This window comes from Lithobates pipiens, unplaced genomic scaffold (genome assembly GCF_037356315.1).
Source record: "Lithobates pipiens isolate NorthernLeopardFrog02 unplaced genomic scaffold, aLitPip1_a1.2 Scaffold_16, whole genome shotgun sequence".
NCBI lineage: Eukaryota > Metazoa > Chordata > Amphibia > Anura > Ranidae > Lithobates > Lithobates pipiens.
The window spans coordinates 41,412,939-41,547,693 of record NW_027507748.1 but is presented as its reverse complement, the minus strand read 5'-3'; the positions used below and the strand labels follow the sequence as shown (position 1 = coordinate 41,547,693).

The window sequence follows — 134,755 nt, the reverse complement described above, 5'->3', positions numbered from 1 at the left end:
GTCATACGTTGCGAAATCTTGCATCCCGCTTAACTGGAAAAAAGTCAGTCCCCACCAACAGTAGCTAGTTGGATTCAAAGAATAGAGGACATTAGGAGAATGGAAGACCTGGTGCATACGGCGAGACAGCAGGAAGAAAAATACAAAGCCACATGCGAAATACGGCTCCATTTCATTTTATCCCCAGAGGGTATGGCCCTTAGAATACCATGAGCAGCCGACTCCCCGATACCTACAGAATTTGAGGGCCGTCTGAGAACAGCCGGGGTCTCCCTCCCCCCACCCCCCCCGTCTCACCCCCTCCCCATTTCCCTTTCCACCCTCCCGTATTTCTGTCCTCCTTTACCCAGGAGGCCTCCATATGTTGGTGGTTGTTGCGCCCCCCCCATCCTCCCTGTCATGGTCGTCTCTGGAATCCAGTGGTTCATGGAAGGCCTACCCACGGAATCCCCTTGTTGAGAGTTAACAGGTGCCCATGGGCGCGCGTTGGCACTAATGGACGCACGCGGGTGCGTGTAGGTACGAACGGGCGCACGCAGGTGCGCGATGCTGCGAACGAGCGCACGCGGGTGCGCGATGGTACGAACGGGCGCACGCGGGTGCACGGGGGTGCACGGGGTCACGAACGGCTGCACGGTTTCACGCGGGCGCGCGCAGGCACGCCGTGCGACCGTTCTTGGCGCCCAAAGGGCTACTTAAGGAATCCATTTCAGTGCCTCTGTGCTGTCCAGTCTACAGCGTTCCGGTTACTCTGCCTCCTGCTTGTTCTTGTTCCTTGCTACCCGGCCTGTTCCTGACGACTCCTGCTTGCTGCCAGCCTTTGACCCTCGGACTGTTTGACCACGCTTCTGCCTTCTCCTGTGTACCGTTGCTGCCCGCCTGTTACCGACCCAGCTTGTACCTTGACCTCGCTTCTTCTGCGAGCTGTTCCAGTCTGACCACCTGAGCCTGCTGTTGTCTGCTGCCTGCCTGCCAGCTGTGTCAGTCCAACCACCTGTGCCTGCTGCTGTCTGCTGCCTGCCTGCCAGCTGTTCCAGTGTGACCATCTGTACCCGCTGCCAGCTGCTGCCTGCCTACCAGCTGTTCCAGACTGACCACCCGTGTCTGCCGTTGTCTGCTGTCAGCTCCAGGGCCAGTTCTACTCTTCACCAGCTCGGCACTTGTGCCCTCTGAACTCTAGAATCCCTGTCCCCACTTCCAGGGAATCTCGAGCCAGAGGCTTATGAGAGGCCGCTCCCTGCATTCCGGGCTCCCTCCACCAGGTACGTGACACTCCCCTCCGCTTATTGAGCCCTACCCAGTGGGGCGGGAGTGATGGGGGGGCCAGGGCCGTTTTTAAGGCAGGGCAAAGGGGGCAGCTGCCCTGGGCCCTTTCATTGTTGTGGGGCCCAAAGCAGCTGCCTCACACTTGCCAAATATCCTGGTTTAAATTCCCTTGTCCCTTGAGGTTTTCGTCCCGTGCTGTGTCCCGATATCTCAGTGTGAAGTGCTGCTAGTGATGCTGCCCAGCTCTTCCCTATTGTGGTGTACAGATGATTTACATGTAAATTACCGGAATTCATATGTAAGTAGCATTGACATTTATATGTAAGTATTGGTGGCCGGCAGCATTGATATGTATATCATGCCCCCCTGAGGTCTTATCCACAGTAATCTCTAGCAACCAATCAACAAGCAGAAATCATGTGCTGTAACCTCTAGCAACTAATCAGTGAGCGGTAATGTGTGCTGTACCTTTGGCGACCAGTCAGTGAGCGGTAATGATACACTGTAACCTCTGGAAACCAATTGCAATAGCTGCCTGATCTGATTTTGTAAACTGAATTTGAGTCTAGTTGCTATTTATTGTATGTCTCAGAGCAGGTGGAGAGCGAAACTGCATGGGGGGGAGGGGCCCCAAGAAAATTTTTGCCCAGGGTCCAATCAATATTAAAGACGGCCCTGGGGGGGGCTGATGTCGGATCACTCTTTTGAAACCTGTGGCCTCAGAGTTGGATGTTGCGGAGGGAACCCGGCATTGACAGCTTCTGAGGCCTGGGCAGACGATATATAGTAAGGTGGGAATGTTGTAAATATTTTGTGTATGCTGTCCCCTTGCATGTGTTTGTTGATCAGGAGAGCCCCCTCTTCTTTCCCTTTACACCCTGCTGCATGTTGTTGCATAAGTTGTATTTGTTGTATTCGCCCTCCTTGGGCATTGATAAAAAAAATGTATATTTGAAAAAAAAAAAAAAAGCAAACTGCGTAAGTGTGAATGGAGTTTAATATTCATTGGAAAATAGGAATAGAGTCGGGTATTGCCCCGTACACGCGGTCGGATTTTCCGATGGTCAGAAAATCCGACCGTGTGTGGGCTCCGGCGGATTTTCCGACGCACAAAGTTTGACAGAAAGGGATCTAAAATTTTCCGACAACAAAATCCGATCGCGTAAATTCCGATCGTGTGTAGACAATTCCCGACAGACAAAGTGCCACACATGCTCAGAATAAATTACGAGATGAAAGCTATTGGCTACTGGCCCCATTTATAGTCCCGACATACGTGTTTGACATCACCGCGATCTGAGCGATCTGATTTTCCGACAACTTTGTGCGACTGTGTGTATGCAAGACAATTTTCGGCCAAAATCCGTTGGAAAAAAAAAATCAGACGGATTGGTCCCACCCCCTACCCACCTCCGAGCACCGTCCCTTGGTCCCATCCCTTACCCACCTCCAAGTACTGCCCCAAGTATCATTTTGTGGTGCTAAATAATTTGTATGGAATTTTCTCTTATCTAATAACAAGAAAAGCAGTAAAATAGATCTCCTGGAGCCAGCAACAATACATTCCCCCAGTAACAATAGAACCCACCCCAGCAACAATAGAACATTTCACACAACAATAGACTCTCCCCAGCAACAACAGACCTCACCAAAGCAACAATAGATCCCTCACACAACAATAGACTCCCCTAGCAACAATGGACCCACCCCAGCAACAATAGACCTCACCACAACAATAGATCCCTCATACAACAATAGACAGCCCCAGCAACAATAGACCCCCCCCCCCCCACCCCCACACACACACACACACACACAGCAACAATGGAGCACTCACAAAAAAATATCACCCCCAGCAACATTAGACCCCCCAGCAGCCAGCATCAATAGACCCATCAGCATACAGCAACAATAGACCTCTCCCTCAATAGTAGATTCCTACCAGCAACACAAGACCCCCCCCCCCCCCTCGCAGCAAAAATAGATTCCCCACTAGCAACAATGGACCCTCACACAAAACAGATCCCCACCAGTGACAATAGATCCCCCAGCAGCCAGCATCAATAGACCCTCCAGCACACCCCACACATACATTTAGTGCTGAAAAATCCCTGTGCAAGATCTGTTAGGTCTGTTGGCGACCCCCCCCCCTGGTTTTTGCTGTGTGAGTGGAAGGGTGGTGCCTTCCCCACTTGCAACAGTTTTTTCTCTCTCCCTGTTTTTTCTTTTCCTTTCAAAATGTGGTGTCATTGTACTATATGTGGTGTCCTGGTTGTAAACCTTGATCTTTAATCAGCACAACTTGTTGGTCTGTGAACTGATTACAAAAAACAAAAAAAAAAGTTTTCTTTGTTTCACTGCTGTTATGCAATATGTAATATTCATTGTTACGACTCAATAAAACCTTTTCTGATTTAAAAAAATATGTATATTGATTGGAACTGGGGAAACGTTTTCTTATCTCCCCTCTCCCTGCAGAACATCACACCCGTCTCCCCTGTCACCCTGCAGAACATCACACCCGTCTCTCCTCCCCCTGCAGAACATCACACCCGTCTCTCCTCTCCCTGCAGAATATCACACCCGTCTCCCTGCATCTCCCTGCAGAACATTACACTTTTTTCCCTCTCCCTGGAGAACATTACACTTTTTTCCCTCTCCCTGGAGAACATTACACTTTTTTCCCCTCTCCCTGCAGATCATTACACTTTTTTCCCTCTCCCTGCAGAACATCACACCCGTCTCCCTGCAGAACATTACACTTTTTTCCCTCTCCCTGCAGAACATTACACCTCTTTCCCCAGCAGAACATCACACTTGTCTCTCCTCTCCCTGCAGAACATAACATCTTTCTCCCTTCACCCAGCAGAATATTACACCTGTCTCTCTGCCTGCAGAACATCACACCTGTCTCTCCTCTCCCTGCAGAACACCCTCCCTGCCTCCCCTTTCTTCCTGTACATATTACCCCCTCATGTACATATTAGCCCCCCTCCTTGTAAATATTACCTCCTCCATGTGCATATTACCCCCCTTTGTACATAGTATACCCTCCCTGTACACAATACTTCTTCTTGCCCACATCCCCCCCATGTATTGCATCCTCCATGTACACATTGGCCCCCATCCCCCTACACATTGCCTCCTTGCACTTGTCCACATATGGCTGAGATGTTGCAGTAATTACTGCTCAGCCTGGAAGGGGTTAAAGCTGATGCAGTCGCTGACTCACATTCTCTCCTCACATTCATGAGAATTATAATCAGCCGACCTGTCAGTTCCCCGGAATACACAGACAGCAAGGACGGCAGAGCTGAGAAAAGTCACTGAAGCCTGAAGAGTACTGAAGACAGTGAAGAGTACTGCAGGCTTCCCAGAGAGAGGTCTGATTGTTACCTGTAGGTGCTGGAGAACTGGGAGGAGCCGGGAGGAGGAAGAGCTGCTCCGCACCGCCATAGCGAGCGACCCGCTGCTCTCCACACAGCAGTGAGACGAAACCTGGAAGTGACCCGGCAGTGGCTGCTCTGTCCCCGCCAATGAAAAATCGGAAAGGAGGCCACGTACCAATCAGTGAGGAGTGGGAGTGTTTGCGGGTGCACTGCTTGCGCCCCGAACCCTCCCTTAACACGGGCAAATGAGCTTCCCAGCTTGCAATCAGCTGATTAAGCTGGGAAGCTTCCCATGCGTCCGGTGTTCTGGCAGATAGTGTCCTGCCATCATATAGTGTCCGCGCATGTGCAGTACGGAGCAGACGAAGCTTCGGAAAATCTTCGAAGATGAACAGCGCCTGCCTGAGTGTAGATGTTAGCCCCCTCCATCCAAGCGGACACTGAGTTGTGAAAATTATAGGGCTCCTCGTGGGCAAGCTTCGCTCGCAACGCTTCGGGCTCTGCTCTTTTTATTCTAACTCTATGTCCACTTGGATGGTGGGAATAGAACCTGGACTCACAGCGCAGGCGCCGTTCATCCTCGGCTATTTTCGGAGTCTGTGTGTGCTGTGTACTGCGCATGCGCAGTACACAGCGGGCGCTATCCGATGGGGGACCATATTTGATAGGACATCGGCTCCCGGACACTCGGTGTCCGCTCTATAGCCGAAAGACGGCTGCAGTGCGGACGGCAATTGCCGGGAGGCCATCCCTGGACATCCTCCTGTTTACTTCCGCAATGCGCGCTCCCGGGAGCACGCATCGGGGCAGTTCTGTGCTGGCCGTGTACGTCATAGATCGCTGTAAATGGCCAATCACAGTGGCCGTTTACAGCGCGATCGACGTGCCCAATGAGAGATGATCTCATATGTAAACATATGAGATCATCTGTCAGCACCGCTATCAGTGCCACATATAATGCCATCTGTGATCAGTGCCACATCACTGCCACGTGTCATCAGTGCCACCTGTCATCTTTCATCAGTGCCATATCGCTGTCACGTGTCATCAGTGCCACATATCAGTGCCATCTGTCATCAGTGCCACCTGTCAGTGTCACGTGCCATCTGTTATCAGTGTCACCAATGCCACGTATCAGTGCCATCTGTCATCAGTTTCACGTGTTAGTGCCATCTGTCATCAGTGCCACGTGTCATCAGTGCCACACATTAGTGCCATCTTTCATCAGTGCCACGTATTAGTGCCATCTGTCAGTGCCACGTATTAGTGCCATGTGTCATCAGTGCCACATATTAGTGCCATCTGTCATTAGTGCCATCTGTCAGTGCCACGTATTAGTGCCACGTGTCATCAGTGCCACATATTAGTGCCATCTGTCATCAGTGCCACGTATTAGTGGTATCTGTCATCAGTGCCACGTGTCATCAGTGCCACATATTAGTGCCATCTGTCATCAGTGTCACGTGTCATCAGTGCCACATATTAGTGCCATCTGTCATCAGTGCCACGTGTCATCAGTGCCATATCAGTGCCACGTATCAGTGCCATCTGTCATCAGTGCCACGTCAGTGTCATTGTCCTGATGCTCCAGGGCCTTCAAAAGTGTAATAAGTAATCAACAAGTTAGATGTGTAATTTATGCTCCTACAACACATGATGGTGCTCCCTGCATGTTGGGCCTCTCTATGTGGCCAGGCTGTGGAAAAGTCCTACACATGTGGTATCATAATACTCAGGAGGAGTAGCAGAATTTATTTTGGGGCATTATTTGTGGTATACACATGCCATGTGAGAGAAATAACCTATTACAATGACAATTTTATGGGAAAAAAAATCTTCATTTTGCAAAGAATTGTGGGAAAAAAATTACAACACCAACAACCTCATCCATGCCTCTTACTAAATACCTTGGAATGTCTACTTTCAAAAAAGGGGTCATTTGGGGGGTATTTGTACTTTCCTGGCTTGTTCGGGTCACAAGAAATTAGATAGGCCACCAGTACATTAGGTGTGATCAATTTTGTATTATTCGCACCACAGCTTGTAGACTCTCTAACTTTCACAAAGACCAAATAATATCCACTAATTTGGGCTTTTTTTACCAAAGATATGTAGCAGTATAAATTGTGGCCAAAATTCATGAAAAAAAAATAATTTGCAAAATTTTATCACAGAAACAAAGAAAAATTAGTTTTTTTTCCAAATTTTTGGTATTTTTTCATTTTCTAGCGCAAAAAAAAAAAAAAAAACAGAGGTGATCAAGTACCACCAAAAGAAAGCTCTATTTGTGGGAAAAAAAGGACAAAAAATTCATTTGAGTACAGTTTTACATGACTGAGTAATTGTCATTCAAAGAGTGAGAGCACCGAAAGCTGAAAATTAGTCTGGTCACGAGGGGGGTTTAAGTGCTCAGTTGTCAAGTGGTTAAAGGGCCTTTTTGTTTTGTTTATTTATTTCCTACGAAATCCTTGTTATCATCTCAGCTGGCCGGGCAAAGATGACCTCAGTTACTGAAATTGTACAGTGAGCTTCTGTGCTGGCAAGCAGAAGGGACACTCTCATACTTCCACTAAGCTGTGTGAAAGTTCATATTGCTCCACCCACTGAGTCAGAGCCCAGGATCCTAGTTTTTATCATTTGCTGACAGTATCTGTAAAGTCACACATTTATGTTAAGTTAAGTTCCAGCCTTAAAAAGTTATATCATTTCTTTACACAACTCATGCTTCCGCAATAGTCCTGGTCAGGAAGGATTTAACCCCTTAATGACCTGGTCATTTTTTTTTGCGATACGGCACTGCCTCGCTTTAACTGACAATTGTCCGGTCGTGTGACGCTGTACCCAAATAAAATTGATGTCCTTTTTTTCGCGGGAGTCACTTTGGGTGGGGGGGTGTGAAGCTCAGCTTACCTTGGAGAGCTGTGGAAACTCTGTGTCCAGCTCCCCTGGCCTCTCTTATGTGTAAATCACCCTGTGTCCATTAGGGGCACAGGGTGCCTGAGAACCCCACTATGATCTCTGCTATTTAGACACACTGTACAGCCATGCTGGAATGTTGTATATATTGTGTGTTGTTTCATGCTGTTGTGGACTCTTTTCTGGGATCGTTTGGGGTGTGGTTGTATTCCAATGTTCTATTGTGTCTGTCTGCCTTGGATATTATGGGATGTGTATATAGATTAGCTGTGAAATTGGTGAGGGTGGATTCCTCCAATAGCTCTCCTTGATAAGACTGTTTACTCAGTAGTGTATTTAGGTTTTGTGCTGTACTAGGCCTGACTAAACTCGTTCACCCTCTAATTTAAATATGACACACTCCTTTCTGTCAAGGTCACACCCCTTGCTGTTTAAGACCTGCACTGAAATTTTCGAGTGGGGACACTAGTTCTGAGGGGGGGGAGGGCAATGGATTCCCTTAATTTGCATAGATTTCCTCTCACTTCCTGTTTGGCTATGGGGCAGGAAGTGAAGGGAAATCTCTGCAAAAGGACAGGGATGCTAAAAAATAAACTGACGGGGCTATAACCCTCCCTTATTCTATCCAAAATGAAAAAAAAAAAGTGTTGCCTATAGTTCTACTTTAAGCACAAATTTCTGATCATTTTATGGAAAGGACTAAGAAGATATAACCATGCCAATGGTTCAGCAGAAAACATAGCACAGTGAGGAAGGTTTGTGGTCCAGGATGAGAGGACAGTCAAAATTAGAAGTGGCGCCACCCCCCCTCAGTTCCCGGTAGGGTTGCCACCCTTTCTTCAAGCCAAACCCGAACACTTTGGCAGCACAGGGCAATTTTTTATTTTATTTTTTTCTGTAAACACTATAAGATTATAAAAGACCTGGTATACATTTGGATGCCCCAAGGAGAGTAGTAATGTATCGCACAGAGCGCGCCTTGGCACACAGTGGGTGTGGCCAAATTTCTCTTGCTGACATTATCACCCCACCCTTCAGTTAAACCTGCCCCCAAACAGCTGCCCGCAGCTCCCGAACGGCAGCAGATTTGTGTATGACTATCTTGGTTACTTGGGGAGCCACAGCTTGGTCTGAATAATGTGTCCGGGTTTCAGGTGGACTGAAACCTGGACACATGATTCAAAACCCGAACTGTCCAGGTGAATCCTGGACAGGTGGCAACCCTAGTTCCCGGCCGCCCACCCGCATACAGCAAAGCAGTGTGGCTGCTTTATGGGGGCGCTAGACTAATTTGCCACTCAGCCCAGTCCGTCCCATAAGACTGGCAATACACTAACAGTGTAGTGCAAGCTGGCGGGGACTCTTTCTGTGCTGCCCCTCCTGCAAAGTGCTGCCCTAGACCTGGGCCTTGTTGGCCTAGGCCAGGATACAGCGTTGTGTTTACTGATGAGAAATTTGAATACACCTGACCTGTGTGTCTATTGTGATTGGACCCCGCCCTGAATCCAAGGGTGGGGGGAGTGTCTTGGAGTTATATATCTGTGGTATCGTGCTGGAATAAAGGAGTTTGATGTTGTTGATCACCCTACACTGAGTTACGGCTGGTGACTGGGTGGGCTAAAGGGTCTTGGATAGTGCTGGTTCTGGACACAAGAAGCATTTACGGCGGACATACTCCTGTTGAGGACAAAGGTTCGTCACACCCACAAATAGAGCTTTCTTTTGGTGGTATTTGATCACCTCTGTGGTTTTTATTTTTTGCGCTAAAACAAAAGAGTGACAATTTTGAAAAAAACACAATATTTTGTACTTTTTGCTATAATAAATATCCCAAAAAATAAATAAAAAAAAAGACAGATTTCTTCATCAGTTTGGGCCAATATGTTTACACACCCAGATGCCCGTTCTCATTCTGTCAGGAGTGAACGAGGGGGCCCCATTGGGCACACGCATCGGGTCCGGGATACACTGCGGGCACGTGCGCACCTGCTATAACGTCTTAAAGAACTGACGTACAGCTACAACGATTTGTGCAGCAGTGCCACCTGATGCAGTATAACTGCAGCGGCTGGTCGGCTAGCAGTTAAGATCTCTTTCACACTGAGGCAGTTTTCAGGTGTTTTAGCTCTAGAAATAGCGCCTGTAAAGCGCCTGAAAACTGCCGCCCGAGTGTGAAAGCCGGAGTGCTTGGTGGACATTAGAAAAAGTCCTTCAAGCTGCATCTTTGGGGTGGCTTGGGGGCGCTGTATTTAGCACTCCCAAAACACCCCCGCCCATTGAAAAAAGTGGGCAGCACTTCCAAAGCGCCTCAAAAGTGTTTCGGAAGCGCTGCAACACAGGCATTTTTAACCCCTTCTTTGGGGTTAAAAGCACCCCGCTAGCAGCCAAAAAGCGCTGTTTAACCACTTCCTGACCAGCGCACGATGATGTACGTCAACAGAATGGCACGGGCAGGCATATTGGCATACATGTACGTCCAATCTTCAATGCCGCCCTGCCATCGGGAGCGCGCCGCCGGCGGCGCACTCCCGCGCTGGTCGGGACCCCCGTGAGTCCGGTCGCGGGACCCGCGGACTCGATCGCCGCGGGCATCCCCGCGATCGTCTCACGGGACGGCTGAATGGAGGAAATGCCGTGTAAACAGTATTTCTCCATTCTGCCTAGCAACTAGTGACGCTGATCTCTGCTCCATGTGATTGGAGCAGAGATCAGTGTTCATTAAATGAAAGCCCCACCCCCCCACAGTTAGTAACACACCCCTAGGAACACTTAACCCCTACACTGCCACCCCCTGGTTAACCCCTTCACTGCCAGTGTCATTTACACAGGAATCACTGCATTTATATAGCAGTGATTACTGTATAAATGACAATGGTCCCAAAAATGTGTCAAAAATGTCCGATGGGTCCCCCACAATGTCGCAGTCGCAATAAAAATCGCTGATCACCGCCATTGCTAGTAAAAAAAAAAAGAATAAAAAATTATTAATAAAAATGCTATAAAAATATCCCTATTTTGTAAACGCTATAACTTTTGCGCAAACCAATCAATAATCGCTTATTGCGATTTTTTTTTTTTACCAAAAATATGTAGAAGAATACATATCGGCCTAAACTGAGGGAAAAAATTTTTTTTTATATATTTTTGGGGGATATTTATTATAACAAAAAGTAAAAAATAATGCGTTTTTTTCAAAATTGTCGCTCTATTTTTCTTTATATCGCAAAAAATCGCAGGGGTGATCAAATACCACCAAAAGAAAGCTCTATTTGTGGGAAAAAAAGGACGTCAATTTTGTTTGGGAGCCACGTCGCACGACCGCGCAATTGTCAGTTAAAGCGACGCAGTGCCGAATCGCAAAAAGTGGTCTGGTCTTTGACCAGCAAAATGGTCCGGTCTGAAAGTGGTTAAACAGTGCAGCGCTTTACCACTATTGCACGGGCGGCACCAGTGTGAAAGGGGTCTAAGACTCATTTATTTATGTATTTATTATTTATGTTGTTTTTTTATTTTTACTTTTTTGGATTCTTCGTCTTAATATTTGTATAACCGCTTGCCCTCCAGGCCTTTTTCTGACACTTTTGTTTATATGTAACAATCAGAATTTTTTGCTAGAAAATTACTTAGAACCCCCAAACATTATTTATTTTAAAAGCAGAGGCCCTAAATAATAAAATTGGCGAGTTTTGCAATTTTTTATCACACGGTAATTGTGCAGCGGTTTTTCAAACACAATTTTTTGGGGGAAAAAATACACTTTTTTGAATTTCAAGCACCTCAGCCCCGGAAGGATTTGGCCCCTTGACCAGGCCATTTAAAAAAAAATAAATCGCAATAAGCGTATATTGATTGGTTTGCACAAAAGCTATAACATCTACAAAATAGGGGATGTCTTTATGTCATTTTTATAATTTTTTTTTTTTTTACTAGTAATGGCGGCGAGCTGCGAGGGTTTTTTTTTTCGGAACAGCGACATTACGGTGTACAGATCGGACACTTTTTGACACTTTTTTGGGACCATTGACATTTATACAGTGATCAGAGCTAAAAATAGCCACTGAATACTGTGTAAATGTCACTGGCAGGGAAGGGGTTAACACTATGGGGCGATCAAGGAGTTAACTGTGTTTTTAACTCTCCCTTTGGGGTTAAAAGCACCCCGCTAGCAGCCAAAAAGCAGTAAAGCGCTGCTAAAACGAGCGGTGTTTTATCACTATTGCACAGGCGGCACCAGTGTGAAAGGGATCTAATGCCGCTTACACACGACCGGTTTTTCTGTCAGAATAAACTCTGATGGTTTTTCCAACGGAGTTCCGCTGAAACTGTCTTGCCTACACGCAATCACACCAAAGTCCGACCGTCTAGAACGCGGTGACGTACAACACGTACGACGAGACTAGAAAAAGGAAGTTCGATAGCCAGAATCCAATAGCTGCCGCCTCGTACTTGCTTCAGAGCATGCGTCGTTTTTGGTCCGTCGGAACAGCATACAGACGAACGGTTTTCCCGACAGGAATTGGTTTTGTCGGAAGTATTTAAAACATGTTCTATTTCTAGGTCCGTCAGAATTTTTGAAAAAAAAAAAAAAAAAGTCAGATGAGGCACACGCACGGTCAGAATATACAATGAAAAGATTACGTCTGACTTTTTCTGCCGGAAAGTACGACCGTGTGTACACAGCATTAGACTTATTTATTTATGTATGTTTATTTTATATATTTATTATTTATGTTGTTTTTTTATTTTTTTATTTGTGGGTTTTCCGTCTTATTCTTTGTATAACCACTGGACCTCCAGGCCTTTTTCTGACACTTTTGTTTACATGTAACAATCAGCAATCATTACAAAATAATCTCTTGTAAAATGCAGTAACAATCACAGACAAACATGTTTTGTTTTTACCAAGAAGATTCCCCACCCAGTAATTTTGTGGACTTTTTCTAACAGTATTATAAAAAAAAAAAAAATGGTTCTTGTGTCATCCTTTGTTTACAATCGCAGGATTCTTGGGGAATCCCTGGATTTTTTTTATGCTTAACCACTTCGGTACCGCGCTATTGCCAAATGACAGCATTAGCGCGGACCTACATTTCCGGGACTACGTCTATTGACGTCGTCCCGTGTACGAGCGGCCTGCGCGCCCCCTGAGGGGCGCGCGGCACGCTCTGTGATCGGCGAGTCCATGAGACTCGCCTGATCACCGATCCGTGCAAGGGGTCGATCCCGACCCCTTATCACGTGATCAGCTGTCAGCCAATGACAGCTGATCATGTGATAGAACGGAGCCGGTAATCGGCTATTATTCCTCCTCGCGCTGACAGCGCGAGGAGAAAAAAAAAAAGCCGATCACCGGCGGCCGTGTTTGGGACATCAGTCCCGATCACGGCCAGTAATGTAAGTGCTCACCTGCCCCCTGCCAGTGCCCACCTGCCCCCTGCAGTGCCAATTTAATAAAAGTTAGTGCCCCCCGTCAGTGCCACCCAGCAGTGCCACCCAGCAGTGCCCACAGTGCCACCCAGCAGTGCCCACAGTGCCACCCAGCAGTGCCACCCAGCAGTGCCACCCACAGTGCCCACAATCTGCCTCAAAGGTGCTGCACCCCAGTGCCGCCCATCAGTGCCCAGCAGTGCCGCCCATCAGTGCCCAGCAGTGCCACCTATCAGAGCCACCTATCAGTGCCACCTATCAGTGCCCATCAGTCCCATCTATCAGTGGTACCCATCCGTGCCACCCATCCGTGCCACCCATCCGTGCCATCTTATCTGTGCCCATCTTATCTGTGCCCATCGGTGCCGCCTTATCTGTGCCTATTAGTGCCGCCTTAACTATGCCTATCAGTGCCCACCAGTGCAGCCTATCAGTGCCCACCAATGCAGCCCATCAGTGCCCACCAATGCAGCCTATCAGTGCCGCCTAATCAGCGCACTTCAATGAAGGAGAAAAATGACCCGATTGCAAAATTTTAGAACAAACTATTAAAACATGATTTTTTTTTTTTTGCATCTTTTTTTGTTTGTTTAGCAAAAAATAAAACTCTGAGCTGTAACTAAATACCACCAAAAGAAAGCTCTATTTGTGGGAAAAAAATGATAAAAATTTCATTTGGGTACAGTGTTGTATGCCCGCGCAATTGTCATTCAAAGTGCATCAGCGCTGAAAGCTGAAAATTGGTCTGGGACTGAGGGGGGTTTAAGTGCCCAGTAAGCAAGTGGTTAATACAATCTGCTGCCTGTAAATAACACATAAGAAATTCATTGCTTTCCTCTAAATAATGAGTTATTAAATAATTATTACGGTACTTAAAGCGGAGGTCCACCCTAAAGTGGACCTTCCGCTCATCGGAACCCTCCCCCCCTCCGGCGCCACATTTGGCACCTTTCAGGGGGGAGGGGGGTGCAGATACCTGTACAGTACAGGTATCTGCACCCACTTCCGGGATAGCTCTCTGCGGAAAGGGGCGTAGATTACCTTTCCGCAAGTGCCCCGCTGCCTGCTGGGAAACACACAGATCCCAGAGGCAGCGGGGACCGTCCTTATTGCGCAGCGCGATTCGCGCATGCACAGTAGGCAACCGGGAAATGAAGCCGAAAGGCTCCATTTCCTGATTCCCATACCCAAGATGGCGGCGGCAGCACCCGAGAGACGATCTACAGATCGGCTTCGGGTGCCGACATCGCGGGCGCGCTGGACAGGTAAGTGTCACTATTTTAAAAGTCAGCAGCTGCAGTATTTGTAGCTGCTGGCTTTTAAAAAAAAAAAAAACGCGGAGTCCCGGCGGACTCCCGCAAAAGAACATTTTAGAGGAAGTGCTGTGATTTTTATGCAGGGCGCTAAATCACTTACATTTTTCTTTAGGAGACCTTTATTATCCCTTCGATGATACATTATGGTGCATTCCATGAAAAAAAAAAAAAAAAACTGTTTGTGCAAACAATAATAGATAATAATAATAACAATATAAGGTGATATTAACCCCTTCATCAAAAAACCCCTAATATCTAAAGACAGTTTTGCAAATTTGACATGCGTTAGTTAAGCTGTACATATCAACACAACCAGGAGCGGCCAGTCCATTAGGGGCGCCACCCTCCTCGTTTGTATGCAGGGATGCATGCAGGGCGCCAGACCCGTTTTATGAGATTTGTTTTTTTCAAGCCACATGATTAGAGCCTAAAGCTCTAATTTGCTTCAAAAGGGTTGGGCTGATGGAGCAGTGAGTGCAGGGGGACCATGTAGGAGTGAGTGTGGGGTGACCGTGCCGTGGAGGGGGGAGTGCAGGGGAAACGTGCCATGGAGGTGTGAGTGTGGGGGGACTATGCCGTATAGAGATGAGTGCGGGGGGAACGTGCCATGGAGGGGTGAGTGCGGGGGAGAACGGGCCATGGAGGTGTGAGTGCAGGGCAAACGTGCCATGGAGGCGTGAGTGTGGGGGGACTATGCCGTATAGAGATGAGTGCGGGGGGAACGTGCCATGGAGGCGTGAGTGTGGGGGGACTATGCCGTATAGAGATGAGTGCGGGGGGAACGTGCCATGGAGGCGTGAGTGTGGGGGGACTATGCCGTATAGAGATGAGTGCGGGGGGAACGTGCCATGGAGGGGTGAGTGCGGGGGAGAACGGGCCATGGAGGTGTGAGTGCAGGGCAAACGTGCCATGGAGGCGTGAGTGTGGGGGGACTATGCCGTATAGAGATGAGTGGGGGGGAACGTGCCATGGAGGCGTGAGTGTGGGGGGACTATGCCGTATAGAGATGAGTGCGGGGGGAACGTGCCATGGAGGCGTGAGTGTGGGGGGACTATGCTGTATAGAGATGAGTGCGGGGGGAACGTGCCATGGAGGCGTGAGTGTGGGGGGACTATGCCGTATAGAGATGAGTGCGGGGGAATGTGCCGTGGAGGGGTGAGTGCGGGGGGGGGGGACGTGCCATGGATGGGTGAGTGCGGGGGGGACGTGCCATGGATGGGTGAGTGTGAGGGGACAATGCCGTATAGAGATGAGTGTGGGGGGAATGTGCCATTGAGGGGTGAGTGGGGGGGGGACATGCCATGGAGGGGTGAGTGTGGGGGGGACGTGCCATGAATGGATGAGTGTGGGGGGACTATGCCGTATAGAGATGAGTGCGGGGGGAATGTGCCGTGGAGGGGTGAGTGCGGGGGGGACGTGCCATGGAAGGGTGAGTGCGGGGGGACGTGCCATGGAGGGGTGAGTGTGGGAGGACTATGGCGTATAGAGGGGAGTGCGGGTAAACGTGCCATGGAGGGGTGCGTGCGTGGGGGGCCGTGCCATGGAGGGGTGCGTGCGTGGGGGGCTGTGCCATGGAGGGGTGAGTGCGCGGGGGAATGTGCCATGGAGGGGTGAGTGTGGGGGGACTATGCCAAATAGAGGGGAGTGCCGGGGAAACGTGCCATGGAGGGGTGCGTGCGTGGGGGGCTGTGCCATGGAGGGGTGAGTGCAGGGGGGGCCATGCCATGGAGGGGTGAGTGTGGGGGGACTATGCCATATAGAGGGGAGTGCCAGGGAAACGTGCCATGGAGGGGTGAGTGTGCGGGGGGGAATGTGCCATGAAGGGGGGAATGCGGAGGGGAACGGGCCATGGAGGGATGAGTGCGGGGGGGGGGTGTGCCATGGAGGGGTGAGTGTGGGGGGACTATGCTGTATAGATGGGAGTGCGGGGGAAACGTGCCATGGAGATGTGAGTGTGGTGGGACTATGCCATATAGAGATGAGTGCGGGGGAAATGTGCCATGGAGGTGTGAGTGTGGTGGGACTATGCCATATAGAGATGAGTGCGGGGGGAACGTGCTGTGGAGGGGTGAGTGTGGGGGGGGCATGCCGTGGAGGGGTGAGTGCGCGGGGGGGCATGCCGTGGAGGGGTGAGTGCGTGGGGGGGATGTGCCATGTAGGGGTGAGTGCAGGGGGCGTGCCATGGAGACGTGAGTGTGGACCCCCCCCAGTGAAGTGACTATCCTTAAGGTGATATACAGAGATAAAACAATTCCTCCTACATATATTGTACCTGTTTATCTGCTGTCTTCTCTTCTCCACATACATTCAAAGTATAGAATTTTTACATCGTGTCTGAGCTTTCAGAAATCAGGGGGTGGAGAGCTGAAGTTACACTCTACAGAGCTCAGTAAAGAGAGCTCTGAGAGCTGATTGTCGGGAAGGGACACACCCCCCTACCTTCACACAGCAATAGAGCTGAGCTTCCTCCCATCACCTTTTTTCTCCTGGTATCAGGAAAACTTTTCAGAAGTCATTCATGCTGATAGCAGAGAAAAGAGGCAGCAGACATAAATGACACTCAGGGGTTGATTTACTAAAGGCAAACAGACTGCATTCTGCAAGTGCAGTTGCTCCAGAATTTAGTAAATGAGCAGAAGCTCTGCTGAATTCCATCATCCAATCACGTGCAAGCAAAAATTCTGTTTTTTTTCTTTTTTTTTTTTCCTAACACATGATTGGGTATTCTTTGCAAAGTGAAGCTTTACCTTATTTACTAAGTGATCAGTCTATTTGCCTTTAGTAAATAAACCCCTTAGTGGTCTTAACTGAGACAAGTACACACTATAGAGGGATATGCTTTGTTCATATTTCATGTTTGAGGTTTAAAACTGCCAAGGGAGTACATCATGACTGAGTATAAAAGCACCTTAGGTTTACCACATATATTTAAAAATTTTTTTTTTTCAGGTGCTTTCTCACTTCTGTTTTGGAAACGATACCAGCTCCACTTTTCTGGGAACCGCTGACATTTTTTTTTAGAGTATACGATCCTGCTGGGAAGGCAGCCAGGGAAAAGTGGCATATCAATTACCGATACTTACCGCAACTTTTTTGAAAAGTTTTTTTTTACAAATGAAATAAAACTTTTTTTTTTTTTTTCAATGTGAAACGTGTAAATATATGTTAAAGGTGTGAAAATTTTAATGAACAAAGCAAACAAAAAAGTTTTAATTATTAAAAGTTTATAAAATAGAAGTAAAAAAAAAAAAAAAAAAAATCAGCAGGAAAATAATCAAATGGAGAGGGGAAATAAGGCTAATTAGAGTAAATTAAAGCGTTTGTTAACCCTCTCCCCCCCAAAAAAATAAAATGGATCCTTGCTGACCGCTGTCGGCATATATACGTCGGCAGAAAGGCACAGCTGGGCAAAGTAATTTGAAGTTTCCTCCATGCACGCGCCTGCCACGAGCTCCGTGACCGTGCCCGCGGGGATACCCATGATCGCGTCACGGAGCTGAACGTGGAGATGCCAATGTAAACACCATCTCCCCGTTCTGCCTAATGACAGGACACTGATCGTCTGCTCCCTGTCATCGGGAGCAGCGATCGGTGTCCACGTCACACAGACACTCCCCCAGACAGTTAGAAACACTCCCCTAAGACACACTTAACCCCTCCCCGCCCCTTAGTGGTTAACCCCTTCACTGCCAGTGACATTTTTACTGTAATCAATGCAATTTTATAGCATTGATCGCTGTATTAATGCCAATGGTCCCAAAAATGTGTCAAAATTGTCCGATGTGTGCACCATAATGTCGCAGTCATGATAAAAATCGCTGATCGCCGCAATTACTAGTAAAAAAAAATAATAAAAATGCCATAAAACTATCCCCTATTTTGTAGACGCTATAACTTTTGCGCAAACCAATCAATAAACGCTTATTGCAATTTTTTTTACCAAAAATATGTACAAGAATACGTATCAGCCTAAACTGAGGAAAAAAAACTTTTTGCTATAATAAATATTAGGGATGCACCGAATGGGTTTTTTGGTGCCGAAACCGATACCGAAAATGAAAAATACACTAGGCCAAAAACCGAAACCGATACCGAAACAGCACCGATACCGAAAATGACTGTTTTTAAAAAATATTTTTATACAGGAGGTGGTCAAAGACTGGGGACATGGTACAGGAGGAGGTCAGAGACTGGGGACATGGTACAGGAGGTGGTCAGAGACTGGTGACATGGTACAGGAGATGGTCAGAGACTGGGGACATGGTACAGGAGATGGTCAGAGACTGGGGACATGGTACAGGAGATGGTCAGAGACTGGGGACATGGTACAGGAGATGGTCAGAGACTGGGGACATGGTACAGGAGATGGTCAGAGACTGGGGACATGGTACAGGAGGTGGTCAGAGACTGGCGACACGGTACAGGAGGTGGTCAGAGACTGGCGACACGGTACAGGAGGTGGTCAGAGACTGGCGACACGGTACAGCAGGTGGTCAGAGACTGGTGACATGGTACAGGAGATGGTCAGAGACTGGGGACATGGTACAGGAGATGGTCAGAGACTGGGGACATGGTACAGGAGATGGTCAGAGACTGGGGACATGGTACAGGAGATGGTTAGAGACTGGGGACACGGTACAGGAGGTGGTCAGAGACTGGCGACACGGTACAGGAGGTGGTCAGAGACTGGCGACACGGTACAGGAGGTGGTCAGAGACTGGCGACACGGTACAGGAGGTGGTCAGAGACTGGCGACACGGTACAGGAGGTGGTCAGAGACTGGCGACATGGTACAGGAGGTGGTCAGAGACTGGCGACATGGTACAGAGGTGGTCAGAGACTGGCGACATGGTATAGGAGATGGTCAGAGACTGGGGACATGGTATAGGAGATGGTCAGAGACAGACGACGTGGTACAGGAGATGGTCAGAGACTGGGGACATGGTATAGGAGATGGTCAGAGACAGACGACGTGGTACAGAAGATGGTCAGAGACAGAGGACGTGGTACAGGAGGCATCCCCCATTGCAGCCAGTGTCCCCCATTGCAGCCAGTGTCCCCCATTGCAGCCAGCGTGTGTCACATTTTGCAGCCAGCGTGTGTCCCATTTTGCAGCCAGCGTGTGTCCCATTTTGCAGCCAGCGTGTGTCATTTTGCAGCCTGTGCAGAGAAGAGAGCCGCCTCCGCCACCTATTTGATCACAGCGCCGGGAACATCACAGCTTTCATTTCAATAGCTGTGTGTTCCCGGCCGCGCGCCGTCACATGCAGCCCCTCCTCCTTGTCCGGGCACTTTGATAGACAGATCATCCGTCCAATCCTGCGGATGATCTGTCTGTCTAAGTGCCCGGACAAGGGGGAGGGGCTGCATGTGACGGCGCGCGGCCGGGAACACACAGCTATTGAAATGAAAGCTGTGATGTTCCCGGCGCTGTGAAAAAATAGGCGGCAGAGGCGGCTCTCCTGCGCTATACAACCCCCATGATGGGCGTCACCAGGGGCGGGGGGCGGAGCCCCGCCCCCACCCAGGCCACGCCCCATTTTCGGCTCCATTATCGGCCGTTTTTCTCTTTCGGCAAATTGCCGAAAAGGGCATTTTCGGCCGATATGTTTCGGCGGCCGAAATTTCGGTGCATCACTAATAAATATCCCCCAAAAATATATAAAAAAAAGTGCTCTGGTCAGGAAGGGGGTAAATCCTCCCTGGGCTGAACTGGTTAAAGCATGTTATATGACACTGTGCTTGTCATTTGGCCCCCTGTAACACCTAAAAAGCCTGGCTGATACTGCCAGTTTCTCCCTAACTCTCTTAAACTGACCACGGTGTATCATGGCTGCTGAGTCCAGACACCGTGGTCAGTTTATGTGCCTCTGTCATCAGCAGCCTGCTATCTGCTCTCCTCTCTCCTCTCTTCTGTATCCTACTCCCCCTCTCTGTCTGTGTATGAGCCACCCCTCCCCCCTCCTGCTTCTCTCATAACACTAACCTGTATACACCATCAGCACTGCCTCCTATTGCAGTGTCCCCCTCTGTGAATGATTTATAAATATAAATGCTGTAAGTACCTAATTTAAGATCTGAGATTGCGATCACATGACCATCCAGCTCTCTCCTCCCCTCCAGTCTGACATCAGTGGAGGAATCTCAGCCCCACCCACTGAATCTCTCAGAGGAGGAAAGCTGGCTGGTCATGTGATCGCAATCTCGGCAGTGAAATTTAGATATTTACAGCATTTATTTTTGTAAATCACACACAAAGGGGGATACTACAATAGGAGGCAGTGCTGATGGTGTATACAGTTTAAAGTGGCTTAACAACCACTTTAAGGGTTAATAAGGGGGGTAAACAGAGGAACAATTTAATAAAAACATTTTACTTGACAAGGTTGCTTTAAACTGACTTAATTTACAGACCAAAGTTCATTCACTTCTGTTCTGATCTGTAAATGAACAGAACAACACAATGTTTATTTTTTTCTCTCTTTCAGCGCTGAGTAATGTTGTTGATAAACATAGCCGACTGCTTTTTTTTTGACAGCTGCGAGCAGGGAACTACTCTGAACTTTCTATATGAATCGTGGAGATGCTGGATTAAGATCGTGTGGGATGTTGAATTGAGATCACAATCTTTTAACGATTAATCATGCAGTTCTAATATATAGTAATGGGTGGACTGAAGGCAGGTTTGCTTGGAGGGAGACCTCTTCTCTTTACAGGCACAGGGGCGCACTGGACACCCAGCATATAACACAATGGCAGCTTATTCTCACTCTGCATACCTAGATGGGTTCACACATCCATAAAGTCACACACCCCTTCCATTGATATAAAATCAACTTTATTATTCCAGCACTTGGACACTCTACCTAGGTCCTCACATTTTCCCTCCTAGTGGAGTATAATTGTAGAGTGAAACGCATCGGTGGAGGATGTGAATGAACCTGCTTAGGTGTGACATATCCCAGAGACATAGTCACTCATGGCTGGAAGACATCATCGGAAGTCTTGGGAGCTTTATGACATCCGTTGAGAGTAGTGATTACCACCACACCCAAATTCATCAGAAAATTCTCAGAAAGTTACTTCATGTGTAGGCACTTGATGGAGTGAAACGCATTAGTGAAGTGTCCTTTCTCAGTGAGCACTTTGTGAAACAATGTATCTAATCAGCCACAAGTATTAATAAGAACCTTAATAAGACCCATCTATCTAGCACAAGTAGGAGGAGGAAAAATGTAATTAGGGCTTTTTTTTTAAAGGTTCCAAAAGGCAAAACATTTTGAAACTTGAAGCGTTACTAAACCCAGGACTCTGCATTCACTATATCTGGTCTCCCACAGAACACAAAAATGCAATTATTTTAGTATTTTTTTTTGGGCGAGTGAGGGGGGGGCAGGTATGTTTGGCTCCCCTCCAAAAAATAATAATTTTTGAGCACCCGCCGCCAATAGCGGGCGGCACCCGCCATCCGCTGAAGAAGACGTAATTACGAAACGCATATGGGCACGTCTATGCAGCTGTCCAGTGTCCGAGCGTCAGCGTGGGTTATCCCGGGTCTCATCAGCCTGCAAGCTTCAGTGAGGGAGCGGTGAGAAATAACTAATCGCGGCTGTATACTTTGAATAACTTTTCAATGCAAGAGTTTTGTGTTTACAATGTTTTTTTTTTTTTTTATGATAATGGGGAAAAACTAATTGAGTGTCAAGTGGAATCCTGGTGTGAGCTGAGTTCCGGGTTGGATATTCCACTGACGGGCACGCAGTGAAACATTTACAACAGCTGAGATTAACCCCTTAGGGGTAAGTGCATAAGCAAAAGGGGAAGTCACACGGAGCACGAGGTCTTCTTTACATGCATGGCGTGGTGTGCATTCTTTGAGGATTTCTCTATCAACCTAAGGGCTTTTTGAGCACTACACTCTTATTTATGAACTTTGTTCTTATCCTTCGGACTTTTTGCTAATTTTTTTAATTGCACTTATGTTTAGTGTATATATATATTTTCGACACACACCTATTTCTAGAGCCCTGTTAATGCGTGAGTACTGTTTATAACTTAGCTTGAGACTGTATTTGTGCATATTTTTATATTATAATCTGCTAAATACCTTTTCTCATCAGCAATATATATCCTGTGACTTCTATCAGTGTCTGGTTAAAACTTGTAGGAGGAGTTTCCATAGTGGTTATCCTATCAGGAACCAGGACCCTTGATCCTCTGTTTGGACAGTGCTGATTGGCTCTGTGCTGATCACAGGCACTCTCCCAAGAAAAAAAACAAAAAAAAAAACTCTCTAGCAATACACACCAAACTGAGCATGTGCAGAGTGACTACAGTAACTCTGTCTTATCCGGACCTGTTTTGGAGTCAGTGGAAGAAGAGGAGGATCTGTGCATACAGGATCAAACAGTCCTTTTACACAATGCAGAGGATTAACCCTTTCGGTTCCACAGTGAGTATAACAAGAATGATTTATTGCAAATGCAGACTGATTTTACTGTTGTGGGTTTAGTAACACTTTAAAGTGGTTGTAAACCCTTACAAACCACTTTGACCTACAGGTAAGCTTAGATTAAGGCATACCTGTAGGTCCAAGAAATATCTCCTAAACCTATACGGTTTAGGAGATATTTTCAAAAAGACAGGCGCCGCTGACAGCTGACAGCGGCGCGCAGGTGCACTGAGCACGCCGCAGATCACGGCGATATGCCACTCGTGTCGGCTCCCGTGCGCATGCGCGGGAGTGACGGCATCGCGGGTCCGGCGAATCACAGCGCCGGAGCAGCGAGACCCGGAAGTCACTCCAGGATTCATGGCAGTGGCGAAGATAAAGGAGGACGACCACTTCGGGGGGCTTCGTCCTCAGGTAAGTTATTCATAATGAGCTAGTATGCTATGCATACTAGCTCATTATGCCTTTGCCTTGCAGGTTGCATTTAAAAAAAAAAAAATAGCCTTTACTTCCTCCTTTTAACTGGTATGACTCAGAGTATCACCAATACGCTCAATGAAATGCGAATACTTACTGTAAATAGGGTGCCATAGTCCTATGACATATTCATTTAATTTTGATTTTAAATGTATTTTTTAAATAAATGTGTGCTAAAGAGATTACTGGAATTTCTAAAAAGAGAACAACCTTCTTCTGTTGATTGCACAATAACTTTCCCGTTATTTATGTCACTGAATTGTATGTTGTTCCTTTTTATGGGACAATCGAGCATTGATTTATTGTTACTGCAATAAGAATGATTTAATTTACATTTTAAAGCGGAACTAAAGTAATTGGGGGAAAAAAATGCTAGGCGGTAATTTTATCACAATATACAACAAATGTATATTCTTAATAAAAAGAGGAAAAAAACTTTGCTTATTTCGATTAAAATCAACCCGAGATAAAACAGTGCCCTGTACACGCGGTCTGACTGTCCGATTCTTAACGATTAATCATGCAGCTCTATCACACACTATTCAATGATCGACAGAGTCATGCTAAATTAGTAATAAAGTGCAGCAATAAATACAGACAATATGTGCCATCCAAATGAAAAAAAAAAAAGTGAAAACTATAAAGCGTAGATTCCCTTTCAATACATCTGCTATATAACCACCATCCGTCACCAATAGTGAGAACTTGACTGGAGCACCACCACCTGTATCTGTCAGGGAATTATTAGACCAGACTGTGTGGACTGCACAGAGGAAACCCAGAACGCATGTGAGTGAAATAACAAAGTGTTTATTATAAATAAAAGGAAACCGAAAACAAACAGTGCACTACCAACCACAACAACAGGGAATACATATATACAATAGATGGGAACTACCGGAGACGTCAACGAAAGCCAGGCCGAGGTCATACACCGGGGAATCAGTAGATGGGTAAGGACGGATGGATGGGCTGCAGAGCAGGGATCTAGGTAGCAGGAGGCAGGAGGGACAACAGGTCCAGGATGGGCTCAGGATTGGAAAGGAACAGGTCAGGTAGATACAGGGGTCAGGGTCAGGGCACAGGGAGAGAGCGATACCAAGGCAAGCATGTGAGGGCTTGCCGGGTATTTATAAGACTACTGATGATTACCCTCACGTAACAGCTGATCGCAGCAGGTGCTGTCTGTTCCACACTGTCGGAGTACACCCGCTGGTGGGTGCTGGTACTACAGGCCAGGGATCCAATAGTGCCACCAGGAGGTAGGTCCTCTTATTACAGGCCCTGGGTGTTAGAAGACACTCGCTGGTGGACACTGGTACTGCAATCCAAGAGATCAATAGTGCCACCAACGGGTGGACATTTTCATGACAATATCCAGACAATAATGCCTGCTTACCAGCTCAATGGGGGGACCTCCTATCACGGAAGGTCAGCAACGATTGTGGCTACACGCTCAGCCAACTCTGTATCCTGGCCTAGGCCGACAAGACCCAGGCCTAGGGCAGCACTTTGCAGGGGGCAGCACGGAATGAGTTCCCGCCAGCTTGTGTTACACTGTTAGTGTAGCACCAGTCTTATGGGGCAGACTGAGCAGAGAGGCAAATTAGTCTAGCGCCCCCATAAAGCGGCCGCACTGCTTCCGGTATGCAGGCAGTCGGCATTCCACAACTGTGAGGGGGGAAGGGCTTCTAATTTTGACTGTCCTATCACCCTGAACCACAAACCTTCCTCACTGTGCTATATGTTTTCTGCTACACCATTGGCATGGTTACAGTGCCTTGAGAAAGTATTCGGCCCCCTTGAACTTTTCAACCTTTTGCCACATTTCAGGCTTCAAACATAAAGATATAAAATTTAAATTTTTGTGAAGAATCACCAACAATTAGGACACAATTGTGAAGTGTAACGAAATCTATTGGATATTTTAAACTTTTTTAGCAAATAAAAAACTGACAGTGGTGATTGCAAAATTATTCGGCCCCTTTACATTCAGTGCAGCAAACTCACTCCAGAAGTTCAGCGAGGATCTCTGAATGATCCAATGTTGTCCTAAATGACTGATGGTGATAAATAGAATCCACCTGTGTGTAATCAAGTCTCTGTATAAATGCACCTGCTCTGTGATAGTCTCAGAGTTCTGTTGAAAGCGCAGAGAGCATCATGAAGACCAAGGAACACACCAGGGAGGTCCGTAATACTGATGTGGAGAAGTTTAAAGCCGGATTTGGATACAAAAAGATTTCCCAAGCTTTAAACATCCCAAGGAGCACTGTGCAAGATCATTTTGAAATGGAAGGAGTATCAGACCACTGCAAATCTACCAAGACCTGGCCGTCCCTCTAAACTTTCAGCTCAGACAAGGAGAAGACTGATCAGAGATGCAGCCAAGAGGCCCATGATCACTCTGGATGAACTGCAGAGAACTACAGCTGAGGTGGGAGAGTCTGTCCATAGGACAACAATCAGTCGTACACTGCACAAATCTGCCCTTTATGGAAGAGTGGCAAGAAGAAAGCCATTTCTCAAAGATATCCATAAAAAGTCTTGTCTAAAGTTTGCCACAAGCCACCTGGGAGACACACCAAACATGTGGAAGAAGGTGCTCTGGTCAGATGAAACCAAAATCCAACTTTTTGCCCACAATGCAAAACGATATGTTTGGTGTAAAAGCAACACAGCTCATCACCCTCAACACACCATCCCCACTGTCAAACATGGTGGTGGCAGCATCATGGTTTGGGCCTGCTTTTCTTCAGCAGGGACAGGGAAGATGGTTAAAATTGAGGGGAAGATGGATGCAGCCAAATACAGGACCATTCTGGATGAAAACCTGTTGGAGTCTGCAAAAGACCTGAAACTGGGACGGAGATTTATCTTCCAACAAGACAATGATCCCAAACATACAGCAAAATCTACAAAGGAATGGTTCACAAATAAATGTATCCAGGTGTTAGAATGGCCAAGTCAAAGTCCAGACCTGAATCCAATCGAGAATCTGTGGAAAGAGCTGAAAACTGCTGTTCACAAACGCTCTCCATCCAACCTCACTGAGCTCGAGCTGTTTTGCAAGGAAGAATGGGCAAGAATTTCAGTCTCTCGATGTGCAAAACTGATAGAGACATACCCCAAGCGACTTGCAGCTGTAATCACAGCAAAAGGTGGCTCTACAAAGTATTAACGCAAGGGGGCCGAATAATTTTGCACGCCCCACTTTTCATTTTTTTATTAGTTAAAAAAGTTTCAAAAATCCAATAGATTTCGTTCCACTTCACAATTGTGTCCCACTTGTTGGTGATTCTTCACAAAAAATTAAAATTTTATATCTTTATGTTTGAAGCCTGAAATGTGGCAAAAGGTTGAAAAGTTCAAGGGGGCCGAATACTTTCGCAAGGCACTGTATATCTTCTTAGTCCTCTCCATAAAATTATCAGAAATTTGTGCTTAATGTAGAACTATAGGTAACACTTTTTTTGGATAGAATAAGTGAGGGTTATAGCCCCTGTCAGTTTATTTTTATACCATCCCTGTCCCATTGCAGAGATTTCCCTTCACTTCCTGCCCCATAGCCAAACAGGAAGTGAGAGAAAATCTGTGCAAATTAAGGGAATCCATTGCCCCCCCCAGACCGTCAGAACTAGTGTCCCCACTCGAAAAATGTCAGGGTGGGTGCTAAACAGCAAGGGGTGTGGCCTTGACAGGAAGGGGTGGGTCATATTTAAATTAGGGGGTGCATGAGTTTAGTCAGTCCTAGGTGTCAGGAAAGATTCCACCCGCTGATGATACTGACATTTGGCGTGCAGTACTGTGGTCCACAGCCAGGTGCCCACAGTAAGAATGCTGGCACCGCGAGCGGAGTGGGGAAAGAGGGGGGGGCTTCGTTCACCCACATTGCTGGACCCTGGGACAGGTAAGTGTCTGATTATTAAAAGTCAGCAGCTGCAGTATTTGTAGCTGCTGACTTTCACATTATTTTTTTATAGGGGGGCACCCCACTTTAAGGAGTGGACTAGTGACCAGTTGTTTGAAATTATGCGTTTAGCTCACTCTCTGGTGGATTCGAGTTGTTTGCTGTTTGGGGATGTGTAGCCTTTACTTCACATATGTACAGAGCTGGCCCTGCCCAGTATTCCCAAAGGCCGTGATAACTTTTCTCCACCTTTTAATATTAATCAAGTTGTGTCCCTAGTATGGCTTTTGGAGAATGATCCCATGTACTTTTGTGAACACTATTTAGCCTGCTCACAACAAATAACAGAGTGCATTGAGTCTGTTCAGTCCCTGGTCAGACAAGCAGAATGTAAACCCAGCCTGACGTTCTGGTGCCTGCTACCCAGCCTGACGTTCTGGTGCCTACTACCCAGCCTGACGTCCCGGTGCCTGATACCCAGCCTGACGTCCCGGTGCCTACTACCCAGTCCAATGTTTCAGTACCTACTGCTGCCCAGCCTGATGTGTTCCCGTCTGCTGCCCAGCCCGATGTGTTCCCGTCTGCTGCCCAGCCCGATGTGTTCCCGTCTGCTGCCCAGCCCGATGTGTTCCCGTCTGCTGCCCAGCCCGATGTGTTCCCGTCTGCTGCCCAGCCTGATGTGTTCCTATCTGCTGCCCAGCCTGATGAGCTCGCTGTCTGCCTTAATGTGCCCGCTGCCCGCTTTGATGTACCTTCATCAGTTGTCTGGCTTGATATAATGGACTTTTCTCAGCAATGGCTAGTTGGAGCATCCGGAGGCCGCTCCTTTGAGGGGGGGTACTGTCAGGAAAGGTTCTACCCGCTGATGACACTGTCTGACATTTGGCTTGCAGTACTGTGGTCCACCAGCAGGTGTCTCCTGGCAGTCTGGAACTGCCTGGGGAGCCTTCCCCTGTTAGTAGTATTATATGATTCTTGGGCCGCAGTACTGCCATCCACCAGTGGGTGGTTCCTGGCAGTGTGGGGCCGATATCATCTCCTGCAATTAGGCATCACCTGAGTAATTGCAGGAGGTGTGTATAAGTACCCGGCAGACACACTGATACCTTGCCTTGATATCTTCCTTGCGCCCTGACCCTGAACCTGTGAAGTTCTGCATCTGAACCTGATCCTGATCCTGATCCTGTTCCTGTCTGTTACCTGAACCCTGGACCCTGAGCCTTGTACCTGACCCGTCCCTCTTGTGATCCATCCATTCTCTCCTTGTCCTGTTTGTCTTTCTTCCCCAGCTGCTGATCCCCCGTTGTTGACCCTAGCCTGGCCCTGTTTATGATTCTGATATTCCCCTTTACTTGTATATATTATTTGTGAGTTTCTGTTGGTTGTTTGGTTGCACTTTGTAGTATATTGGAGGTGATTGTATTTATTCACTATCTTAATTTTATATATTTTCACCTTATCTGCGTTTGTTCCTCTGTTGCTGTCCACACAGCTCTGGTCATACCTGATACGTGATGCTAGGGCAGCACAAAACCTAAATGCACCCAGCCAGGGCATTTCAATGCCGTGTTAAATAAGATCTCCTCAGAGCCAGTGGTGAAGATCATCAAGATGATGCTTCCATAAATCCATCCTCGGAAATACAAAAGTGCTCCACATAGTGTAAAAAGAAATGTTTATTAAAATAAAGTAAGGTTGCACTTACTGCACATCAAGATAGTGTTAAAAACACCTTAATGTCACTCTCACCGGCCAGTAATACACAAACAGCCCGCATGTACCGGGAATTGAAGAACGCAATGACGTCAACACGTTGCTCCGCCCACGAGGGCGTTCTTTGATTCCCGGTGTATAACCGGCCGATGAGAGTGACATTAAGGCGTTTTTAACACTATCTTGGTATAAGTGGAACCTTACTTTATTTTAATAAACCCTCCTTAAGCCCACACTTCCGGGAATCGAAGAACACGATCACGTCAACACATTGCTCCGCTCGCGAGGTCATTCTTTGATTCCCGGTGTATAACCGACCGATGAGAGTGACATTAAGGCGTTAACACTATCTTGATATAAGTGGAACCTTACTTTATTTTAATAAACCCTCCTTAAGGTTTTAGACTTATGTGGAGCTATTTTGTATTTTTCGGGATGGATTTATGGAAGCATCAACTGGATGGTCTTCACCTCTGGCTCTTTTGAGACCTTGTTTAAATGGCATTGAAAGGCTCTGGTTGGGTGAGTAGCGTTGCTGACCTTCCATGATAGGAGGTCCCATTGAGCTGGTAAGCAGGCATTTTGGCCAGATACAGGTGGTGGTGCTCCAGTCACATTCTCAATGTTGGTGATGGATGGTGGCTATATTGCAGATGTATTGAAAATCACTCCACATTTTAGAATTTTCACATTTTTGGACTTTATTTAATTTGGATGGCACACATGGCTGTATCTATTGATGCGCTTTATTACTAATTTAGCACAACTCTGTAAACTTTTGAAAAGTAGATTCTTGGTTCAAAAAGTTTTACCGTTTATCATTAATATATCATTATCATTATCTTTTATCATTAATATGCAGTCTTTGGTCTCCAGTGCATAGGCTTTAGATAGGTAACTAGTCTGCTGCAGGCAGAAGGAAACATTTCCTCAGTCTCCTCTCCCCTAGGGATCAGGCTGCAACATTGTACATTTTTTTTTATTGTTTTTTTAATTTTCATCCTGGAAAACAGCACTTCTGGGTTTCTTGCCTAGGTCAGGCCCCACAGCCTCCGGGGATAGCTCTGTCAAAGCTTTCCCAGAATTCAGTGTGTCATTATGTGGTGTGCGGGTGCATGCAAAGTAGAGATGTGCACTGCCAAAACATGTGTTTGTTTTACTTTTCGTTACATTCAGGGTGTTGTTTTTTTGTTTTTTCTGTTTCTCGTGTCATTCGTTGTGATTGCAATTCGTAAATTAGAAAATTCGGAAAATTGAAAATCCAAAAATAAGAAAGAAAATCCGAAAATTCAAAATGATAACTAACAAATAATAATTAACTATTAAATTATAGGTATTGGAATTTACTTTCAAATTTGGCTATTAATGAACGTAACGAATATGAATTTATCTCAAGTTACGAATCATCCGAAATAATGTATGCCGTATCTAAACAAATGAAACGTAATGAATAATAATAATAAATGACAATAATACACTTTTTATTATTATGTATTATTAGTTTGTTCCGTTTCATTTGTTTAGATGCGGCATTCATTATTTCGGATAATTAGTAAATTTGGATTAAATTCATTGCGTTCACGAACAGCCAAATTTGAAAGGAACAAATTTATCCGAAGTTACGAATTATCCAAAATAACGAATGCCGCATCTAAACAAATGGAACGGAACAAACTAATAATAAATAACAATAATAATAATAAAAATAACTTTATTATTGTTATTTATTATTATTCATTACGTTTCATTCGTTTAGATATGGCATTTGTTATTTCGGATAATTCTGAACTTTGGATAAATTCTTATTCGTTACGTTCACTAATAGCCAAATGTGAAAGGAAATTCCATTACCTTTAATTTAATAGTTAGTAATGGTTAATTTAATATTATTTCGTTATTATTTCAGAATTTTTCGAATTTGGGAATCTGTGAATTTTCAAATTTGGGAATATTCTGAAAAATTTGTTAAACGGTTAATTTGGATACCGTATTTAAAACGCATCGGCGTATAACACGCACCCCAAGTTTAGGAGGGAAGTTTAAGTTTAAGGAAAAAAAAACTTTTGCAGCCTTGTCAGTGTCATTTGCAGCTTTGTCATGCAGTCTTGTCATGCAGCCTTGCCCACCATTGCAGCCTTGTCAGTTTTATTTGCCTCCTTTTTATTTTTTATTTTTATTTTTTTAATGCCGCCGCCGAGATACAGAGCTTCGGCTCTTCTCGGCGGCTTCCGGCCATCTTCGGCTGTTCTCGGCCGCCTTCGGCTCTTCTCGACAGCTTTCGGCTGCCTTCGAGAAAGGCCGAAGGCGGCCAAAAGCTGCCAAGAATGGCTGAAGGTGGCCGAAAGCCACAGAGAAGAGCTGAAGGTGGCCGAAAGCCGCCCAGAGGCTCAGAACTGCGGGGGATCGGCGTATAACACGCACCCGCAATTTTCCCCTGTTTTTAAGGGGAAAAAAGTGCATGTTATACACAATTAAATACGGTATTTCCGAATTAAAGAATTTGCCTAAATTCGTTAAAAAACTAATTTGGAAGAAAATGAATTGCACGTGTTCTCATGCATAATTGCCGTCAGGCAGTACAGTGGCAATCTGGGAGAAGCTGTCAGTATTTGTGGGCACAGGCAGAAATCCTGCTTCATGTTTGCATATGACGTGCCAGTCACTGCCAGGTCCTAGACATCTGGAAGACACTGTGGCACATACAGTGGTGTGAAAAAGTGTTTGCCCCCTTCCTCATTTCCTGTTCCTTTGCATGTTTGTCATACTTAAGTGTTTCGGAACATCAAACCAATTTAAACAATAGTCAAGGACAACACAAGTAAACACAAAATGCAATTTGTAAATGAAGGTGTTTATTATTAAAGGTGAAAAAAAATCCAAACCATCATGGCCCTGTGTGAAAAAGTGATTGCCCCCTAAACCTAATAACTGGTTGGGCCACCCTTAGCAGCAACAACTGGAACCAAGCGTTTGCGATAACGTGCAATGAGGCTTTTACAGCGTCCTGGAGGAATTTTGGCCCACTCATCTTTGCAGAATTGTCCTAATTCAGTTACATTAGAGGGTTTTCGAGCATGAACGGCCTTTTTAAGGTCATACCACAACATCTCAATAGGATTCAGGTCAGGACTTTGGCTAGGCCACTCCAAAGTCTTCATTTTGTTTTTCTTCAGCCATTCGGTGGTGGACTTGCTGGTGTGTTTAGGATCATTGTCCTGCTGCAGAACCCAAGTTCGTTTAAGCTTGAGTACACGAACAGATGGTCGGACATTCTCCTTCAGGATCTCTTGGTAGACAGCAGAATTCATAGTTCCTTTTATCACGGCAAGTCTTCCAGGTCCTGAAGCAGCAAAACAGCCCCAGACCATCACACTACCACCACCATATTTTACTGTTGGTATAATCTTTTTATGAAATGCAGTGTTCCTTCTACGCCAGATATACTTGGACACACACCTTCCAAAGAGTTCCACTTTTGTCTCATCGGTCCACAGAATGTTGTCCCAAAAGTCTTGGGGATCATCAAGATGTGTTGTGGAGAAATTGAGACGAGCTTTGATGCTCTTTTTGCTCAGCAGTGGTTTTCTCCTTGGAACTCTGCCATGCAGGCCATTTTTGCCCAGTCTTTTCCTGATGGTGGAGGCATGAACGCTGACCTTAACTGAGGCAAGTGAGGCCTGCAGTTCCTTGGACGTTGTTGTGGGGTCTTTTGTGACCTCTTGGATGAGTCGTCGCTGCGCTCTTGGGGTAATTTTGGGCGGCCGGCCACTCCTGGGAAGGTTCACCACTGTTCCATGTCTTCGCCCTTTGTGGATAATGGCTCTCACTGTGGTTCGCTGGATTCCCAAAGCTTTGGAAATGGCTTTATAACCCTTTCCAGACTGATAGATCTCAATTACTTTCTTTCTCAATTGTTCCTGAATTTCTTTGGGTCTCGGCATGATGTGTAGCTTTTAAGGATCTTCTGGTGGACCTTACTGTGTCAAGCAGCTCCTATTTAAGTGATGCCTTGATTGTGAACAGGTGTGGCAATAATCAGGCCTGGGTGTGGCTAGAGAAATTGAACTCAGGTGTGGACAACCACAGTTATAGTATGTTTTAACAAGGGGGGCAATCACTTTTTCACACAGGGCCATGATGGTTTGGATTTTTTTTCACCTTTAATAATAAACACCTTCATTTACAAATTGCATTTTGTGTTTACTTGTGTTGTCCTTGACTATTGTTTAAATTGGTTTGATGTTCCGAAACACTTAAGTGTGACAAACATGCAAAGGAACAGGAAATGAGGAAGGGGGCAAACACTTTTTCACACCACTGTATGTGCATGTGCCGAAGTTTTCAAGATTTTTGCTAAAAAGGGGCGAATGGCCATTCATTCAGCGGTTTAAGAGGAGCTGCACCTAAAAAAAAAAAATATTAAAAGCCAGCAGCTACTAATATTGTAGCTGCTGACTTTTAATAAAATCACACTTACCTGTCCCAGGTTCCAGCGATGTCGGTGGCAGATGACGAGCGATCGGGGAATGGGATGTCAGGGAATCGGGAAGTGAAGCATGACGGCTTCACTGCCCGGTTCCCTACTGCGCATGCGCGAGTCGCGCTGCGCGTCTCTTATGGTCCCCCGCTGTGTCTCTGGGAACTGTGTGTTTCCCAGAACACAACGGGGGGGGGGGGGGGCGTCTGTGGGGGTCTGCGGCGGTCTGGCCGGAAGTGGGTGCAGTTACCTGGATTATCCAGGTAACTGCACCCCCCTCCCCCCTGAAAGGTGCCGATTGTGGCACCGGAGGGGGGGAGGGATCAGATTAGCGGAACTTCCCCTTTAGGGTGAAGAACCGCTTTTAGTTCCACTTTTAAACTGAATACTGCATTATGGCCACTAGATAGCGCTCACGATCCTACAAGATAATTATATAACACAATATGGCAACTTTTGTTGTGTGTTCCATTCGTTCAGCAAACTTTTTATAATATTATTATTATACAGGATTTATATAGTGGGCACAGTTTGCACAGCGCTTCACAACATGAGGGTAGACAGTACAGTTACAATACAATTAGATACAGGAGGAATCAGAGGGCCCTGCTTGTTAGAGCTTACAATCTACAGGATTTTATACATAGACCCCAAAGTATACATGCATGCAACATGGAGAAATATACAGTATGTCATTCCGGATCCACTTTGAGTTACACTTTTCAGCTAGACAGTGTATACAAGAAAAGAAAAACATAATTTAATGGCAGGTTCATTCTGTACGGTTAGTACCAAATTTTTATGTTATCTTTTAAGTCAAAGTTCCGAGAGTTAGCCAGCTGAATGCTGCTCCTAAGTAAATGTACTGGCTCTCCTGACTGCTATGAAGTACCGGGACTTAAAAAAACAGCATATAGATTCTTCTGTTTCAGTCTGCACACTTGGATGAGTTCACACGTCCATAGAGTCGCACACCCCTTCCATGGAAATACAATTATTGTCCAAGTGCTGAAAATGTATTGTTTCAGCACTTGGACACTCCACCTTGGTCATCCCTTTGAAACATATTTTCCCTTAGTGTAGCATCATTTTAGAGCAAAATGTATCAAGTGGACATGTACATGAACATGAGTAACCCAGCATGGGAGTGGCGTATCCCAGAGACATAAGCACTCAAGGCTGGAAGACATAACAAGCAGTTGTGGGAGATGTTCCACAAACATTTTCAGTGATGATGACTGAGCTCCGAACCCAAGTTCAGCCTAAGCCAGGAGTTAGCAGTCATTACTGGGCCAATGAGGTGCTGGTGCGAGATACCCCGCCCTAGAGCTGACGTACGTAAATGCTTGGGGAATCATTGACCTAACATGGGCACATTACAAGATTGGGTCAATGGCATTGACCTAATATAGGCAAATGGCCAGACTGGGTCAACGACATTGACCTAATGAGGCCATGTGATCATGTACTGGGTCAACAACATTGACCTAATATGGACATATAGTCACATTGGGTCAACAACATTGACTGAAAAAGGCCACATTGCCAGACTGGGTCAAAACCATTGACCTAAATATGGCCAGACTGGCTCAACGGCATTGACTTAATATGACCACAAGGCAGTGTCATTGACCTAATGTGGGCATATGAGGTCAATGAAGTCACAAGCATCCCCACCCATTTGTCAGAGTTTCCCCCATTCGCAACTCATTGGCCCACAATAACAGCTAACTGCCAGGCTCTGACCGAACCCAAGCTCATCTCTAATGATTACACCTGGATGAGTTACTATAGAACCATTGAGTCCAGTCTAGGAAATAGGAGATCTTTTCTTCAACCATAACAAAAGATCAGGTTTAAAAAAACATAGATGCCGTCTGTAATTTTTATGATTGGAAGCTGGTTTCTGGGATTTTTCTACTCCATTTTTTTTGTATAGGTATTATCTAACTATTACCACATCATAATCATCCGTGTCATCTTTGCTGTCTGTCCTTATTGTGGCATACGCTGTGCTTTCCGTTGTTTTGGTGAATTTTTTTGACTCGGTATATCCAAAATCGATGCTTGCATAGTGTAATTCAGTCGATTTTATAGTTTCTTCTGCAGGGGGTGCCTGGAAAATAAGAGTCAGAATGGATCTGAGGTATATATATTTTTTAATAAAATGTCACATTTTTCACATTAAAAAAGGTCCCTCATTATATGAAGTGTTTTAGTCTTTTGCTATCTGCTTTTTTAATGCAAGAAGTAGGGGTCTATTTATAAGCATTCGCACAGCCGTCACAAATATTCTCTCTAATTTGTGTAATATGCTTACTTCCTGTGATCATTAGCTCCATCTAGTGGCCATAAGGCGATATTTTCCTGAAATACCCTAAAAAATAAAACTGCATTATGGCCTCTAGATGGGGATGACTATCCTAATAATTAAACAGATTAATTATTGTAAAATTGAAAATCCAAAAATAAGAAAGAAAACCCGAAAATTCTAAATGATAACTAACAAATAATAATTAACTATTAAATTATAGGTATTGGAATTTACTTTCAAATTTGGCTATTAGTGAACGTAACGAATATGAATTTATCTGAAGTTTTGAATCATCCGAAATAACGTATGCCGTATCTAAACAAATGAAACGTAATGAATAATAATAATACACTTTTTATTATTATGTATTATTAGTTTGTCCCATTCCATTTGTTTAGATGCGGCATTCGTTATTTCGGATAATTAGTAAATTTGGATTAAATTCATTGCGTTCACTAACAGCCAAATTTGAAAGGAACACATTTATTCGAAGTTACAAATAATCCGACATAACGAATGCCGCATCTAAACAAATGGAACGGAACAAACTAATAATAAATAATAATAATAATAACTTTTTATTATTGTTATTTATTATTATTATTATTATTCATTACATTTCATTAGTTTAGATATGGCATTTGTTATTTCGGATAATTCTGACTTTTGGATAAATTCTTATTCGTTACGTTCTACGTTCACTAATAGCCAAATTTGAAAGGAAATTCCATTACCTTTAATTTAATAGTTAGTAATGGTTAATTTAATATTATTTAGTTATTATTTCTGAATTATATGATTTTTGGGGGTTTTCCGATTTTCAAATTTCGAATTTGCGAATTTCAAATTTATCAATTTAGAATTTGTGAATTTACAATTTACGAATTTCGAATTTGGGAATCTGTGAATTTTCAAATTTGGGAATATTCTGAAAAATGTGTTTAAACGGGTTATCGTTAATTTGGATACCGTATTTATTGGCGTATAACACGCACCCCTAGTTTAGGAGGGAATTTTAAGGAAAAAATCTTTTAGGAGGGAAGTTTAAGGAAATAAAAACTTGCATTTAAAGGGGTGCTGCACCTTTAAAAAAAATTAAAAGCCAGCAGCTACAAATATTGCAGCTGCTGACTTTTAATAAATTGACACTTACCTGTCCCGGGGTCCAGCGATGTCGGCGGCAGATGAAGAGCAATCGCTCATCTCTCTGCTGCCCCCACCGCCATCCTCTGTCAGGGAATCGGGAAGTGAAGCATTGCGGCTTCACTGCCCGGTTCCCTACTGCGCATGCGCAAGTCGTGCTGCGCGTCTCTACTGGTCCCCGCTGTGTCCTGGGAACTGTGTGTTTCCCAGAACACAACGGGGGGGGGGCTTTGGGGCATCTGCAGCTAGCTTGTCCCGGAAGTGGGTGCAGATACCTGGATTATCCAGGTATCTGCACCCCCCTGAAAGGTGCCGATTGTGGCACTGGAGGGGGGGAGGGATCAGATGAGCGGAACTTCCACTTCAGGGTGGAGGTCCGCTTTAAATGCCCATCAATGCAGCCTTATCATTGTCCATCTGCAGCCTTGTCCATCATTGCAGCCTTGTCCATCATTGCAGCCTTGTCAGTGTCATATGCAGTCTTGTCCATCATTGCAGCCTTGTCAGTGTCATTTGCAGCTTTGTCATGCAGCTTTGTCATGCAGCCTTGCCCACCATTGCAGCCTTGTCAGTTTTATTTGCCTCTTTTTTTTTTTTAAATGCCGCCGTCAAGATACAGATCTTCGGCCGCCTTCGGCTCTTCTTGGCAGCTTTCGGCTGCCTTCGAGAACGGCCGAAGGAGGCCGGAAGCCGCCAAGAACGGCAGAAGGCAGCCAAAAGCCACCGAGAAGAGCTGAAGGTGTCTGAAAGCCGTCGAGAAGAGCCGAAGGCAGCTGAAAGCCGCCCAGAGGCTCAGAACTGTGGGGGATCGGCGTATAACACGCACCCGCGATTTTCCCCTGCTTTTAAGGGGAAAAAAGTGCATGTTATACACGATTAAATACGGTATTTCCAAATTAAAGAATTTGTCGAAATTCGTTAAACAAATTTGGAAGAAAATTAATTGCACGTGTCCTCATGCATAAACGCCGTCAGGCAGTACAGTGGCGACCTGGGAGAAGCTGTCAGTATTTGTGGGCACAGACAGAAATCCTGCTTCATGTTTGCATACGACATGCCAGTCACTTCCAGGTCCTAGACATCTGGAAGACACTGTGGCACATATGTGCATGTGTCAAAGTTTTCAAGATGGCGGTGCTAAAAAGGGGCGGGTGGCCATTCATTCAGCGGTTTAGTTCCACTTTTAAACTGAATACTGCATTATGGCCACTAGATAGCGCTCACGATCCTACAAGATAATTATATAACACAATATGGCAACTTTTTGTTGTGTGTTCCATTCGTTCAGCAAACTTTTTATATTATTATTATACAGGATTTATATAGTGGGCACAGTTTGCACAGCGCTTCACAACATGAGGGCAGACAGTAAAGTTACAATACAATTAGATACATGAGTAATCAGAGGGCCCTGCTTGTTAGAGCTTACAGTCTAGAGGATTTTATACATAGACCCCAAAGTATACATGCATGCAACATGGAGAAATATACAGTATGTCATTCCGGATCCACTTTGAGTTACACTGAGTTACACTTTTCAGATAGACAGTGTATAGGTATAGGGTTCATTCTGTATGGTTAGTGCCAAATTTTTATGTTATCTTTTAAGTCAAAGTTTCGAGAGTTAAGCCCCGTACACACGAGCGGACTTTTCAACATCCAAAGTCCGACGGAATGATTCCGTCAGACTATTCGATCGTGTGTGGGCTGCAACGGACTTTTGATTCGCAAAAGTCTGACGGACTTTAGAAAATGGAACATGCTTCAAATTTTTCAGACGGAACTCCGCCGGACCCAGTTCCTACCGAAAAATTTGCTCGTGTGTATGCTATTCCGACGGACTAAAACCGACGCTAGGGCAGCTATTGGCTACTGGCTATGAACTTCCTTATTCAAGTCCAGTCGTACGTCATCACGTTCGAATCCGTCGGAGTTTGGTGTGATTGTGTGTGGCCAAGTCCGCTCAGTCGAAAAGTCAGTCAGAACTCTGTCGAAACTCCGGCAGAACTCCGGCAGAACTCCTTCGGAAGTCTGTCGGACATAAGTCCTCTCGTGTGTACGGGGCTTTAGCCAGCTGAATGCTGCTCCTAAGTAAATGTACTGGCTCTCCTGACTGCTATGAAGTACCGGGACATAAAAAAACAGCATATAGATTCTTCTGTTTCAGTCTGCACACCTGGATGAGTTCACACGTCCATAGATTCGCACACCCCTTCCATGGAAATACAATTATTGTCCAAGTGCTGGAAATGTATTGTTCCAGCACTTGGACACTCCACCTTGGTCATCCCTTTGACACGTATTTTCCCTTAGTGTAGAGTCATTTTAGAGCAAAATGTATCAAGTGGACATGTACATGAACATGAGTAACCCAGCATGGGAGTGGCGTATCCCAGAGACCTAGGCACTCAAGGCTGGAAGACATAACAAGCAGTTGTGGGAGATGTACCACAAACATTTTCAGTGATGATGACTGAGCTCTGAACCCAAGTTCAGCCTAAGCCAGGAGTTAGCAGTCATTACTGAGCCAATGAGGTGCTGGTGCAAGATACCCCGCCCTAGAGCTGACGTACGTAAATGCTTGGGGAATCATTGACCTAACATGGGCACATTACAAGATTGGGTCAATGGCATTGACCTAATATAGGCAAATGGCCAGACTGGGTCAACGACATTGACCTAATGAGGCCATGTGATCATGTACTGGGTCAACAACATTGACCTAATATGGACATATAGTCACATTGGGTCAACAGCATTGACTGAATATGGCCACATTGCCAGACTGGGTCAAAACCATTGACCTAAATATGGCCAGACTGGCTCAACGACATTGACCTAATATGACCACAAGGCAGTGTCATTGACCTAATGTGGGCATATGAGTTCAATGAAGTCACAAGCATCCCCACCCATTTGTCAGAGTTTCCCCCATTCGCAACTCATTGGCCCACACTGGGTCAACGACATTGACCTAATGAGGCCATGTGGTCATGTACTGGGTCAACACATTGACCTAATATGGACACAAGGTCACATTGGGTCAACAACATTGACCTAAGTCAGCAACATTGACTGAATATGGCCACATTGCCAGACTGGGTCAAAACCATTGACCTAAATATGGTCACATGGCCAGACTGGCTCAATGGCATTGACCTAATATGACCACAAGGCAGTGTCATTGACCTAATGTGGGCATATGAGGTCAATGAAGTCACAAGCATCTCCACCCAGAGTTTCACCCATTCGCAACTCATTGGCCCACAATAACAGCTAACTGCCAGGCTCTGACCGAACCCAAGCTCATCTCTAATGATTACACCTGGATGAGTTACTATAGAACCATTGAGTCCAGTCTAGGAAATAGGAGATCTTTTCTTCATCCATAACAAAAGATCAGCTTTAAAAAATGTAGATTCCGTCTGTAATTTTTATGATTGGAAGCTGGTTTCTGGGATTTTTCTACTCCATTTTTTTGTATAGGTATTATCTAACTATTACCACATCATAATCATCCGTGTCATCTTTGCTGTCTGTCCTTATTGTGGCATACGCTGTGCTTTCCGTTGTTTTGGTGATTTTTTTTGACTCGTTATATCCAAAATCGATGGTTGCATAGTGTAATTCAGTCGATTTTATAGTTTCCTCTGCAGGGGGTGCCTGGAAAATAAGAGTCAGAATGGATCTGAGGTATGTATTTTTTAATAAAATGTGACATTTTTCACATTAAAAAAGGTCCCTCATTATATGAAGTGTTTTAGTCTTTTGCTATCTGCTTTTTAAATGCATGACGTAGGGGTCTATTTATAAGCATTCGCACAGCCGTCACAAATATTCTCTCTAATTTGTGCAATATGTTTACTTCCTGTGATCATTAGCTCCATCTAGTGGCCATAAGGCGATATTTTCCTGAAATACCCTAAAAAATAAAACTGCATTATGGCCACTAAATGGGGATGACTATCCTAGAAATTAAATAGATTACAGAAATTATTTATTACAGGTACCTTTTATAATTCTGTCAATTTACACAGAGCTTTAACCCTTTCATGACTAAGCCTATTTTTGCCATTTGTTTTTTTCAAGTTAAAATCCATATTTTTTGCTAGAAAATTACTTGGAACCCCCAAACATTATATATATATATATATATATATATATATATATATATATTTTAGCAGAGACTCTAGAGAATAAAATGGCGATTGTTGCAATATTTTATGTCACACGGTATTTGCACAGTGGTGTTTTAAATGCAACTTTTTGGGAAAAGGGACACTTTCATGAATTAAAAAAAACAAAACAGTAAAATTAGCCCAATTTTTTTGCATAATGTGAAAGATAATGTTACGCTGAGTAAATAGATACCAAACATGTCACACTTTATAATTGCACATATTCGTGGAATGACGACAAAGTACGATACCTAAAAATCTCAATAGGCGACGCTTTAATTTTTTTTTTACGGTTACCACATCTGAAAAAATGTTAGTCTGCATATCCAGCTTTTGTCTGATGAAATGGTTGAATTGGCTGTCGAAAGTACCATACTAACAATCCGAAAATTGGCAGACAGCTCTAAGCCCTTGTACACACGGTCGGAGAATCCGTCGGAATGTGTCCTATGGGACCGTGTCGTCGGATAATCCGACTGTGTGTGGTATGCATCGGACTGATTCCGTCGGAATATCCGTCGGACCCAATTTTCCAACATGTTGGAAATATTTCCCGACCAACTGGTTCGATTGGACATACTCCGATCATGTGTAGAGAATTTTGATCGGACCAAGTGCCACGCAAGCTCAGATCAAATTCCTACATCAAAGCTATTGGCTACTAGCCTGACCGTAGTCCCATCGTAACGAAATTATGTCATCACGTTCTGAATGATCGGATTTTTCGACAACCTAGTCCGACCGTGTGTATGCAACAGTTTCGGACAAGATCCGACTGACAAAATCCGACGGATTTGGTTGTCGAAATCTCCGACCGTGTGTACAGGGGCTTACGCATTTTCCCTTCTGATTTTTGTATCGTGTATACGAGGTCTTAGGCAAGACATACATAGGTTGAATTTCGAAAGAATTTTCTTTCGAAAATCTTATCTAATGCCGTGTACACACGATCGGAGTTTCGGCCAGCAAAAGACTGATGAAAGCTTTTCATCGGAAAATGCGACCATGTGTATGTTCCATCGGAATTTAGCTGGCTGAATTCCCGCCAGCAAAAATTTGAGAGCATGTTCTTGATTTTCCAGACGGAAAAGCTTTCTATTGGAAATTCCAATCGTGTGTATGCAATTCCGACATGCAAAAACTCATACATGCTCAGATTCAACTATGAGATGGAAGCTATTGGCTACTGGTTATTGAACTTTTTCTCGTCCCATTGTACGTGTTGTACATCACCGCATTCTTGACGGTCGGAATTTGGTGTGACCGTGTGTATGCAAGACAGCTTGAGTGAAATCCCGACGAAATTCCATTGGGAAAACCATCAGAGTTTTTTCCGACCAAAATTCCAATCGCGGCATAAGAATTTTCATTTGTATTTCGCACCATTAGTGGGCTGATTTTCGTGCGGCAATCAAATTTGAGTAATCGGACGTGTTGGTATTTTTTTGAAAAACAAATGATTTTCTAATCAATGATAGGAGAATCGTGCGAGAAATCTAATCGAAAAAGAAACACGCATGTGAAAGAAAAGAAAATTCCCGGAATGAAAACAAGATTCCCAGCCACGAAAATAATTTTCTGTAGCAACAGGAGGTGAATTTGAAGGCTTGGTTGGCCGAATTTCAAAATCAATGGTGGCACCATCGGATCCCAAAACACACAAATTTTGTGATTTTCAAAAGAAAATGCTTTTGAAATTTGACCGTGTATAGCCAGCCTTAGGCAAACAAAAATTTGTCTTAAGACCTCGTACACACGGTACGAAAATCAGAAGGGAAAATGCGTAAGTCAAGCTGTCTGCAGATTTTCGGATCGTTAGTACAGTGCTTTCAACAGACGATTTGACTTTTTCGTCAGACAAAAGCTGGATGTGCAGACTATAACATTTTTTGTGGAATGTGAACTCAATGTCTGATTTTCGGATGGTCAGTACAGAAATCGTCACACAAAAGTCGAAAGTACAAACACGCATGCTTGGAATCAAGGAATAGCTGGGAAGAGTTCGGTCTTATTATTCGTAATCTAGAACTAACATTCGTGACACGGCAATTGATGAAATGTCAACATTCTTACCTTCTTTAATGGGATAATAATGAAGCTGCTTTGCTGGTGATACTGATGTAGTTATGCCAAGCGTATTTTAAAAGGCATTTGTTTTGTAAGATCTGAAAATCGCGAATCGACAATACCCAAAATTATACTGACATGAAATTAGAAGAAGGGGCCCAAAGGGTGGTGTTGGAAGGCAACATGATTTAATATCATATTTCTGGCGTTTCTTTCTGGTTGAAATAACCAAGCCTTTTCTTTCTTGGGGGTGGTCTGGAATGTCTTTGTAGCATATCTGAAAGAAGAGATCAGGCCTCCATCAAAGCTGAACAGCTCTTGGCTCCGGACCGTCTGTTGCTATAACGCAAACTTGAAAGGAACATGGACAATGCTGCCCCTAGAGCCCAATACAGCAGGAGGGACAGTAATATAATATATTGAGGAGGACTATCTCATAAATATGTAATTTGTCAAAGGTCTAGATGTGATGGCAATGGGGTTAGGTCTGGATGGTGTATGAATGAAGTATAAAAGGACTGAACGAGTCAGAGAGCCTCCTCTGTCTCTACCCTTTTCTACCCTTTTCGCTCCTGGTTCAAGCCTTTTTTTTTTGTATTTTCATGTTAGCGTTTTTCCTATTTTCTTGGGAAATAAATAAGACTTTGTTTTATTAAGCAGTGTGCTTGGTTTCATAGCTAACCTTGTGTTATTGTGATATCAATGGTAATGTGATCAGAGTTTTAATAGACTAGCTAACTATAGGAATAGACAATTTAATACATAGGTGCAATAAATAGAGGGGATCTGTAACCACCCTCGAATAATATTTATTGTACCAATTACTTCAGGTGGTGCTTGAGAAATGAACTTCCTCTTTATACCCTCATAGTACGTCATTATGTTTGTGTTTGTTAAACGACAATTTGCAGATAGTTAGTATGCTAGACAAGATCCTGGCACACACGCTTTTGACGCTCGGTCGTCCAACAATCAAACCGTGTGTACAAGGTCTTAATGCGTATAACTTTTTTTTACACCTCTGGAAGCAGTTATCTAATGTGTGTATTCACATTAGGGGGGATTATTAAAACTGGAGCACACAGAATCTGGTGCAGCTCTGCATGATTGCCAATGAGCTTCTAACTTCAGCTTGTTAAAATAAACTTTGACTTTTTTTCTTTGCTATTTATTTTAATGGTTCAAGATACGGGGATGCAAAGGTCTATGCAAATATAAAATTGCATGACAAACTGGCTCAAATAGATTATAATTTTTTTTTTCAAATAGATTTTTTGTGTTTTGCTTATAAAGCCAAATGAGAATTTTATGATGTTAGATTTTCATGTGACTATGGGGTTGATTTACTAAAGGCAACTAGGCTGTGCACTTTGCAAAATTCATAAATTCCAATATTTGAAAAATGTGGAAATTCAAAAAATCCGAAAATAAGAACAAAAATTCAAAAGAATAAATTCAAAAATATGAAATAATAACTAATAATAACGTAACTATTAAATTATAGGTATTGGAATTTCCTCTCAAATTTGGCTGTTAGTGAATGTAAAGAATATGAATTTATCTGAAGTTATCAATTATCCAAAATAACAAATGGAACAAAACAAATTAATAATAATAAATAACAATAATAAAAACTTTTATTATTAATTCATTCCGTTCCATTTGTTTAGATGTGGCATTCGTTATTTTGGATAATTCGTAACTTCGGATAAATTTGCATATGTTCACTAACAGCCAAATTTGAAAGGAAATTCCAATACATATAATTTAATAGTTGGTTAGTTATTTTCAGATTTTTGATTATTCAGATTTTTGAATTTCCGAATTTACCAATTTACGAATTTCGATCATAATGAATGGCCCGAAAAACGAAAAGGGGAAAAAAAAAAAGAATGAAACAAAAACAAACACATTTTTCGGCAGTGCACATGTCTACTATGGAGCCACCCTTGCATGCAGGTAGTAGAGTTGTGTCTCCCTGCATTGTGAGCATCAATAGAAACACACAGGCCCATAGCCTAGGATGGCAAGGCACCCCCCTGCTCCTCCCTCCTCCAAGTTAACAGACTGACTCCAGACTGCACTGCCCACTCTTATCTTTTTCCTGTGAAGACCAGAAGTTCAGGGAAGCAGCAACATTAAGTGTCGGTTCACACTGATGCAGTGGATTTGCACAGGGCAGCCCTCCTCTTCTCGGGTCCGTCTTCTGTGATCCTGGCCCTTCCCTCATATTCAGTGCCCCCACAGCAAGCAGCTTGCTATGGGGGCACCCGAGCCACGTCACAGCTCCCTGTGTCCATTCAGACACTGAGCCCTGCCCCCCCTTCCCTGATTACCTAAGTATAACTGACTTTCATTGACAGCAGTGGGAGCCAATGAGCTGCTGTGTCTCAGCCAATCAGGGAGGGAGAGTCCTGGACAGCCGAGGCACTCGTGGACATCGCTGGACAGAGAAGGGGCTCAGGTAAGTATTAGGGGGGCTGTTACACACAGAAGGCTTTTTATCTTAATGCATAGAATAAGATAAAAAAACCTTCTGCCTTTACAATGCCTTGAAGTCACTATGACAAGCCTGGGTTCCCACAGGACTGCTGTGGGAAACCGTATGCGTTTCGTACAAGAATCGCATTGCATTGCATGCAAATCTTTGCAGTGCGATTTGAGTCCATCCATTTTGCATGGGCTCAAATCACACTGCAAAGGTATCAGTTTCAGGTATCAGCATTTTCACAAGTACTTGGTATCAGCACCAATACCCATACCGGTACCGAGGCAACCCCTATTGTAAACGGCAAGAGCTGGGGAATGTTTATTGTAATGTGCTAAGCTAAAAATAAATACAAAACTTAGAGGCACCCAATGCGGGTCGCAGGGAATTTCTTCTGTGGTTCATAAGAATGGAAGAACAGCATGTGAAAAATGTGTCAATCACAAAGTTTCAGCCTACCTCCGAGTCGGCCTTCTCTGTTTCTGAAATGAGAAAAATAAAAATAATTTTAAAAACTGTATTTTGTCCTTATGATTTTTATTCTCCCTTCTGCATTAAAGTGGTTGTAAACCTCAGACATGAAATCTGAACAAAGCATATCCCTCTATAGTGTGTATTTGTCTCAGTCTGGAGCACTAAGGGCTGGTTCAGACCGGTGTTGTGCGTTGCTGTGCAATTCGCATTCTGTGCGGTGCGATTTCAGCCTATTCACTTTGAATGAGCTAAAATCACACCGCAGCAAAAGTAGTGCATGCCTTACTTTTAGAAACGCACCTCAGCCGGATCGCATGGTACAATGCAATCCGGTGCTGACACATTGTGCTTGCGATACGTGTTTGGGGTGTCATTAGCTAAATATTGACACCCGCTGCAAATCACAAATGGAGTGCATGTTGGATGCGGTGTGAATAGCACAGAAACGAACAATGATTTCTATGCAGCAGGCCAGGGGCGTTGCTAGGAGTCCAAGGCCTGAAGGGGGGGTGTTGTACGCGACTTTTTTTTGGCTGGGCCATGACACTGACGGTAGTGACTTACATACACTAACCTACCTACACTGACGGTAGTGACCTACCTACCTACACTGACGATAGTGACCTACCTACCTACACTGACTATAGTGACCTACCTACACTCACCTGCCTGACCTACATACACTGACCTACATACACTAACTGTAGTGACCTACCTACACTGACTGACCTACACGTACCTACTGACCTACCTACACTGACATTACCACACACTGACATTAAACACACACACTGACCTACCTACACGGACATTTACCTACACTGACCTACCTACACTGACATTTACCTACACTGACATTAACACACACTGACCTACCTGCACTGACATTAACACACACTGGAAAAGTGCTCGGATCTTGCAGATCCCAGGCCGCGCTGCGGAGGCTATAATGAGGTTCAGGCACAAATAGAAGGACTCACAACCAATGTCGCCACCCCTAAAAGTCGCAGTCCCAGAGGGGTGCAACCAGTATCAGAGGGTTTTTAGTTTTTATAAGGGGTTCGGCGCCACTGTAAATCGGCTCTAATGGAGTGTGTATATAAACTGCAAGTACACGCCCACCACTAGCCTTCAAAAAACCACAATAGGTATCAGGTAGGTAAGCACCTGTCCAGGGGGGTATATGTATATAAATAAATGGCAAAGGAGGAGAAGGGAGGTATATATAAATCAACTCTCAAGCTGACTTCTACTACTGAAAGGAAAAAACCACCAATAATGTGCTCCCGTCCCTGTGATCAACCTATAAGGTGCCCCAGGTAGTTGGCTATGCGTACATGAGTCTTAGCTAAGCATACACAGAACTAAACGCATGCGTGAACATCAAGAGTTATTAGTATGGTACATAACATACAATTAAATGCATATCGTGCAAAAAATGATAAATAGTGCGATAGCGGTGCACTATATAAGTAAGTGTGTAATAGGGTTACCACATTAAAGTTAATTGGAGCTAAAAATAAAATAACAAAAAATAATAATAAAAATCCAAAAGACATACAGTGAGACACAGTCCAATATGCCCTCAAGTAAATGTGTGACAAAAATGATATGAATAAAAAATGTAAAAATGTGCAAACTGTGAAAAGGGAAAAAATATATATAAGTAAATGAGGAATATTAGATAAATGTGATATACAATTCAAAAAAATGCATAATTCATATAAAACTCAGCAATAGTTCATGTAAGCCCAAAAATTGGCAATAATCTAGGCAGTGCAGTCTAAAAAGGTGAATAAAAATTATTATTAAAAAAATTAAAGAAAAGTTTTTTAAGTAATAGTCCACAAATTCTTCAGGAGAGTGCAATAATTGAAAGTGACAAGTGCCCAGGAAACAAAAAATTCAGGTGACTTCCGTGCTCACCCCCTTTAGCTCCCCACTCACCAGAGCTATGAGCCCACGAAGGGCAGTCAGGTCCGTAGATAACACACAGCAGGCGTTGATATGCTGATGAAAGAATTTTTTCCCCAGAGGTTGTAGTCCACTCACTTCCTGATAGGCAGGTAAAGCTGGTGTTGATGTTCAAAGTTTCCTCAGCACGAGGACAGGTACGAAGGCAGCAGTGCCTAGCGTGCGGTCCTCCCTGCGTTCCACCTACTACAGCTGACAATGCGGAAGTGGCGTGCGTGATTGCGTCATACGCGTTTCGTCATAAGACGTCCTCAGCGACTCATTAACCACTTCAGGACCGCCGTATTGCCAATGTACGTCAGCACAATGGCACAGGCAGGCACAATCACGTAGATGTACGTGATTGCCTTCCAGCGGGTGGGGGGTCCAATCGGACCCCCTCCCGTTGGATACGACGGTCCGGTTCGCTCCAGGAGCGCTCCGTGATGAGGGGATGGCCGTTGGTTTTCGGCCACCCCCTCTGGATCGCTCCTGGCCAATGAGAAGCTTCCTCCCACTGTGTATTGTTTACACAGGAAGGAGGAAGTGATGTCATTCTCCTCGGGGCGGTCTTTTTGACCGGACTACGAGGAGAAGACTAATAGTAAGTGTGCACCAACACTACACTGACATGTAGGTACACACAGGCACACAAACCCCCCCCGATCCCCCCCCGATCGCCCCCCGATCCCCCCCCTCCCCCCCCAGTCACAGTGTCACTGATTGCATTGATCATTTCTTTACTGATCAATGCATTCAGTGTCAGTTGTGACAGTAAAAACTGTCAGGACAGTTAGTGTTAGGTCCAGGGTAGCCCCCTATCACCCCCCAATAAAGATTTAACCCCCTGATTGCCCCTAGAGTTAACCCTTTCACCCCCTTTTGCCAGTGTCACTAAGCGATCATTTTTCTGATCGCTGCATGTGTCGCTAGGTAGCTAGCTATTTTTTTAGGTTCACCGCCAGGTTTTTATATCGCTAGGTACCCCGATATACTACCCAATAATGTTTTTAACCCCCTGATTGCCGCTAGTTAACCCTTTCACCCCCTTTTGCCAGTGTCACTAAGCGATCATTTTTCTGATCGCTGCATGTGTCGCTAGGTAGCTAGTTATTTTTTTAGGTTCACCGCCAGGTTTTTATAGCACTAGGTACCCCGATATACTACCCAATAATGGTTTTAACCCCCTGATTGCCGCTAGTTAACCCTTTCACCCCCTTTTGCCAGTGTCACTAAGCGATCATTTTTCTGATCGCTGCATCAGTGTCGCTAGTGTCGCTAGGTAGCTAGTTATTTTTTTAGGTTCACCGCCAGGTTTTTATAGCGCTAGGTACCCCGATATACTACCCAATAATGGTTTTAACCCCCTGATTGCCGCTAGTTAACCCTTTCACCCCCTTTTGCCAGTGTCACTAAGCGATCATTTTTCTGATCGCTGCATGTGTCGCTAGGTAGCTAGTTATTTTTTTAGGTTCACCGCCAGGTTTTTATAGCGCTAGGTACCCCGATATACTACCCAATAATGGTTTTAACCCCCTGATTGCCGCTAGTTAACCCTTTCACCCCCTTTTGCCAGTGTCACTAAGCGATCATTTTTCTGATCGCTGCATCAGTGTCGCTAGTGTCGCTAGGTAGCTAGTTATTTTTTTAGGTTCACCGCCAGGTTTTTATAGCGCTAGGTACCCCGATATACTACCCAATAATGGTTTTAACCCCCTGATTGCTGCTAGTTAACCCTTTCACCCCCTTTCACCAGCAATCACAGTATAAGTGTCACTGGTGACGCTGGTTAGCCAGTTAGTTATTTAGGTTCCCCGTCAGGTTTTTATATAGCGCCAGGGACCCCCATATACTACCTAATAAAAATTTGAACCCCCTGATTGCCCCTAGTTAACCCTTTCACCACTGATCACCGTATAAGTGTTACGGGTGACTCTGGTTAGTTTGTTTTTTATAGCATCAGGGCACCCACCATTTATTACCCAATAAAGGTTTAACCCCCTGATCACCCGGCGGGTGATATCAATTAGGTTTTAGGGTCAGGGTCTGCGTCGCCCCAGGCAGCGCTAGGTTAGTGCCAGTACCGCTAACACCCACACGCAAAGCATACACCTCCCGTAGTGCTATAGAATCTGAACAGATCAATATCTGATCTGATCAGATCTATACTAGCGTCCCCAGCAGTTTAGGGTTCCAAAAAAACGCATTGTTAGCGGGATCAGCCCAGATACCTGCTAGCACCTGCGTTTTGCCCCTCTGCCCAGCCCACCCAAGTGCAGTATCGATCGATCACTGTCACTTACAAAACACTAAACACATAACTGCAGCGATCGCAGAGTCAGGCCTGATCCCTGCCATCGCTAACAGGTTTTTTGGTAGCATTTTATATTTAAATCCGGAAGGCAGTGCTTGGTTTTCGGGGTCCCGTACGTGGCTAGGCTCCCAAAAAGTCCCCCACATGTGGTATCCCCGTACTCGGGAGAAGCAGCAGAATTTATTTTGGGGTGTAATTTGACTTCTGCCCTTAGCATGTGTGAGCAATATATCATTTAGTGACAACTTTGTGCAAAAAAAAAAAAAGTTTGTAATCTTCCCGCAACTTTTGGCAAAATATAAAATATTCCATGGACTCAACATGCCTCTCAGTAAATAGCTTGGGGTGTCTACTTTCCAAAATGGGGTCATTTGGGGGGGTTTTGTGCTATTCTGGCATTTTATGGCCTTCGAAACTGTGATAGGTAGTGAGGAGTTAAATCAAAAATTTGCACCCTTAGAAATCCTGAAGGGGGTGATTGGTTTTCGGGGTGCCGTGCGCGACTAGACTCCCAAAAAGTCCCACACATGTGGTATCCCCGTACTCAGGAGAAGCAGCAGAATGTATTTTGGGGTGTCATTTCACATATGCCCATAGCATGTGTGAGCAATATATCATTTAGTGACAACTTTGTGCAAAAAAAAAAAGTTTGTAATATTCCCGCAACTTGTGGCAAAATATAAAATATTCCATGGACTTAACATGCCTCTCAGTAAATAGCTTGGGGTGTCTACTTTCCAAAATGGGGTAATTTTGGGGGGTTTTGTGCTATTTTGGCATTTTATGGCCTTCGAAACTGTGATAGGTAGTGAGGAGTTAAATCAAAAATTTGCACCCTTAGAAATCCTGAAGGTGGTGATTGGTTTTCGGGGTGCAGTGCGCGACTAGACTCCCAAAAAGTCCCACACATGTGGTATCCCCATACTCGGGAGAAGTAGCGGAATATATTTTGGGGTGCAATTCCACATATAACTATGGCATGTGTGAGCAATATATCATTTAGTGACAACTTTTTGTAAAAAAAATTTTTTTTTTTTTTTTTGTCATTATTCAATCCCTTAGGACAAAAAAAATAAATATTCAATGGGCTCAACATACCCATCAGCAATTTCCTTGGGGTGTCTACTTTCCAAAATGGGGTCATTTGGGGGGGATTTGTACTGCCCTGCCATTTTAGCACCTCAAGAAATGAGATCGGCAGTCATAAATTAAAAGCTGTGTAAATTCCAGAAAATGTACTCTAGTTTGTAGACGCTATAACTTTTGCGCAAACCAAAAAATATACGCTTATTGACATTTTTTTTACTAAAGACATGTGGCTGAATAAATTTTTGCCCTCAATGTATGACTAAAATTTAGTTTATTCGATTTTTCTTATAACAAAAAGAAGAAAATATCTTTTTTTTTCAAAATTTTCGCTCTTTTTCCATTTATATTGCAAAAAAAAAAAATCGCAGAGGCAATCAAATACCATCAAAAGAAAGCTCTATTTGTGGGAAGAAAAGGACGCAAATTTCGTTTGGGTGCAATATTGCATGACCGCGCAATTACCAGTTAAAGCAGCGCAGTGCGAAATTGGAAAAAGACCTCTGGTCCTTAAGGTGTTTATTGGTCCGGGGCTGAAGTGGTTAACACACACTGACCTACCTACACTGACCTACCTACACTGACATTAAACACACACTGACCTACCTACACTGACCTTAACACACACTGACCTGTCACAGACAGCAGCCAGTCCGAGGAGGAGAGGAGAACGGCTCGCCCGAGCGCCAAGCGAGGATGTGGCCCGGCAGCCAATTTGTAATTCCCGCCTTCTGGATCCAACAGCGCCTATGATGGACGTCACACGTCCCGCGGTCCCGGCATTGGACCAGTGGGACGTCCATCATAGACCTGCAGGTTTCCAGAAGGCGGGACCTGCTCTGGCACTCGGCCACACTCAGCGGCGCTCGGGATCAGATTGGTCCCGGCGCTCGCCGCAGTGCTCGGGGCTAACAAGAAAACCCTGCGGAGCTGACACTGGGCTTTAGGGGGTCTCATTCGGGGCTTCAGCCCCCCTAGCCACCCTCTCCCGACGCCCCTGCAGCAGGCCTTTTGTGTCATTACTCCCTGTGGCCTCCTTCCTCTGCTATCTGCATGAGTCACTTCTGACAAGTTTTCCTGACACCAAGAGGAAAAAAAATGGTGACAGGGGAGCGACCTCCAGCACACAGCCTGTGATTGACAGCTGTTTCTGTGTGCTGTGTGGAGGGGGGGAGTGGGGTTCCCTTCCCTCCAATCAGCTGTCAGAGCTCTCCTCACTGAGCTCTGCAGACTGTAATTTCAGCTATCCGCCCCATGTTTTCTGAGAGCTCATTTAAGCTTTATAAATTGTAGATTTGAACAGCTGTAGAGAAGAGAAGACTGCAGATAGATAGATACAACTTGTATAGGAGGATTTGTTTCATCTCTGTGTATCACCTGAGGCCAGTCACTTTACTGGTCAGTGGCGTCGGGAGGGGGGGGCTGACGGGAGGCTGCAGCTCCAAGTGTGACCACAAAATGCCCCGGGTCTCGATATTCATAAATGCTTCCCCTCCCCCCGAGCCATTTCCACAGGCAACAGGGAACGATCTCCCACTTATACAGCGCTTCCGAATGACATACAAAAAAGTCCCGCCCAGTTGTGTGACAATAGCGAATGAATATTCGCTATTGTCACACTGATTCTCCTCCTGCTCAATCAGGAAGCAGGTCCTGAGACCCGTCACCGATTGAGAGGACCGGCGATCCTATTGGCCGCCTAGGAGGAGGAGGGAGGAGACGCACAAGAAGACACTGCCCGTCACCCGGAAATAAACGCTGCCCACTTGGTGGGGCCGACCTACTAATGACCCACCTGGTGCGGGTGATCAGACTGGTAATTCCTCCTGGACCCGGTAGCACCTATGAATGGTCCATCATAGGAGCGGCCGGGTCTAGGAGGAGGCGGGAATGAACTGCGGCCGCTTTAAAGGGGAACTTTATTCTTATCTTACAAAATCACAATAAGTGAAGGCAATATCAAAACAGATATGTACAGTGGTGTGAAAAAGTGTTTGCCCCCTTCCTCATTTCCTGTTCCTTTGCATGTTTGTCACACTTAAGTGTTTCGGAACATCAAACCAATTTAAACAATAGTCAAGGACAACACAAGTAAACACAAAATGCAATTTGTAAATGAAGGTGTTTATTATTAAAGGTGAAAAAAAATCCAAACCATCATGGCCCTGTGTGAAAAAGTGATTGCCCCCCTTGTTAAAACATACTATAACTGTGGTTGTCCACACCTGAGTTCAATTTCTCTAGCCACACCCAGGCCTGATTATTGCCACACCTGTTCACAATCAAGGCATCACTTAAATAGGAGCTGCTTGACACAGTAAGGTCCACCAGAAGATCCTTAAAAGCTACACATCATGCCGAGACCCAAAGAAATTCAGGAACAATTGAGAAAGAAAGTAATTGAGATCTATCAGTCTGGAAAGGGTTATAAAGCCATTTCCAAAGCTTTGGGAATCCAGCGAACCACAGTGAGAGCCATTATCCACAAATGGCGAAGACATGGAACAATGGTGAACCTTCCCAGGAGTGGCCGGCCGCCCAAAATTACCCCAAGAGCGCAGCGACGACTCATCCAAGAGGTCACAAAAGACCCCACAACAACGTCCAAGGAACTGCAGGCCTCACTTGCCTCAGTTAAGGTCAGCGTTCATGCCTCCACCATCAGGAAAAGACTGGGCAAAAATGGCCTGCATGGCAGAGTTCCAAGGAGAAAACCACTGCTGAGCAAAAAGAACATCAAAGCTCGTCTCAGTTTCTCCACAACACATCTTGATGATCCCCAAGACTTTTGGGACAACATTCTGTGGACCGATGAGACAAAAGTGGAACTCTTTAGTAGGTGTGTGTCCAAGTATATCTGGCATAGAAGGAACACTGCATTTCATAAAAAGAACATTATACCAACAGTAAAATATGGTGGTGGTAGTGTGATGGTCTGGGGCTGTTTTGCTGCTTCAGGACCTGGAAGACTTGCCATGATAAAAGGAACTATGAATTCTGCTGTCTACCAAGAGATCCTGAAGGAGAATGTCCGACCATCTGTTCGTGTACTCAAGCTGAAACGAACTTGGGTTCTGCAGCAGGACAATGATCCTAAACACACCAGCAAGTCCACCACCGAATGGCTGAAGAAAAACAAAATGAAGACTTTGGAGTGGCCTAGCCAAAGTCCTGACCTGAATCCTATTGAGATGTTGTGGTATGACCTTAAAAAGGCCGTTCATGCTCGAAAACCCTCTAATGTAACTGAATTAGGACAATTCTGCAAAGATGAGTGGGCCAAAATTCCTCCAGGACGCTGTAAAAGCCTCATTGCACGTTATCGCAAACGCTTGGTTGCAGTTGTTGCTGCTAAGGGTGGCCCAACCAGTTATTAGGTTTAGGGGGCAATCACTTTTTCACACAGGGCCATGATGGTTTGGATTTTTTTTCACCTTTAATAATAAACACCTTCATTTAAAAATTGCATTTTGTGTTTACTTGTGTTGTCCTTGACTATTGTTTAAATTGGTTTGATGTTCCGAAACACTTAAGTGTGACAAACATGCAAAGGAACAGGAAATGAGGAAGGGGGCAAACACTTTTTCACACCACTGTATAGACAGATTATTGCAGGCTTTTTATCCCTTGCACACTTTATTTTATGTTTCCTCCCCATCCTTTTCAAAGTGGCCATTTGCACTAAGGGCAGATGAATCCTTCTTTATCTGAGGGGCAATGCACAGGTGACCGTCTGCCTGCAATATACTGTGGACGGGCAAAGTGCAGTACCTATATACACGAACGTCCCCCCTCGCCAACACTCGCTGTGATTGTACACAGCCGGGTCTGTCAGTAAGGCTGGATTCACACCTGTGCATTTTTAGTGCTTTTTGCATTTTGCAGATTTGGACTACAGCCCATTTAACATGGTTTCCTATGGAACTCGTTCTGTAGTGCAAATCTGCAAAATGCAAAAAGCACTAAAAATGCATAGGTGTGAATCCAGCCTAAGTCCCGGCCAATGATTCATGGGCAGGACCTGCTGATCGGCTGTGTCCAATCACAGCCCAGAACCCTGTGTTGCAAATCACTGGCGCTGTGCAGAGGGAACAATCTTTCTGTTTCTGATCCCTACAAAGCAGAGATAAGAAACAAAGGGATCTTTAGTAAAAGTAAGCACACATTAAACACATTAACACTGGTTAGGCCCATATTTAACCCTTTGATCGACCCAGATGTTACCCCTTCCCAGCCCCAGTGTCATTAGCAGTTGCGGCTGGTGTTTTTTTTGGGGGGGGAGGGGGCAGCGGCAAACAATCCACCTACAGACACCCCACCCAGTCTGGTCACCCGCACCAGGGGGGTCATTAGTAGGTCGGCCCCACCAAGTGGGCATCGTTTATTTTCAGGTGACAGGCAGTGGCTTCTTGTGCGTCTCCTCCCTCCTCCTCCTAGATGGCCAATAGGATCGCAGGTCCTCTCAGTCAATCGGTGACGGGTCTCCAGAACCACTTCCTGATTGACCAGGAGGAGGATCAGTGTGACAATAGTGAATATTAATTCGCTATTGTCACACAACTGGGCACTGTGTCCTGAGCCCACCCTTTTTTGAAGCCTATTAGAGCCACAGGCTCTAATCACGTGCTCAAAAAAAAAAGAGAAGACCCCATTGGAATCCATAAGTCTGGCGGCCTGTATGTAGATTAGGGGGCCAGATGCATGAATATGGGGGGGGGGCATGCCCTTGTGCCCCTAATGGACAGCCGCCACTGTTCATTAGTATAGTGACCGTGTATATTATTAGTACTGATAACTGTATTAGTGTCACTGGTGATGTCGGTGGCAGTTAGCCAATCCCCCGCCCCAGCGTCAGTTAATATCGGATTGTCCGCCGCACTGTTGCAGTCTCATTATAAGTCTCTGATCAACGCCATTAGACATGTGCAATTTTGTTTCGTTACAAATACATTTTTTAACAAATGTGGACAAATTCGTTAATTCAGAAATATCCAAATTAACAAAAAACAGTTTAACAAATTTTTCCAAATATTTGTAAATTTGTAAATTCGTAAATTCTAAAACCTGAAAATCAGAAATAATAACTAACTAATAATGGCTTAACTTTTACAAACTATTAAATTATAGGTATTGGAATTTCCAGTCAAATTTGGCTGTTAGTGAACGTAACAAATAAGAATTTCTCCGAAGTTCCGATTGATCCAAAATAACAAATGCCACATCTACACAAATGGAATGTAACAAATTATTAATAATAATAACAATAATAATAAAAATGTTTTTTTATTATTATTTCTTATTATTCATTTGTTCCATTCTATTTGTTTAGATGCGGTATTTGTTATTTCGGATAATTCGTAACCATGGATAAATTTGTATTTGTTACGTTCATTAACGACCAAATTTGAAAGGAAATTAGTTAGTTATTCTTTCGAATTTTTGGATTTTCTTTCTTCTTTTCGGATTTTCGAATTTATGAATTTTCAAATTGCGATCGAATGACCCTAAAAACAAATAAAACAAAAACAAACACATTTTTTGGCAGTGCACATGTCTAGTATATTTATATATATAAAAAAAAAAATATATATATATATATATATATATATATATATATATATATATATATATATATATAATAAATCTATTACTGTATATACACCATAGTTTGTAGACTCTATAACTTTCATGCAAACCAATCAATATACACTTATTGGGATTTTTTTTTTAAAATCGAAGACATGTAGCAGAATACATTTTGGCCAAAATTTAATAAAATTAAAAAAAAAAAGTCACATTTCTGGATACATTTTGACCAAAATATATTCTGCTACATGTCTCTGATAAAAAAACAAAACAAAAATGCCACTGAATGCATATTGATTGGATAGACTGAAAGTTATAGCGTCTGCAAACTTTGGTATATATACTGTATATTTTTAATTTATTTTTTACTAGCGCTAGTAATACTAGACATACAAAAAAATGCAACTACCACCATTTTATTCTCTAGGGCAGTGATGGTGAACCTTGGCACCCCAGATGTTTTGGAACTACATTTCCCATGATGCTCCTCTACACTGCAGAGTGCATGAGGATCATGGGAAATGTAGTTCCAAAACATCTGGGGTGCCAAGGTTCACCATCACTGCTCTAGGGTCTCTGCTTCCAGTAAATATATACCGTATTTTTCCGTGTATAAGACGCTACTTTATCCTTAAATTGTTAGCCTGAAATTCGAGCAGCGTCTTATACACGGTCAGTCAGCCTGGGAGAGAGCCGTGCGGGTGCCTAGATGGTCATAGCTTGTGAACGGCTTCCTCCAATCACGAGCCATATGTTAGTGACGTCAGCTGGAGGTAGAGGAGGAGGTGGAGAGTGCGCAGATACGATCCCGTTCGACGTGGAGACTGCGCAGATGCAGAGAGCAGAGCGTTTTGAGCCCAAGATGTCACAGAATAATAAAAGTAAGAGACTGTCTTATTCTGCAAAATTTAAACTCAGTGTAGTTAGCTATGCAAAAGAGCATGGGAATAGAGCTGCAGAGAGACAGTTGACTGACTCAGAAGACAGCAATGATGCAAAAGAAGAATTCTGTCTGGAACTAGTGATGAAGAAGAGAACATTGATGCAACAGAGGTTGAATAAAGTGATATGATGCATAATATACTGGTATGTAAAAGTTAATTACTAAATAAAACTGTGTTCTGTTTTACCTGTTTAAAATATGGATTTCTTAATTCTGGGTTGCAAAAGTGGGGGCGTCTTATACATGGGGGCGTCTTATAGACGGAAAAATACGGTACTTTTTGTAGGGTTTACATTTATTTTTGGAAAACTAAAAAAAAATGCAGATTTTAACATGCATGAAAAACATTTAAAAGTTGCCCCGGTAGACAAGCGGTAACTAATGAATGTAAGATGATTTCATATCAGAGTGCAGAGCTATATATACAGGTTATTTTATTTAAAGGGAATAAAGTTCCACTTGAATCAGAATGATGATGTGTTTTTTCAATCTTGTGAAAGGTGAATTTTGGAGAACTGTTATTACAAATGTCATTATGACATTATGGCAATTTAATGAGGAAGTCCTTCTGAAAAAAAGAAAGAAAAACAAAGGAAAAGGAAGTGCCGGTTCTGTGTTTACATAAAGAAATGGAGAAATCCCTCAAAGGGTTGGACTGTAGCGGCACTGGTAGATTAAAGTCAAAGAGGTGGTGAGTAACTGTGAGATACTGTATATGTACAGTATCTTAAAAAAGTAAGTACACCCCTCACATTTTTGTAAATATTTTATATGATATCTTTTCATGTGACAACACCATGAAGAAATGACACTTTGCTACAATGTAAAGTAGTGAGTGTACAGCTTGTATAACAGTGTAAATTTGCTGTCCCCTCAAAATAACTCAACACACAGCCATTAATGTCTAAACCGCTGGCAACAAAAGTGAAAATGTCCAAATTGGGCCCAAAGTGTCAATATTTTGTGTGGCCACCATTATTTTCCAGCACTGCCCTAACCCTCTTGGGCATGGAGGTCACCAGAGCTTCACAGGTTATCACTGGGGTCCTCTTCCCCTCCTCCATGATGACATCACGGAGCTGGTGAATGTTAGAGACCTTGCGCTCCTCCACCTTCCATTTGAGGATGCTCCACAGATGCTCAATAGGGTTTAGGTCTGGAGACATGCTTGGCCAGTCCATCACCTTTATCCTCAGCTTCTTTAGCAAGGCAGTGGTCATTTGGAGGTGTGTTTGGGGTTGTTATGTTGGAATACTGCCCTGCGGTCCAGTCTCTGAAGGGAGGGGATCATGCTCTGCTTCAGTATGTCACAGTACATGTTGGCATTCATGGTTCCCTCAATGAACTGTAGCTCCCCAGTGCCGGAAGAACTCATGCAGCCCCAGACCATGACACACTTGTCTTTGTCCTCCTCACCTGGTTGCCACCACACAAGCTTAACACCATCTGAACCAAATAAGTTTATCTTGGTCTCATCAGCCCACAGGACATGGGTCCAGTAATCCCTGTCCTTAGTCTGCTTGTCTTCAGCAAACTGTTTGCGGGGCTTTCTTGTGCATCATCTTTAGGTGAAGCTTAGTTCTGGGACGACAGCCATGCAGACCAATTTGATGCAGTATGCGGCGTATGGTCTGAGCACTGACAGGCTAACCCACCCCCCCCCCCCACCCCTTCAACCCCTGCAGTAATGCTGGCAGCACTCATACGTCTATTTCCCAAAGACAACCTATGGATATGACGCTGAGCACGTGCACTCTTTGGTTGACCATGGTGAGGCCTGTTCTGAGTGGAACCTGTCCTGTTAAGCGGCTGTATGGTCTTGGCCCCCATGCTGCAGCTCAGTTTCAGGGTCTTGGCATATATAGCCTAGGCCATCTTTATGTAGAGCAACAATTCTTTTTTTCACATCCTCATAGAGTTCTTTGCCATGAAGTGCCATGTTGAACTTCCAGTGACCAGTATGAGAGAGTGAGAGTGATAACACCAAATTTAACACACCTGCTCCCCATTCACACCTGAGACCTTATAACACTAACGAGCCACATGATATCGGGGAGGGAAAATGGCTAATTGGGCCCAATTTGGACATTTTCATTGTAGTGTACTCACTTTTGTTGTTTAGACATTAATGGCTGTGTGTTGAGTTATTGTGAGGGGACAGCAAATTTACACTGTTATACAAGCTGTACACTCACTACAAAGTGTCATTTCTTCAGTGTTGTCACATGAAAAGATAGAAGAAAATATTTACAAAAATATGAGGGGTGTACTCACTTTTGTGAGATATTGTACATTGATTCAATATCAATATTGTATATTGATTCTGCACTTTCGTGTTTTGGGCGCAAGCGAGCAATGCTGGCGCCTCACAGTGGGACCCAATATCCACCGGCACCCTCTGATCATTCAGTACACAAGCAGAACGGCAGTCTGCCTATGTAAACAAGGCAGATTGTCATTGTGTCAATACAGAAGGCGTGGATCCTGTGTTCCTGTAAAGCAGAAACGCGAATCCATGCCTTCCCCTAGTAAAAGCACCTCCCCCTGCCACAGTTAGAAAACACATTTTAAGCACATGTTAACCCATTGATGACCCATAATGTTAACCCCTTCCCAGCCAGAGTCATTAGTACAGGGACAGTGCATATTTTTTAGCCCTAATCATTGTATTAGTGTCACTGGTTCCCAAAAAGTGTCAAAAGTGTCAGTTAGGTGTCTGATTTGTCTGCGCAATATCGCAGTCGCTGATTGCTGCCATTACTAGTAAGTAGACTAGTTTGTAGACACTATAACTTTTGCGCAAACCAATCAATATGCGCTTATTGGTATTTTTTTTTATCAAAAATATGTAGCAGAATACATATTGGCCTAAATTGATCATTAAATTAGATTTTTTCCTTTTTTTTTTTTTATTGGATATGTTTTTTAACAGAAAGTAAAAGACAGAGGATTAAAAAAAATCCATATACACACACATATATATATATATATATATATATATATATATATATACACACACTATATATATTTTTTTATCGTCTGTATTTTTATGATTATAGCGCAAAAAATGCAGAGCTGATCAATTATCACCAAAAGAAAGCTCTATTTGTGGGAATAAAGAACATTAATTTTATTTGGGTAAAGCGTCGCACGTCCGCGCAAATGTCAGTTAAAATAATGCAGTGCCGTATCGTAAAAAAGGGCCTGGTCATTAAGGGGGGGTAAATCTTCCAGGGGTGAAATGATTAAAGCACTGGTTTTCTGGCTTTCCCTTGTTAAAGTGGAGCTCCAGGAAAAAAGCGAAAAGGTAAAAAAAATGGTGAAAACACAACTAATCAAACTAGTCAAATCAATCGAATCAATCAAACTAGAAACACAAATAATCAAATGTACAAACAAAAGAAAACCACAAATGAAAAAACAAAACAAAAAAAACAACGCCAAATAAAATATATGAAACAAAATATATAAAATACCTTCTGAATAATAAAAAATTTCACTAAATCAACTCAATGAGGGAATTTGAGAATTTCCTCTTTGGCAACTCGTGAAGATGGAATTTCTAATTTCCAGATCAAGCTCTGAAAGACATCTATTGGTCCCCGCTTATGATTGGTAGCTGGTAGGACCACATCCTGATCATGTGATCCCCTATGACAGCCAATCACAGTGGCCATGTGATCAGCCAATCTTCCCCACCCTCCAGCATTCAGAACTTTTTAAAGGTATGCCAGGGCAGGCGGGAAAGGATTAATTTATGAAGGTATAACAAACTCTCTGTGGAAGCAATATAATACCAAAAGCTAATAAATGGAAATAATAATTTACCTTCATTGACAGGAAACGAGGCTTTCCTACAATAAAACAAGAATACAGTCTCAGTTATGGTAAAAGAAATAATAAATTGCTAGCACAGCATAAAATATTAATAATACAAACATACAGATGTATATTTGCCCTGAACAGAGCAAAACAAGCGGAGTAGCACACAGGGAGGGCGCTGATCAAGTGATCGCCCCCGGCCAAGTTGGCCATATTCATTTTAATTTAAAAACCCTGTTGTTGGCGCTAATCAGTCCTTAAAGTGCCTTTTTAAAGTCCAACCTTTTTAATCATTTGCCTACCGGGCACTTTTACCCCCTTCCTGCCCAGGCCAATTTTTAGCTTTCAGCGCTGTCACATTTTTAATGACAATTGCGCGGTCATGCAACACTGTACCTATTCACACAAATAGAGCTTTCTTTTGGCAGTATTTTATCACCACTGGGTTTTTTATCTTTTGCTAAACAAACAAAAAAAGACTGAACATTTTGAAAAAACAACAACATTTTACATAGTTTGTTATAAAATTCTGCAAACGGGTAATTTTCTCATTCACTGATGAGCGCTGATGAGGTGGCACTGATGAGGTGTCACTGATAGGCGGCACTGATGAGGTGGTACTGATGGGCACTAATGAGCCTGCACTGATGAGCCTGCACTGATGAGGTGGCACTGATAGGCGACACTGGGCACTGATAGGTGGCACTGATGAGGTGGCACTGGTGGGCACTAATGAGGCACTGATAGGTGGAACTAATAGGTGGCAGTGATGGGCACTGATACGTGACACTGATGAGGCAGCACTGCTGGGCATTGATTGACAGCACTGCTGGGCATTGATTGACAGCCTTGGTGGGCAATGATTGGCAGCACTGGTGGGCACTGAGTGGCAGCACCAACAGTGCCCTGATTATCAGTGCTGATGTCCCTTTAACATAAGCTGGTTATCGGCTCATTTCTTCTCTCCTCACACTGTCACATCTATGATTTGCTGTCTTTGGACACAGCTGATCACGCGGTAAAGGACCGCTGTGATTGGCCCTTTACCACGATCTGTGATCAGCTGAGTCTGAAGGACATGGCGATCACGGAGCGCACCACAGGGTGTGCGCAGGCAGTGCAGTCACAGGAGGATGTCAATAGACGCCCTCCCGACAAAGTAAGCCCATGCTCTAGCCGTCATCCGGCTATAGGGTGGGTAGGGGTTAATTAATTGTGGATAGTGTCCCTCTGTGTTCTTGTTAGGGAGATTTGTCCTGGTGGAAACCATTTTGGGGAAGTGAGAGGAATCCAAAATTGTCACCAGAACTGGAGAAGAGGAGACCTTCTTCATGGAGGACACTTGTTCCATTGCCCACTATCCAAGAGAGGATTTATTATACTTTGGAGAAATTTCCTTTCGCTTCCTGCTGTGTGTACAGGAAATAAAGGGGAATCTCCCCAATTGATGTCAAACTGATCCTGGGCCCAGTCACTAAGCGCCATAGGAAGGTGCCGAGGGACAACATCCAAGGCATCACCAAACCCACCATTTAAGGTTTGGCCTGCAAAAGGAGGTGTCAAACCCATCTCCAGACTCATCTATTAGGAGACTCATGGAGTGCTGAGGGTTTTCCTCGAGAATGTCATCTGTGATGCTGTCACCTTCACCGAACACACCAAGAAGACCGTCACCTCCATAGAGGTGGTCTATGCATTCAAACAAAAGCGACACACAGTCTATAGATTCAGAGGGTAAATCCTGATACACTCCAAAAAAAGGTCCCTTGCCCAATAATACCAAAGTAATCTTTATTACTTCTTTATTGACCCCTTGCCAACCAGCGCACGGCGATGTACGTCGGCACAATGGCATGGCTGGGCAAATGGGCGTACCTGTACGTTCCCTTGCAGACGTAGCTTAGTGGGCGTGCGCGTGCCGCTGCATACTCCTTGAGCGTGCCCGCTGGTCCCGTGGACTCGATGTCTGCCAGGGGCCCGCGATAGTGACACAGAGCAGCAGAACTGGGAGATGCCTATGTAAACAAGACATTTCCCTGTTCTGTCTAGCAACATGAAAGGGATCTACTACTCCCTGTCATTGGGAGCAGTGATCGCTGTCATGTCAGTGGTAGCCCACCCCCCCCCCCCCCCCACAGTTAGAATCACTCCCTAGGACACACTTAACCTCTTGGTCGCCCCTAGTGTTTAACCCCTTCCCTGCCCGTGTCATTTACACAGTAATCAGTGCATTTTTATAGCACTGATCGCTGTATAAATGTCACTGGTCCCAAAATAGTGTCAAAACTGTCCGATGTGTCCGCCGGAATGTCGCAGCCATGATAAAAATCGCAGATCGCCGTTACTACAAAAAAAAAATAATAATAAAAATGCCATAAATTTATCCCCTATTTTGAAGACGCTATAGCTTTTGTGCAAACCAATCAAAATAGGCTTATTGCGATTTCTTTTTTGCCAAAAAATATGTAGAAGAATACGTATCGGCCTAAACTGGGGAAATTAATTTTTTTGAAAAAAATTGGGATATTTATTATAGCAAAAAGTAAAAGGTATTGGGGGTTATTTACGAAAGGCAAATCTACTGTGCACTACAAGCGTAAAGTGCATTTGAAATTGCACTGAAAGTGCACTTGGAAGTGAAGTCGCTGTAGATCTGAGGGGGTAAAATAAAAAACAGCATTTTAGCTCGGATATAATTGGATAATAAAATCATCAGAGCTTCCCCTAATTTCAGGTCTACCCCTTAGATTTACAGCGACTGCACTTCCAAGTGCACTTTCAGCGCAATTTCAAGTGCACTTGTAGTGCAAAGTGGATTTGCCTTTCGTAAATAACCCCCATTGTGTTTTTTTTTAAATTGTCGCTCTTCTTTTGTTCATAGCGCAATAAAATAAAACTGCAGAGGTGATCAAATACCACCAAAATAAAGCTCTATTTGTGGGAAAAAAGGACCACAATTTTGTTTGGGTATAACATCGCACGACCGCACAATTGTCAGTTAAAGCAGTGCAGTGCCATATCGCAAAAAATGGCCTGGTCATTGAGCAGCCAAATCTTCGGTTGCTGAAGTGGTTAAGGAAAATCCCCACCTACACCCAATATTTTCCATCCCTCTCCTCCCTGCAAGTGTGGCTAACCCGGGGGACTCTCCATGTTGGTCAGTGGTGACTGTTCCCCCGCCACCCTGCTAGGAAATGGTCCCATGCTCTTCAAAACCCAGGAAAATTGAGTATTTCTCAGAATTTTGGTGGCTGGGAAGCTTGGAGAAGAAATCTATTAGTAGGTGGGAGAAGTGAGGACTGCCCCATCAAAAGTCACTATGACTTTCAGAATTAAAAAGATTGAAACATTAACATGACAAAGTATATAAGATATTTACTGTCAGTGGTTGGGTTTAGCTTTATATTTAGCTGTCCACGTGATCATATTTCAGGCACACGTATAGCAGTTGTGTTTTGTTATGTAATATTGTTTCTTAATGAGTAATAATAGTACTGTCATGACACGGCATATATACTGACCACAGGTAATAATGCGCGTTTGTGGTTAATCGCAGAAAAATGTATATATTTTTGTATATACAGTAGAGTACAGTCTTTCACCAGAAAACTGATTAGCCTGCCTGTGGGAGACCCCCATAGAAGGAATAGAGAAAGCGGTTGTCACCAAAACAAAAAAAAAGAAGGATTTTTTCATGATTTTTTTTCATTCGTCTATTGTTGATACTTAACTGTATACTATATTGTCAAAAGTATTGTGACAGCTGCCTTACACGCACATGAACTATAATGGAATCCCAGTCTTAGTCCGTAGGGTTCAATATTGAGTGGGCCAGTGGCGGACCGTCCATAAGGGGTGCCTGGGCTCCGCCCGCTCTCTCCAGGCCAACCCCCTATATGTAATGGATAGATTTATGCATAGCATGATTCTATCCATGACCATCTCGGCCACCCCCTATTCATCCATCCATAAAGACCTGGCCGCTGCTCTCACCGCCTGCATCCAGGGTAAGGACTGACCGGCAGACAGTGGGGGGGGGGGGGGGGCTAGGGGAAGTTGTACTGTTGCCCCCCCAAAAAAAACATCCAAGGATATGGAGAGGGAGCATGGCATACACCAAAATCAGTAGAACTGGACAACTTTAGGACTCCTTAGCTTTCTGGCTGCATTAAGATGAATGTCCCAAAGGATCTCTATGCTGATAGTGGCTAGTACTCCATCCAAATGTTATAAGCTACACACAATCACTGGCTGCTCAGCCCTGGGGTCATCTACCCACATAGCCACAGGATCCTTGGTTGCCTCCCGCCAATATCCACCAGACTCTTCCTAGTGAGGGAGATATAGACTCACTCCACCATAGGGCAGCTGGATTCTTTCGCACCAACTTCCTCCTTGTTCTCTCCAGTGAGCTTCTCCAAACCCAACTTTATCCCTGGACTTAAGCTTGTGAACAAGCTCCCCAGCTAAACCTAGCTGGGACCTCAATTTCTTCCCAATGACTCCTCCCAGAACCCTGCCGCAGGGACAGAGCCGCTGCACGGGGTCTCCTTCAGCAGGACTGGATCCAGGAGCACTTCACTGATGCTCAGGCCTCAGTGTATTTATGAGCTCTCTCTCCACCTTCTGGGCACACCTCCCACCCCAGCCAAGAATTGGCTGGGGTGCCATAATAATTTAGGCTGCTTTCTTTGTCCTTCTTCCCACTATACTTCCAGAATCCTCTAGAAGACAGGGGAAAATAACAGAGCAGCAACCTGGGAAACACTGAGCAACCCTAATCAACCCGTGCTTCTCTGTTTACAGTGGAGCTAACTAAGTTTACCTAGGTCTTCCAAAGCACTTTGGGCTAGCTAAAGAGACAACACAGCAAGAAACAACTCTGGCCTGTCTGATTGAAACCTCTGATAAAACATGAATTATTGTTCCGATGACGTGATATAAATATGGATGGATTAAGCTTAAGGGTACCATCTCTTTTATAATGTAAAATGGATAACAAAAACAGTGGCAGATCTTTTTAGGTACCCAATGACACATTTAAAATAAATTTTTTTTTTTTACATCAAATAACACATAATTATATCTTTGCTTCGAACTAAAGGTACATCATGATACAGGTTCTAAGAGATGATGCTTCAGTGTACGTGATATACACCGATCAGCCTAATATTATGACCGCTGACAGGTAAAGTGAATAACATGGATTATCTTGTTACAATGCCATCTGAAGGTGGTGGGATAAATTAGGCAGCAAGTATTCATGTTGTCCCAGAAGTTAATGTGTTGAAAGCAGAACAAAATGGGCAAGCATAAGGAGTTGAGTGTCTTTGACAAGGGACAAACTGTAATGTCTGGATGGACTGGGTCAGAGCAACTCTAAAACTGCAGCTCTTGTGGGATGTTCCCGGTCTGCAGTGGTCAGGACTGACCAAAAGTGGTCGAAGGATGGAGATCTGGTGAATTGGCAACAGGGTCATGGACCGCCAAGGCTCACTGGTGAATATGGGGAGCAAAGGCTGGCCCATGTAGTCTGATCCAATAGAAGATCTACTGTAACTCCAACTGCTGAAAAAGTGAATACTGTTTTTGATAGAAAGGTGTCAGAACACACAGAGCATTGCAGTTTGTATGTATGGGGCTGCATAGCCGCAGATCGGTCATTGTGTCCATGCTCAGCCAAAAGTGTCTACAATGGGCACGTGAGCATCAGAACTGGACCACTGAGCAGTGGAAGAAGGTGGCCTGGTCTGATGAATCACATTTTCTTTTACATCATGTAGATGGCCAGTTGTGTGTGCATCGCTTACTTGGTGAATTGATGGCACCAGTTTGCCGTATGGCAAGAAGGAAAGCCGGCGGGGGCAGGGTGATGCTTTGGGCACCTTGAGTCCTGCCATTCATGTGGAGATTACTTTGACACGTACAACCTACCTAAACATTGTTGCTGACTAAGCACCCTCCTCCATGGAAATGGTATTCCCTGATGGCAGTGGCCTCTTTCAGCAAAAGAATGCAGCCTGCCACACTGCTAAAATGGTTAAAAAATGGTTTGATGATCACAATGAGTTTGAGGTGTTGACTTGGACAAACAAAGCCGATCCATGGAGGCCTCACTTCACAGTTTACAGGACTTAAAGGATCTGATACTGGCGGCTTGGTGCCAGATACCACAGCTTCCCTTCAGAAGTCTAGTGGTGCCCATGCCTCAATAGGTCAGGGCTGTTTTGGTGGCCCTACTCAATGTTAGGTGAGTGGTGATAATGTTCTAGTGGGTGATTAGAATGCTATGATTGATCGGTGAATGTATTAATTTATCTCCCTCCATATTCCTAGAGAAGTGGAATTTATGTTCCGAGAAACACGTTGAGTCAAGTCGCCACCCCCTCCACCTGATTTGTTATATTATAATACTCATTGTGTCAGGAATCAATAGCAGAGAAGGCCAGAAACTGAGACCAGAGTGTATATATAGTGAAGTAAATGTATTAATAGTAAAACAAAAGACATCCAAACATCAGAAAACAGGAAATACAGCAAACAAGAAGATACAAGTGAACCACAACCATATGACCAAATAACTAACTAGCAACCTAAACAACAGGGGGCCTAATTAACAAGCAAACTATATACAATATGTGCAAAAATGGAGAACACAGATAAACCTGGAGATGCAGGGAACAGATAGAAAGGGAAAACCAGGACTGGGATCAGGTACAAGGGGAGCAGAAAAAGGCAAAAGGGTTCGGAATGCTGGGCAGGAGTAAGGTAAGGATAAGTGGAAAGCAGTATCTGGCAGTAAAGCAAAACACTGAAGCGAAGTGTAATAATATAGGAGAGATAAATACCCTTCCAGCAGCCAGAATAATGTGAAGACTGATTATGTGATTAATCGAATCTGCTGCCTGTTGGGAGACACCTGCTGTTGGACACCAGAACTACCATCTCCACTCTGGGAAGCACAGTACCACCAGCAGGTAATCCATGTCCTGACACATTGATAGTGTGTGGTCATACAGAATAATTATATCGCCGATGAGTGATTGTATATCAAGCTAATTAGATGTTTGCTGGGGACAACTTTAAACAATGAGGCTTATACACGCCGTATGTTTTTATGAGCTTGGCAATTATTTATTTATTTATTTTATCATGTAAAAATACAAATTATTTGATTTTAAATTAACATTGTTTTTGGTATCTAAAAAAATTGCTACTGTTTTTCTTGTGAGTTGTCAATGACTTTGTATGTACACTTTAGCTTGAGCTATTGAAGAATACATGTCTAAACATAAAGGAGACCAAAGTGCCACCTGCTGGTTTAAAAAAAGAACATAAAATGGTAAACAGTCCAGCTCTTGCACCTGTATACCTCTAAGGACCAGAGTCATTTCTACATTTCTATTATGGGCCTGTTGATTCAGTGATCTTATTGCTTAAGGTAATAAAATAATACATAAAATAATAAATAGTAAAAATAATAAAATAGCACATATATACTATTCTGTATATTCCTCCTGTACATTTTGTATTGAACTGTACTGTAATTGTATTGTCCCCCCTATACATTGTAAAGCGCTGTGTAAACTGTTGGCGCTATAGAAATCGTGTATTATATTATTAATACTAATAATAATCTATATAGGCACAAGCAAGGCTTTATCTTGACAATATTATCTTGCATTGTTTTATGGAATTAAAAAAGTTAGTTTAAAAACAATTATGTAGCACATGAGCACCTTCTGAAAATAGAAGCTATATGTCACGGTCGTTCCGCTACCCCGATCGTACAGAAGAGACTTACCTGCAGGGTTCCTGTACGACGGGATCTCCGACGCCCTCGGACGCGGGTTGACGCGAACAAACACGCGCGGGTGCACGCAGGTTCCAACAGACGTTCGCAGGTGCGCGTCGACACAAGCGGGCGTTCGCACCGTACGGACGTGCGCGGGGTCACGAGCGTAACCACGGCCACCTGCGGGGGTACGCAAACGGGCCGTACGACCAATCCTGGTGCCCAATAGACTATTTAAGGCCACAGCTCCTGCTCCTCGGCGCTGTTCGGTCTACAGCGTTCCTGAGACTTCTGCTGTTTGTTTGTGATTGTGTTCCTGATATTATACCCGACCTGTTCCTGGACTCTGCCTGTATTCCGCCTGCCCTTGACCTTTTGCCTGATTGACTACGCCTCTGCCTTCCGCCTTTGTACCTCCGCTGCCAGATAGTTGCCGACCCAGCCTGACTGACCACGCCTCTGCCTCCCGCTTCTGTACCTCCGCTGCCAGATAGTTACCGACCCAGCCTGATTGACTACGCCTGTCTGCCCGAAGTCCGGCACCCGTTGTCTCTGCCACCTTGCCGGTCCACTTGTGCCAGCCGTCCAGCAGTCCTTGACCGACATCCAGCGCCGGGTGCACCTGCCGTTCCAGTTACCATCTGTTCCAGCTGTATCCGCTATCTGCTATCCGGCTAGGCACTTGTGTCCTCCGGGCTCCTGAACCCCTGTCTCCATCACCAGGGGCTCGAGAGCCGGAGGTTTACGAGGCGCCGCTCCCTGCACGTTGGGGCTCTCTAACCAGGTACGTGACACTATAACTCATGTCTGAACCACATAATGCCTACGCTAAAGCCAAATAACAGCTACAGTGCAGCTCTCTAGTTCTGAGAGGATGTCCAGAACCACCCCCCCCCCCCCACGCACCCCCTGAGACACGCTCTGTGATTGCTGTGTCCTTTCCTTTCATTGTGGTTAAGGGCCAATCAGAGCGACCCTTTACCATGTTATCAGCTGTGTCCAATCACAGCTGATCAAACAAACTTGCTTATCAGCAGTTCTTGCCCCACGCGCTCTCACAGTATGAAGTAAGCCGGTAACCAGCAAATGTGGCTGGGGACATTTAAACAGATAATCTGGTCACTGATCATCAGTGCCATGATAATCAGTACAGCGCCCATCATTATAGCCTTTACCGGCACCCTTCAGTGCTGCCTCAACGGCGCCCATTGGTGCTGTCAGGTCACAGGAGGCCAGGTGATAGATGCACACAACTGGGGCCAGGAGCTCACCGCTAAGCTTGTGGACCCTTCAGGTGAGTGCTGCGGATGGAGTTCCAGGTGGTTCAGGAAGGCAGCTCCACCTGAGCACCGACACGGATCGAACAGGGAGCTAGAGCATAAGATTCCTCAGGGCGTGGAGTCTAAGAGCCAGCAGGTTTTCACCAGATCCTCTGATGGTGATGACGGACTTCGCTGCAGCTGACTCCAGGTCACCGCCCCCCAGGGTCTCCCAGCTCACACTTACGGCTGGCTCTGATGGATGGAGAGGAAGCAGCAGTTTGGAGCAACAAGGAATAGTCAGGACAAGCCAAGGGGTCGAGGTCAGGCTAACTAGCACACAGGGATGGTCAGAACATGCCAAAGCATACCTTACAACTTTCTGAGATGGGAATGAGGGACACCTATTAGCAAAAGTATGTAGGCATAGGACATACCTTCTTAAAGGAGAATTGTACAATTTTTTTTTATAGGTTTAACCCACAAGTGCTTTTTTACCACTACTATTCCTTTATATTGGCTTTTGGAATTTACAAATGCAGAAATTTAGAAATTTGATGAAAGGTTTAGCGCTGGAAGACACTCTTAAAGATAAATAGTGCATTTTATATACAACTATATAGATCAGACCAAAATGAGCGACAAAGGAGGAGGAAAAAGGGACAGAGGGACTTTATTCTAAATCAGGGACTGTCCCTCAAAATCAGGGACAGTTGGGAGCTATGTCAAAGTTCAGAGCTACAAGCAGACAGCGATGGTCAGTAGAACACACCAAAGGTCAGGGCTACAAGCATATATGGATGGTCAGGAGAACATGCCAAAGGTCAGGGCTACAAGCAGATATGGATGGTCAGGAGAACATGCCAAAGGTCAGGGCTACAAGCAGATAGGGATGGTCAGGAGAACACACCAAAAGGTCAGGGCTACAAGCAGATATGGATGGTCAGGAGAACATGCCAAAGGTCAGAGCTACAAGCAGATATGGATGGTCAGGAGAACATGCCAAAGGTCAGAGCTACAAGCAGATATGGATGGTCAGGAGAACATGCCAAAGGTCAGGGCTACAAGCAGATATGGATGGTCAGGAGAACATGCCAAAGGTCAGAGCTACAAGCAGATATGGATGGTCAGGAGAACATGCCAAAGGTCAGGGCTACAAGCAGATATGGATGGTCAGGAGAACATGCCAAAGGTCAGGGCTACAAGCAGATAGGGATGGTCAGGAGAACACACCAAAAGGTCAGGGCTACAAGCAGATGGGGATGGTCAGGAGAACACACCAAAGGTCAGGGCTCCAAGCAGATATGGATGGTCAGGAGAACACACCAAAAGGTCAGGGCTACAAGCAGATGGGGATGGTCAGGAGAACACACCAAAAGGTCAGGGCTACAAGCAGATATGGATGGTCAGGAGAACATGCCAAAGGTCAGAGCTACAAGCAGATATGGATGGTCAGGAGAACATGCCAAAGGTCAGGGCTACAAGCAGATAGGGATGGTCAGGAGAACACACCAAAAGGTCAGGGCTACAAGCAGATGGGGATGGTCAGGAGAAGACGCCAAAGGTCAGGGCTACAAGCAGATATGGATGGTCAGGAGAACATGCCAAAGGTCAGGGCTACAAGCAGATAACTGCATCAACTGCAGAGCACACGGTAAGCCCCACACAGAAGAGCCTAAACACACTATTGCTCAGGCAAGGCTGGCTTGCAGTGCACAGAGTTAAATAGTACTTCTTGTTAGAGACTGGGGTGGAGCCACGCTGAGAGAAGATTACTTAAAGCGGTAGTAAACCCGCAATTAATTTTTTTTTTTTTTTTAACACCTGCAAAGCAAAAGGCATAATGAGCTAGTATGCACCGCATACTAGCTCATTATGAAATACTTACCTTAGAACGAGGCCCCGACATCTGGCCCGATCCACGCCGAGGGAGCTGACATGCTCCCTCGGCGTTTCTTCCGGGTATCACGGCTCGGGCGCTGTGAGTGGCCGGAGCCGTGATATCGTCACTCGCGTGCATGCGCGCGGGAGATTTTATTCCGGCCGGCCGGCCACTGCCGGATTTTCAGGCCGAGAATCCCCTTGTGCGCATGCGCCGCTGCAGTCAGCGGTGCATACCGAGGGGAATATCTCCTAAACCGTACAGGTTTAGGAGATATTTTTTTTACCTACAGGTAAGCCTTATTATAGGCTTTCCTGTAGGTAAAAGTTAAAAAATTGAGTATACAACCACTTTAAATATGCAGATGTGAGAGCACAGGCCCTAAGCTGATACACAGATCAGAGAGGTAAGCAGAAAGGGCATGGACATTACTGCAGATTCATGACAAATGCAGCCTCATCAGTGCCCATCAATGAAGGAGAAAAATTACTTATTTGCAAAACTTTTAAGAAAAGTTTTTTCCTTCAAAATTGTAGGTCTTTTTTCTCTTTGTTTAGCAAAAATAAAAAAAACAGTAGTGAATAAATACCACCAAAAGAAAGCTCTGTTTGATATGTAATGATAATTTCATACGAGTACAGTGATGCCTGACTGTTCAATTGTCATTCAAAGAGCCATAGTGCTGAAAATTGGCCTGGGCAAGAAAGGGGTAAAAGTGCCTGGTATTGATGTGCTTAATTCATCATATCCCAAAAACAGGCTTTCTGTGCTATGCACTGATTCAGGAAGACGTAGGGATGAGCCAAACATGCTTGGCTTCTGTTCAGGCAGGTTCACTGAACATTGATGAAGTGCTGAACTCCATTGAATTCAATGGAAGCCAAATGTTAAAAACCAGTAATGGCCATTTTTTAGGCTGATAGGCAAGAGATTGTTAAAGAAATATCATGGGTTTGGGGGGGCTGAACACTGCCCTGGGGCATATATTATATGAAAGCACAAAAAAAACCTGTGAGGTCCCCCCAAATTCCACACCCTTCAAGGCCGAGTATGGGTTAAAAAAACATGGGGTCTCACCAGGGCCATCTTTAATATTGATTGGACCCTGGGCAAAAAAATTGTTGGGGCCCCCCCCATGCAATTTCGCTCTCCACATGCTCTGAGACATACAATAAATAGCAGCTAGGCTTAAAATCTGTTTACTGTATCAGATCAGGCAGCAATTGCAATTGGTTGCAAGAGGTTACAGTGTATCATTACTGCTTACTGACTGGTTGCTAGAGGTTACAGCACACATTACGGCTCACTGATTAATTGCTAGAAGTTACAGCACATTATTTCTGCTTGTTGATTGGTTGCTAGAGATTGCTGTACAGTAATACTGCTCACTGATTGGTTGCTATAGGTTACAGCACATCTTCTCCTCACTGCAAGGGGCATGATATGCATATGAATGTCGCCTTTATTTACATATCTATGCTGCCGCCTCATCTATTTACATATCAATGCAGGTACTATTTACATATGATTGATGGTTATTTACATGTAAACACAGGGTCTGCAGGTGAGTCATCTGTACAAAACAATAGGGCAGAGCTGGGCAGCATTAGTAGCAGCACTTCACACTGAGATAACAGGACACAGCACAGGACTAAAATAACTTCAAGGGACAAGGGAATTTAAACTGGGATAGTTGGAAAGTATGAAGCAGCTGCTTTGGGCCCCACAACAATGACAGAGCCCAGGGCAGCTGCCCCTTTTGCCCTGCCTTAAAGACGGCCCTGGGTCTCACCCCAAAATCCATACCTTATGCAAGCGGGGGGGGGGGATGATGAACTTGTGTCCTGCTCTTCTAGTGCCACCTCGTCAGCACACATCAGTGAAGGAGAAAAATTACTTATTTTACAATATTTTCTGACAAACTAAGAAGAACTTTTTTTTTTCTTCAAAATTTTCTGTAGTTTTTCTTTTTTTTAGCAAAAAATAAAAAACTCAAGAGGTGATTATATACCACCAAAAGAAAGCTCTATTTGTGGGAAAAACAATGATAAAAAATGTTATTGGGTACAGTGTTATATGACCGCGCAATAGTCATTCAAGGTGTGACAGCGCTGAAAGCTGAAAACTGGTCTGGGCAGGAAGGGGGTAAAAGTGGCCAGTAGGCAAGTGGTTGATGTATTTTTTTCCCTTAAATATACAGTATGTTTGACAGTTGCACAAATATCATGCAACTTAAAAAAACTGCAACTAGCATCTTTTTATTCTACAAGGCCTTTTTTGTTCTGTTTTTTTTTTAGTAGTTTTATAGCCAAAAATGCAGATTTAGAGGGGATGTAGAGGGGAACTGGTTAATAGGGTCTTAATGAATATATTTATTAAAAAAATTATTACTGCATATATATTTCGACATTTTATAGATCTTTATATGGGCACCTTGGTCCTTCTATGACCTACTGATATCCTTAAAATTGGCGGTCCACTGACCCGGATATGTTTGTATACTTACCCAAGAGCATTTTTGGGGTAAGAGTATTTTCAATTGATTCTGTGCAATTGTTTATTTTTTGTATAAAGATGCTTAATGAATGACATCTGTCTTTATTTGTCACTGTCTTTTTTTTTTCCTTATATTCTTTTTTATATATTGCAATGAATAACGCTGTACACAGACAATTACAAATCTCCTGAAGAAGCTGTACACTCTAGCGAAACATGTTGAGAATTATGTTTCTGTACAGTAATTATGTTTCTACCAATATGCAATTTTAATTCAAGATTGTTATATCTTATTAAAAAGATGTATTAAATAAAATGTGTTATTGTTACTATACATTATATAGTTCTTTGTTGTTCTAGCACCTTAAAAGTCCCCACATTACAATTCCTACCTTTTTTAATTACAATTGCAGGCTTTTTGGAAATGATATTATGTGCAGATCAAAAAGGACACAACTTTAATGTGCGTATAAGCACTAGATCAATTACATATTGTATATATGAATGAAGTCTGCAAAAACTGCAAAATCCACGCACAAAAGTGATGTTACCTTTCAACTGCTTTAGATCCGCACTATAGCCCAATGACAGCGCAGACCTACTTTGCTGGGAGTACATCTATTGACGTCCTCCTGTGCCCGAGCGACCTGTGTGCCCCCGGCGCGCTCTGTGATCAGCGAGTCTATGAGACTCGGCCAGTGACGTTGACGTTTTTGGATGGGGGGGCGCCAGACCCTGCCCATCATTTGACCCCTCTCACTTCTCATAAACCACACCCCTTATATAATCCACCCAATCCGTCCCCTGTATTCCACTTCCTTCCACCCATAGCGTCAGGAGTATACAGCTCAGATCACAGGACAGAGTATACAGTCCCAGCATCACAGGACAGGTTTTTTTGCTAGAAAATTACGTAGAAACTCCCAAACATTATATATATATTTTTTTTCTAACACCCTATAGAATAAAATGGCGGTCATTGCAATACTTATTTTCATACCGTATTTGCGCAGTGGTCTTACAAGCGCACTTTTTATTTGAAAAAAAAAGAATTTTTTTAATAAAAAAATAAGACATCAGTAAAGTTACCACAATTTTTTTCTATATTGTGAAAGATAATGTTATGCCGAGGAAATTGATACCCAACATGTCACACTTCTAAATTGCGCCCGCTCGTGGAGTCGCGACAAACTTTTACCCTTAAAAATCTCCATAGGCGACGTTTAAAAAATTCTACGGGTTGCATCTTTTGCGTTACAGAGGAGGTCTAGCACTAGTAATATTGATCTCACTCTAACGATCGCGGCGATACCTCGCATGTGTGGTTTCACCACCGTTTTCATATGCAGGCGCAGTACTCACGTATGCATTCGCTTCTGCACGCGAGCTCGTCGGGACTGGGTGCTTTAAAAATATTTTTTTTTTTATTATTTATTATATTTATTTTTTCACAGTTTAAAAAAAAAAAATGGTGTCACTTTTATTCCTATTACAAGGAATGTAAACATCCCTTGTAATAGAAAAAAAGAATGGCAGGACCTCTTAAATGTGAGATCTGGGGGTCAAAAAGTCCTCAGATCTCATATTTACACTAAAATGCAAAAAAGGTTTGTAAAAATGCTCCACACTCCCCTATATGTATTATTAGAACAGAGTAAAATCATTTAGTCTTTGCCAGCAAATTACCATGAGTAACAAGCAGCAGAGCAGACCATTTACTTTGCACTTTGCTGATAATAAGACCGCATGGCATGTACATTATCTCCTCCTGCAACTGCAAGCATTATGTTATTTTTCTGCTCAATTTTATATTCTAAAAAACATTACGTTCCTGCACAGGTGTGACTACTATCTCAGACTCTTTCTTTGTAAAGGCCGGGGTGCAGCTCCGCTTCGGCTGAGGAACGGAGCCGCCGATGTCACTTCCAGCTTTTTCACGAAACCCGGAAGTGACCTGCCTGGGTTTGAACAACAATGCAACCGCCCGTAGAATTACAGTTTTTTATGGGCGGAAGCTAGTCAGCGTTCTGCATTGCGCCACAAGGCGGGTTAAATACCGGAAAATGAAGCGCCATGCATGCAGTCTTGTGATTGCATCAACGTGGCGCTTCCCATAGTGCACTGCGACTGGCGCCACAGTGAACTACGTTAAATTACTTTTTTTTATGTCTTAAAGGGCCTGGTTTTTTTTTTTCTGTGACTACAGGAGGGGGGTGGCGCCGGGATGCCCCCTATCGACGGGCTGCCACTGGATTCGGCTGATCACAGATTGGGGTAAGGGGTCGATCCTGATCCTTGATCCTGACCACGTTATCAGCTGTCAGCCAATGACAGCTGATCATGTGATGTAAACAGAGCCGGTAATCAGCGGCTCTCAGAGGGACATCACTCCTGATCAAGGAGAGCTTCTGCTAGCTCATCTGTGCCACCTGTCAGTGCCACCTACCAGGGCACATCAGTGCCGCCCATCAGTGCCACCCATCAGGGCCATCTTATTTGTGCCCATCAGTACCACCTTATCTGTGCCTATCAGTGAAGCCTATCGGTGCCCACCAGTGCCTTCCTCATTAGCGCATATCAATGAAGGAGAAAAATGACCTGTTTTCAAAATTTTATAACAAACTATGAGACATGTTTTGTTTTTTTCTCATAATTTTCCATTTTTTTGTTTGTTTAGCAAAAAATAAACTCCAGCTGTGAATAAATACCAGCAAAAGAAAGCTCTATTTGTGGGAAAAGAATTGACAGCGCTGAAAACTGAAAATTGGTGTGGGCAGGAAGGGGGTTTAAGTTTCCCGGTAAGCAAGAGCTTCAAGCAAAATCCAAAATGGCTGCCACGGCCCGCATTTGCAGACATTTTCTTGGGTCCTGGCTGCCATTTATGGGGAAACTGATTTTCCAGTGAGCTGGCAGCATGCAGGGCATCTGGTCACAATAATAATGCAATCTGACAATGTTGACATTGAGCTTGTTTTGTGTAGGTTGACCCCTAGGTTCCTTTCCTTGGAGGTGATGTAATGGTGCACCGGGGGGGGGGGGGGGGGGGCCTCAATGTTAGGATACATTTCCTAGAATCCTTGTTACCCTTCACTCCGAGTATGCTTAGTCCAAAGACTCTCCCCGCACCACCGATTCCTCCCTAACTGTATAGACACGTTCTAACAATGCGTTTCAGTCTACTGTGTATAAAAATTGATTTTCCACTGCTGATTGCTCAGAAACGAATGTAAAAGGAGGAAATATATTTGCTCTATTTTAGTCTGCACTTTTTTTTTTTGCATTACAAACAAAAACCAGGAAGTTTGTCATCTATGAGGAAGAAAGGCATGGATCGAATCCAAAGTGTTGTAATACTTAACCTTTCTTAACCGGGGTCGATCGATTTCCACAACAAGGGTTCACAGTTCACACCAATGCGTTTTTTCATGCTTTTTGCTGAAACACATCACTTTATTTTAAACATGGGTTCCTATGGGACAAGTTCACATCAATGCATTTTTGTGCCTCTGCAATTTTGGAGAGGGTTTACGGACTTTTAAAAAAAAGGAAAACTATACTTTTTTGGTTCAATAGACTTCAATGGAGAAAAGCATGTAGTGTATTTTTACCGCGATTTGCATTTTGTGTTCCAATCACATGTAAATGCGGAAGTGCCGGTGATCGGCTCTCATCTCCTCACATTGACAGAGTGTGGTGAGGAGATCCGATCAGTGGCATCTCCTTGCAGGGAACCCCAAGACATGTAATCAGGACACTGATCATCAGTGTGCTGATTACAGTAAAGCCCCCCAAAGCCACCAATCAGTGCCCATTCTCGATGCCAGTCACTGCTGCCTTTCCGTAAACCTGCCCATCAATTCCGCCCATCAGTGCCTCCCCTCAGTCCTGCCTATCAGTGCCCATCAATGTCACCTATCAGTGCCCAACAGTGCCTCCCATCAGTACACTATAGGCTCAGTTAACAAGGCTAAAACACCATGAGAAGGAACATTTAACCAGTTTCCAACCGCTGCACGCCGATATATGTCGACACAATGGCAGCGGTGGGCAAATGGGCGAACCTGTACATCCCCTTTAATTGACGGGGCTAGTGGGCGCGCCTGCTGCGTACAGCATGACCGTGCCCGCCGGTCCCGCAGACTCAATGTCTGCCAGTGTCACAGAGCCACAGAACGGGGGAGATGCCTATATAAACAACGCATTTCCCTATTCTGCCTTGTGACAGGACAGGGAGCAGTGATCACTGTCATGTCAGTGGTAGCTCACCCCCCCCCCCCCCACAGTTAGAATCACTCCCTAGGACACACTTAACCCCTTGATTGCCAACTAGTGTTAACCCCTTCCCCGCCAGTGTCATTTACACAGTAATCAGTGCATATTTATAGCACTGATTGCTGTATCAATGACAATGGTCCCAAAATGGTATCAGAAGTGTCCGATGTGTCCGCCATAATGTCACAGTCACGATAAAAATCGCAGATCACCGCCATCACTAATAAACAAAAAAATTAATAATAAAAATGCCATAAAACTATCCCTTATTTTGTAGATGCCATAACTTTTGCACAAACCAATCAATATACGCATATTGCGATTTTTTTTTTTTTTTACCAAACATATGTAGAAGAATATATATCAGCCTAAACTGAGGAAAACATTTGTTTTTTTATATATTTTTTGGGGATAATTATTATAGCAAAAAGTAAAAAATATTGCATTTTTTTTCAAAATTGTTGCTCTTTTTTATGTTTAAAAAATAAAAACCACAGGAGTGATCAAATACCACCAAAAAAGGGGGAAAAAGACGTCAATTTTGTTTTGGTGTAACATCGCACAGCCACGCATTTGTCAGTTAAAGCGTCGCAGTGCCGAATCCCAAAAAGTGCTCTGGTCAGGGAGGGGGTAAAATCTTCCGGGGCTGAAGCGGTTAAAAAAGGACAGTAAGGCTGGATTCACACCTATGCAGTTTTAGTGCTTTTTGCATTTTGCAGATTTGCACTACAGTCCATTCAACATGGTTTCCTATGGAACACTTTCTGTAGTGCAAATCTGCAAAATGCAAAAAATACTAAAAATGCATCGGTGTGAATCAGGCCTTACAGGTATTTCCAACCAATGAGATATTTAAAAAGGACAGTTACATGACTAAGGCCTCGTTCACACCATGGTGCAGAGACATAAGTTTTTCTGCACGTGTTCTGCAAGGGCTGAAAGAAAACAATGGTTCTCTATGTGCCCTGTTCACACCACAACGTGCAGTTTTTTTTGCACAGGAATCTGCAACATGTATGGAGTTTTCTGCACGAAAAAAAAAACTGACATAAAATCAACATTGATGTGAACAGAGCATATAACTGACGTGCATGAACACTGTCAACATGCAAAAAGTTCATGGAAACTGATGTCTCTGCAAGTGAAATCTGCGAGGTTTTCCCTTGAGTTTTCATGCTCATGGTGTGAACGAGCCCATAATACATTCTTATGTTTATATCTGATGCTGACCAATTCACCAAGGAAATGCCAACACGTACCTGCTCCCAGGGGTGGACTAACAACTCATGGGGCCCCCGGGGCAATAGGAGCTTATGGGGCCCCCAGGCAATCAGAGATTATGGGGCCACACAGTAGACACAAACACACACACACAGTATACAATCACACATTATACACAGACATGTTTCTATTGGCTGGGAAGGTACTGGAGAGGTGGGGCAGCTATAATCTCAGAATTTTTAGACCAAAAGGATGTCAGTAAGGGACATTTTAGAGTCAGATGTAAAAAAGAAAAACACAAATTTTTACATACTGTCCCTGGTTTTACTGAGGCTGGCAACCCTGATGGGGCCCCCTAGTGGCATGGGGCCCTCGGGCAGTGCCCGAATAGCCCAATGGTCAGTCCGCCCCTGCCTGCTCCTCTTGAGCTCGATTCACATCTATGCATGTTGCTTTTGAGCATTTCTGCAGTGCTTTTTGCGGTGTTTGCTGCTTCTTTTCCCCGCAATTTTTTTTTTACACTATATATACAGTGCAAAGTCTACACACCCCTGTTAAAATGTCAAATTTCTGTGATTTAAAAAAAATGAGACAAAGATAAATAATTTCAGAACTTTTTCCACCTTTAACTATTCAGATCCGTGCTATAGCTGAATGACGGCTACAGTGCGGACCTGCTTTGCCGGGAGGATGTCTATTGACGTCCTCCCGTGCGTGAGCGGCCTGTGCGCCCTCTGAGGAGCGTGCGCGGTGCGCTCTGTGATCAGCGAGTCTGAGACTCACTGATCGGAGTAAGGGGTCAGCCAATGAGAGCTGATCATGTGATGTCAACAGAGCCAGTAATTGGTTATTTTTTCTCCTTGCGCTGACAGCATGAGGAGAAAAAAAAAAGCGATCACTGGTGGCTGTGAGAGGGACATCAGTCATGATCACGGCGAGCTGTCGCCAGATCCTCAGAGCCCACCTGTGCCCCCTGCTAGTGCCACCTAGCAGTAGGCAACAGTGCCACCTATCGGTGCCCACAGTGCCAACTATCAGTGCTCACGATCAGTGCCTCAACAACAGTGCTGCACATCAGTGTCACCTATCAGTACCGCCTTAACTGTCCCCATCAGTACCGCCTTAACTGTCCCCATCAGTACCGCCTTATCTGTCCCTATCAGTGCTGCCTTATCTGTGCCCCTCAGTACCTCCTTATCTGTCCCCATCTGTGCTGCCTTAACTGTGTCTGTCAGTGCCCACCAGTGCAGCCCCTCAGTGCCCACCAGTACAGCTTATCAGTGCCGCCTCATCAGCGCATATCAATGAAGGAGAAAAATTACCTGTTTGCTAATTTTTATAACAAACGATGAAACACAATTTTTTTTTTCAAAATTTTCCATCTTTTTTGTTTAGCAAAAAATAAAAACCCCAGCTGTAATTAAATACTACCAAAAGAAATCTCTATTTGTGGGGAAAAAAATTATAAAAATTTAATTTGGGTATTGTGTTGTGTGACCGCGCAATTGTCATTAAAAGTGCATCAGCGCTGAAAGCTGAAAATTGGTCTGGGCAGGAGGGGGGTTTAAGGCTGGATTCACACCTATGCATTTTTTGTGCTTTTTGCATTTTGCAGATTTGCACTGCAGTCCATTCAACATGGTTTCCTATGGAACACGTTCTGTAGTGCAAATCTGCAAAATGCAAAAAGCACTAAAAATGCATTGGTGTGAATCCAGCTTAATGCCCCATACACACATTCCGATTATCGTAAGACAGATCGTTCACATTTTGTTGCATACAACTAAGATCGAAATACAACAATGCAAAATGCGTGTAAAGATTTTTGTCGTAAGATTCTGGAAAAATCTTCCAGTGTGCGTAGCTACGTATTTTAAATGATGTCAAATACGTGTGACCCCTGTGTCCTTCTGGTTTATTTTAGTGTTTCCGATCATGTGTGGTGTTTGTCGAACGACTTTTATCTGACGCATACTGTACTGATTACACGATTGTCGTAATATGGGCTGTCATCCGACCAAAGTTTACCTGTTTATCCCTTCGGATTTGGTTGGAAGGACTGTCGTGATCGGCTGTCGAAAGCTGCGTACTAATGATCAGATTATCAAACGATCTGTCTGAAAGCGACTTTTGTGGTCCGATAATCTTATAACTGGGGATGTAGCTGGATTCAGAATTAAGCAATCACATCCAAACTCATGTTAAATAGGAGTCATTTAACACCTGCCATCATTTAGGTTCAGTTCACACTGGAACCGGCTGCGGATCGCACTGTGCGTCTCCATTCGCTGGTTCAGGGAGGAATCGTGGCTAAATCTTTGCCTGAATTTGGCCCTGAAACGGCGCTAAAGATAGTGTTTCTGTGCAGTGTGCTCTGCAGCCGCCCTGGAGGCATGTGAACCGGCTCCATAGAGAGCCCATAACATTCTTCTGCAATGCGAATTGGATGCAACAAAACCCACATCCAATTCGCATTGGTGTGAACCCAGCCTAAAAGTGCCTCTGATTAACCCCAAATAAAGTTCAACTGTTCTAGTAGGTCTTTTCTGACTTGTTCTTAGTTGCATTCTACAGCAAAAGTCATGGTCTGAAGAGAGCTTCCAAAGCATCAGAAGGATCTCATTGTTAAAAGGTATCAGTCAGGAGAAGGTTACAAAAGAATTTCCAAGGCATTAGATATACCATGGAACACAGTGAAGACCATCATCATCAAGTGGAGAAAATATGGCACAACAGTGACATTACCAAGAACTGGACGTCCTCCCCAGTGCCAGATTAAGAACATCATGGGCCTGGTGCTGAGGATTTTGGTGGGGCCTTTTATAAACAATAAATAAATAAAAATGCTAACTATTTTTTGTTATAACAAATTCAATTAAAGAGAGAGAGGGAGGAAGAGAGAGCGAGAGAAAGACAGAGAGAGAGAAAGGGGATGAAAGAGGTGTGAGGGGAAAGGGAGGATGAGAGAGAAAGGGGGGGGATGAGAGAAGGAGGATGCACATGAGCATGTGTGGGAATGACATCAACGCAGCCTGGCCAAGGCAAGTGACCGAAGGCACAGAACCCAGAAGGAAGACCGGGTGATGATGGAAGTGCCGCCGGATTGATCACAGCACAGCACTGGAGGGCTCAATCTGACAATTTAAGTGTGCCCTAATGTGCTAATATGCTGGGCATACTTGTACATCATGGCATAACCTACCCCAGGGCCTCTAAAAAGTAGTAATTTTAGAAAAGTTTACTACTGCTTTAATATCACAGGAGCCTCTCATGGGGCCCCTACTTACCCTGTGGCCCTTGGGCAGTGCCTAAGTGCATAGTTGTCAACATTTGAAAAATAATTTCAGGGACACTTTTTTCTACAGGTGCTATATTTAGAGTAGCTGACATCCCCCGTGTTCCTCTATATATCACAATAGTAATTCCAAAATAAATAAATACTAATAATGGGACAGAACAAATATGAGGACTGTGAGATTTCCTTTAGTTGAACTGACAAAAGTGCCCATTCTAGAGCTGGTAACATTGAGGATATTCAGTATAATTTTAAAGAACAGTTTTTGTGGGTAAGAGGCATAGGGGAGGAGTATGGATGGTATAAAAGTGGAAAGTATGTGCAGGTGAGGGAGAGGAATGTGGAGGGTCTAACAGTGGGCACTATGTACAGGAGAGGAGTGTGGAGGGTATGGCAGAAGGCACTATGTACAGGAGAGGAGTGCGAGGGGTATGACAGTGGGCAGTATGCACAGCAGAGGAGTGTAGAGGGTATGACATTGGGCACTATGTATAGGAGAGGAGTGTGGAGGGTATGACAGTGAGTAGTATGTACAGGAGAGGAGTGTTGGAGGTATGACAGTGGGCACTATGTATAGGAGAGGAGTTTGGAGGGTATGACAGTGGGCACTATGTATAGGAGAGAAGTGTTGGAGGTATGACAGTGGGTACTATGTATAGGAGAGGAGTGTGGAGGGTATGACAGTGAGTAGTATGTACAGGAGAGGAGTGTGGAGGGTATGACAGCAGGCGTTATGTATAGGAGAGAAGGGTTGGAGGTATGGCAGTGTATATATATATATATGACAGACTATGTATAGGAGAGGAGTGTGGAGGGTATGACAGTGGGCACTATATATAGGAGAGAAGTGTTGAGAGTATGACAGTGGGCACTTGTATAGGAGAGGATGATAAAGTAATCTGAGAAGGAAAAATGTAAAGGTTTGTGGAAGGATGTTTAGGGGCTATGTAGTGGTTAAGTGGGCCATACATGGATTGAAATTACACCAATTAAGCAGAGACCAGCCATAGTCGATCTATGTATGGGCTAGCTGGTTTTATACAAGTCAACCTATTAACCGACTTGAGTACAACCAGCCTGTCAGGTTTTCCCCAAAACTAATCATTGTATTCACTGGCAGAACACAATAACACTGCGGGAGTGATCGCCCCATTCACAGGTCAGCAGGTGAGAGGGTGTGTGGGGACAGGCTGGGGAGAGATACTAGTCAGTCCCTGGGTAGGCACTGGTTAGTATCAGAGCCAGATACACACAGGTTACATACGCCACGATCGTTAGAGCGAGAGCAATAATTCTAGCACTAGACCTCCTCTGTAACTCTAAACATGTAACCTGTAAAAAAATGTAAAGCATCACTTAGTACACAACAAAAAATTGTGCTAACTTTAGTGTTTTTTTTATGAATGAAACCGTTTCTTTCCAAAAAAAGTTTGAAAATTGCTGCGCAAATATCGTGTAACATAAAAAGTTGCAAATACCACCATTTTATTCCATAGTGTCGGCTAAAACAATATATAATGCTTGAGGGTTCTGAGTAATTTTCTAGCATAAAAAAATGATGATTTTTACATGTAGGAGAGAAGTCTCAGAATGGGCCCGGGTGGCAAGGGGTTAATTATCATAAGTAATATACAAATAATTATTATAAGCTCTGTGAGTTCCTCCTCTCAGTCTGCTGCAGAGTGTTGCAGCTTGTATTTATACTGCCGCTCTGTATGTAGCTTCTGACAGGCAGCGCAAGGAGCCCCGTATCTTCGGAACCATAGATGATAGCAGCCCCATATTTAACCACTTGCTTACTGGGCACTTAAACCCCCCTCAGTCCCAGACCAATTTTCAGCTTTCAGCGCTGATGCACTTTGAATGACAATTGCGCGGGCATACAACACTGTACCCAAATGAAATTTTTATCATTTTTTTCCCACAAATAGAGCTTTCTTTTGGTGGTATTTAGTTACAGCTCGGAGTTTTATTTTTTGCTAAACAAACAAAAAAAGATGCAAAAAAAAAAAAAAAAATCATGTTTTAATAGTTTGTTATAAAATTTTGCAAACGGGTCATTTTTCTCCTTCATTGAAGTGCGCTGATTAGGCGGCACTGATGGCTGCATTGGTGGGCACTGATGGGCTGCATTGGTGGGCACTGATGGGCTGCATTGGTGGGCACTGATGGGCTGCACTGGTGGGCACTGATAGGCATAGTTAAGGCGGCACTAATAGGCACAGATAAGGTGGCACCGATGGGCACAGATAAGGCGGCACTGATGGGCAAAGATGGGCACATAAGATGGCACGGATGAGTGGCACAGATGGGTGGCACGGATGGGTGGCACGGATGGGCACTGATAGGTACCACAGATAGATGGGACTGATGGGCACTGATAGGTGGCACTGATAGGTGGCTCTGATAGGTGGCACTGCTGGGCACTGATGGGCGGCACTGCTGGGCACTGATGGGCGGCACTGCTGGGCACTGATGGGCGGCACTGGGGTGCAGCACCTTTGAGGCAGATTGGGTGGCACTGTGGGTGGCACTGTGGGTGGCACTGTGGGGTGGCACTGTGGGTGGCACTGTGGGCACTATGGGCACTGACGGGGGGCACTGACGGGGGGCACTTACTTTTGCGTTTTATTTTACTTCAGGATGGCACTGCGGGAGGCAGGTGGGCACTGGCAGGTGGCAGGTGGTCCCTTGTATTGATGGCCGTGATCGGGACTGATGTCCCGATCACGGCCGCCGGTGATCGGCTTTTTTTTTTTCTCCTCGCGCTGTCAGCGCGAGGAGGAATAATAGCCGGTTACCGGCTCCGTTCTATCACATGATCAGCTGTCATTGGCTGACAGCTGATCACGTGATAAGGGGTCGGGATCGACCCCTTGCACGGATCGGTGATCAGGCGAGTCTCACGGACTCGCCGATCACAGAGCGCGCCGCGCGCGCCCCTCAGGGGGCACGCAGGCCGCTCGTATCCGGGACGACGTCAATAGACGTAGTCCCGGAAATGTAGGTCCGCGCTGATGCCGTCATTTGGCAATAGCGCGGATCTGTAGTGGTTAAACCAGTGTTGGAGTGGGTATTTAGCTACCTACCCCCCAAATTCGGGGTCTCTGTGACTCCTGATCGCCGAGCTACAATCCTCGAAGTCGATCTTTTTTTTTTTTTTTTTTTTTTTTTGGGGCAAATGGGCCTATCTTGAGAAAGGGGCCTGGAGCTGCAGCTCCAAAAGCCCCTATGTTAATCCGGCCCTGGTCCTCCCAAAACAATCTCCCATATTCTTCATATGTCTGGACTATGGGGTAGAGTGGCAAGGCGGAAACCTTTTTCTCGGGAAGAAAAACATCCAAGCCCAGCTAAATTTAGCAAAAACACATCTGAAGTCTCCCAAAAATACTGCATTTTGTGGGGGGAAATGTCCACGACCCTTTCCAAAAACAGAGGCACAAAATGCATTGATGTGAACGTGTTCCATAGGAACCCATGTTAAAAAATGTCCCTGCATTTCTGCAAAATACATTAAAAACCGCATTAGTGTGAATGGAGCCTTACAAGGTCTCAAACTCTTCAGGATGAGAAGGTATTTTTCCTGACAGTTGGACCCTTTGCATATCAGTCACTATAGACATCTCCTTCATCTTAGACAGTTCACCCTTATTACCCTAGGCGTGTCCTGTTGCACCATCTCTTGCCCCTTTTTGCTCCATCAGTCTCCAACCCGTGTTATCAATTTAAAAGGTTTAACCCCTTTCTTACAAGATCTTCTTTCTTTTTTTTTTACTAGAAAGCATTTGTTTCCCTTTCCACCTACACCGGACAAAATGTCTTCACCTTCTGGTGGTCTGCAATCAGCGAATAAGCAAACTGCTGCTCATTCCTCTTACTTCCTTAAAAAGTGAAAACCACGCGGTTGGTTCCCTTACCTGGATTTCCTGGCGCAGTTCCCCATTTTTCACTTGCCACCTGAGCCTCTTTCACATCCGTAGTTAATGGACGCACTCTGCGACTACGGCACCGTTCTATATTTTGTGTGGCCTCCACTTGTAACATCGAAATTGCCTTGTCAGTCTTCAACCCATAAAAAGCAGGAAGCCGTATTACCACTTCCTGTGCAACTTGTGAAAATTACGCATAAATGAAACTAGAACTTGGTTCTATTTAGATTTTAATTTTGAGGCTAACCAGTGAAAAAAAAAAAAAAAAAACATTGCCGAGCGAATGTTTAATCTTTAATTTTTCTTTAATTTTCTTTAATTTTTCCCCAACCTGGAACCTGGAGAATTTGCTTCTGTATTGTAAACTACTACTTGTGCTACATGAAATCTTAATATTAACGTAGTTGTAAACCCTTACATATACCTAGTGAAGTGACTGGCCTCAGAAACACAGAGATTTAAAAAAAATCCCCCTATATAAGTTGTACATGTTCATCTTCGGACCTTTCTTATCTACAGCTATTCAAAGAACAGAACTGACACCACTTTTTTCACCTCCGGAAGGCAGAGCATACAAGAGGGAGCTGAGTGTAATCTTAGACCTGAGTGGAGAGAATGGACACGCTCCCAATTATACAGTCTCATAGGAAAACATGCACATCCGAGGCGGTCAATCATGGGATGTATAGCTTGTTTCCTTCAAAAAGCATCCACAACCTGAGTAGAAAAGCCTATCCCCTGCCAGCATGCTGTAGAGAAGCACTCTTGCTCCCTGTGAAGAAGCAGTGGTCTCTCTGTGGTGATCTGAAAAGCTTACAGTGTCAGCTGGGACAATGTGTCATTGATCTTAATATAAAGCATGCCTAAATCAAGGATCTAAAGCAGGGATAAGCAATTAGCGGACCTCCAGCTGTTGCAAAACCACAAGTACCATCATGCCTCTGCCTCTGGGTGTCATGCTTGTGGCTGTCAGAGTCTTGCTATGCCTCATGGGACTTGTAGTTCTGCAACAGCTGGAGGTCCGCTAATTGCATATCCCTGATCTAAAGGGTCTGGTATGGATTTTGAGGTGAACCTCATGCCTTTTTTGTGTGGGGTTCCCCCTCAAAATCCCTACCAGACCCTTATCAAGGATAAGGGTTTGGTATGGATTTTTGGGGGACCCAAGGTTTTAGTCTGCTTTAGAGAATGTAGCCTGGTATGTTTTTTTGGTGATGGAGGTTGCATGCTCTCTGCCCCACTTTCCTGCCCACCCAGGTTGCATGCCTGGATAAAGGATTGGGATGGATTTTTCAGGGGCCCTAGAGGGGCTGTGGTTATGCATTGCCTCTCTTGAACCATACTAGGCAACATGCCTTCAACATGGAGGGGACGGGAACATTATTCACATGTACAGTTTTGCTCATAAGTTTATATACCCAGGAAGAATTTATGAGTTCTTGGCCATTTTTCAGAGAATACAAAAAACACAAAAACTTTTCTTTCACTCATGGTTAGTGTTTAGCTGAAGCCATTTATTATCAATCAACTGTGTTCACTCTTTTTAAATCATGACAACAAACTACCCAAATGACCCTGATCAAAAGTTCACATATCCCAGTTCTTAATACCGTGTATTGTCCCCTTTAACATCAATGACAGCTTGAAGTATTTTGTGGTATTTGTGGATGAGGCTCTTTATCTTATCAGATGCTAAAGCTGCCCATTCCTCTTGGCTAAAAGCCTCCAGTTCCTGTACATTCTTGGGCTGTCTTGCATGAACTGCACGTTTGAGATCTCCCCAGAGTGGCTCAATGATATTGAGGTCAGGAGACTAAGATGGCCGCTCCAGAACCTTCACTTTATTCTGCTGTATTCAATGACAGGTCGACTTGGCCTTGTGTTTTGGATCACTGCCATGTTGGAATGTCTAAGTATGTCCCATGAGCAGCTTCCTGGCTGATGAATGCAAATGTTCCTCCAGTATGATAACATGCTGCATTCACCTTGCCATCAATTTTGACCAAATTTCCTGTGCCTTTGTAGCTCTCACATCCCAAAACATCAGTGATCCACCATCATGTTTCACAGTAGGAATGGTGTACCTTTCATCATAGGCCTTGTTGACTCCTCTCCAAAAGAAGCGTTTATGGTTCTGGCCAAAAGCTCAATTTTGGCCTCATCACTTCAAATGACTTTGTGCCAGAGGGTTTGAGGATTGTCTCTGTGCTGTTTGACGTATTGTAAGCAGGATACTTTGTGGCATTTGTGTAGTAATGGCTTTCTTCTTCTTCTTCTTCTGGAGACCATGCAGCCCATCTTTCTTCAACTGCCTCCTTATTGTGCATCTTGAAACAGCCACACCACATGTTTTCAGAGAGTCCTGTATTTCACCTGAAGCAATTTTTGGGTTTTACTTTTCAGCCAGGAAAATTGTTTTGGATGCAATTTTAGTTGGTCTACCTGACCGTGGTTTGGTTTAAACAAAACCACTCCTTTTCCACTTCTTGATTAGCATTTGAAAACTGCTGATTGGCATTCTGAATTCCTTGGGAATCTTTTTATATCCCTTTCCTGTTTTATACAGTTCAACTACCTTTTCCTGCAGATCCTTTGATGATTCTTTCCCCATGACTCAGAATCCAGAAACGTGAGTGCAGCACTGGATGAAAGATGCAAGGGTCTGTCAGGAGTCCAGAAACTCATTGACCTTTTACACACTAATTACAAGTAAAGAGATCACAGGGGAGGATGGTTACCTTTAATAACCATTCAAACCCCTTTGTGTCAACTTGTGTGCATGTTATCAGGCCAAAATCACAAGGGTGTGAAAACTTTTGATCAGGGGCATTTTGGGTAGTTTCTGTTGTGATTATGATTTAAAAAGAGTAAACACAGTTGACTGACAATAAATGGCTTTAGCCAGACTCTAACCATGAGTGAAAAAAGTTTTTGTGTTATCATTCATATTCTACAAAAAATGGCCAAGAAATCATAAATTCTGCCAGGGTATGTAAACTTATGAGCACAACTGTAGATGAGGACAAGGACAAGACCTTATCCCCACATCCCCAGCTTGGTGGATGTGTGGGGAGGGGGGGGGGGGGTGTTCTGCAGGGATTGACTTGTTGGAATCTAAAAACCCCTTTAAAATAAGGGCCCCCAGATATCACTCACTAAAAAAAAGTTAGATAGTAAATACAATTCCTTTATAAAACAAAAGTTGGTCTTTGATTCCTGTGGCAGTATATGTAAAGCAAGTGTATATGATACTTTTTATTTGCATTGTAGAATTATGTGTTAATATATTGAGCTGCAACAGATATACTAATTTATTACATGACCTTTTTATCTCCAAACAAAAAGACATAACAACATTCTTTTGATATCGTAAAAGTCCCAAGAAGGAGTGGAAGTTGATTTACGTGTTAATGTCATGGTAATTCCCTTCCATGAAGAACAAGGATAAAAAAATACCTAGGTATCAACCGGGTTGATAGAAAATAAACACAATCATTGATAAGATAAGATACTAAGATAATAATAAAAATAGTAACATACCTAACACATTGTTAAAAAATGCATTCGTCCGAAAATCCAAAATAATTAAGGTTGAATTTGTCATTGAAGGCTTATGGTGTCCGTCGAATGTTCTAAGAAGATTCGACGGAGCAGCTAAACTGTAAAGCCGCGTACACACGGGGCGGACTGTCTGGCCAACTTAGTCCGTCAGACAATCCGACGGACAGTCCGTCATACTTTTGAATGAACGGACTTGACCACACACACCACTTTTTGAGCGGACTAATACGGCGTACTAAGTCTGCCATACTATCCGCCCTACTTTTGAAATGAACGGACTCGCCAACACACGCGGAGGAAAGTGCGCTCATTTCGAGCGCGTCTCCAGGTAGGCGGGGCCCACGAAGGAGACGTCGCTGGCCCCGCCGCCTGGTATGGACTTAAAGGGGAACCCCAACGCCGGAAAAAATCGGCGTGGGGGTCCCCTCCAAGTCCACAACAGACCCTTGTCCGAGCACGCTACCCGGCCGGCCAGGAAAGGGGGGCGAGCGAGCGCCCCCCCTCCTGAGCCGTACCAGGCCGCGTGCCCTCAACATGGGGGGGTACCCATTCACCTGTAAAATAAAAGTACCAAAAAAAACACAACACACGAGATAAAATACTTTATTGCACAGCTCCGGGGGTCTTCCGTCTTCGGGGGTCTTCTCGCCGGACTCCTCCGCTATCTTCTTGTAGCTCTTTTGCTAGCGGAGGAGTCCGGCTTTCTTCCTCGCCGCCGGCCTCTTCTCCTGACTTCGGGGGTCTTGTCCCCCTCTTCGGTTCTTCTGCCGGGCCACCGCGCCTTCTTATAGCTCTTTTACAGGCGGTGGCCCGGTCTTCTGTCGCCGTCGTCGCCGCCACCGCCGCCTTCCATTCTTCTTCTTCTCCAGGAGATGTTGCCTCGACGATCTCTCCGGCCGGAATGCCAGGGACGCACTGCGCGGCCACTTATATAGGGACAATGGGGCAGTGTCACATGGCTTTATGTCACATGGGTTGGTCACATGGGTTGATGTCACATGGGGACTATGACATCGTAAGGGGGCGGGGTCACCATGTGACACCAACCCATGTGACATAAAGCCATGTGACACCGCCCATTGTCCCTATATAAGTGGCCGCGCAGTGCGTCCCTGGCATTCCGGCCGGAGAGATCGTCAAGGCAACATCTCCTGGAGAAGAAGAAGAAGAAGAAGAAGAACGGAAGGCGGCGGCGACGGCGGCGACAGAAGACCGGGCCACCGCCTGTAAAAGAGCTATGGGAAGGCGCGGTGGCCCGGTAGAAGAACCGAAGAGGGGGACAAGACCCCCGAAGTCAGGAGAAGAGGCCGGCAGCGAGGAAGAAAGCCGGACTCCTCCGCTAGCAAAAGAGCTACAAGAAGATAGCGGAGGAGTCCGGCGAGAAGACCCCCGAAGACGGAAGACCCCCGGAGCTGTGCAATAAAGTATTTTATCTCGTGTGTTGTTTTTTTTTTGGTACTTTTATTTTACAGGTGAATGGGTAGGAGTACATTGTACCCCATACTCATTCACATAGGGTGGGGGGCCGGTATCCGGGGGCCCCCTTATTAAAGGGGGCTCCCGGATTCCGATAAGCCCCCCGCCCGCAGACCCCGACAACCAACGGCCAGGGTTGTCGGGAAGAGGCCCTTGTCCTCATCAACATGGGGACAATGTGCTTTGGGGTGGGGGGGCCGTGCGGCCCCCCCTTCCCCAAGGCACCCCCCATGTTGAGGGCATGCGGCCTGGTACGGTGTAGGAGGGGGGGCGCTCGCTCGCCCCCCTTTCCTGGCCGGCCGGGTAGCGTGCTCGGACAAGGGTCTGTTGTGGACTTGGGGGGGACCCCCACGCCGATTTTTTTCGGCGTTGGGGTTCCCCTTTAAGTCCATACCAGGTGGCGGGGCCAGCGACGTCTCCTTCGCGGGCCCCGCCTACCTGGATACCCGCTGGAAATAAGCGGACTTTTCTCCGGGTGGGAAAAGTCCGCTCATTTCAAAAGTACAGCGGACTGGCATACACACGGGCGGATTGTACGCCGAAATGCGAGTCCGACGGACGGTATTACGGAAATTCCGAAATACTTAGTCCGCCAGACTGCACGCTGAAAAAGTCCGCTGAAGCCCACACACGAGCGGACTGTCCGCTGAAATGTGTTTCGTGGACTAAGTTGGCCAGACAGTCCGCCCGTGTGTACGCGGCTTAAGACGCCGCAATCGTACATTTCCGGCTGAATGTTCTGCCTACAAGCTATAGTAGAATTCTAATATGTGACACTAGTGATAATTATTTTTATTAATTATTATTACTAGTCAACCAACATTAGAATTCTTCTATAGCCTATGGGCGGACCATTTGACCATAAATATCCACTTGCGGCGACTTCTTTGTTGAATCTTCATATCGAATCTTTTCTCTCTATGTCGAATAATCTTGGACTAATAGAGTTAGGTTAGGCACATTCGACCTTTTTTGCTATTGTCTCTATAATGTCGAATATTTTCTCTCTATGTAGAATAGGGGGGCGTGGCCTAGGCATGCAGGAGTGAGGACGCTTTTCTCAGGAGCTCCCGGTCCGTGACCCCTCCGCAAGCGGGTACCTCACAAAGACCGCACATTTCGGCATCGCCGACATCCCCGCACGACAGCGGAACCCTGCCAGCTGAACAGAGCCCTCCACTGCGGCGATGGACAGGTATTTAGTCCCGCTGCAGCCTCCAGTCTCCACGCCGGACCCATCCAAGATGGCGCCCGCGGCCTCCGGCGCTCCGGGACATGCAGCACAGGGAGCAGGTGAGCAGATGACTGTGCAGGGACACGACCTGCCGCCGTTCTCACCACCGAGTGACTTGTCCCTATGCCTCCCCCGCTCTCTGTCTATGGCCTCGCTGGACAGCCCGGACCGCAGCCTCACCCCCAGACTGCATGACCAGGCTACTTCTGCCTCAGCCACACAGGGGGCCAATCCACTACCCACTCCTCAGGCATTGTTAGGAGACGCAACCATACTGACTTTGCTGCAAAACCTTCCCACTAAGGAGGATTTTAGTTGTATGGCAGCCAGGATTGAGACGACCCTGCGTCAGGAAATCGCAGGGGTCAAACGTGATGTGTCGGCTACGAACGAGCGGGTGACCACCTTGACATCAGATGTTACCTCACTGGCCACTAATGTTTCTGACCTGAAAGTCGCACATGATACCCTTGCCGACAGAGTCGCACAGTTGCAACTTCTAGTAGATGACCTTGAGAATCGCAATCGCAGACGTAACATCAGGATCAGAGACTTGCCCGAAGCCACGGGCCAAGCAGACCTCAAAGCCACAGTTACTGCTATATTTAACGCCTGTCTGGACCGCGCTGCTGACACAGTCATAGCCATTGATAGAGTCCACAGGACCCTGGGTCCCAGGAACCCCACAGAGAACCGGCCACGTGACGTTTTATGCTGTCTCCACAATTACTCGGTTAGGGAGGATATCCTGCAAGCAGCATGGCGCAAAGGCAGCATTGATTTTGACGGGGCCCAAGTCACCCTTCTGCCAGATATTTCCCGCAAGACTCTCCAGATGAGACGCTGTCTGCGACCCCTCTTGGCACACCTTACTGAACGGCGGATACCATACAAGTGGGGTCATCCGTTCCACCTCATAGTGCGCAGAAATGGGAGACCTCTGGCGCTACGACACCCTTCTGAGGTCCCGTCCTTCCTGGAGGCTTTGGACCTGCCCCCGGTTCCGATCCCAGACTGGTTGGCTCCGGTCGTTCCTCTGGGAGCCATGGCCCCGACGAGCAACCCCTCAAATAGGCCGCAGAGAGGGAGACGCCACCGTCGATCCCAACGTCAACGATCGCAGGCCCCTCAAGATCGTGAACTCTGAAAGAGCACAGTAGTTTACCCACTGTACCTGTGTTACACCCCTTTTTCTTTTTTTTTTTTGTTGCTTTTTCTCTATAAATTTAGGTGGCTGGAGCGTCCAACTTAGTGTTCTACACCTTGCAACGGATCATTGCCCCCGGCGGCCCCACGCGGGGAGGGGAGGGACATTACGGGACCAATGATGGACATGGCGCTTACTGGACGGTGGCCTGGGATGCTGGCGGTACTGTTTAACATTCTAACCACTGTTTATCTTTAAGTGCCCGAATCTCGGAGCTCTTTTTTTTTTTTTCTCCTGGGGGTGCCCCCCGGATACTCCTGGACGGTGTTCCTGCTCCCTCCCCTTGTTCTCCCCCCTCCCTCCGCCCCCTTTTTTTTTTTTTTTTTTTTTTTTTTTAGTTTTGGGGGGGGGGGGGGGGGCGGTCGCCTGGGTGGTATACTGCTATCCATGCTCTGTGTTGCAAAGTTAAATATGTTGATCGAATTATGCACTGTTCTACTGTTGTTGACTGCCTGCTACTAGCTAATAGATAATGTTATCTAGAATTTATGTTGCAAAGTTAAATAGGTTGGTCTGATTATGCACTGTTCTACTGTTGTTGACTGCCTGTTCATAGCTGCGGTGATGTTCTATGCTGTGTTGGATGTCGAAGTTAAGATGCCAAAGAAGCTCCGTGCATGCCCAACTGGGGCTGCATGGACCACGGGCTACTGGAGGGGTACTGCACCGACGAGTTCCTCCCCCTGCAGTGCCTTACCTCTTCCCCCACTAGGCCCTTCTGCCTTAACCAGCAGGTTCTCTCCGATAGGAGCCTTAGCATCTCCCCGACCTATCCTCCCCCCTTCTACCCTCTCCTTCCCCCTCCCCCCTAACTACTGCTTTTCCTCTTTCTTCTTTTCTTCCTTGGTGTTTGACTTCTATTTCTACTTCTGACTCTGGTGGGGCCCTTCGGCCGGGTACCGTTGCCGTCATGACACTGAAGCTGGTTTCCTGGAATGTGAAAGGGCTGAATGTACCTGAAAAAAGGTCCAGCTGTCTCGCAGAATTGTGGCGGCTGAGGCCCCAAATAGCCTTCCTCCAGGAGACCCATTTCAGGACAGGCCAAATACCCCGGCTTTATAGTAAACACTTCCCCCTGGCTTACCACAGTACGTCGCCTACCTCCAAATCGAGAGGAGTATGTGTTCTTCTTGCTAAAAACCTGCCGTGGCACGTGTTAGCTGTCCAAGCCGATAGTGAGGGGAGATATCTCTTCGTCAAGGGAACCCTCCATTCGCAAACCTTTACTCTGGCAAATCTGTACATGCCAAATGTGGACCAGCTGCTGGCATTGGAAACCTGCTTGGATGCTCTGGCTGTATTTTCAGAGGGCACTCTGATCGTGGGGGGGGACCTTAACCTCACCCTAGACCCCCACAGAGACTCCTCGTCGGGCACTTCCGCGATATCTGCGAGAACGTGTTCGCACATAAGAGATTTGCTGCATTCTCATCGACTGATTGATGTGTGGCGCACGCTCCACCCACAGGATAGAGACTATACGTTCTTTTCCTCCGCTCATGGTTCTTACTCGCGTATAGATATGTTCCTGGTCGCCCACAATGTTATCCCGGCGGTCACAGACGCTCAGATAGGCCACATAGCCCTATCCGATCATGCTCCGATCTTCTTGACGCTGAAGCTGCAACAGGAGTCCCGGGGTCAGTCCTGGTGGAGACTGAACGAGTCTCTCCTGAAAGACCCTGAGACCCATGCAGACCTACTTAAGGAAATAGACAGTTACTTTGAGCATAACCGGGATTCCGTTTCCAACCCCCTCATGCTTTGGGCTGCTCATAAATGCTACATTAGGGGCATTCTTATTAAACATGGTCATAGACTTAAAGTGGCCAAAACAGAGGCTCTCTCCACGCTTATTGCCAAGCTTCATGCATGTGAACGAAGGCATAAATCTCAGCCGACTGCTGCGTTGGAGGTGGAGGTGAGAGATCTTAGAGAGCAAGTCAGAGACTTCTCTCTCTTTCAAGCTAGAACCAGACTTATGTGGGTCCGCAGGACATACTATGAATATGGAGACAAATGCAGTAGGTCCCTAGCGAACTCCCTGCGCACCCAGCGCAATGCGTCTTTCGTCCCGACCATAGCTTCCCCTTCGGGGACTAAGCTTCATGATTCCAGGAAGATAGCAGAGAGCTTCCGATCTTTCTATGAAGGCCTTTACAACTTACACCCCCGGGACTCAGGAGAAGCCCCCCAGGCCAACACGGCGGCCATTGACGACTACCTTGCTTCGGCTAACCTCCCGTCGCTGACACAGGAAGAGATGGAGCTTCTCTCGCAGCCAATCTCCCCGGAGGAATTGTCGGCTGCGTTAAAAGACTCACCCAAGGGCAAGGCACCAGGCCCGGATGGGTTCACGGTCCCCTACTATAAGGCCTTCCTCTCTCGGTTATCCACGCCATTTGTGTCAGCCTTTAACGCTCTACTGGAGGGTCAGACCTTCCCGCCAGAGCTGTTACAGGCCAGCATATCGGTCATACCCAAACCGGGGAAGGATCCTCTTCTCTGCGCAAACTATAGGCCCATCTCCTTATTAAACTGCGACCTCAAGCTCTTCACTAAGATATTAGCGGAGCGGTTGGCGCCCATTCTCCAGCGCCTGATACCTCTGGACCAGGTAGGGTTTGTTCGCAATAGGGAGGCCCGCGACAACACGACCAGGACAATCAATGTTATTGAACGTGCTAGACGCCTTAAACTGCCGATTATGCTGCTCTCTGTGGACGCAGAAAAGGCGTTCGACAGGGTGAGCTGGCCTTTTTTGCTAGCCACCCTGCGAAGTCTGGGTCTACCTCCCCCCATGCTTACATGGGTTTCGGCCCTTTACTCGTCTCCGACGGCGGTGGTAAGGGTCAATGGATTTGCCTCGTCACGTTTTACTATTGGCAATGGAACGAGGCAGGGGTGTCCGTTGTCCCCCCTTTTATTTGTCCTGTCGCTTGAACCCTTCCTGCATCATATCAGGCAGAACGTAGACATCAAGGGATTGGACACACCCTCGTACCACCACAAGGTCGCAGCTTTTGCGGATGACCTCTTGTTTTATGTCTCGGAGCCTCACATTACTTTGCCGAATCTTTTAGCGGAAGTAAGACGATATGGCTCACTATCAAATTTTAAAATTAATTTACAGAAATCGGAGGCACTCAATGTCTCCCTATCTACCACCGCCCAGACAAGTTTAAGCTCTAACTTTCCCTTTCGTTGGGCTGCTGAAGCTATACAATATCTCGGTACCAAGATCCCCCTGGATCCACATCTGATTTTTCAATTTAATTTTCAGCCGCTCCTAAAAAATTTTGCCGTAGATCTAGAGAGGTGGTCAAAGTTGGCGACCTCCTGGTTCGGGAGATGTAATGTGCTCAAAATGAATGTAATGCCCAGACTCTTGTACCTATTACAAGCCTTACCGATAAAAATCCCCCAATCATTTTTTAAAGCCATGCGCACCGCCTTTATTCGTTACGTATGGCAAGGCAAGCCTCCAAGACTCAGCAGAGCACTTCTACTCAGACCGAAAGACAAGGGTGGGATTGGCCTCCCAGACCCGGCATGGTATTGTACGGCGATACACATGAATAGAGTAGTCGACTGGTGCAGACATCTGGGGGATAAGCTGTGGGTTTGATTGGAACGTGAATCCGTGCCATTTCCACTTGAAGGTCTGCCCTGGAGTGGTCCGAGCTGGTCGGGAACAGTACGGGCGCACCCTCTCATTGAGCCAACGCTGCGCGAGTTGGACAGATATTTTAAGCTGACGGGCGTGCCCAGTTACCCGTCGCCCATGACTCCTATTATTGGACACCCATGTTTTGAACCAGGCATGACGGAAAAATCGTTCCGCCTCGATCTTGGCCAGGACTTGGTGCTGGCCTCTTCTTTTCTTGGCCTTGGAACGTGGTCAGCGGTCCCCACTATGTATGAGGAGTTAGCATCCACGGCCCTGGGACAGTGGAAGCTTGCCCAACTCTCCCACTTCTTGAAATCCCTGCCGAACAGTAGCGAGTTCCGCAGACCCCTAACATCATTTGAGGAAATGTGCTCAGGGGAGGGACCGACCCGAGGATCTCTCTCCCTGTCCTATCGCATCCTACTGGATCAACTCTCCCAGGGTCATCTGGTGTTCTTGGAAAAATGGGAGCGGGACCTTCGTATCCGGCTCTCGCCCGACCAGAGGAGTCGCGCGCTTCTATTTGCGCACAAGTCCTCCCTATGTAGTAAATACCAGGAAATAGCTTATAAGATTTTGACCCGATGGTACAGGACCCCCACTGTTCTGGCAGCTATGTTCCCTGGTCACAGCCCTTTGTGCTGGAGATGCGGTGAACAGCCTGGCACGTTACTACATATCTTCTGGGAATGCACACAATTGACCCATTTCTGGAGACAGGTTCTTAGTATCATTTTTGACCTCACAGCTGTCGATCTGCAGAACGACCCGGCGGCGATTTTCCTCAATTTGACCCCACTCTCGTGCAGGAGGTATCACAAGTCTCTCTTAAAACATCTTCTGAGTGCAGCCAGGGCATGCATACCTAGCGTATGGAAGCAGCGGGCCGCTCCAATGGTGTCTCACTGGTTTGCGAGAGTTTGTGACATCTACCGTATGGAACAGCTCACTTCGGCACTGGGCGACAAGGAGGAAGAACACACTGCTCGATGGTTGCCCTGGAGTTTGTTCCGGTTTTCCGATGCTTACAGATCCTATCTGTAGGCTCTGGCACGTATACAGGGGGAGGGCCCCGGCCGTGGGAATCCATCGGAGTCCTCCTCCCTTCCATCCCTTCTCATATTCCACTCTGATTCACTCTCTCCCATCTGCTCTGTAGCACTCTTAACCCCCCATAACTTTCACTCTGTTTACCCCCATCCACTTCTCCTCACAGCTTGTTCCCCCCTCTTTCCCTACCCCCCAACCCCCTCATATAGTTAAAATGCACGGTGATTGCACAAACCTCTCCTTTTTGTTTCCTCGGTTTTCCAGCTAGGGGTTGGTGACCCTTGGGAGGGTCCCGGCTGAGCTCTTTGTCCGATGAAAGGACAGTGACAGGTGTCGGATACCCCTCGACCTGGGCCTGGAAGGGCATTGCCCCAGGGTTTGCCCTCATTTCTAAGTGGACACTGGGATGCCAGATAATTTGACTACGATAACGTGATGGTTTAGACAAGGCTGGGGCCACTGCTTTGGCGAAACTGATTGGTTTTTCCTGATCCCCCACAAAGTGTTGGTTGATTATGTACGTGTTTTTGTTACCCTGGAAAACTGAGTGATCTATGTCTTTTACAGTTTTTCCCTGTATTACCTGCAATCCGTAAATAAAGAATTTAAAAAAAAAAAGAATAGGTTAGGCACATTCGACCACAGGTTTGATGGACACAGATTGCTATTGTCAGTGTCATGTTGAATATCCTATCTATATCCAACTGTTGTCAAAATGAAAATAAAGCATTTGTTTATGTCGGATTTTTCGGTTTTCGGATTCTGCACGTTCATTATCGTTTGTTAAAACAATAAAGAAAATACCCAAAATTTGGATGAAAACGAATGCACATGTCTACTAATAAAAAGACATTAAATTAATAATAAAAATGCCATAAAACGATTCCCTATTTTGTAGGCACTATAACTTTTGCGCAAACCAATCAATATACGCTTATTGTGATTTTTTTTTTTACCAAAAATTTGTCAAAGAATACATATCGGCCTAAACCGAGGAAAAAAATAGTTTTTTTTATATATTTTTAGGGGGTATTTGTAGCGAAAAGAAAAAAATATAGTTTTTTTTCAAAATTGCCGCTCTAAAAACCGCAGAGGTGATCAAATACCACCAAAAAAAAAAATGTCTATTTGTGGGGAAAAAAGGATGTCAATTTTGTTTGGGTGCAACGTCGCACAACCGCACAATTGTCAGTTAAAACGACACAGTGCTGAATCGCAAAAAGTGCTCTGGTCAAGAAGGGGGTAAATCCTTCCGGGTCTGAAGTGGTTTAATTTAACCAAGCATAGAAGCTATGGTTCATGCCAAAATAGAGGCGATAGCTCAAGACAAAATAAGTTATTTTAAGAGTATATGGCTCCCTTGGGTGACTCACTATTTACCATCCAATTTTGATGACGCCCTGTTAATGCCTTTATAATGTTACTCGCATACACACTATCTCTTCTATAGCCATATGATTATTAACACACTCAGCCCCCGGGGATTCTTTATATAGCTTCTCCTTTTTCTCTCTCTTTTCTCTTCCTTCTACCTTTCTCTTCATTATACAGTGGAACCTCGGATTGCAAATAACACGGTTAACAAGTGTTTCGCAATATGAGCTATTATTATTTTTTTTTAAATCCTGACTCAGTTTGCGAGTGTTGTCTCGCAAAACAAGCAGGTTTAAAGCCTCTGCGGTGTGCAGTACAGCATTTGGCCACAGGTGCAGGGGGGGGCGTCGGTGACACTCGGAGTTGTTCAGAAATACTCGGAAACACTCGGAAATACTCTGATCCAGAGGTTTTCCGAACCTTTCCGAGGGTTTACGAGTGCATCCAAGCGGTCTCCGAGTATTTCCGAGTCTCTCCGGCCCCCGCCCGACCTCTGGCCACATGCGGTATTACATGCAATCGAAGTCAATGTGGAACAAATTATTTTCATTTCCATTGACTTCTATGGGGATATTCGCTTTGATATTGCGAGTGATTTGGATTACAAGCATTCTCCTGGAACGAATTATGCTCATAATCCAAGGTTCCACTGTACCTTTCTCTTCATTAAACCTTTCTCTATCCTTTTTTTTTCTTTGGCAGACGCTGCTGTTTTGGGGCTCTTCTGGGAGACGAACGTTGACATCTCATATCAAGGACTGATACCTCTACAATTCCAGTCTCATGTTTTATTCTGTGAGTCGGCTGATGGGACCTACTTTTGGGGATCCTTGTGAGGAATTTTCCGAGCCCAGAAGATTTGTCACCTATTTGGTCATTCTTTCTATTTTGGATATGTGTCTCCTTACCTGTTCAGCTCCATCTTAACAATTTTTTTTTTATAAATATTCGATTTCACAAATATAGTACTGAGTATCTCCAACTATTATCTCCTCCGTGTCCCTGAAGAAGGGATTCACCCCGAATTTCCTAAAATGCGTTAGTCTATAGGAGAAGTTTTTTGTCTCATAGTATATGGATATTATGTACTGTTTTATGCATGGTGTTGTACACTGCTATACTGTTTTATAAAAAAATAAATTTTTCTATATTTTCAAAATATAGTGGTTTCATAAGTTCGCCTTTAAAGTCCCATTTAATTTAATAAATACATTTTTTTCTTTAGGTTTTCTTTAGGTTCAAATAGAAATACTTTTGTATACTCTACCTGTTTTCATAAAATCATAGACCTAAGCTCCTAAAAGCTTTATAACAGTGATAATTCCTTATCACTCTTTTCTGATGAATATTTTAGTTGTAACCTATTACCGTATATACTCGAGTATAGGTCGAACCGAATATAAGCCGAGGCCCCTAATTTACCACAAAAAAACTGGGAAAACGTATTGACTCGTGTATAAGCCGAGGGTGAGACATGCAGAAGCTACTGTTACAGCTTAAAAGAGTGGAAAAGAGGGTCAACAATGCCCATCTGCATACCTCCCTGTGTCCATCCCTGTGTCCCTCCCTGTGTCCCTCCCTGTGTCCCTCCCTGTGTCCCTCCCTGTGTCCATCGCAGCCTACCTGTGCCAATCTGCAGCCTCTTTGTCCTTCTGCAGCCTCTGTGTGCCATTTTGCACCGATCTGCATGTATAAAAAACATACGGCGGCCATGCCAGGTTTCAAAAGCCGCACCTCTCCTCCTCGTCTGACAGACGGCGGCCATTCCACTGTTCAAAAGCCACGCCTCTCTGTCTGTGATAGGCGGAACACTCAATTTCCCAGTAGTCAGTGTTCCGCCTATCACGGACATCTTCTCATCCTCGTCCGTAGTATGAGAATGAGCGGATGTCCGTGATAGGTGGAACACTGACTGCTGGGAAATTGAGTGTTCCGCCTATCACAGACAGGGAGGCGCAGCTTTTGAATAGTGGAATGGCCGCCGTCTGTCTGCACGACACGCAGATCAGGTAGGCAGACGGCGGTGACTCGAGTATAAGCCGAGGGGGGCACTTTCAGCCTAAAAAAAGGGGCTGAAAATCTCGGCTTATACTCGAGTATATACGGTACTTGAGGATTTGTTATACTTTTATTATCCATTTTAGATTCCAGCCTCTATTGACCAAGCTCTAAAATGTTATTTATATCACTAATCCTAAAACTATGCAAAATAAGCTATTTTCAGTTATATTGTTGAGCAATAGTTGTTTATTATACCTTGACATGTTACTTTCTAGCACTACTTTTGAACCTATCTTTGTAATCTGTGAAACTCCGATAAACGCATTTCACAAGGAGCTAATAATACAGCAAAATGTAATTTCTAATGGTGTCCAATTACTGTCTTCATAAATCACACAGACAACCCTGCTGAGCAGGAAACTTATATCAGAAGCTCACTAACCACATTTTGATGTGAAGATTAGTGGGCAGGAAATGTGGTTTGGGGAAAAAAAAAAGGTAAAAGCATTTACAAAGAGATACACTGTAGCTTAAAAAAAAATTCTAACGGTATAATCCATATCAGTTAAACTAAAGAAAATTTGCCTAGGCAAGTGGCATGCATGGGGGGAAGAGTAGGGGGGGGGGGGGGGGGGTTCAGGGCCTAAGGTTTTTGCTTTAAGCCCACATTTTTTTTTATGATATAGTAGATCCTCAGGATAGGACTTACATTTTTGTAGCCTGTTCTGACATTTTATTCTGTTCTTTTTTCACTCTCCCCCTTGACCACTGGTGCTGACTTCTGTTGGAAGCGTTGCTCCCTACCTTCCTGGATCTTATGTAGCCACCCTTATGTAGCACCCTCTAGTGTTGATTAGGCTGCTACAGTAGATGGGTTTTCTGTAGTGTAAGTAAACTTCAGGCTTGGCTGGCAGTGAAGCCTGTTTGATTTGGGTTGTAAGTGACTCAGGCAGAGCTGAGTGACTCACAGGCAGCATCACTGAGACCTCCCACTTTTTTCCAGAACATGCTGGAATCTTCTGGAAGGGAAGAAGGAGAGATGGAGCTGCCTGGAGTATTCTGAGGAGCCCTGACCAATCCCCAATCTGGATTGGCAGGGAGCAGGCCTCCTCAAATACTCAGGGTCAGCACAGCTGGGGGGGAGTTGTTTGGGGGAGGAGCTTGAGATGGCATGCTAGACTGTTGTGGCCTTGGAAGGAGCTCCTAAGTATGGGGGGGTGACCTTGGGCCTGGGCTCAGGTGTGGATGGGACCTTCTCACAGCACAAGGAAGTGTCCTAGGCAGAAGGCATGGGAGCAAGGAGAGGATAGCAGGAGAGCACTGCTGGGCAGGTCTCTGGAGAGGAACAACAAGTTGCAGCCAGGAGGGCTGGTGAGTGACACACAGTCAGGAGGACTGGCGAGTGACACACAGTCAGGAGGACTGAGGAAGCACGCCTGAGAGGACTGGGAGATTGTAGTCTGGGCTAGGTGCGGAGCCAGTGGAGTGAATTGTGGTGACATGGGCAGTGAAGAGAGGCAGCTGCAGCAGGAGGGTGCTGAAGATGTGGTGCTGGGGTCAGTAGCCACGTGAACAGCTAGCACTAGGACTGCCTACATTTTTTGCTACACCAAAAGGGGCCAGAGTTCCCTGCCTGCAAAGGCCATTTGCTTTGTGCCTGGCCAAGCCAGTGTTAGGCCTGCATTTCAGTGCTAGCTGGTCCTGGAAGTGATAATCTGCAAGCAATTTTTGTGCTGGAGGAAAAGAGGAAGTTGTATATATTGGAGATGTATATAGTTTAAATTCCTACATTGTCTTTTTGATCAACTGGGCATCTCATATGTACCCCATCCCCATCCAATGCTATTTTGAAATCGCACTACTTCACTTGAAGTTGCGTGATTTCTAAGTAGCAAGGTCAGTGGGATTTCAGATGCTACTTGATAGACATATGTGTGGCTTCATGCCCAGATGTCTATTAAAGTCGCACCTGAAATTGCCAAAAGTAGTGCAAGTTGCAAATTGGTGTGTCACACTGATTGGAACAGTGCCATTGCCTCCAATATTCTGCGACTTGTCATGCGATTTTATCTAAACAAAAACACACATACCATATGGCAGTGAGTCAAATGCGCATAAATTGCTATCTTTAGGTATGATGATGGGATCCTGGTCGCGGGGATACTCCTTAGGACTGTGGGTTTGCGCCCGAAGATGGTCTTTAGGCTCGTCCAAAACCTCGAAATCCAACTCATCAGTGTTCACCGATGGCGGAATGTTCATTCAGGGACGAGGCTTGAAGTTCACACAGCTTGGATAGGCTTTTATCCCTAAACCGCATGAAAAATCGCTCCAATGTGAACCTAGGCTTTAGTGTCCGAGGTCAGTGTTTCTACACTCCACTTCTGTAGGTGCACCACCAGATCCTGTTTTCTGTATTTTTCTCAGTAAAAAAATTACTGTGTGAGTTACCAACTTGAAAATGACGTCATCATCATCTGTGACAAAAGCAAAAAATATAGAAAACATGACCTGGGAATGCATCTGGAGAAGGAGAGTTGGGAAACACTGCCCTAAGTAATGTTAATTGTAATCTTGATGTGTTTTTAAGAATTCCAAAGCCACAATTTGAAGATGCCCACAAATGTTGCCAAAATATGCTTATTTCTCTCATGATCCCATGCCTAAAATGTGTCTTTCCCTATATCTAGTTTGCTAAAGCCACAAAACAAACAGTGGGTCAACATGTGCTAGCTCCCATCATGGGGTATCAATGGACGCGTTTTGGGGGTGCAACCCCTTCCTCTTACCTACTTTAGTTATGAGGAAGGGGGTGCACCCCCAAAACACATCCATTGATACCCTGTGATGGGAGATATCACATGTTGACACACTGTGTGTTTTGGGGCTTTAGAAACTAGCCTGTTTGTACCTACACACATTTTAGGCAGGGAATCATAAGGGACATTTAAAAGTTATGCCTCTACGTGGACGTACTTTATTTTTGTATGCTGAGAATGCACTTTTTGGTTAAGTTATTTAATTTTTATTTGGATGGCAGATAACATGTACAATTTATTTACATTTTTTTGGAATAATGCACAAGGAAAAAAAATGCTGCTGCTCCCGATCTCTTGGAGTCCAGCACATTCTTGTGCTCCCTATAAATGTACTCCTCAGGTTCCCAATTTTGCTCTTCACATAATTAAGGTCTGCCCAGGGGTACAAAGGGTTCACCAATTCCAGTAGTTTCTCTATCGCTGCCTTTCTCTTGATTTTTATAGGACCTTCTTGTGATCCCTATTAAATAAATAAAAATGAAATAGAAAAATACTTGGCTATGTGTTTTATTTCAAATGACAGTTTGGGAGTAGGCAGGTACATTTTAAAAATACAATGCAAAATTAACAAGGGACACCAATATAGTTGTATCTTTTTTTTTTTTTCAGTTCTTTTTATTGAAAATGTTCATTGTGAAAGTACAAAACAGGGCCTTTGGGGCATACCCCAGGCAATCGGTGCACATAGCCATATGCATAACAGCATACAACTCACCATGCATCTGAAAATTAAACATTTTAACTAAGCAAAACACCAAAAAACAGAACAACCACAAAATCAACATAGTTGTATCTTTGATCTTCTAAACTACAGGATAATGATGTTGTGGTTTACTTGACCCATAAAAATAAAAAAATTTCTTCATATTACTAGAAAAAAAAGACTTTTATAAATATGTTTGGCAGAACTCCATCAGTATCAACAGCATATCAGCTTCATTATTATCCCATTAACTACTTCCCATCCGGCTAATGTGTATATATACGGCCGGGTGGGAGCTCTCTCCTTCTCACTGGACGTTCCTGAACGTCCTTCAGAAGGAGGGGATCACGCGCGTGTGTACCTGCGCAGCGGCGCAATCCTGATGCGTTTGTGTCACCCGGACACGGCGTATCTCGGATCAGCAGGAGGGCTCTGTGATTGGCCCTCCTGATCACATGACAGCTGTGCCCAATCACAGCCGTCATGTGATGTAAACAAACAGCCGTTTGCTAGGCAATCGGCACTCCTCTCCTCACACGGAAGTCGTCGCTGAGGAGAGGAGAGCAGATCGCTGCAGCCGGCTTGTGATCAGTGAGTATGAGCTGTTTTTTTACTCACTGATCACCAACCTAGTGCAAAACACAGTGTAAACACACATGTCCCCAAATAATAAAAACACATGTCCCACTAAAATCACATGTCCCAATGATTATCTGCACACATGTCCATGATCACCTGCACACATCTGTACATGATCATTTGCATACATATGTCCGTGATCACACAAACCAATTATTATACACTTAACGGAATTTTTTTTTACCAAAAACATGTAGCAGAATACATTTTGGCTTCAATTTATGACAAAATTCGATTTTATTGGATTTCTTTTAAAATAGAAAGAAGAAAATATTGTTTTATTTTCCAAATTTCCGCAATTTTTTCGCTTATCGCAAAAAATAAAAACTGGAGTTGTGAATAAATACCACCAAAATAAAGCTCTATTTGTGCAAACAAAATGATAAAAATTGAATTTGGGTACAGCGTAGGATGACAGCGCAATTGTCATTGAAAGTGCGAGAAGGGGGCGAAAGTGTCTTCTATTGTAGTGGTTAAAGAGGCAAAGAATTGTGCTCTGAATTTGGAGATTTCGGAATCTGCCACATCACAAATGTTAATTCTCCATTACGAACGCTAGTTTTACAAGACAGACCGCTTCCGACTCGTCCTTGCTTCCGAGCATGCGTGTTTGTACTTTGGACTTTTGCCCGGACTTGTGTACACACACTCGGAAAATCCGACAACAGGCATTTGTCCGCGGAAAATTTTAAAACCTGCCATCCAACATTTGTCTGACGAATATCCGACAACAATTGTCCGATGGAGCATACAAACGGTCAGATTTTCTGCCAACAGCCTGTCGTCACACATTTCCCATTGAAAAATCAGATCGTGTGTACGAGGCTTAAGGGCTTTGGAGAGCGATAAGTAAACACTGCAGATATACAGTATATGCCTAGGTCAGATTTCATGGATGGGGTTTACATCCACTTTAACGTGATACTAAGCACACACAGTTTAATATACATTCTCTTCTTGTTCTGTACGTGGATGATGGCACTGTAATTAATTTAACCACTTGACCTCCAGAAGAAATGGATGTTTCCACAGTTTTAAATTGATTAGCCTTTGCCCATTTCTCAGGGTGGTTTTCTCCCCCAGCTACAGCACCAAATTGGACACCGCACATTGTTCAATATGATGGGGTAACTTATACAAAATTATTGTTATGTACAAAAAGCTTGAAGGTGTGCTTTCACACATTGTACAAATATCCGTGTTTTGTATATTACTATTTCACCCAAAAAACTTGAATACCTTCACCATTTTTTTTTAGTTACATGTTTACCTGTAATTTTTGTCGTTTTATAAGAAACTTTTATAAGAAATGTGTCTGTTAACCAAGTTACATCTAAAAAAGTAGAAATCAACTTTGTGTAAGTCAAATACGTACTTTATTCATTTATTATTATTCAGGATTTATATAGCGCCAGCAATTTACGCAGCGCTTTACAATATAAAAGGGAGACAATACAGTTACAATACAATTAAATACAAGAGGATTAAGAGGACCCTGCTCAGAAGAGCTTACAATCTAAAAGGGTGGGGCAGGTGGTACAGAAGGTTATAACTGTTGGGAATGAGTTTATGGAAGTGGTAGGAGATTAGATTAGTTTGAGACATGATAGGCTTCCCTGAATAGATGAGTTTTCATGGATCGTCTGAAGGTAGCAAGAGTAGGGAATAGCCGGACCGGTGGAGGTAGCGAGTTCCAGAGGATTGGAGAGGCTCTGGAGAAATCCTGGAGACGAGTGTGGGAGGAGGAGACGAGAGAGCTTGAGAGTAGGAGGTCTTGAGAAGAACGGAGGGGACGGTTTGGGTGATATTTGGAGACAAGATTGGTGATGTAGCTCGGGGCAGAGTTGTGAATGGCTTTGTATGTGGTGGTTAGTATTTTGAATTTAATTCGCTGGGTGATTGGGAGCCAGTGTAGGGATTGGAGGAGAGGGTTGGCAGACACTGAGTGGTTGGTAAGGTGGATAAGTCTGGCAGCAGCATTCATGATAGACTGAAGAGGAGATAGCCTATGGAGAGGCAGGCCAATGAGAAGGGAGTTGCAATAGTCAAGACGAGAGATAACAAGGGAGTGAATGAGGATCTTGGTAGTTTTAATTGTTAAAAAGGGGCGAATTTTAGAGATGTTACGGAGGTGAAATCTACAAACTTTTGACATTTTGACATTTAAGGATGCAAATTGGTTTGGGCAACAAAGCCTTATGTAGCGAGTGCAAAAATCAATGTAAGCCCTGATTTACTTTGATGCTACTTTGAAATCGCACTACTTCACTTGAAGTTGCGTGATTTCTAAGTAGCAAGGTCAGCGTGATTTCAGGTGCTACTTGATAGACATTTGTGTGGCTTCATGCCCAGATGTCTATTGAAGTCGCACCTGAAATTTCCAAAAGTAGTGCAGGAACTACCGTATATACTCGAGTATAAGCCGAGATTTTCAGCCTCTTTTTTGAGGCTGAAAGTGCCCCCCTCGGCTTATACTCGAGTCATCGCTGTCTGCCCGCTCGATCAGCGTGTCGAGCAGACAGACAGCGGCCATTCTGATTCAAAAGCCGCGCCTCCGGCTCCCCCTTCGCCTGTGATAGGCGGAACACTGAATTTCCCAGCAGCCTGTGTTCCGCCTATCACGGACTTCGTATCATCCTCGTACTACGGACGAGGATGATACGACGTCTGTGATAGGCGGAACACAGGCTGCTGGGAAATTCAGTGTTCCGCCTATCACAGGCGAAGGCGGCGGCGCAGCTTTTGAATTTTACAATGGCCGCCGACGAACGAAGAGGGCACGGGACGGAGGCAAGGCACAGGACGGCACGGCACGGGACGGGACGGGACGGGACCGGAGGCAAGGCACGGCGGCGAGGCACGGCGGCGAGGCACGGCGGCGAGGCACGGAGGCAAGGAGGCTCGGCACGGGACGGAGGCTCGGGACAAAGGCTCAGGACACAGGTAGGCTGGACACACACACACACACACACACACACACACACACGGATACACACACACACACAGGGATGGATGGATGGATGGAGACACACACACACAGGGATGGACGGACACACAGGGATGGACGGACACACAGGGATGGACGGACACACAGGGATGGACGGACACACACACAGGGATGGACAGGCATGTCTTACCCTCGGCTTATACACGAGTCAATAAGTTTGCCAGTTTTTTTGGGGGTAAATTGGGGGCCTCGGCTTATATTCGGGTCGGCCTATACTCGAGTATATACGGTACTTTTGCAAATTGGTGCGGTGCTGCTAATTCTGTGTCGCATTGATTGGAACAGTGCCATTGCCTCCAATAGGCTGCGACTTGTCATGCGATTTTATCTATCAAATCACATGACAAATCACTCAATGTGAACCTAGGGTTTAGTGTCAGAGGTCAGTGTTTCTCCACTCCACTTCTGTAGGTGCACCACCAGAACCTGTTTTCTGTATTTTTCTCAGTAAAAAAAAAATGACTGTGTGAGTTACTAACTTGAAAATGACATCATCCTCTGTGACAAAAGCAAAAAATATAGAAAACCTGATATAGGAATGCATCTGGAGAAGGAGATTTTGGAATCACTGCCCTGAGTAATGTTAGTTGTAACCTTTATTTGTTTTTAAGAATCGCAAAGCTACAATTTGAAGATGCCCACAAATGTTGCCAGAATATTCTTATTTCCCTCATGATCCCATGCCTAAAATGTGTGTCTTTCCCTATATCTAGTTTGCTAAAGCCACAAAATAAACAGTGGGTCAACATGTGCTAGCTCCTATTATGGGGTATCAATGGAAGCTAACCTGTTTGTACCTATACACATTTTAGGCAGGGGATCATAAGGGACATTTAACAGTTATGCCTTTTATGTGGACGTGGCTTCAAATTTTGGCTTGTAGAGGGGTCAGATCATCCCCCATCTGAGGAAGGCAACATCAACACAGTCTTGGGATACTAATGTCTCATATGGCCTTCACTTTAAAGGGGTTCTGCACTCATAATACAACATTTGCCCATTCTGTTGCCTCTAGTTAATATATCTCATAATGCCACCTGTTTTTTTTTTTTGATTCACCTACCTTTTGTAATCTTCAGTAGTTTATTTTAAACCCCTGCGGCGATGGGCGGTCTCTTGCGGGGATCAGCGTAATTTCCTGTTGAAGCCCGCACTGTCTCCTGGGATCTCGTTCGTGTAATCCCAGGAGACATTGCGGCTAATGCACCCGACATCTCGCGAGATTTCGGGTGCTACAGCCGACATCTCGCGTGATTTTGGTAATTACAGCCGAGATCTCGCGAGATCTCGGCTGTAATTACCGAAATCACGCGAGATGTCGGCTGTAGCACCCGAAATCTCGCGAGATGTCGGCTGTAGCACCCGAAATCTCGCGAGATGTCGGGTGCATTAGCCGCAATGTCTCCTGGGATTACACGAACGAGATCCCAGGAGACAGTGCGGGCTTCAACAGGAAATGACGCTGATCCCCGCAAGAGACCGCCCATCGCCGCAGGGGTTTAAAATAAACTACTGAAGATTACAAAAGGTAGGTGAATCAAAAAAAAAAAACAGGTGGCATTATGAGATATATTAACTAGAGGCAACAGAATGGGCAAATGTTGTATTATGAGTGCAGAACCCCTTTAACAAACTTGAACTTTGTAAGTTCCTGAGTTGGGGATGTGTATCTTATGTTTTCAAGCATGCCTGTTTATCCCAAAAAAGGCAAAATAATTGCAAACATACATGTTTATACACCAAGATGTTGGTTTGTGCTAAAACCTTAAAATACACATGTGAATGTGCTTTGAGTAAAAACATTTTTACTAAACAATGTGTGGCTTATTATTTCAATGCTCAATACCAGTGTATTTGTTAAGTTGGTGTAGTTACAGTGACAATATGCTCTAAAATGTACCCAACTCAGGCAAGTTTATGACCTCAAAGAAATTAAAGGAGTTAAATCATAATGTTTTTGAACTTAATGCATTATACATTAAGAACAAAAACATTGGGTGTGTGTAGCAGATCTACAGCACAACTTAATAGTTAGCTTAGCACTATTGTCTAAAATTTACATAAAAAGGCCATTTGACAACCTATTATACAGATAAGAAACACAGACAACAGTAGTTCAAATGAAATTGTAGTTTATGATAAAATGATGATTCTTGATCAGCTACATTTTGCTGCCAAGCTACTGCCCCTCTACCCACAAAATATTCTAGATATTTTTGCCTGGATACAGCGGGTATTTTGTGAGGGCAACCCAGCACGGGCAGGTTCCAGAGCCATCATGTTTCCCACCGATGTACAAGCTGAAGCCTCTTCAGCCGGGCCTGACACTGTGGGGTCAACATCAGCTGGCAGCGATGAAAGATAGCCGCTCGCATTCCTCCGTAAAAAATTGTGGAGGATGCACCAGCACAAAACCACATAGTAAATTTTATATTGAGCCAGGTTGATGGGTATTAGAAAGAGCCTGAAACAACTTGACAGGATGCCAAAGGCTTTTTCCACAACCCTTCTGGCACAAGAGAGCCTGAAGTTGAATATTATTTGCTCTGGGGTGAGGTTCCTCATAGGAAAGGGCTTCATGACATGTTCCCCCAGAACAAAGGCCTCATCTGTGGAAAAAACAAAATTGAGGCCCTCAACATTGTTCTGAGCAGTTGCCAAATTTAAAGGTGTGATTCTGAAGCCGATGGTAAAACTCTGTCTGCATGATTACACCTCCATCCGAGTTGCAGCTGTTCTTCCCAACATTTAATTGAATGCACAAGTGGAGATATTATTGATATTATTATTGTTGTTTTTTTAGACCCAACAAATAGCCAAGTTTAATCAGTTCTTATTCTATTCTATTTTATTGATCTAATTAATTAGTAAATCTATATTTTCAGCATATTATAATATATACATGTTATTATTATATTATATATACACTAGTTCTTTTTATATATAATATGCCTGAAGAAGGAGCACACATGCTCTGAATGCGAGCACCGCCTCATTGCTCCAGCTACCCGGAAGTGCCGTGAGCCAACAGTGCGGCCGGAGGACGGCCAGATCATAGACTCTCATCACAACCAGTGATGCAAGGCATCACCTGGAGAAAGAGCGGATGAACACATTATATACCATGCTTAAATATATTGCTCGTTTATGTTTCCATGTCTATTTTTGCTATTTAAAGAGGAAGTAAACCCTGATGAGTTTACTTCCTCTTTGATTCCCTGCAAAGGTAAAGCATAATGGACTACTATGCATCGCATAGTAATCCATTACGTGTCACTTACCTGACACAGGAGCCAGCGATGTCACCGCTGTCCCCTGTAGTCCGGCGCATCCATCTTCTCGATGGGTCTCGCTGCTCTGCCACTGTCATTCAGCGAAGCCGCGATGACGTCACTCCCACGCATGCGCACGGGAGCCACCACGCGCAGCATATCGCCGTTGACGGGTGCCGCGCTCAGTGCGCCTGCGTGCCGCGGTCTACGGCGCATGCTCCATAGACAGCGGTGCCTGTCTTTCGGCAAATATATCCTAAAACATGTAGGTTTAGGAGATATTTCTTGGACCTACAGGTAAGCCTTAATCTAGGCTTACCTGTAGGTCAAAGTGTGTTGTAAGGGTTTATAACCACTTTAATTACCTAAATTTCTACACTTAGAAGGCGCTGTTCTTTGTCTTTCCTATGTATTTTAACTTCTACCTACCCACGCTATAACTGAAAGACAGCTACAGCACAGTACTTAATTGCTGGGAGGGCGTCCATGTACGTTCTCCGGAGCATGCACTGTCACCGCGTCCCTGCATGGCGCTCTGTGATCAGAGTTCATAAGGCCTGGCTGATCACCGATTGGAGTAAGGGGCCGATCCCAGCCCCCTACCACGTGATCAGCTGTCAGCCAATGACAGCTGATCACATGATGTAAACAGAAGATCAGTAATCTGTATTTGTTTGTCCACCTACCAGTGCCCACAGTGCCACCTACCTTTGCTCACCTGTGCCACCTATCAATACCCACCAGTGCTGCCAGTCAATCCCCATCAGTACCACCGATCAGTGCTGCCTATCAGTGTCACCTACCAGTGCCCATCAGTGCCGCTTATCAGTGCCACCTATCAGTGCCGCCCATCATTGCCCATTAGTACTGCCTTATCAGTGCCACCTTATCAGTGCCGCCTCATCAGCGCACATCAGTGAGGGAGAAAAATTACCTGTTTTCAAAATTTGATTAGAAAACTATAAAAGTTTTATTTTTGTTTGTTTTTTCAAAATTTTCAGTCTTTTTTTGTTTTTTTAGCAACAAATAAAAATCCAGCAGTGATTAAATACCACCAAAAGAAAGCTCTATTTGTGTGAAAAAAAATGATATAAATTTCATATGGGTACAGCATTGCATGACCGTGCAATTGTCATTCAAAGTGTAACAGCGCTAAAAGCTGAAAATTGGTCTGGGCAGGGAGGGGGTAAATAAATTTTCTGTCCTTCATCGTAGAATTATTCTGGTAAGGAGCAGACGCTTCCTGCTACCAGAGTAGAATGTCTTGTGAAGGAAGTAGTTAGTCAGTTCCTCTAATACTTGAGTTATTAACCACTTGCCGACCGCCGCACGCCGATGTACGTCGGCAGAATGGCACGGGCAGGCATAAGCACATACATGTACGTCCTTTGCCTCCCGCGGGTCGGGGGCCCGATCGGGCCCCCGCCCGGTGCCTGCGGCGGTCGGTTTTCGTTCGGGAGCGATCCCGGACGAGGGGACGGCCATTCATTCATGGCCACCCCCTCGCGATCGCTCCCGACGAATGGAAATCCCCGGTGACATCACTTCCTCTCCTGTAATGTAAACACAGGAGAGGAAGTGATGTATTCTCTCCTCCGTGTCGGTATTTTTCATTCCGACACGGAGGAGAGCGGATCAGTGAGTTGCACCAACACATCCCACACACAGTAGAACATGCCAGGCACACTCACACCCCCCCTTTACCCCCCGATCACCCCCCCAATTACCCCTGCCCCCCAGTCACAGTGACACCAATGTCATTTTTTTTTTTTTTTTTTTTTTTTTTGCATTGGTGTCATTTGTGACTGTAATAACTGTTAGGGCAGTTAGGGTTAGCCCCCTTTAGTTCTAATGTACCCCCCTAACCCCCCCAATAAAGGTTTAACCCCGTGATCACCCCCCGTCGCCAGTGTCACTAAGGCTGGGTTCACATTGCAGCGGTTTATGAGAACGAATGTGATTCGCACCGCACTGCAGTGCAAATCACATCCGATCTCTGTGCGATTCGAGTTCAGCCATTCGCCGCACCCGCCGCACCCGCCACACCCGCCGCACCCGCCGCAAATTCGCACGGGACCCTTTTTTTGGCCCGCAGCAGAATCGGATCGCATGGGTGTTCACACCATGCGATCCGAGTTTGCAGATCGCACTGCGATATGCGAACTGATCTGGGGGTGTCAGTAACATTTCACTGACACTCCCAGCAGTTCGCATAGGGCAGTGTGAACTGCCGCCGGGAGGCATGCGATGCGGGAACCCGCCGCGGATTCGCGGCGTTTCCGCATCGCTCCAGTGTGAACCCAGCCTAATAAGCGATCATTTTTCTGATCGCCGTATTAGTGTCACAGGTGACGCTAGTTAGGCAGGTAGGTATTTAGGTTCGCCGCAGCTTTTTATAGCGCTAGGGACCCCCATATACTACCGCATAAAGCCCCCTGATTGCCCCCTAGTTAACCCTTTCACCAGTGATCACCATATAACTGTTACAGGTGACGCTGGTTGGTTAGTTATTTTTTTATAGTTTCAGGGCACCCGCCATTTATTACCTAATAAAGGTTTAACCCCCTGATCACCCGGCAGGTGTCATTTGTGACTAATAACTGTTAGGGCAGTTAGGGTTAGCCCCCTTTAGTTCTAAGGTACCCCCCTAACCCCCCCAATAAAGGTTTAACCCCGTGATCACCCCCCGTCGCCAGTGTCACTAAGGCTGGGTTCACATTGCAGCGGTTTATGAGAACGGATGTGATTCGCACCGCACTGCAGTGCAAATCACATCCGATCTCTGTGCGATTCGAGTTCAGCTATACAGATAGTATGGCTGAATTCGTGTCGCACCCGCCGCACCCGCCGCAAACTCGCACGGGACCCTTTTTTTGGTCCGCAGCAGAATCGGATCGCATGGGTGTTCACACCATGCGATCCAAGTTTGCAGATCGCACTGCGATATGCGAACTGATCTGGGGGTGTCATTAACATTTCACTGACACTCCCAGCAGTTCGCATAGGGCAGTGTGAACTGCCGCCGGGAGGCATGCGATGCGGGAACCCGCCGCGCATTCGTGGCGTTCCCGCATCGCTCCAGTGTGAACCCAGCCTAATAAGCGATCGTTTTTCTGATCGCTGTATTAGTGTCACAGGTGACGCTAGTTAGGCAGGTAGGTATTTAGGTTCGCCGCAGCTTTTTATAGCGCCAGGGACCCCCATATACTACCGCATAAAGCCCCCTGATTGCCCCCTAGTTAACCCTTTCACCAGTGATCACCATATAACTGTTACAGGTGACGCTGGTTGGTTAGTTATTTTTTTATAGTTTCAGGGCACCCGCCATTTATTACCTAGTCTCACTAGTGTACCCCTAAATTTAGGGGTGTCTACTTTCTAAAATGGGGTCATTTGGGGGGGGGGGGTTTGTGCCATCTTGGCATTTTATGGCCTTCAAAACTGTAACGCCCTTAGAAAGCCTGAAGGCGGTGCTTGGTTTTTGGGGCCCCGTACGCGGCTAGGCTCCCAAAAAGTCCCACATATGTGGTATCCCCGTACTCAGGAGAAGCAGCAGAATTTATTTTGGGGTGTCATTTCACATATGCCCATGGCATGCGTGAGCAATATATCATTTAGTGACAACTTTGTGAAAAAAAAAAAAAGTTTGTAATTTTCCCGCAACTTGTGGCAAAATATAAAATATTCCATGGACTCAACATGCCTCTCAGCAAATAGCTTGGGGTGTCTACTTTCTAAAATGGGGTCATTTGTGGGGGTTTTGTGCCATCTTGGCATTTTATGGCCTTCAAAACTGTAATAGGTAGTGAGAAGTGAACTCAAAAAATTACGCCCTTAGAAAGCCTGAAGGCGGTGCTTGGTTTTCGGGGCCCCGTACGCGGCTAGGCTCCCAAAAAGTCCCACATATGTGGTATCCCCGTACTCAGGAGAAGCAGCAGAATTTATTTTGGGGTGTCATTTCACATATGCCCATGGCATGCATGAGCAATATATCATTTAGTGACAACTTTGTGAAAAAAAAAAAAAAAAAAAAAAGTTTGTAATTTTCCCGCAACTTGTGGCAAAATATAAAATATTCCATGGACTCAACATGCCTCTCAGCAAATAGCTTGGGGTGTCTACTTTCTAAAATGGGGTCATTTGTGGGGGTTTTGTGCCATCTTGGCATTTTATGGCCTTCAAAACTGTAATAGGTAGTGAGGCGTGAAATCAAAAATTTACGCCCTTAGAAAGCCTGAAGGCGGTGCTTGGTTTTCGGGGCCCTGTACGCGGCTAGGCTCCCAAAAAGTCCCACATATGTGGTATCCCCGTACTCAGGAGAAGCAGCAGAATTTATTTTGGGGTGTCATTTCACATACGCCCATAGCATGTGTGAGCAATATATCATTTAGTGACAACTTTGTGTAAAAAAAAAAAAAAAATTTTTTTTTGTCATTATTCAATCGCTTGAGGCAAAAAAATAAAATATTCAATGGGCTCAACATGCCTCTTATCAATTTCCTTAGGGGGTCTACTTTCCAAAATGGGGTCATTTGGGGGGGTTTTGTACTGCCCTGTCATTTTAGCACCTCAAGAAATGAGATAGGCAGTCGTAAACTAAAAGCTGCGTAAATTCCAGAAAACGTACCTTAGTTTGTAGATGTGACAACTTTTGCGCAAACCAATAAATATACAATTATTGACTTTTTTTTTACCAAAGACATGTGGCTGAATACATTTTGGCCTAAATGTATGACTAAAATTGAGTTTATTGGATTTTTCTAATAACAAAAAGTAGAAAATATCATTTTTTTTCAAAATTTGCGGTCTTTTTACGTTTATATCGCAAAAAATAAAAATCGCAGAGGCAATCAAATACCATCAAAAGAAAGCTCTATTTGTGGGAAGAAAAGGACGCAAATTTTGTTTGGGTACAACATTGCATGACCGCGCAATTACCAGTTAAAGCAGCGCAGTGCCAAAGTGTAAAAAGACCTCTGGTCATTTACCAGCAAAATGGTCCGGTCTGAAAGTGGTTAATGGAGACATTTAGGGATTTTTACAAAAGGATACTTTGACACAACTACATGGTAAAACAGACACATATTAGGAAAGCACAGCCCGCATACGTGAGAGCAGCGTAGGAGCAGGGCTGGCATGAACATAGGAGACTGCAGCGATTGGCTGGGGGGCGGAGTCAGCGCGAGGACGTGTTCGCGCTCTACGCCCCGGCATCAGTTGGAGCAGAGAAGTTCCCACCCTCCCTCCCTTACCTTGGACGGATTGATTGTGGTAGAGTTTACCGGGGGGGGGGGGGGGAGGACGGGCTAACTTGTTTTTTCTGTTTCAGGTTTGCAGTGTTGGATGTCATAGCGGTTGGTGGGTGTTGGTCGATGCAGGTACAGGAAGATAACCCCTCCCCACAGAGAAGTTGATGCGGGACCCATTGGAGATATGGGCTCGTTGATGATATGCCATATAGTGAGGGTTGATATGGCAGATGGTGAATGGGTGCACTGCGGTAAAATAGTTCGGTGTCTTTGAGCTAGCATGTTGGCTTGAGGCCTAGTTAAAGGAATATTACCGCAGTGCTTGTTTGGATCGATATGCTAATGGGGTGGAGAGTTTACTGCAGATGACCAACGCGCTCAGGGTTTGAAGTTAAATTATGTTTTGATGATATTTTGTTATATGTTAAATTATTATATTTTGATTAATAAAGAGGCTGCTACGGCCACTAAATACTCCAAAAAGAAGCTGTGGTCTAATTTAATGGGAAGGGGCAAGTATGGAGTTGGGTGGTTGGTACAGCAGCTGAGGCTCGTCAGTCATACTATAGTCATGTGAAATGTTGGGGTAACATTCAGGAGTAATCCTACATCTCTTCTTGCATTCTCCAGAATATAAAAAAAATAATAATCCAAATAACGGCAGTAATAGATCTGCAGATTTGGACTCTCCAGCACTGAAGCCTCTATATGTGCGTCTTTAAAGCAGAGGTCCACCCTAAAGTGGACCTCCGCTCATCGGAACCCTCCCCCCCTCCGGCGCCACAATTGGCACCTTTCAGGGGGGAGGGGGGTGCAGATACCTGTACAGTACAGGTATTCTGCACCCACTTCCGGGATAGCTCTCTGCGGAAAGGGGCGTAGATTACGCCCCTTTCCGCAAGTGCCCGCCCCTTTTCGCAAGTGCCCCGCTGCCTGCTGGGAAACACACAGATCCCAGAGGCAGCGGGGACCATCCTTATTGCACAGCGCGATTCGCGCATGCGCAGTAGGGAACCGGGAAATGAAGCCGAAAGGCTCCATTTCCTGATTCCCATACCCAAGATGGCGGTGGCAGCACCCGACAAGACGATCTAGAGATCGGCTTCGGGTGCCGACATCGCGGGCGCGCTGGACAGGTAAGTGTCACTATTTTAAAAGTCAGCAGCTGCAGTATTTGTAGCAGCTGGCTTTTAAAAAAAAAAAAAACGCGGAGTCCCGGCGGACTCCCGCTTTAAGATACAGAAAATTCCTACTTTTGCTCGTCAACATTTACCAAAAAAGATGAAATACCAGTTTGTCTGCACTAGTCCTAAGGAAATTATCATCATGCGCTTGTCAATCAACAAAACTACTTGCTTAGAGAAATACTGTATATAGCCTGTGTGCTCATTGACACCTAGTGGCAGATTGTGGTAACTTACCCGTATAGTGTCAGGGAAACTCAAGTTAAGGGGAATGGTAATGATTATCTTCAAATCAGCTATATACAAGAGCGGCCGGTCCATTAAGGGTGCAGGGGCGCCGCCCCCCTACTTTGCATGCAACGACGGACTCATAGGTTTCTATGATTTTTTTTCTTTTTTTTAAGCCACATGTTCAGAGCCTGAACCTCAAATTGGCTTGAAAATGGTTGGGCTTGGGGCGCAGAGCACTGCCCCCCCCCCACTTTTGACACTAGTGAATCAATATTCGCTATTGTCCACTGGCTTATCCTCCCAGCCAATCAGGACAGGAGGCAAATCTGGTTGGCCGAGAGGAGAAGCCGAGGATGTTGCAATGGGGCTGAGTGCGGGGGATTGTGGAGGGGCTGAGTGCAGGAGACCATGGAGGGGTGGGTACGAGGGGGGTACCGTGGAGGGGCTGAGTGCGGGAGACCATGGAGAGGTGGGTACGAGGGGGTACCGTGGATGCGCTGAGTGCGGGGAGACCATGGAGGAGTGGGTACGGGGGGAGCCGCAGAGGGGTGGGTACAGGAGGGGACCGTGGATGGGCTGAGTGCGGGGGACCGTGGAGGGGTGGGTAGGGGGGGCCCACCATGGATTAGCTGAGTGCGGGGACCGTGGATGGACTGAGTGCGGGGGACCGTGGAGGGGAGGGTACGGGGGACTGTGGATGAAGTGAGTGCGGGGAACTGAGGAAGGGTGGGTACGGGGGGGTCCATGGATAGACTGAGTGCGGGAGAACGTGGAGGGGTGGGTACGGGGGGGCTGTGAATGTGTTGAGTGCGGGGGACCGTGGATGGACTGAGTGCAGGGGACTGTGGAGGGGTTGGTATGTGTGGCGGACCATGGATGGGCCGAGTGTGGGGGACTGTGGATGGGCTGAGTGCGGGGGACTGTGGATAGGCTGAGTGCGGGGGACCGTGGCTGGGTTGAGTGCGAGTGACTGTGGATGGGTTGAGTGCAGGGGACCGTGGATGGGCTGAGTGCGGGTGACTGTGGATGGGTTGAGTGCAGGGAACCGTGAAGGGGTGGGTACGGGGAGGGACCATGGATGGGCTGAGTGCGGGGGACTGTGGATGGACTGAGTGTAGGGTACTATGGAGGGGTGGGTATGGGGGGGGACCGTGGATGGGCTGAGTGCGGGGGACCGTGGATGGGCTGAGTGCGGGGGACCGTGGATGGACTGAGTGCGGGGGACCGTGGATGGACTGAGTGCGGGGGACCGTGGATGGACTGAGTGCGGGGGGGACCGTGAATGGGCTGAGTGCGGGGGACCGTGGATGGGCTGAGTGCGGGGGACCGTGGATGGGCTGAGTGCGGGGGGCCGTGGATGGACTGAGTGTAGGGTACTGTGGAGGGGTGGGTATGGGGGGTGAGCGTGAATGGGCTGAGTGCGGGGGACCATGGAGGGGAGGGTATCGGGGGACCGTGGATGGACTGAGTGTGGGGGACTGTGGAGGGATGGGTATGGCGGGGACTGCGCATGGGCTGAGTGTGGGGGACAGTGGATGGACTGAGTGCAGGGGACTGTGGAGGGGTGGGTATGTGGGGTGGACCGTGGATGGGCTGAGTTCAAGGGACCGTGGCTGGGTTGAGTGCGGGTGACTGTGGTTGGGTTGAGTGCAGGGGACCGTGAAGGGATGGGTGGGGGGACCGTGGATGGGTTGAGTGCGGGTGACCGTGGATGGGTTGAGTGCAGGGGACTGTGGAGGGGTGGGTACGGGGAGGGACCGTGGATGGGCTGAGTGCAGGGGACCGTGGAGGGGTGGGTACGGGGAGGGACTGTAGATGGGCTGAGTGCAGAGGACCGTGGAGGTGTGGGAACGGGTGGGACTGTGGATGGGTTGAGTGCAGGTGACCGTGGATGAGTTGAGTGCAGGGGACTGTGGAGGGGTGGGTACGGGGGGGGGGGACCGTGGAAGGGCTGAGTGTGGGGGGCCAGCCATGGAGGGGAGGGTACCGGGGGACAGTGGATGGACTGAGTGCGGGGGACCGTGGAGGGGTGGGTATTGGGGGGAGGGACCATGGATGGGTAATATATACTATATTGGCTATATATACACCTTACTTGTATACATAGGTGGGTACAACCCATTGCATTAAGATGTGCACTCCAAAGCCCACTCCAAAGCTCAAACACACATGCCTTTCTCTGCAGCCTCAGCTACACTGGACAGTGAATGAATGGGAGGTGCTCTGTGCTAAGTGGCTTCCTGTTCATTCACAAACTGAAGCATAGTAAACACAGTTTACGTGGATGAGCGAGTTGGGGTGGAGGAACTTGACTGGCCAGCACAGAGTCCTGACCTCAACCCGATAGAACACCTTTGGGATGGATTAGAGCTTAGACAGCCAGGACTTCTCATTCAACATCAGTGCCTGACCTCACAAATGTGCTTCTGGAAGAATGGTCAAACATACCCATAGACACACTCCTAAACCTTGTGGACAGTAGGGATGGCCGAACTGTGTTCGCGATTCGCCAAACCGGCGGACTATTGCCACTGTTCGCCTGGCGGACATATGTGTTTACAGTGTGAAAGAACTTTGACCCATGATGACACATCCATCATGGTGTACAGAACAGCCAATTGAGACATTTCAGCACATGGACAATTGGACATACTCCCTACCTTATAAATAGACCTGATCTGGCGGCCATTTTACATTCTGTCTTATGTCAGTGTAGGGAGAGGTTGCTGTGTGGAGCAGGGAGAGACTGTAGTGACACAAATCGCTAGCTATTAGGTCCACAAAAGTCCTTTTAAGGACTGGTATAGGTGTAGTACAGTATATAGGGTTTAGTACACTGCTGTGCTGGTGATTGCAGCAGCCTGTCTTTTGTCAGTGTAGGGACAGGACGCTGTGTGCAGCAGGGACAGTCAGTTTAATCACTAGCTAGCTATTACTATTAGGTCCACAAAGGTCCTTTTAAGAACTGGTATAGGTGTACAATATATAGGGTGCTGGCGCATTGCTGTGTTGCAGATTACTGCTCGTTTCTGCAGCTGCCTTTTATCAGTGTATGGACTGAGGGACAGTCTGCAAATCACTAGCTACTAGGTCCACAAAGGTCCTTTTAAGAACTGGTATAGATGTACAATATATAGGGTGCTGGTGCAGGGCTGTGCTGCATATTACTGCTGGTTTTTGCAGCAATCTTTTATCAGTGTAGGGACTGAGGGACAGTCTGCAAATCACCAGCTACTAGGTCCACAAAGGTCCTTTTAAGGACTGGTATAGGTGTACAATATACAGGGTGCTGGTGCAGGGCTGTGCTGCAGATTACTGCTGGTTTCTGCAGCAGTCTTTTATCAGTGTAGGGTCTGAGGTACAGTCTTCAAATCACTAGCTACTAGGTCCAAAAAGGTCGTTGTAAGGACTGGTATAGGTGTACAATATATAGGGTTGTGGTGCACTGCTGCTTACTACTGCCCTATTCTGCAGCAGTCTTTTATCAGTGTAGGGACTGCGGGACAGTCTGCAAATCACTAGCTACTAGGTCCACAAAGGTCCTTTTAATGACTGGTATATGTGCACAATATATAGGGCGCTGATGCAGGGCTGTGCTGCAGAATACTGCTGGTTTCTGCAGCAGTCTTTTATCAGTGTGGGGACTGAGAGACAGTTTGCATATCACTAGTTACTAGGTCCACAAAGGTCTTTTAAGGACTGGTATAGGTGTACAATATATAGGGTGCTGGTGCAGGGCTGTGCTGCAGATTACTGCTGGTTTCTGCAGCAGTCTTTTATCAGTGTAGGGACAGTCTGCAAATCACTAGCTACTAGGTCCACAAAGGTCCTTGTAAGGACTGGTATAGGTGTACAATATATAGGGTTGTGGTGCACTGCTGCTGACTGCTGCCCTATTCTGCTCTATCTGCTGCCCTTCCCTTCTTTCACGGTGCTGGTGTCAGTGCTCTCTATCTCGGTGCTGGTGTCAGTGCTCTATATCATGGTGCTGGTGTCAGTGCTCTATATCACCGTGCTGGTGTGGTCTCAGTGCTCTATATCACGGTGCTGGTGTCAGTGCACTCTATCACGGTGCTGGTGTCAGTGCACTCTATTTAATTAATTTGTCTGTTTTTTATCATCATGCATTTATAATTATTACACGATTAAAAAATGTTGTTCATTGGGGGGCATGGCCAGCCGTGAGGGAAGATGGCTGCTTAACTCTCCTGCTCCGTCAGAACACAGCCTTTCTTCAGCTCTGCAGGGATCTTCTTGATTTTTCAGCGATCCGGAGTATGGGGACTGCCTCTAGATCATCTTCCGCCTCACGCTCGAGATCTTCCAGGGGAAACCGAGGCGCCATTGACCAGCGGATACCGGAGATATTCCGGACCAATAGAGCTAACATGGCGACGTCCGCGCCAGTCTCCTCACAACAGGGAACCAAAATCATCCTGGCTCCGACCATCACGCAGCGTTCAGAACAGACCCTCCGTCTGCCCACCTCTCAGCAACCCTCTTCTCAGCCACAGCCATCTCAACAACCCACCCTGCAAGGCCTCCGGGCTGTTGCCTCTGATATAAAAGATACGCTGTCAGCAGCCAGGAGCTGCAGGCCAAAGCGGGAAGAGTGAGGGATGTGGAGTAGAAATCTGCCCAGCAACAGACCTCCATTAGAAAATTGACAAACACAGCGGAGACCCACAGCCTGCAGCTCAGAGAAATTCACCGACATGTGGAGGACCTCGACAACCGTGGATGGAGACACAATCTCAGGGTAAGAGGCCTCCCTGAATGCGTCGATAACCAGCAGCTGAGTGACACAGTATCCGCCATTTTTAATCAACTTCTAGACAGGAATAGTTCGGTCCCCATAGAAATGGAGCAGATTCATAGAGCTCTGAAGCCGAGGGGTAGAGAGACAGACCCCCCGTGGGATGTCATTTGTTTTATAAATGACTATAAACTTAAAGAGGACATATTGCGACAGGCTAGGATTAAAGGTCCAGCAGTCTATGAAGGCAATAAGATCTCCATCTATCAAGACCTATCTGCCATACTTGAAGTCCTGCAAGCAAAGGGAATTCCATATTGGTGGAAATTCCCTTTTGCCCTCTCAGCAACGCATCAGGGTGTACTCAGATCACCAGAGGAACTGGATTCCTTTTGCTACACTCTGGACATACCATTCACGGCTGTACCTAATTGGTATGCAGAATTCAATCGCCTTGGGGCGACCCCTAAGCCTTGCTATGAAGACCAAATGGATGTACAAACTACCCCGTTTAGGCATCAACGTTCTCCTTCTATTACCAGAACGGGTCTGCAGCATGGTCCACAAACCACTATGCATAGTCCGACTGCTGCACCGTGGCCACGACGTGCCCGCAGGGATCGCTAACTTGACATTAAACAGACGCTAGGAACCAAATCGCACTTATAAAACCTCTTTAAGGGCCTTACTTACTTTGTGCCCTGCTCTACGTACAGCATAGTAATCTACATTTTCACTGACTCTCTAGTACTGTCAGACTATACGCTTCCTCTTTCATATGAGGAGCAACTCCATCCTGCCTTGGACAGTTTTCACGAGACTCCTTATCACTTTTAGGACGCTATTCGTCCACTATGAAGATCCACTTCAATGGAACACCTCTGCGGATGTACCGTTGTCAGAAGGGTCCAGTTTGGCCAGACACCTTGAGAAAGGACTTTTTTTTTTTCTCTTTCTCTGCTTCATAGCCGGTATCAGGGCTCTGCTAATTGTTTAATATATACCAGACTAGTTACACATAGTTCTATATGTATGGCGTCACCATAAGGAATTTCCAGTCGGCTCCTTGTGTGTACTTTACCCCTCGCAAATGTATTATCTCCACTATTGGTTTGCCTTTCTGTGCATAGAGAACCTTACCCAAGCCTTTTCTTTCCTTTTTAATATTAACCACTTTCAGACCGGACCATTTTGCTGGTAAATGACCAGAGGTCTTTTTACACTTTGGCACTGCGCTGCTTTAACTGGTAATTGCGCGGTCATGCAATGTTGTACCCAAACAAAATTTGCGTCCTTTTCTTCCCACAAATAGAGCTTTCTTTTGATGGTATTTGATTGCCTCTGCGATTTTTATTTTTTGCGATATAAATGGAAAAAGACCGCAAATTTTGAAAAAAAATGATATTTTCTACTTTTTGTTATTAGAAAAATCCAATAAATTTAATTTTAGTCATACATTTAGGCCAAAATGTATTCAGCCACATGTCTTTGGTAAAAAAAAAAGTCAATAACTGTATATTTATTGGTTTGCGCAAAAGTTGTCACATCTACAAACTAAGGTACGTTTTCTGGAATTTACGCAGCTTTTAGTTTATGACTGCCTATCTCATTTCTTGAGGTGCTAAAATGGCAGGGCAGTACAAAACCCCCCCAAATGACCCCATTTTGGAAAGTAGACCCCCTAAGGAAATTGATAAGTGGCATGTTGAGCCCATCGAATATTTTATTTTTTTGCCTCAAGCGATTGAATAATGACAAAAAAAAAATTTTTTTTTTTTTTTTTTTACACAAAGTTGTCACTAAATGATATATTGCTCACACATGCTATGGGCATATGTGAAATGACACCCCAAAATAAATTCTGCTGCTTCTCCTGAGTACGGGGATACCACACGTGTGGGATTTTTTGGGAGCCTAGCCGCGTACGGGGCCCCGAAATCCAAGAACCGCCTTCAGGTTTTCTAAGGGCGTAAATATTTGACTTCACTCCTCACTACCTATTACAGTTTTGAAGGCCATAAAATGCCAAGATGGCACAAAACCCCCACAAATGACCCCATTTTAGAAAGTAGACACCCCAAGCTATTTGCTGAGAGGCATGTTGAGTCCATGGAATATTTTATATTTTGCCACAAGTTGCGGGAAAATTACAAACTTTAATTTTTTTTAATTTTTTTTTCACAAAGTTGTCACTAAATGATATATTGCTCACACATGCTATGGGCATATGTGAAATGACACCCCAAAATAAATTCTGCTGCTTCTCCTGAGTATGGGGATACCACATGTGTGGGATTTTTTGGGAGCCTAGCCACGTACGGGGCCCCGAAAGCCAAGAACCGCCTTCAGGTTTTCTAAGGGCGTAAATATTTGACTTCACTCCTCACTACCTATTACAGTTTTGAAGGCCATAAAATGCTAAGATGGCACAAAACCCCCACAAATGACCCCATTTTAGAAAGTAGACACCCCAAGCTATTTGCTGAGAGGCATGTTGAGTCCATGGAATATTTTATATTTTGCCACAAGTTGCGGGAAAATTACAAACTTTTTTTTTTATTTATTTTTTTCACAAAGTTGTCACTAAATGATATATTGCTCACGCATGCCATGGGCATATGTGAAATGACACCCCAAAATAAATTCTGCTGCTTCTCCTGAGTACGGGGATACCACATATGTGGGACTTTTTGGGAGCCTAGCCGCGTACGGGGCCCCGAAAACCAAGCACCGCCTTCAGGCTTTCTAAGGGCGTTACAGTTTTGAAGGCCATAAAATGCCAAGATGGCACAAACCCCCCCCCAAATGACCCCATTTTGGAAAGTAGACACCCCTATATTTAGGGGTACACTAGTGAGACTAGGTAATAAATGGCGGGTGCCCTGAAACTATAAAAAAATAACTAACCAACCAGCGTCACCTGTAAAGCCTCATACACACGATAGGACTTTGTACAAACTTTCCCTTGGATTTTTGTACAAAGGGCGTCGGCCCTGAACTTGTATTGTATACACACAGCAGGACTTTTTCAGCCAACTTTCACCAAATCACGTGGTTTTTCTGCTCTTTACCGCCACCTTTGGTCAACTTCTGTATTGTTGTCTGATCTTTTGCATTGGTTCTGAGCATGCCTGTTTGTACTTTGTACAAAAGTCCTATGGTTTTCTGTACACACGATCAGACTTTGCTCCATCAGACTTTTGTTCCCAGAAAGTTTGTCCGTTCGCACAGCCAACAAAAGTCAGATGAAAACCAAAAAAGTTTGTCCGATGGAGCGTACACACGGTAGGATGTTGCTCCAAAACAGCTAATTTGCATGTTTGTTGTCAAAAAGTCTGATCGTGTGTATGGGCCTTAACCGTTATATGTTGATCACTGGTGAAAGGGTTAACTAGGGGGCAATCAGGGGGCTTTATGCGGTAGTATATGGGGGTCCCTGGCGCTATAAAAAGCTGCGGCGAACCTAAATACCTACCTGCCTAGCTAGCGTCACCTGTGACACTAATACAGCGATCAGAAAAATGATCGCTTATTAGGCTGGGTTCACACTGGAGCGATGCAGGAACGCCACGAATCCGCAGCGGGTTCCCGCATCGCATGCCTCCCGGCGGCAGTTCACACTGCCCTATGCGAACTGCTGGGAGTGTCAGTGAAATGTTAATGACACCCCCAGATCAGTTCACATATCGCAGTGCGATCTGCAAACTCGGATCGCATAGTGTGAACACCCATGCGATCCGATTCTGCTGCGGACCAAAAAAAGGGTCCCGTGCGAGTTTGCGGCGGGTGCGGCGGGTGCGACACGAATTCAGCCATACTATCTGTATGGCTGAACTCGAATCGCACAGAGATCGGATGTGATTTGCACTGCAGTGCGGTGCGAATCACATCCGTTCTCAAACCGCTGCAATGTGAACCCAGCCTTAGTGACACTGGCGACGGGGGGTGATCACGGGGTTAAACCTTTATTGGGGGGGTTAGGGGGGTACCTTAGAACTAAAGGGGGCTAACCCTAACTGCCCTAACAGTTATTACAGTCACAAATGACACCCGCCGGGTGATCAGGGGGTTAAACCTTTATTAGGTAATAAATGGTGGGTGCCCTGAAACTATAAAAAAAATAACTAACCAACCAGCGTCACCTGTAACAGTTATATGGTGATCACTGGTGAAAGGGTTAACTAGGGGGCAATCGGGGCTTTATGCGGTAGTATATGGGGGTCCCTGGCGCTATAAAAAGTTGCGGCGAACCTAAATACCTACCTGCCTAACTAGCGTCACCTCTGACACTAATACAGCGATCAGAAAAATGATCGCTTATTAGGCTGGGTTCACACTGGAGCGATGCGGGAACGCCATGAATCCGCGGCGGGTTCCCGCATCGCATGCCTCCCGGCGGCAGTTCACACTGCCCTATGCGAACTGCTGGGAGTGTCAGTGAAATGTTAATGACACCCCCAGATCAGTTCGCATATCGCAGTGCGATCTGCAAACTCGGATCGCATGGTGTGAACACCCATGCGATCCGATTCTGCTGCGGACCAAAAAAAGGGTCCCGTGCGAATTTGCGGCGGGTGCGGCGGGTGCGGCGGGAATTCAGCCATACTATCTGTATGGCTGAACTCGAATCGCACAGAGATCGGATGTGATTTGCACTGCAGTGCGGTGCGAATCACATCCGTTCTCATAAACCGCTGCAATGTGAACCCAGCCTTAGTGACACTGGCGACGGGGGGTGATCACGGGGTTAAACCTTTATTGGGGGGGTTAGGGGGGCACATTAGAACTAAAGGGGGCTAACCCTAACTGCCCTAACAGTTATTACAGTCACAAATGACACCAATGCAAAAAAAAGCTATTGGTGTCACTGTGACTGGGGGGGCAGGGGTAATTGGGGGGGTGATCGGGGGGTAAAGGGGGGGTGTGAGTGTGCCTGGCATGTTCTACTGTATGTGTGGTGTGTTGGTGCAACTCACCGAACCTCTCTCCTCGGTGCCGGAACGAAAAATACCGACACGGAGGAGAGAATACATCACTTCCTCTCCTGTGTTTACATTACAGGAGAGGAAGTGATGTCACGAAGGATTTCCATTCGTCGGGAGCGATCGCGAGGGGGTGGCCATGAATGAATGGCCGCCCCCTCATCCTGGATCGCTCCCGAACGAATGCCGACCGCCGCAGGCACGGGGGGGGGGCCCGATCGGGCCCCCCACCCGCGGGCAGGCAGGGACTTATATATACGCCCATATGCCTGCACGTGCCATTCTGCCGACGTATATCGTCGTGCGGCGGTCGGCAAGTGGTTAAAATAGTAAATATTCAAGAATTGATTATATATTTATCTCCCAGGCAGAACTTCCCCCCCAACTCGTACGTGGACATTAGACCCTGCTTTACTTACAGATCCCACTGTTGTAGCAGAAGTAGAGCTCAGTCTAAAAAAATTTTTTGCAGAAAATGACAAGATATCTACCTTTCGTCCCATTTCATGGGAAGCACACAAATGTGTTATCAGGGGCATTTTCATTTCGTCCGTGGCTAAACGGCGAAAGCTCACACGGGATCACATTAAAGTGCTCACCCAGCGTATTTGTACACTGGAAGCTACACACAAACGTACGTTAGCACTAAATACTTTGACCCTTTTAACTTCTGCTAGACAAGAATTATTAGACCTATTAGGCAAACAGACCAGACGCAAATATTTTGTCCAAAAAACGCTATTATGAGTTTGGCAACAAAGCCGGGAAGTTGTTAGCAAAAGCTCTACAAGCCAGAAGAGCTAGTACTACGATACACTCTCTCAAAGATAACAAGGGCAACAGCATCCACGAGTCGCCTGCTACAGCCGAACACTTTAGGGCTTACTATTCTCAACTTTATAACCTTTCTTCCTCTATCTCTCAACCTTCGACCTTAGACAGAGCTCAGCTGATTTCAGAATTTCTACAAAGATATAGCCCAACGCCTATCTCAAACTCTGTTTCCCATGATTTAGATAAGCCCATCACATTAGAGGAGGCAACTCATGATCTGAGTATGCTTAAAACAGGTAAAAGTCCAGGGCCAGATGGCCTCACAGTAGGCTATTATAAATCCTTCCTGAACACCTTAGCTCCCAGATTCTTATCAACATTTAACGTGTATGACACACCTCAAGACCCCCCTCTGGACCTTTTATCGGCCCATATAACAGTCATCCCTAAACCCGGAAAGGACCCTCAACTCTCTACCAATTATAGGCCCATCTCTCTATTAAATGTTGACCTCAAATGGTACGCAAATATTCTGGCCAATCGCTTGCTCCCTCAGATCAGGTGGGTTTCGTCCCCGGCCGAGAGGCAAGGGATAAAACCCTCAAAGCCATTAACATTCGATATTGGATCCAAAAAAATAAACAACCTGTTTTTTTCCTATCATTGGATGCTGAGAAGGCGTTTGATAGAGTGGCCTGGGATTATATGACGAAAGTTTTACAAACCATCGGTCTTCCTCCACGTATGATTCACTACATTCTTACACTATATTCCACTCCTACTGCAAGAGTTAGGGTTAATGGCCACCTATCAAACGCCTTCTCCATCACAAATGGGACCCGTCAAGGGTGCCCCTTATCCCCCTTAATCTATATTTTAACAATGGAACCTTTACTGAATTGCATTAGAGAAAATGTAGATATCAAAGGCATTCAAGTGAAGGATCGCACTTATAAAACGGCCGCTTTCGCCGATGATATCCTCCTGTTTCTTTCTGAACCAATCACAACAATCCCAAACCTCCTTAGCACACTCGAACAATTCAAATACCTGTCTAACTTGCAAATCAATTTTACCAAATCCACAGCCTTAAATATTTCGCTTCCAGTGGCTCAATACCAACATTGTCAACTCAATTTCCCCTTCACTTGGGCCTCCCGGGCCTTAACCTATTTAGGTATAAAGCTCACCACCTCCCTTTCTGACCTGTATGCAGAAAATTACCAACCAATTTTATCTTCAATTACGAAAGATCTTGAGAATTGGTCAGCAGGTATCTTTTCTTGGTTTGGAAGGGCGGCGATAGTTAAAATGAATGTCCTACCACAGTTACTTTATGTCCTCCAAACCATTCCAATCAAACTTCCCCCCTCCTTTTTTACCACATATAGAAGAATAGTAACGAGATTCATTTGGGGCAAAATACGTCCCCGACTATCTTACTCTAGACTTACTTCCCCAAAACACCAGGGGGGAATAGGATTACCGGATATTGGGAAATATCAGCAAGCATGCCACTTATCCAGAGTCATTGACTGGAATATCCATTCCGACATCAAGGATTGGGTGCAACTAGAAAACTCCTTTTCACATACCCCTATCGCCCAATCTCCGTGGATACAGGTGCGCCATTTACCGTCCGAATTCAAAACCCACCCTCTCATTGGCCCCACTCTACTCTCTTGCCAAAGGGTGTGCTCTAAACATAAATTATCCTCAGTCATAGGCCCCCTAACCCCACTTAGACTGAACCCAGCATTTCCACCAGGAATGCATACTTCCTTAATGATGCAAAATATTACCCATTTTCCAATACGAGTTCCTCAATTATTCCAAAATGGCAAATACATATCATATACTGACCTAAAAATATATATTACACCCACAATCTCTCCCCTTTTGGTCAGACCTACAAATTAGACACTTTTTAGACACGGAGGGAAGGGTTTCAGATTGGACAAGACCTGTTACTCCTTTTGAAGACATGTGCTTGAAAACAGAACCCCAAAAACACCTTATTTCTTTCACTTACCGTATATACTCGAGTATAAGCTGAGATTTTCAGCCTCTTTTTTGAGGCTGAAAGTGCCCCCTCGGCTTATACTCGAGTCACCGCTGTCTGACTGCTCGATCAGCGTATCGAGCAGACAGACGGCGGACATTAAAATTCAAAAGCCGCGCCTCCTTCTCCGCCTCCGCCTGTGATAGGCGGAACACTGAATTTCCCAGCAGTCAGTGTTCCGCCTATCACGGACATCCGCTCATACTCGACGAGGATGAGAGGATGTCCGTGATAGGCGGAACACAGGCTGCTGGGAAATTGAGTGTTCCGCCTATCACAGGCGGAGGCGGAGGCGCGGCTTTTGAATTGTAGAATGGCCGCCGAGAAGAGCGGCGATCCATCGGCACGACACGGGACGGAGGAGGCACGGGACGGAGGAGGCACGGGACGGAGGAGGCACGGGACGGAGGAGGCTCGGGACGGAGGAGGCTCGGGACGACGGCGGCTCGGGACGGAGGCTCGGGACACAGGCAGGCTGGACACACACACAAGGCTGCACAGACACACACACAGGGATGGATGGACACACACACACACACACACACACACACACACAGGGATGGATGGATGGATGGATGGATACACACACACACACACACACACACACACACACACAGGGATGGATGGATGGATGGATACACACACACACACACACACACACACACACAGGGATGGATGGATGGATGGATGGATGGATGGATGGATACACACACACACACACACACACACACACAGGGATGGATGGATGGATGGATGGATGGATGGATACACACACACACACACACACACACACAGGGATGGATGGATGGATGGATACACACACAGGGATGGATGGACGGACACACACACAGGGATGGATGGATGGATGGACACACACACAGGGATGGATGGACGGACACACACACAGGGATGGACGGACACACAGGGATGGACAGCCATGTCTCACCCTCGGCTTATACACGAGTCAATAAGTTTTCCAGTTTTTTGGGGGTAAATTGGGGGCCTCGGCTTATATTCGGGTCGGCCTATACTCGAGTATATACGGTACTCTCTATTGTTCTCTTCCACCCACATATCTGATCATTGGTCCGCTAAATATTGGAATAAAGACTTAGGTTTCTGCCTCTCGGACAAAGAATGGGAAGAAATTATACGGTCGCTCATAAGGGCTCACAGAACATTTCGGCACAGGAAACTGCATACAAATTAATATCCAGATGGTACAGGGCGCCACAAATACTACATCGCATGCGCTCGCAAATTCCCCAACTATGTTGGAGATGTGGAACAGAGATAGGTTCGCTAATCCACATTTGGTGGTCTTGTGCTAAATTGCAACCCTTCTGGTCCGAGGTGCATACCCTAATACAAAAAATCTCTACGCATCAACTTCCTTTTACACCAGAGCAATTCCTACTCCATCATTCTCCTAAGCCACAGCACAAGTATCTCCACTCCTTGACTATGCATTTAATCTCTGCCGCTAACATGTGTATACCACGCAAATGGCGCTCATCAGATCCACCGAACATATTAGAGTGGTTTAACCGCATTAAACGCATTGCTGAAATGGAAGAATTGATCCATCAAACGAAAGAGACATATTCTAAATACATACAGACGTGGTTCTGCTGGACTCATTTC

General features: G+C 45.3%; 1 protein-coding gene across 4 annotated transcripts; it reads right to left on the bottom strand.

Moving 5' to 3' along the window:
• Window positions 1-33,797: 33,797 nt before the first annotated feature.
• Window positions 33,798-88,025, bottom strand: LOC143981725 (uncharacterized). Of its 4 annotated transcripts, XM_077479771.1 has the most exons (5): window positions 87,849-88,017; window positions 61,718-61,743; window positions 45,993-46,015; window positions 40,305-40,463; window positions 33,798-35,459 (listed from the first exon to the last, which is right to left on the bottom strand). In XM_077479771.1, exons 1-5 carry the CDS (start codon window positions 87,872-87,874, stop codon window positions 35,286-35,288), a joined length of 408 nt encoding a protein of 135 aa, XP_077335897.1. In that variant the 5' UTR covers window positions 87,875-88,017; the 3' UTR covers window positions 33,798-35,285. The 4 variants fall into 4 exon arrangements, with proteins under 4 accessions (XP_077335897.1, XP_077335895.1, XP_077335896.1 ...); XM_077479769.1 differs by lacking the exon at window positions 45,993-46,015; XM_077479770.1 differs by lacking the exon at window positions 61,718-61,743 and having other exon boundaries at window positions 87,849-88,016.
• Between the last annotated feature and the right edge of the window lie 46,730 nt (window positions 88,026-134,755).

Coding starts and splice junctions, on each gene's coding strand:
- LOC143981725 (XM_077479769.1), bottom strand. CDS start 87,975: ATGTTACAAGTGGAGGCCACACAAAATATAGAACGGTGCCGTAGTCGC. Junction 61,744..87,848: donor AACTGCGCCAGGAAATCCAG/GTAAGGGAACCA, acceptor GTTTTATTGTAG/GAAAGCCTCGTTTCCTGTCA. Junction 35,460..40,304: donor ACACGGATGATTATGATGTG/GTAATAGTTAGA, acceptor CTTATTTTCCAG/GCACCCCCTGCAGAAGAAAC.